At 42.6% G+C, this 111,301-nt stretch overlaps 6 protein-coding genes and 2 non-coding genes across 11 annotated transcripts; 2 read left to right on the top strand and 6 right to left on the bottom strand.

Moving 5' to 3' along the window:
• Positions 1-778: 778 nt before the first annotated feature.
• ercc3 (excision repair cross-complementation group 3) lies at positions 779-31,243 on the bottom strand. 2 transcript variants are annotated; one of them, XM_060918777.1, is made up of 15 exons: positions 31,087-31,243; positions 30,471-30,670; positions 29,710-29,946; positions 29,546-29,595; positions 29,253-29,388; positions 25,048-25,215; positions 24,727-24,931; positions 24,202-24,516; positions 23,803-23,987; positions 23,455-23,657; positions 18,058-18,154; positions 8,088-8,205; positions 7,867-7,985; positions 7,598-7,747; positions 779-1,168 (listed from the first exon to the last, which is right to left on the bottom strand). In XM_060918777.1, exons 1-15 carry the CDS (start codon positions 31,106-31,108, stop codon positions 1,031-1,033), a joined length of 2,343 nt encoding a protein of 780 aa, XP_060774760.1. In that variant the 5' UTR covers positions 31,109-31,243; the 3' UTR covers positions 779-1,030. The 2 variants fall into 2 exon arrangements, with proteins under 2 accessions (XP_060774760.1, XP_060774759.1); XM_060918776.1 differs by lacking the exon at positions 779-1,168 and adding an exon at positions 3,577-4,201.
• A 4,779-nt stretch (positions 31,244-36,022) lies between these two features.
• Positions 36,023-48,074, bottom strand: wdr12 (WD repeat domain 12). Its single transcript, XM_060918775.1, has 13 exons — positions 47,936-48,074; positions 44,882-44,976; positions 43,899-43,993; positions 43,686-43,792; positions 43,459-43,574; positions 43,171-43,325; positions 41,175-41,220; positions 41,009-41,097; positions 40,336-40,476; positions 38,320-38,425; positions 36,790-36,922; positions 36,565-36,637; positions 36,023-36,378 (listed from the first exon to the last, which is right to left on the bottom strand). Exons 1-13 carry the CDS (start codon positions 47,974-47,976, stop codon positions 36,301-36,303), a joined length of 1,275 nt encoding a protein of 424 aa, XP_060774758.1. The 5' UTR covers positions 47,977-48,074; the 3' UTR covers positions 36,023-36,300.
• A 7,190-nt stretch (positions 48,075-55,264) lies between these two features.
• tcf23 (transcription factor 23) lies at positions 55,265-58,774 on the top strand. The gene is made up of 3 exons (XM_060918037.1): positions 55,265-55,390; positions 55,576-55,857; positions 58,658-58,774. Exons 1-3 carry the CDS (start codon positions 55,265-55,267, stop codon positions 58,772-58,774), a joined length of 525 nt encoding a protein of 174 aa, XP_060774020.1.
• Positions 58,775-61,204: 2,430 nt separating this feature from the next.
• Positions 61,205-76,681, bottom strand: nop58 (NOP58 ribonucleoprotein homolog (yeast)). The gene is made up of 15 exons (XM_060918773.1): positions 76,533-76,681; positions 75,960-76,036; positions 73,561-73,613; positions 73,222-73,346; positions 69,249-69,385; positions 69,005-69,069; positions 68,647-68,781; positions 67,713-67,858; positions 67,498-67,624; positions 67,059-67,357; positions 66,793-66,854; positions 63,731-63,879; positions 61,932-62,056; positions 61,694-61,771; positions 61,205-61,602 (listed from the first exon to the last, which is right to left on the bottom strand). Exons 1-15 carry the CDS (start codon positions 76,575-76,577, stop codon positions 61,546-61,548), a joined length of 1,680 nt encoding a protein of 559 aa, XP_060774756.1. The 5' UTR covers positions 76,578-76,681; the 3' UTR covers positions 61,205-61,545.
• On the bottom strand, positions 68,863-68,945 carry LOC132885580 (small nucleolar RNA SNORD11B). The gene has a single exon (XR_009654621.1). It is a non-coding gene; the product is annotated as a small nucleolar RNA SNORD11B (small nucleolar RNA).
• Positions 73,427-73,518, bottom strand: LOC132885579 (small nucleolar RNA SNORD70). Its single transcript, XR_009654620.1, has one exon. It is a non-coding gene; the product is annotated as a small nucleolar RNA SNORD70 (small nucleolar RNA).
• Positions 76,682-81,423: 4,742 nt separating the features above from the next.
• Positions 81,424-88,209, top strand: sumo1 (small ubiquitin like modifier 1). Its single transcript, XM_060918765.1, has 5 exons — positions 81,424-81,553; positions 85,106-85,177; positions 85,470-85,547; positions 85,808-85,879; positions 87,329-88,209. The coding sequence occupies exons 1-5, from the start codon at positions 81,542-81,544 to the stop codon at positions 87,395-87,397; spliced, it is 303 nt and encodes a 100-aa protein (XP_060774748.1). The 5' UTR covers positions 81,424-81,541; the 3' UTR covers positions 87,398-88,209.
• A 13,276-nt stretch (positions 88,210-101,485) lies between these two features.
• Positions 101,486-106,307, bottom strand: fzd7b (frizzled class receptor 7b). 3 transcript variants are annotated; one of them, XM_060918761.1, is made up of 2 exons: positions 106,226-106,307; positions 101,486-105,640 (listed from the first exon to the last, which is right to left on the bottom strand). In XM_060918761.1, the coding sequence occupies exons 1-2, from the start codon at positions 106,267-106,269 to the stop codon at positions 104,008-104,010; spliced, it is 1,677 nt and encodes a 558-aa protein (XP_060774744.1). In that variant the 5' UTR covers positions 106,270-106,307; the 3' UTR covers positions 101,486-104,007. The 3 variants fall into 3 exon arrangements, with proteins under 3 accessions (XP_060774744.1, XP_060774747.1, XP_060774746.1); XM_060918764.1 differs by having other exon boundaries at positions 106,180-106,305; XM_060918763.1 differs by having other exon boundaries at positions 105,937-106,304.
• Positions 106,308-111,301: the final 4,994 nt, after the last annotated feature.

Below are 111,301 nucleotides of genomic sequence, written 5' to 3'. Positions count from 1 at the left end.
CTTTCTCCTTGCAACCCTGCCATGCACACCATTGTTGCTCAGTGTTCTCCTGATGGTGGACTCATGAACATTAACATTAGCCAATGTGAGAGAGGCCTTCAAGTGCTTAGAAGTTACCCTGGGGTCCTTTGTGACCTCGCCGACTATTACACGTCTTGCTCTTGGAGTGATCTTCGTTGGTCGACCACTCCTGGGGAGGGTAACAATGGTCTTGAATTTCCTCCATTTGTACACAATCTGTCTGACTGTGGATTGGTGGAGTCCAAACTCTTTAGAGATGGTTTTGTAACCTTTTCCAGCCTGATGAGCATCAACAACGCTTTTTCTGAGGCCCTCAGAAATGTCCTTTGTTCGTGCCATGATACACTTCCACAAACATGTGTTGTGAAGATCAGACTTTGATAGATCCCTGTTCTTTAAATAAAACAGGGTGCCCACTCACACCTGATTGTCATCCCATTGATTGAAAACACCTGACTCTAATTTCACCTTCAAATTAACTGCTAATCCTAGAGGTTCACATACTTTTGCCACTCACAGATATGTAATATTGGATCATTTTCCTCAATAAATAAATGACCAAGTATAATATTTTTGTCCCATTTGTTTAACTCGGTTCTCTTTATCTACTTTTAGGACGTGTGTGAAAATCTGATGATGTTTTAGGTCATATTTATGCAGAAATATAGAAAATTATAAAGGGTTCACAAACTTTCAAGCACCACTGTACTTAAAAACTAGATTTCATTATATACTGGAACATTTCGGAGAAACTAGGTTGCCCGCCCGGATCACATTTTCTTCGTTTCAGTCTTTATTTCTTTTCCCATTAGTGCTTTACTCTATATGAAGACAGCACTATCATGTAACTACACCAACTCTTTGTTCCCCATCTCTCATCAACACCTTGTTGGTCCTATTCTATAAAAGGTGTCACGTTTGGACCTGGGGTTCGAGACTTTCAGGGAAGTCGTGCGAGTGAGTGAGTGATTGAGTGAGTGAGTATCAGAAGTGCTGTTTTTCTCCACGCTCACTTCCGGAAGCGTTTGAAGAGAGGGTGAACGTTCTTGCCGGCTGACATCTTGCTGCTGCGTGACATCTGGTACTCCATGTAGATGGCGTCGTCTGCTCCTGACATGGAGCTCATGGTACCGGCTCGGCGAGAAAACTGGAGAGGAGGAACAAATAAATAACAAGAAGGTGTAAGGGAGGAAAGATAGAGAAACAAGGAGACAAAGAACAAACCTGCATAAGAAATGAAAGAAACATAAGAGAATGAAAAACAAAGGTTTTTTTTACTTCAGTTATGAAGACGCTACATTTGATTTTAGGCCTCGTTATAACCTAAATTAATAATATAGATAATTAAAAAATAAAAATGGTAAAACTTATTAAAGTTCCCTTAACTAACATTAAAGAAGTACTGCACATTAAAATATTTTTTGAGCTGTAAACTAAGTGATATGACATCAATATTGACAAAAAGTACCTTTTTCTTTTTTTTCCTCTTTTTTTTAAATCAGCATTTTATGGGTTGAAAATAGTTCAAAACACCAGCTACTGGTTAAAATCATTCTGAAACTTGCAAGACCGATGGTGACGTAGAGTTACCTGTTTCGTACTTCTCTACACCGTTAAATTTTTATGAAAAAAAAATAATAATAATTTTCACACCCTCGAACCAGAGGTAGGAGGCCCATCTCCCCCAGCCCGGGTGCGAATCTGAAACTGTGCTCCTTTTCAAACAGGCCTCACACATCAGCAGCACCCTTCACGTGGGAAGTGACATGATTTAACTGAGAATAAATAAAGTTGTAAACAGGAAAATCAACAAACAATCCAGCAAGTTTTGTTCCTCAAGGGAAGATCAACCCAAAACATCGATCAGAACTGAAATAGGATAAGAATTCTAATGAGAATTCTAATGAGAAGTCCCAAAACTCGTTAAAGGGGAACTGAAGTAATTTTTAAACTTGCTTTATTTCTTAATTAACGTGTTATTCAATTACGTTTTCGGTTTTAGTAACCTTATATCGTGACTCGTATTGGCAACTAATTGCAATTTAATATTATACTTATCGGCCTATTCGGCTTTTTAGCCATGTTGAATTTAGTTCGTTTGGTCCACGGCAGGCGTCGCTTATCCGCACGATCTTCACGAGACTTGTGCGAGACTTCGAAACGTGAAGTGTCAGCGCCGCCATTTTGAAAACTGTTTTCCAAACGAAATATTGCACAAAAACGTGTTTAAATGACGAACACTGCGTACTTTTTTCAAACTTTCCTGATTGCTATCAAAACAAACAAAACTTCCGGCTTGATTACATCAGCATTCGAAAGAGGGTGTGCGCGTCTTTTGACAACATTGGCAGATGTCGGTCACTTTCCCTGTGTCCGAAATTGCTCCCTACTCACTATATAGAGCACTATATAGTGAGGCGCCATTTTGTAGTGCTGTCCAAAACCTTAGTGAGGATTATTTACACCCTATATAGTGCAATCAAAGTATCCCACAATGCAGCACAAAAAGTAGTGTACAACGATGGTCACTAATCAAAGCAGTATATCCCATCTTGCATTGCGGTCACGCTGAAAGAAATCAAATTAGAAGTCTCAAATTTGATTTAATAAAAGGCAGCGGCAAAGAAGAAAGTATTCAGCATTGATTTTTTAAAAACTGAAAGATGCAGGTACTTTGTATTGATTAATGTGGGAAATACGCTGTGTATAATATGGATTTATCACAAAAATACATGCGCGTGTTTATTATTTTGAAAACCCACTGACTGATCTGATACGTTTTAATTGTGCGACAGTATACCAGCACGACGGACTAGTGCCCGAAAATGAACTCGCTGTATAGTCCTCTATATAGTAATTCCCTATATAGGGAGTAGTGACCGAGTGAGCGATTTCAGACACAGGGTTTGATTTCCGCTGTACGTTTTACTTCCGTCTTACGATGTCTCGCACAGGTCTCAACGAATCTCGTTTATGGGCACTGCTTTGGCATATGGACTGATATATTACATAGCGTCTTTCAAACACTCAACTTGCTATAGCAGTGACAAAACGGCTCTCAAAAATGCATTCCTATATTTAATAAAATGAGAAATAGAATTTTGATGATAAAAAAAATTTGCCTTCAGTTCTCCTTTAAGGTGAGCTAATTAGCAGTTCGCTAGCATAAATTTGACAGTACAACGACCAAGTTTTGTGTGGAGTGATGAGTTCTTTCAAACGAAACAATCAGAACAGAAATCCATGGAGAACTGACGGACGAGATACGATTTACCTGAATTGTGGACGACGGACGCCACGCCATGGCAACGGCTCCTCAGCCTCATGGCCAGATGTTTGAACGATGTACACAATATGTACATATTATAAATGGAATATTAAGGGAATTTTCTCCAATTTGGCAACCACAATGGTGTGCAGCATGGCAGCTGAGATCATCTGAGGTGAAGTTCTTGGGAGTCTAGGACATTCATTAACGGAACTCAGAGGAGGAGGAAATCTCCTGCTGGACCATGAACAACACCGTGTTCATTTAATCACGAGATTACAAAACAATACAGATTTGCACAGAGCTCTTTTATTTATATTTTCATGAAATATAATGCAGTAGTCAGTGGGAAAGAAGTTACATTTGATATAAAACAAATAAAATACAAAAAGCCACCAGTATGGATTTCATTCCATATCAGTTCATGGCAAGCATAGATTTAGCGTCATCTTGCCCAATACGCCCACTTTAAATCAAAAAAATAGATTTCATTATATACTGGAACATTTCGGAGAAACTAGGTTGCCCGCCCGGATCACATTTTCTTCGTTTCAGTCTTTATTTCTTTTCCCGTTAGTGCTTTAGTCTATATGAAGACAGCACTATCATGTAACTACACCAACTCTTTGTTCCCCATCTCTCATCAACACCTTGTTGGTCCTATTCTATAAAAGGTGTCACGTTTGGACATGAGGTTCGAGACTTTCAGGGAAGTCGTGCGAGTGAGTGAGTGATTGAGTGAGTGAGTATCAGAAGTGCTGTTTTTCTCCACGCTCACTTCCGGAAGCGTTTGAAGAGAGGGTGAATGTTCTTGCCGGCTGACATCTTGCTGCTGCGTGACATCTGGTACTCCATGTAGACGGCGTCGTCTGCTCCTGACATGGAGCTCATGGTACCGGCTCGGCGAGAAAACTGGAGAGGAGGAACAAATAAATAACAAGAAGGTGTAAGGGAGGAAAGATAGAGAAACAAGGAGACAAAGAACAAACCTGCATAAGAAAGGAAAGAAACGTAAGAGAATGAAAAACAGTGTTTTTTTTTTTTTACTTCAGTTATGAAGACGCTACATTTGATTTTAGGCCCTGTTATAACCTAAATTAATAATATTGATAATTAAAAAATAAAAATGGTAAAACTTGTTATTAAAGTTCCCTTAACTAACATTAAAGAAGTACTGCACATTAAAATATTTTTTGAGCTGTAAACTAAGTGATATGACATCAATATTGACAAAAAGTACCTTTTTCTTTTTTTTCCTCTTTTTTTAAATCGGCATTTTATGGGTTGAAAATAGTTCAAAACACCAGCTACTGGTTAAAATCATTCTGAAACTTGCAAGACCGATGGTGACGTAGAGTTACCTGTTTCGTACTTCTCTACACCGTTAAATTTTTATGAAAAAAAAAATAATCATAATAATAATTTTCACACCCTCGAACCAGAGGTAGGAGGCCCATCTCCCCCAGCCCGAGTGCGAATCTGAAACTGTGCTCCTTTTCAAACAGGCCTCACTCATCAGCAGCACCCTTCACGTGGGAAGTGACATGATTTAACTGAGAATAAATAAAGTTGTAAACAGGAAAATCAACAAACACTCCAGCAAGTTTTGTTCCTCAAGGGAAGATCAACCCAAAACATCGGTCAGAACTGAAATAGGATGAGAATTCTAATGAGAATTCTAATGAGAAGTCCCAAAACTCGTTAAAGGGGAACTGAAGTCATTTTTAAACTTGCTTTATTTCTTAATTAACGTGTTATTCAATTACGTTTTCGGTTTTAGTAACCTTATATCGTGACTCGTATTGGCAACTAATTGCAATTAAATATGATACTTATCGGCCTATTCGGTTTTTTAGCCATGTTGAATTTAGTTCGTTTGGTCCACGGCAGGCGTCGCTTATCCGCGCGATCTTCACGAGACTTGTGCGAGACTTCGAAACGTGAAGTGTCAGCGCCGCCATTTTGAAAACTGTTTTCCAAACGATATATTGCACAAAAACGTGTTTAAATGACGAACACTGCGTACTTTTTTCAAACTTTCCTGATTGCTATCAAAACAAACAAAACTTCCGGCTTGATTACATCAGCATTCGAAAGAGGGCGCGCGCGTCTTTTGACAATGTTGGCAGATGTCGGTCACTTTCCCCATGTCCGAAATTGCTCCCTACTAGAGTGTGGATCGGGCCGATTTTTTCTGTCCGAGACCGGCCCGCATCCGACAGAGCGATGCTCGAAACCGACCAGAGTCCGAAAGGAATTGAGATATTTGTGCCCGAGCCCGACCGAAGCCATTTAAATCACACTTTTCATTAGCCTACTAAAGACCAATGTATGATATTTTGTGTGGAAAGTTTGTGTGGTTTTATCAACAAACTGAAAAGGGCATTTTGAGTCATCAACACCGGCGAGCGCTTTAAGCGCACGCTTAGAGCAAGTCTGCCAGGCTCATGTAGCCTACTCCCTTAACCTAAGCAAACCAAAAATAACGGAACAGCAGAACAAATCCACAACATTCAGACAAAGGGTTCTGTTGACCTAATAAACACTAGGCCATTTAATGAAATTCAACAAATAATTGAAATGAAAATCCCGCTGGCTGTCTGCACACGTCATAAACACACACTTGCGTGTGCACCAAAATAACATAGCCACAATATTGCCGTAAAGCCATCACATACCCTACAAATAGGCCTAACCAAGATATATGGCCTAGGTCTGTATATTAAATTAACTTCTGCTCCCAGCACAGTAACAATAGCCTATGGAGCGCTTGCATGTGACGTCACAGCCGATCCAGATTGTGACAGACGCCATCTTGTCGGTCAAACGCCATATTCCGCCTTCTACTTCTGGTTCTACTTCTGCTTTTACTTCTACCTTTTCTTCTGGAAAACCCTACTATATACAATTCTACTACAACGGCTGCGGCTACAAGCTCTCCCTACCTGTGCACGTTTTTTATGTTTTTTGTGTGTATTTTTGTGTGTTCGTCTGTACCGGACTTCAATATCCACTACAACCGTATGGACTTACTGGACATTGGTTTCCAGCAGAAAATGACGGTTTGTAGCGATTTCCATCGCATGCACAACATTCCGGACGAGACAGCGAGACCAGCGGGGTCTCTGTGGATTGTTATCGGAAGCAAAGCGAAGGAGGCGGCGTCGGGAGCAGAAGCAAAAGCGAGGCTGCAGGCAGAGCCGGCCTGTTGACTAAGCTCAGAAAACAGCCACTCAAATCTCCACTGCTAAGCCTCTACCTCTCCAACGCCAGATCCATGTAAACAAGACGGACGATTTGGAATTACAGCTGGAATTACCTTATTCTATTCTATAATCGGCTGGTCAGTGCTACACTCAATACTTAAGTGACTTACCCATCCAATGAGGATTCTTGTTTACAAGATGCCACATCTGAGTTGCTGACAAATCCTGAATTTCTGTAAAGATAACTGTCCAGAGATTTATAAGCACGCAGTGCTTCACCACTGAACAGCGAGGGAAAGTTGATGAGGTAATTATACACGTCTGGGTATTCCGCTGGCAGTTCAAAATCCGGTCGTGAAAACTCCGTCCAGAAAGCCATAATGGTGATGTTCATTTGTGCATTCTTTCAGATAAAGGAACCGCGGAGTGTTCAGACGACTTGTTGATGGTCTTGAAACTTTTTTTTTTTTTTTTGTGGTGTGACCCATTTAACTTTTGAGTAAGTGGAAAATGGCTCATGCCCTAAAATAAAATGAGCGACAACCCTCGGACTTGTCAACAGCTCCAAGGTGAGCTAATTAGCAGTTCGCTAGCAAAAATTTGACAGTACAACGACCAAGTTTTGTGTGGAGTGATGAGTTCTTTCAAACAAAACAATCAGAACAGAAATCCATGGAGAACTGACGGACGAGATACGATTTACCTGAATTGTGGACGACGGACGCCACGCCATGGCAACGGCTCCTCAGCCTCATGGCCAGATGTTTGAACAATGTACACAATATATACATATTGTATATACACAAACTTTAAGCAGCAAGGATTTTTCTGTATAAATAGTTCGTAAGGGTTAAAACATGGGGACATGCTGTTATAGAAAAATAACCAATGATCGGGTGGAGCGGTAGTGAGACCATCCGAGTTACTGTCACAACCCAAAAGTTGATGATTTTCCTATAACAGCATGCCCCAAAGCATTTTATTCCTTTTCTACAACAGATATTTGTTCACACATCGATTGCAACTTATTAACGAAGAATATGGTCGTTCTTATCTGCTTATAGCTACATTCATTTAATCATGAAATCTCAAATTCATGTACCGGAGTTTTTCCTCCGAACTCTCCAGCCACCACCTCTTCCTCTGCGTCCAGGTCAGTCGCTGCCAGAACTTTCTGTAAGAGCTGCTGCTGTTCCTCACGTGTCGAGAACATCAAGTCCTCCTCCTCCATTCCTGCCAGCTTCGTGATCACCTTAAAGAGAGGGACGAGATTGTTCAGATTCACTTTCAAAAATATTCATGAAAGCCACACGGAGTGAAATATAAAGGTTTAAAAATGGAGCCGAATCCAGTGATAGTGTCGTGTTGAACCTTAAAACTGTATCCCTGATCCACCAGGAAGCGCTGTCTCTTTGTAGAATAGGCCATTTCCTGTGTGTCCTGAGACACCAGAGAGTAGAAATAGGCATTGTATTCTTCAGCAACCATCCCTGCACAAAAACAAAAAACACTTTCAGTCCTACCCAGAGCAGCAGACAGGAAGAAAGATAGTGCACAGTGATTTTCTATCTTTTTTTTTTTGCCATTGTTACCTTTCTTGGCACGCAGCACTCTGCCCAGTCTCTGAGCCTCCTGACGCCGGGAGCCACCATGAGACGAGATCTGAATCAAAACGTTTGCCTCAGGCAGGTCGAAGGACGTGTCTCCTACCTGAGACAGGACAAGAAAGTCTCAGAAGCTCAGTGGTTAAGGTTTTGAAATTGCACATGGTCCATATCTCTCAACCGTTCAGCTCAGAGCTTTGTAAAACTTGTTGACGCTGCTAGTGTTTCAGATCTTACCGCTGTCCAATGCTTTTTAAAAAGATGCTATAAGAGACGATATACATCAACAGCATCAACCAGTTTTAACATCTTGGAGCTTTTGGAGAAGTGTGACCACTGTCTTTGGAATAAAATCAAAAAGAGAGACCATCCTTTACACAGCTTCCTCACTACTGATAAAGAATCATCTGAGCACCTGAGAAATAGAACCTAAGATAAACGCTGAACGCTTTAGAGATAGCACTTTAATAGGTTAATATTTAAATATAATTAAGCTGTATAATTTTTTAAAGAAATTTGTAGTATTTTTCATAATTGTAAATCTCGAAATTATCACGCGCTTTTTTTTTTTTTTAAATCTTAATTCAGGGATCCCAGCAGTAATTGAAAAAAAATAGAGGAGCGTAAGAAACTATCAGCAGGGGTCAAGGGTGCTGCAAGCCCCCTGAAGCTGTTGAGATTTTAACATTTAAAGATGCTATGGAGCACTTGCATGTGACGTCACAGCCGATCCAGATTGTGACAGACGCCATCGTGTCGGTCAAACACCATATTCCGCCTTCTACTTCTGCTTTTACTTCTACCTTTTCTTCTGGAAAACCCTACTACCGGTATATACAATTCTACTACAACGGTTGCAGCTACAAGCTCTCCCTACCTGTGCACGCTTTTTATGTTTTTTGTGTGTATTTCTGCGTGTTGTTCGTCTGTACCGGACTTCAATATCCACTACAACCGTATGGACTTACTGGACATTGGTTTCCAGCAGAAAATGACAGTTTGTAGCGATTTCCATCGCATGCACAACATTCCGGACGAGAAAAAAAAAAATTATAACATTCCGGGCGAGACCAGCGGGGTCTCCGTGGATTGTTATCGGAAGCAAAGCGAAGGAGGTGGCGCCGGGAGCAGAAGCGAGGCTGCAGGCAGAGCCGGCCTGTTGACTAAGCTCAGAAAACAGCCACTCAAATCTCCACTGCCAAGCCTCTACCTCTCCAACGCCAGATCCATGTAAACAAGACAGACGATTTGGAATTACCTTATTCTATTCTATAATCGGCTGGTCAGTGCTATACTCAATACTTAAGTGACTTACCCGTCCAATGAGGATTGTTATTTTCTTGTTTACAAGATGCCACATCTGAGTCGCTGACAAATCCTGAATTTCTGTAAAGATAACTGTCCAGAGATTTATAAGCACGCAGTGCTTCACCACTGAACAGCGAGGGAAAGTTAATGAGGTAATTATACACGTCCGGGTATTCTGCTGGCAGTTCAAAATCCGGTCGTGAAAACTCCGTCCGGAAAGCCATAAGGGTCACAAATCTGTAGATCGTTTATTTTAGACATATATCTAGTTATCTGTTCATTAGAAAAATGAGCCGTGTAGTCCGTCGGTTGAAATTGATCCATTCTGTACACGAGTGCAGCAGTATTCAGCGGTGTTTTTGACCGACAAGATGGCGGTTGTGTACTTTCCGGTCACGTGACTGCAAGATCTCTATAGAACACATTTTTTACATAGATTTAACATAGAAAAGCAACAGAATTTAACAATAATGTGTATCTATTTGATACCGTATTTTGTAATCAATGACATAAGTGGCAAAAAAAAAATTGTTATTTATAAAAATTAGATGAAAATGTAGCTTTGAAGAATATACTTCTAACCCGGACACTGTTCCGCTATCTCTTTTATGGACGCTAACTTTTTTTCCACGACATATTCAGGGCTGTCAAATTGTAAATAAGAAATCCGAGGAAAAGGGGGGGTCTGGGGGGCACAGCCCCCCAGCAAAGCCAGACACCAAGCCATTTTAGGTGTTATATGGTGTATTCTGAGCATTTCCTGCAAGTAAAAAATTGATCTCAACAAGTAAATATTTGACTAGTCTTGGTCTTCATTTTGCCATATAAAATACCCATCAACAGTTTTCTCTTTTAAAATGAAAGATCCATGTAAAATACCTTGAAATATCTAATAAGTGCCTATGTATTTTATCTCTTAATCAAAATAAAAGTAAAAAAAAAAAGTGTAAATAACAATTTAAAGAAATGTTAATAAAAGAAAACTTTGATAGGCCTTTCAAAATGACTTTGTGAAAAATCATGCTCAATATTTAAGTGAGAGATACCTGTTGTCTTCCAAATTACACTTAATTCTTGTATTATGTCCTGGCTTTTTCCAAGAATCTGTCACAATGTCTCTTGTCTACAGAGCAAAAGTTTAAAAAAAAACTAATGCTTCTATTATTTACATCTTTTCTTTTACTTCTGGCTCCTTCTATTCCTCTTTGCATCACTCCCAACTATTTCTTTCAATTCATCTTTCAGTAAGGCTATTAGTTATTAGTTCTATAGTATTTGCATTCCTCTATTAAAGCTATTTACAAAATGTTCATAATCTGTCAAACAGCATCTAATGAAAGTCTTTTAATTTTCTTTTCTTTAACACCATCTCTTTCAGTTTTGCAAACTTGTTCTTTTTCATCTTTTCCTTCAGTCTGTCTGTGTGTTCTTTTCTAGCCCTCTTTGCATCTCTCTCAAACACCTCCTTAGCTTTCCTTTTTGATGGCATCTTAACTATGTCTGATCTTGCAGCCCAAAATATGTTCAAAACCCACCAAAATGCACTTGAAACCGCCCAATCTGGCAACACTGCTCCTGAGTCGCAGTCAAGACGTGTTCCACGCTCAGCTGGCATAAAACTCTGAGTCCGGCTGAGCCGCCGGTCTCGTGCAAGGCGATTAAAACCTATGATTAAAACCGACTAGACCCCCCCCCCAATGATTTTTAATGCAAAAATAGACGTTTTGTGAAGATGATATTTTTCGCGACAGAATCCGCGGAAATTTCACAGCCCTGCATATTGAATTAAGTTCAACGCATTAGAAACAAAAGCAAGAACGGAGTTAAAACACATTTTCTAGCAAATGGGCGCAGTATTGTTTTCTCGTTCTATCGCGTACAGTCTCGCAGTATTTACATCAATTTAACTTCCGAGTGTTCCCGAATGTCAACGAGAACAAACGAAGCTGACAAAAACCTCGCTAAACAAGCAAACCAAATCAGAACGTATTCTGCTGGTCATTTTACTTAAACATATTTTTAACGGATATACAAGAGATTAAAAAAAAAACAAAAAAAAAAACACCACCACTTTGGCTAGAAAAATAGCGGACGTCTGGGATCCCTGTTAATTCTAACATCTGATATGTATGTTTATCTGATGAATTAAATACATTTGAATTGAATTTTAAAACAAATTTATTTTCAGCGAGTCAGGACTCAGGAACAGTTTTGATCTTTACGTCAAAAGCTATCTGTTTAGCAAGGGAGTTTTGTTCAAAGTAGACAGCCTTTTGATTTCGTAAAATCGGTGAAATTTAGTTCCCAAATAATGAACAAATAATGAGCATGAAATCGCTCGCTTTGCGCAGTCAAGCAGACAGAGGAAGTTCGTGTGCGCATGCTTCGCCTTCGTCTTCTTTTGGGTTTTACATCAGCTGGCACCCACAGTGTTGCGTTACTGCCATCTACAGGTTTCCCTTTGAGCGTGCACTGACTGTTCCATCATTCTGTCGCTAAACAAACAGCTGATCACATCGCGGTGCTCGCTGACCGCCAATATTTATTAGTTTGATCCTGCATTTCCTTTCTTTCGTATATAATATCACGTCTTTTCTTCTCGCTTCCTGCTACTGTAGTCGGTCTTTCAAGTTTCATTCGCATCCTTCATTTTTCTCTCCCACAATGCCTTGCGCGAACAGGGAAAGCCCACCACGTGATGCATGACGTAGTATCGTGTATTGTGTCACGGTGAAGCACAATAAACAAGTGTTGCTAGGCAAAACAAACCTCGCCCGGTAGCACTTATGATGAATATGAAGGAAGATATCGCGGAAAAAAAAAAAGATTTTGACCTTTTTGGTGACCTTGACCTTGTGTGTGAACATACTTGGCCAATAAACATGGTTCTGATTCTCTGCTGCTCTCAGCCAATCAGAACACACCGTACTGCACAATTATTATACTCTTACAGCACAATGACATAAATGGCGAGCGCCTCTATATGAGGCAGTAGCCACAAAAACCTTGACCGGATGACCCCCAAAATGCTGGAGGTTCTATTTGAGACCAATGGCCATCCATCCTGAAAGTTTCATGAAGATTGGTCCAGCCGTCTTCCCGTAACATCATTAACAAAAAAAAACAAAAAAAAAAAACCCTACCGGAAACAATACCCCGCTCCCTGGTGGACGCCGTCCCAGGTGAGGTAAATAGCGGAGAATTTAGGGCCATGTGGCCTTAATTTCATTAATTGTTCTATTTAAAATAAATTATAAAATTGAAAGTCTGTGATTTGACTTCAGTAGCTTTCGGTCCACTAAACCAGGGCTTTTCAAAGTGTGGGGCGTGCCTCCCCTAGGGGGCGCCAGAGTTCTTCAGGAGGGGCGCGCAACGTGAGGAAAAATAAACCAGAATAAGTTACGATTGCGGACATTTAGCGAACTTCAGCTAGCCTTTGCCAGAGACAAAATGGATCGATTTTTAGTACCTAAAGCAGGGGTTTTCAAAGTGTGGGAGAGTCAGCCCCCCCTCGGAGAGCAAATAAACAACAGCGCCCCCCCCCTTACAATTTTTGTTGTTGCTATACTTAATGTTCCATTCGTATTTTTAAAAAATGGTTGTTTTACACATTTTTATTTTTTTCTTTTTCACATTTTAAACATCTGTGCTTTTTAAAACATCTTGTTTTACACATTTTAAACATCTCATAGCATCGTTAGCTAGCACCTCTTGGCAGACAACACACTGTGGCAGTGGAGCATCTTCAGATCCAGTCCATGAAAATCCAAACTTTAAATAATCGTGGTCATACTTCCTTCTTTTTTCAGTCCCCCCAGAATTCCGCGGGCCTTTTTTGTGTGATTGTTGCGGGCTAAAATGTCTGATGTTGCGGGGTTTTTTCCAAAAAATTGCGATGAAAGTTGCGGTGTTTTTTAGGTTTTTGTTGCGATTACATTGCGGGAGGAAGTGAAAGTTGTGAGAAATTGTTGCGATTTTCTCTTTTTGTGATTAAAATTGAGTGATAAGTTATTACTGAAAAACTATTGATTAAAAAAAAACAAAGACACTGAGAAATGGTCCTATAAACAACTTTACCAATATAAAAGATTACCAGGACTACAAAAATGCAGAAAAATAGGCTTTACTTATCCAAATGCACCTGTTGGTTCAAAAGTTAAAGTGCATAGAACCTCGCAGCACAACATGAAGTTACCTTAAAATAGAATATAAATGCCTCAGCTTTCATGTAAGAAAAAAAAACCTATTAATACTAGTACTGTGTGCAGGCAGTCTCTCCTGAAGACTAAATTAAACAATAATTATAAACTAATAAAATAAATGGCTCAGGCTTCATAGAAGAAAAAAAAAACAAATTTGAACAGAATCTCACAGTATGATGCTGAAGCTGCCTAAACAATGGAAAATAAAATACCATTTTGGCAAAAATGTTGGCATCCATTAATTTCTTGTATTAAGTAAAAAAAATAATGTAAAGTGCACACAGTCCTTCACTGTAAACATAACACACTTTCAGTAACAGAATTTAAGCCTACATAAACACTGACTCACACATCATGCAATGTTGCCAGATACTGCTGACGTTTTCCAGCCCAAAATATGTTTAAAACCCGCCAAAATGCACTTGAAACCGCCCAATCTGGCAACACTGCACGCATGCTGCTTCTCTTGAACGTATACACGGAAGTAAGGCGGAAGGTAGTTTATCGACGTCACCTCAAGACGACGCCAACGATTGGTCAAATTTGCGGGAAAGTTGCGGTGATTGGATATAATTGCAACACCGCCCTGAATTCGCGGGGATTGGTTGAATTTGCGTTTAAGTTGCAAATCGCAACATCCTGGAGGCTCTGGGTTTTTTTGCTTGGCCCAGACTCTGTCTCCTCACTCACTGTAGCTTTAGGTACTAAAAATCGATCCATTTTGTCTCTGGCAAAGGCTAGCTGAAGCTCGCTAAATGTCCGCAATAGTAATTTATTCTGGTTTATTTTTCCTCACGTTGCGCCCCCCCTGAAGAACTCTGGCGCCCCCCAGGGGAGGCACGCCCCACACTTTGAAAAGCCCTGACCTAAAGCTACAGTGAGTGAGGAGACAGAGTCTGGGCCAAACAAAAAAAGAAGGAAGTATGACCACGATTATTTAAAGTTTGGATTTTCATGGACTGGATCTGAAGATGCTCCACTGCCACAGTGTGTTGTCTGCCAAGAGGTGCTAGCTAACGATGCTATGAGATGTTTAAAATGTGTAAAACAAGATGTTTTAAAAAAAAGCACAGATGTTTAAAATGTGTAAAAAAAAAAAAAAGAGGTTTTAAAAAAGCTCATATGTTTTAAATGTGTAAAAAAGATGTTTTCAAAAAGCACAGATGTTTAAAATGTGTAAAAAAGAGGTTTTAAAAAAGCTCATGTGTAAAAAAGAGGTTTTAAAAAAGCTCATGTGTAAAAAAAAGGTTTTAAAAAAGCTCATGTTTTAAATGTGTAAAAAAGAGGTTTTAAAAAAGCACAGATGTTTAAAATGTGTAAAAAAGAGGTTTTAAAAAAGCTCATGTGTAAAAAAGGTTTTAAAAAAGCACAGATGTTTAAAATGTGTAAAAAAGAGGTTTTAAAAAAGCTCATGTGTAAAAAAGAGGTTTTAAAAAAGCTCATGTGTAAAAAAAAAAAGGTTTTAAAAAAGCTCATATGTTTAAAATGTGTAAAAAAGAGGTTTTAAAAAAAGCTCATGTGTAAAAAAGAGGTTTTAAAAAAGCTCATGTGTAAAAAAAAGGTTTTAAAAAAGCTCATGTGTAAAAAAAAGGTTTTAAAAAAGCTCATATGTTTTAAATGTGTAAAAAAGATGTTTTCAAAAAGCACAGATGTTTAAAATGTGTAAAAAAGAGGTTTTAAAAAAGCTCATACTGTATGTGTAAAAAAAGGCTTTAAAAAAGCTCATATGTTTTAAATGTGTAAAAGATGTTTTCAAAAAGCACAGATGTTTTAAATATGTAAAAATGAGGTTTTAAAAAAGCTCATGTTTTAAATGTGTAAAAAAGAGGTTTTAAAAAGCTCATGTTTTAAATGTGTAAAAAAGAGGTTTTCAAAAAGCACAGATGTTTAAAATGTGTAAAAAAGAGGTTTTCAAAAAGCACAGATGTTTGAAATGTGTAAAAAAGAGGTTTTCAAAAAGCACAGATGTTTAAAATGTGTAAAAAAGAGGTTTTCAAAAAGCACAGATGTTTGAAATGTGTAAAAAGAGAGGTTTTCAAAAAGCTCATATGTTTAAAGGGATAGTTCGGGATTTTTGACATGAATCTATATGGTATCCCCGTCAGCAGTGTCGTGCATCCACACTGACTTACCCCCGACAGTGTTCTGTGAGCCTAGATATTGTACAGTGTTGGTCAGTGCACAAGTAGTTCCGGCAGGTTTCCTGGGGTCTGCAAAGTAACACGTTTTTCTTCTCAAAACAGCTCGTGTTCGAATGAGTGATTTATTAGCATAACAAAACCCTTGTAGTCCAAAAAGTCACACCTTGTAATTGCTTGGGGCTACTTTCTCTCAATAGCGATCAGTGCGCGCTGTCACTGTTAACAGTTGTGTGCGAGCTAGCCAACAACTTTCATTAGTTGTTCGACAGAGTGTTTAGCAGCAGCAAATTGCTTTCCTCCTCAGTATACAAGTGCGCTTCCATGGCAGGGAAAAAGAAACTACCACTGCTGCCTATGTAGTGCCCTATTTATACAAATAGGAGTCATTCAGGATTCAGCCATGTTTTTGCTCCGTGTCATGGCTGAATCCTGAATGACTCCTATTTGTATAAATAGGGCACTACATAGGCAGCAGTGGTAGTTTCTTTTTCCCTGCCATGGAAGCGCACTTGTATACTGAGGAGGAAAGCAATTTGCTGCTGCTAAACACTCTGTCGAACAACTAATGAAAGTTGTTGGCTAGCTCGCACACAACTGTTAACAGTGACAGCGCGCACTGATCGCTATTGAGAGAAAGTAGCCCCAAGCAATTACAAGGTGTGACTTTTTGGACTACAAGGGTTTTGTTATGCTAATAAATCACTCATTCGAACACGAGCTGTTTTGAGAAGAAAAACGTGTTACTTTGCAGACCCCAGGAAACCTGCCGGAACTACTTGTGCACTGACCAACACTGTACAATATCTAGGCTCACAGAACACTGTCGGGGGTAAGTCAGTGTGGATGCACGACACTGCTGACGGGGATACCATATAGATTCATGTCAAAAATCCCGAACTATCCCTTTAAAATGTGTAAAAAGATGTTTTCAGAAAGCACAGATGTTTAAAATGCGTAAAAGAAAAAAAAATGTGTACAACACCCATTTTTTTAAAATACGAATGGAACATTAAGTATAGCAACAACAAAAATTGTAAGGAGGGGCGCTGTTGTTTATTTGCTCTCTGAGGGGGGGCTGACTCTCCCACACTTTGAAAACCCCTGTGCTAAACAAAAATAACTGTGTGTCAGGGAAAATTATGCTTATGACCTAAACTTGAAAAAAGCTGAAAGGCAGTCTAGCTTTAAAATCAAAGTCAGTGGAAGTCAGTGAATGAACTGCTAGCTGGGGGGATTAAAAAAAACAAAGCAAAAAAAAACACAAAAAACATGACGCTGAAATCATTAACCAGTATTTGCAGGATCCAAGTTAAAACATAACGGACAGTGACTAATTTTTAATTAGAAATGTAATATCTTATTAGGCGGCACGGTGGTGTAGTGGTTAGCGCTGTCGCCTCACAGCAAGAAGGTCCGGGTTCGAGCCCCGGGGCCGGCGAGGGCCTTTCTGTGTGGAGTTTGCATGTTCTCCCCGTGTCCACGTGGGTTTCCTCCGGGTGCTCCTGTTTCCCCCACAGTCCAAAGACATGCAGGTTAGGTTAACTGGTGACTCTAAATTGACCGTAGGTGTAAATGTGAGTGTGAATGGTTGTCTGTGTCTATGTGTCAGCCCTGTGATGACCTGGCGACTTGTCCAGGGTGTACCCCGCCTTTCGCCCGTAGTCAGCTGGGATAGGCTCCAGCTTGCCTGCGACCCTGTAGAACAGGATAAAGCGGCTAGAGATAATGAGATGAGATATCTTATTATATACAATAATTTTCAGATTTTAAATAGAGTAAATCATATCCAGCTCTTGGATATGGACTTGCATTAATAACTTGGACCACGAGAACCTAAAGTGGATAAAGATATATTCTGGATCATCTGCATTCACTTGTCTTGTGAAGTGGCATATTACATACAATCTGGAGAGTGTTAAAAAAACAAAACAAAAAACCTGTCATACACACAGTCATACCATCTCAGACTGAGCATCACGAGGCATATAAGGACAGAGAATCAGATTTTCCAGCCTCTCTAAGACTTTAATCGTATTCCAGCAAAGAGGCACACAAACTATAGTGGCTTCTTTGTCCAAGTTAAGCTGATCTGATTAGCGTTTCGATGAAACCATTAGACGTTGTAACCTAAATGTGAACGCAAAATAAGCTGCTTTGTCAACTTTAAGCTGCTAGACGCGAGTGTAGTAAACAACAGTGGCCACTTGGTGATGTGAAATAATCGAGAAAACTATACCGGGCCTGGTGAAAATGATTTGACACCGCTTGGGCGTGTCGGTACTCTAATCCAAGTACGAGGTGCGTTACCTTGGAGATGAAAATGGTGTTGATCTTTGGGTTGTGCTTGAAATTCTGGAGGATCTGCATTCGCTCGCCTTGTGACGTGGGTCCGTAAATGTACGGTCTGGAGACGGAAATTAAACATGTTACTCATCAGAAACAGGTAAGTCATGCCGTGTACAAGTGAACAGAGCAGACACTTTCGACAAAACTTCTCAAGACATGATTTAAAGGAATACTCCGGAGTGAAATGCTTTTTAGGTCTATTTTCGCATTGTTGGGAGTGCATACGTTGAGTTGCTACCACAACCACGTCAATCGGTTGTGTTTTGAGAAAATTAGGTTTTTTTGAGATTTCAACCGGAAAGCACTAACACGGCAGTGGGCGGGGCATGTCTTTTTGCAGATACAAAACGCTAGTTTTAAAACCATTGCAAAGCTCAAAATATGACGACAGTTCTGTGGAAGTGAGTAGAGGGTTCCTACAAACAAAACGAAGTGTCTCTGGCTCTGTCCCTGGCACGGACAGTGTGTGTATCAGAGTAAATACAACGCCAGTGACCTTACCTGAAGTCGGTCTTCCTCAGACACCATCTTCAATGGACAGTCCGTAAAAGTCGAGTGCCGAGCCCATCCCGCTGGAAATGCACAACATACCACAATTGTGCTAGCCTGGCAAGCCAGACTAAAATGTGAATATTTAGTCTGGCCTCGATCCGTAGACATTTCCGAAGCGGGTAGGAGGAACAACCCGCTGTCTTTCAAACTGTCTCTGTGCGTATAGGCCAACGCTCTGACCAATCAGCGCAACAGTGACTGTGACGTAGTCAGAGCGACAGAAAGCAGTGGGGGAGGCCTTGAAATTAAATAATTTTTCAAAATGCGTATTAATTAATAAACAGGTTCTAGATATTAAGAAGTTTGGAGATAATGGATTTGCTTAAACTGTTTTTGAGAGTTTTTATTTAGTGGTGTTTGGTGAAATAATTTCCCTTAAATTTAAAATAACAGGAAAATAAGAAACAATCAAAAAGTAATGTTTCAAAGCTGTTTATTAATTCTTCGTACTGCACAAACTAGCCCCATCCTTTTGGCTACGAGCGGAGCCAGCTGGTAGATCAGGCTTTTGCCATAGCCGGTCGGCAAAAGAGCGAAAACGTCCTTCTTGAAAAGGAATGAGCGGAGAGCCTCTTCCTGCTCATGTTTCAACGAAAACGCCAAGTCTAATTCTTCTAAAACTGATTCCAAAGCGGAGTCAAACGCGCGCTGCTCACTAGCGGTAGCCATCTTTCCTGTTGCGCTTTCTCCAGCGTCGCGCAGCTTTGTCGTCACTCCTGCAAAAGCCCGCCCAAAGAATCCAAACAAAAACCTTGCGTTGTGATTGGCAGGCACGATTTGATGCCCGGGGTGTTTTTGTTTATATGGTGCGAGGCTAGACCCACTCGCTAGGCAAAAAATATTTTTGGCCGCTAGGCGGGTGGGTCTAGTTTACTAGGCTACAATTGTGCATTTCCAGCTCTGCACTCGGCACTCGACTTTTACGGACCTGTCCACTGAAGATGGCGTCTGAGTAAGACCGACTTCAGGTAAGGTCACTGGCATAGTTTTTACTCTTATGCCGCTTTTCCACTACAAACGCGGCTGAGTCGGGCTGAGCCGTGCCGTGCTGAGTCGGGCTGAGCGGGGCTGTTGGAGTTGCATTTCGACTACAACTGCGCTGAACCGTGCTGGCTGGAAGTGGGTGGACACATTGGGTGGAGTTAGCGAAAGTGGGTGGACGTCAGGTGATGTCGTTAAGCAGCGCAAACAGTGACATCAGTGATCTTTTAAGCGGTAGTCTCACGACCCGGATAGTAAACAATAAAACATGGAGGACATGGAGTCGTTAGTGTTGCTGGTCTTGGTGCTGTGGCTTGTTGTCACCGACAACGCTTACAGATACTGGCAAGAGCGTATAGATGAGGCGAGGCGCATAAGGCTTCAGAAATTCTCGTAATTCGTAATTCTTCTCCTTCTTCCGGGTTTACGGTGTTTACAGATCCCAGCGTGCTCGCGGGGTGTGTGTGGGCATGTGAGGACACTCCTCCTCACCAATCAGTGCACAGGGGAGTGTCTGCTCACGCCCCCAGCCTCACTCGGCACGGTTTGGCTCGCTTCAGCCCCACTCCAAAACGGTGCGAGTTTTAGGGGCTAAGCAGGGCTGAAGCGAGCTGAGTCGTGCTGGTTTTTGGTAGTCGAAACGCGAGCCGTGTCGGGCTGAAGTGAGCTGAAGCGAGCTGAACAAGGGTAGTGGAAAAGGGCCATTAGATGCACTCTGCCCGTGCACTTGCAGAGCCAGGGAGACTTCGTTTTGTTTGTAGGAACCCTCTACTCACTTCCACAGAACGGTCATGTTTTGAACATTGCAATGGTTTTAAAACTAGCGTTTTGTATCGGCAAAAAGACATGCCCCGCCCACTGCCGTGTTAGTGCTTTCCAGTTGAAATCACAAAAAACTAATTTTCTCAAAACACAACCGATTGACGTGATTGTGGTAGCAACTCAACGTATGCACTCCCAATAATGCGAAAATAGACCTAAAAAGCATTTCGCTCCGGAGTATTCCTTTAAGTTACTTGAGAAGGGAAAATATATATATATATATATTATATATATATATATATATATATATATATATATGGGGCAAGGTCACCCAAATATTAAAATGTTTGTATTTACAGTACTGATTTTGGTTGATCAGTGGCCGGTCATGTTGTGCGTCTTGCATCAATTAAACTTATTACTGAAAACAGTGATGTTCCTCATTTCAGGTTGACAAAAATCATCACGTACAGTTGTGCTTGAAAGTTTGTGAACCCTTTAGAATTTTCTATATTTCTGCGTAAATATGACCTAAACATCAGATTTTCACACAAGTCCTAAAAGTAGATAAAGAGAACCCAGTTAAACAAATGAGACAAAAATATTATACTTGGTCATTTATTTATTGAGGAAAATGATCCAATATTACATATCTGTGAGTGGCAAAAGTATGTGAACCTTTGCTTTCAGTATCTGGTGTGACCCCCTTGTGCAGCAATAACTGCAACTAAACGTTTCCGGTAACTGTTGATCAGTCCTGCAACAACATTTTGATTGGATTAAGGTCAGGACTTTGACTTGGCCGTTCCAAAACATTAACTTTATTCTTCTTTAACCATTCTTTGGTAGAACGACTTGTGTGCTTCGGGTCGTTGTCTTGCTGCATGACCCACCTTCTCTTGAGATTCAGTTCATGGACAGATGTCCTGACATTTTCCTTTAGAATTCACTGGTATAATTCAGAATTCATTGTTCCATCAATGATGGCAAGCCGTCCTGGCCCAGATGCAGCAAAACAGGCCCAAACCATGATACTACCACCACCATGTTTCACAGATGGGATAAGGTTCTTATGCTGGAATGCAGTGTTTTTCCTTTCTCCAAACATAACGCTTCTCATTTAAACCAAAAAGCTCTATTTTGGTCTCATCCGTCCCCAAAACATTTTTCCAATAGCCTTCTGGCTTGTCCACATGATCTTTAGCAAACTGCAGACAAGCAGCAATGTTCTTTTTGGAGAGCAGTGGCTTTCTCCTTGCAACCCTGCCATGCACACCATTGTTGCTCAGTGTTCTCCTGATGGTGGACTCTTGAACATTAACATTAGCCAATGTGAGAGAGGCCTTCGGTTGCTTAGAAGTTACCCTGGGGTCCTTTGTGACCTCGCCGACTATTACACGCCTTGCTCTTGGAGTGATCTTTGTTGGTCGGCCACGCCTGTGGAGGGTAACAATGGTCTTGAATTTCCTCCATTTGTACACAATCTGTCTGACTGTGGATTGGTGGAGTCCAAATTCTTTAGAGATGGTTTTGTAACCTTTTCCAGCCTGATGAGCATCAACAACGCTTTTTCTGAGGTCCTCAGAAATCTCCTTTGTTCGTGCCATGATGCATTTCCACAAACACGTGTTGCAAAGATCAGACTTTGATAGATCCCTGTTCTTTAAATAAAACAGGGTGCCCACTCACACCTGATTGTCATCCCATTGATCGAAAACACCCGACTCTCATTTCACCTTCAAATTAACTGCTAATCCTAGAGGTTCACATACTTTTGCCACTCAGATATGTAATACTGGATCATTTTCCTTAATAAATAAATGACCAAGTACAATATTTTTTGTCTCATTTGTTTAACTGGGTTCTCTTTATCTACAGTGGTGCTTGAAAGTTTGTGAACCCTTGAGAATTTTTTATATTTCTGCATAAATATGACCTGAAACCTCATCTGATTTTCACACAAGTCTTAAAAGTAGATAAAGAGAACCCAAGTGCAAGGCGTGTAATAGTCGGTGAGGTCACAAAGGACCCCAGGGTAACTTTTAAGCAACTGAAGGCACCTTTCACATTGGCTAAATGTTAATGTTCATGAGTCCACCATCAGGAGAACACTGAACAACAATGGTGTGCATGGCAGGGTTGCAAGGAGAAAGCCACTGCTCTCCAAAAAGAACATTGCTGCTCATCTACAGTTTGCTAAAGATCATGTGAACAAGCCAGAAGGCGATTGGAAAAATGTTTTGTGGACGGATGAGACCAAAATAGAAATTTTGAGAAAATGAGAAGTATTATGTTTGGAGAAAGGAAAAACACTGCATTCCAGCATAAGAACCTTATCCCATCTGTGAAACATGGTGGTGGTAGTATCATGGTTTGGGCCTGTTTTGCTGCATCTGGGCTAGGACGGCTTGCCATCGTTGATGGAACAATGAATTCTGAATTATACCAGCGAATTCTAAAGGAAAATGTCAGGACATCTGTCCATGAACTGAATCTCAAGAGAAGGTGGGTCATGCAGCAAGACAACGACCCTAAGCACACAAGTCGTTCTACCAAAGAATGGTTAAAGAAGAATGAAGTTAAATATGTTTTGGAATGGCCAAGTCAAAGTCCTGACCTTAATCCAATCGAAATGTTCTGGAAGGACCTGAAGCGAGCAGTTCATGTGAGGAAACCCACCAACATCCCAGAGTTGAAGCTGTTCTGTACGGAGGAACGGGCTAAAATTCCTCCAAGCCGGTGTGCAGGACTGATCAACAGTTACCGCAAACGTTTAGTTGCAGTTATTGCTGCACAAGGGGGCCACACCAGATACTGAAAGCAAAGGTTCACATACTTTTGCCACTCACATATGTAATATTAGATCATTTTCCTCAATAAATAAATGACCAAGTATAATATTTTTGTCTCTTTTGTTTAACTGGGTTCTCTTTATCTACTTTTAGGACTTGTGTGAAAATCTGATGTTGTTTTAGGTCATATTTATGCAGAAATATAGAAAATTCTAAAAGGTTCACAAACTTTCAAGCGCCACTGTAATACATTTCTCTAGAAGTGCTTTACTTGTTAAGACGGATGGCGTATTCCTTCAGCGCAAAGACGTTGTCGGCGAAGACGATGATCTTGTCGTTGCGTCTCTCGTGGAAGCGGATGAGGAACTGGCACGCGCGGAACTTGTTGGGGTTCATGGTGTAAAGCAGGATCCGTTTCTTCGTCTTTATAGCCACGTATTCGTGATAAAACTCCGGGGACATCGGACACCACACCTGAGAATCACACACAACACATTTATGGCTGAAAAGTGCGCTCATGTCGTTACACGCTGTTCCGATTCTTATGCACAGGCAAACTGGAAGTGCGTAAGATCAGGGATAATCCAAATGCATCCTGCTATATTAACATAACCCTCACCTCAGCGCACTGCACTTTCGCGATGTAGCCGTTGTTCTGCAGCTCCATCCAGTTGGCCTCGTACAGTTTGGGCCCAATCAGGAAATTGAGATCAACAATCTTATCATCCTCTCGCACCAGTGTCGCAGTCAAACCCAGTTTACAGTGGGCCTGGACTATGGTCAGAACACGCCTGAACATTCTTGCTGTATGTGTGTATGACACAAGAAAAAAAAAAAAAGAACAAGCAGGTGAGAAAACAGGAAAACAAGAAGGAAACGTAAAGAATTAGTTCGGAACCGAGTCACATTCTGAATCTCTTAAATCCTCTTGAATCCTCAAGATTTATATTTAACTCATCGATTGATCTTTGGTTGATTCAGGGTTTTGACAGCAAGGAACCTTAGAAATCCCACACACCTGGGATTGTGTGGACCTCGTCGAGGATGATGAGCCCCCACTCCTGGCTGCGCATCCACTCCATCACTCTCTCAGCCTCCCATGAGCGCTTGGTGGTGTGGCCCAGCATGGAGTACGTGCTGATGGCCACCGAGCAGCCTATGGGCTTGTCCTTGGCGTCTGACGTGAAGCGGCAGATCTGCGAGTCATCGATGGTGGACCACATCTTGAACTGGGCCTTCCACTGCTCCACAGACACGGAGGAATTCCCCAACACCAGACAGCGCTTCCGCACGGTACAGGCTGCCGTGACTCCTACGAGAGACTTCCCTGCTCCTGAAAAGCACGATGTGGAAAAACAACGTGAACGGACAAAAAACCTGCACATGAATCTACTTTACTTTCACGGCTTATAAAAATTAGAGCCGCTACATATACACGTTTCAACGTTAAGGTGGCTTACTCTTAAAATGGCTGTTTGAAATTACATGATTCGGGAGTACAAACTTTTGCACTATCATCTTAAAAGGTGTCGTGGATGGTTACCGCAGGGCAGAACGATCACTCCGGAGCGAGCTCGACCGTTGCCGAACATCTTGCGCAGGCTCTTTTCCTGGTACGGTCTGAGCACGGCGGTGGGCTTCAGGTCCATGTTGATGTCAGGGTTTACCGTATCGTTCCGGAAGTCGTACTCCGCTAACAAAGGGTACTCGAGCTGGATACAGCGCTTCTGCAGCTCCTCGATCATCTCCTGATACAGAACGGCAAAACCAGCAGTGAAATCTCAAATCTGCGGTTTAAAATATAAATCTTCTGGACGTAGCTATGAGAATTAAACATGCTCAACAGTTTTACACGCTCGATTACCTGGCGGATCTCAAAAGAGACCGTCTGCGTCTCTTCCTCTTCCTCCTCCTCTTTATCCATCTGTTCATAGTAGCTGAAGATGTCCTCGGGGACCTGGGTACTGCTCTTCTGTCCGTCGTCTGTCTGCGACGTGGACGCGCTGCTGTTATCCTGCAGAGCCTTCGAGAACTGAGGGAACAGGGATCAGATGATATCTAGCGTATAGATCGTGTGTATAAAATGAAAGACGGTAATCAAAACCTCCTGAAAATGACCTGGCTTGCTTGCTGAGCGAGTGGATGTACAGTGCTCAGCGTAAATGAGTCCACCCAATTTGAAAAGTAACATTTTAAACAATATCTCAATGAACACAAACAATTTCCAAAATGTTGACAAGACAAAGTTTAATATAACATCTGTTTAACTTATAACGTGAAAGTAAGGTTAATAATATAAACTTAGATTACACATTTTTTCAGTTTTACTCAAATTAGGGTGGTGCAAAAATAAGTACACCCCACAACAAAAACTACTCCATCTAGTACTTTGTATGGCCTCCGTGATTTTTAATGACAGCACCAAGTCTTCTAGGCATGGAATGAACAAGTTGGCGACATTTTGCAACATCAATCTTTTTCCATTCTTCGGCCGAATCCCATTTCACCCCTTGGACCAACCCCTTGGCCCTTCCCCTCCATTTTGCGCGTTCACGTGAAGGGGTAGGGGTATCCCAATCCCAGTTAACGCGGAGGGGTAGGGGAAGGGGTAGGGCTTCTGTACCCCTCCAAACGGAGATTTTCCTGGAGCTGACTCCGAACGAAGGGGTTTGAGTGATTTCCCACAATGCCATGCGGATTTCAGCGAGATTTCATGCGGATTTCAGAAAGATGGCGGTTCCCGCGGCGAAAGATTGTCATAAATGTATTTTCTCCATTATTTACGTGTTTTAAGTTGTTATCCAGAGGAAACACGCCGCTTGATTCGCTTTCGAGCTGAGAATGAGCAGCGATTTCTGAAATCCAAGCTGCTGCTAAAAAGCTTTGGGAGTGAGTATTGTTTTCGGTTGCTTGACTGCGTACGTTTTGTTCTGTTATTCTCGCTTTTATTGTTTACATGAGTGTTCTGACACCTCATTCTGTCGGATGTGGTGCACGAAGCGCCAAATATCCCATTCAGTGGTGTTAGTTAACAAATCACACCCTGCCAGCAGAGATTTCTGGTTCTGCCTCTGACTGTAGCGGCTGGTCGCAGCCAATGACGCATTTGGTCGCGTTTTGCTAACGTAAACGCTGACGGAGGTACGCGATGACGTATGCGATCGTTGAAGGGCTATCCCAATACATAGGGGTTGAATTTCAAGCCCTATCCCTTGTAGCTCAGTTTCAAGGGGAAGGGCCAAGGGGAAGGGGGAGGGGTAGAAATTAGAATTAGGATTGGGCCTTCAACAACGACCTCTTTTAGTGACTGGATGCTGGATGGAGAGCGACGCTCAACTTGTCTCTTCAGAATTCCCCATAGGTGTTCGATTGGTTTCAGATCAGGAGACATACTTGGCCACTGAATCACTTTCACCCTGTTCTTCTTCAGAAACCCAACAGTGGCCTTAGATGTGTGTTTAGTCATGTTGGAAAAGTGCATGATGACCAAGGGCACGGAGTGATGGTAGCATCTCTTTCAGTATATTGATTGATTACTTTATTCTGAACAATAAAGAAGATAAAAATATAAATTTAAATAAAAAATGCAATAATCAAAACATCATCATAAACAAACAGAATAGCGTAGCCACAAGGCAATAACATAATGTTCAGAAAGGATTAGGAAGAAGTAATAACTTATCCAATCCTAACCCTCTATACCACCGCTAATCAAATGTCACTTTCCACCATAATAAACTATATATACAAAAGAAAACAAAAGCAATAAACAAAAAAGAAAACATACCAACATATCAAAACATACCGACATGGTATAATATCGACCAAATCAAATCATATATACAGATACTTATGTTATGCATACATACACACATACAATACATATATACAGTACATACATATACACATACCTATAACTATTCACTAAATACAAGAAGACCAGTCACAGACTTACTCTCAATTTCATCATCACCTATATAGTCTGCCTGTCCTCATTCTCATATATTTTTATTAACATGTTTTTATATAATTTTTTAAACAGTTTTATGTTGGTGCTATTTTTGAGTTCATTTTCCAGACCATTCCACAATTTCACCCCACAGACTGTTATGCACATACTTTTCAGAGTTGTTCTAACATTTACTCTCTTAAAATTCATTTCCCCTCTCAGGTTATACCCACCCTGCCTTTCCATAAACGTATTTTGTACCTCACCCGGAAGAAGGTTATGTCTTGCTTTATACATAATTTGTGCAGTCTTGTGTTTAACCAGATCCGTGAATATCAGAGTGTGTGCTTTTACGAATAATGCGTTTGTATGCTCAAGATATCCCGTATTACTGACAATTCTTATTGCTCTTTTTTGTAATGTGCATAACGGCTGCAGGTTAGATTTGTAGGTATTACCCCATATCTCCACACAGTAGCTCAGATATGGAAGTATGAGTGCATTATACAGAGTATGTAGTGATTTATAGTCCAGAATGTGTCTTGATTTCCCCAAAATTGCAGTAATCTTTGCTATTTTTGCTTTAACATGATTAATATGCGGTTTCCAGCAGACTTTATGATCAACAATCACACCCAGAAATTTTATTTCATACACTCTTTCTATGGTTATGTTGTCAATTTTCAATTCAACTAGAGGGTTCGACTTATAGAGCAATACGTCTGTGAATTCATGATGCCATCAATGAAATGCAGCTCCCCGACACCAGCAGCACTCATGCAGCCCCACATAAGGACGCTGCCACCACCATGTTTCACTGTAGGCACCATGCAGTTTTCTTTGTATTCCTCACCTTTGCGACGCCATACGGTTTTGAAGCCGTCAGTTCCAAAAACATTTATCTTGGTCTCATCACTCCAGAGTATAGAGTCCCAGTAGTCTTCATCTTTGTCAGCATGGGCCCTGGCAAACTCTAGGCGGGCTTTTTTGTGCCTGGGCTTTAGGAGAGGCTTCTGTCGTGGATGGCATCCGTGCGTGCCATTCCTCTGCAGCGTACGCCGTATTGTGTCACGGGAAATAGTCACCCCAGTTTGGCTTTCTACTTCTTTAGATAACTGCACTGAACTCGCATGCCGATTTTCTTCAACCCTTCTCATCAGAAGACGCTCCTGTCGAGGTGTTAACTTCCGTGGACGACCTGGACATCTCTGTGAGATGGTTGCACTTCCATCTTTCTTAAAATTTTTGTACCACTTTTGCTACAGTATTCTGACTGATAAGTAAAGCTTTGCTGATCATCTTGTAGCCTTCACCTTTGTGGTTGTGGCAGCGGGGGCGTGGTCAAGCGCCGGTCTGTGACAGGAGGGCGGAGTTGGGGAAGGTAAGTGGCAGAATCGCTTCACCTGAGTGTGATTAACCTATGTTTTGTGTGTGTTCTCCCCAGTAAACCGCGCCCTATTTAAGGAGGGAGAGTGAGAGCAGAGGGGAGTGATTATCCAGAGGAGATGACAGTCTGTGTGTGCGCGCGCGCGAGTCAGCCTCTGAGAGATTGAATTATATGTTAAACTGAAAAGTTTGGCAATAAAAGCCAGTTGTTTTCATCCTGATCTCTGTCCTGCCGTCTTCTGTGCTCCACCCACACATTGTACCCGCTACAGTGGTGTAAAGAAATAATTTTCTTTGGAGAATTCTGAAGAGATAAGTTGAGCATCGCTCTCCATCCAGCATCCAGTCACTAAAAGAGGTCGTTGTTGAAGAATGGAAAAAGATTGATGTTGCAAAATGTCGCCAACTTGTTCATTCCATGCCTAGAAGACTTGGTGCTGTCATTAAAAATCATGGAGGCCATACAAAGTACTAGATGTAGTAGTTTTTGTTGTGGGGTGTACTCAGTTTTGCACCACCCTAATTTGAGTAAAACTGAAAAATGTGTAATCTAAGTTATATTATTAACCTTACTTTCACGTTATAAGTTAAACAGACGTTATATTAAACTTTGTCTTGTCAACATTTTGGAAATTGTTTGTGTTCATTGTGATATTGTTTAAAATGTTACTTTTCAAACGGGGTGTACTTATTTACATTGAGCAGTGTGTGTGTGTGTGTGTGTGTACACTTACTGCAGGTTTGTTGGAGATGACCTCTGTGATGAGTTCGGGCTCGTCTCCCTCAGCGGTGCGGAGACGACAGTCTCGAATCACAGGGTCCTGCAGCAGTCTCTGGATCACATCCGGAAAGGCGCTTTCCACAAAATACCTACACACACACACACACACAAATACACAAAATGTAAAAATTCTCTCGCTACACTTCATCAACAAATCGTTAAATATAATATAAAAATCTTTCTTTCTGACTGGCTGAGACAGAAAAGTGTCCAAGCTGAGCCTGAGCACCACACTGGAACACGCACCTGTTATGTTTGAGGACCAGCTTGACTTTCCCGTAGCTCACTGTGCACAACTGCGACACAACAAAATAAACTACAGTCGGTTTTACAGTCAAGAATATCAACGCATACAAATACAATCATCTTTCAAGGACGTTTTAAACGCAATTCTTTTCATTCGCGCACACCTTTATGAACTGAATGATGCCGTCGGGGACGGACGTCTTGCTGAGTTTCTGCAAGTACTCGATAATGTCCGAGGTCTGCAGGCCAACGCTCACAGCAGCATACAGCGAGTAGGCGGTCAGTTTATACTCGTGCACGTGGATGGGCCTGCACACGGGCTCGGCGATGGCGACCAAGAAGTCCTGAGCGTACTTATAGACCGGTGAGAACGCCTCAAGGAAGATATGACCATCAGGAGCCTGACGGAGACACAGAAAACAGGACATCAGTTGGGGTTCAGAAAAGGTGTCTGTACAAATATTCTACCAGCATTCTTTCACTTAAATGGTTATTACACCTATTAATAAAAGTGTTCATTCATCCATTCTTAGTTACGATTTGATCCTGCTTTTCCCCCCACGGCGAAAGCAAAACCAGAATCAAACCATTTGTGCAGTAAAATGCGAATGAACAGCAGCAAAGTACTTGTCAAACCACAGAAACGGTTCATTCTGAAACTTAGAGCATCCATGCAAGCTCATGTCCATCACATAGATCTCCTGATAGCTCTGTGAGCAGTTTTTGGATGGAGGACGTGATGTTTACAGCAGCGTCTGGAAAGGTCTGATGATCCAGGACCAGGAGTTAAAACGCTATGTTCAACTCCACCCCCAGCAGCGTCTAAAAACAAGACTGCTGAACTGACTGTAAACTATCTGAGTGGGATTGGGTCGCCAAGTGCGACCCGTGGCTCACATGCTTTGCTTCGCTTCTCTTCTCTTACCACCCACAGAGGTCGAGAGGAATGATCCGCCTTCAGCAGCATCTGCGCCCTGTAGTCTTTAGCTCCATACTCATCAGGCTCGACTCTGAACTCCTCAACCTGCTTGCCGGCTGCTGCAGGTATCGCCTCCTGTGACTCGCCTCCAGGAGCATCCTCTTCATCATCCTCATCATCGTAATAGCGTTTCTTTGACTTTTTCTCTGAAAAAATAAATTTAATACGAGATCTGATGATGAAAATAGAACTAACACAAGATGTATTAATTAATACAAAAAAATATGAGTACATTTACAATGGCTGCATCCCAAATGACTCCCTAGTGTGTACTATTACTAGGGAGTGATGATGAGGTATGATACGTAATACATATCCAGAATTATTTTAACATCTTTCATTTAAAAGAAATATGAACCACATTACCAAATGCCAAGCGAACTAACCTAAATAGCTCCCTGTTCCCTACATTAGTGCACTACATGAGACATGAAATGGTGTCTTCGACCCAAATTGAAGTGCACTACATATCCAACAGGAGGGATTTGGGATTCAGCCAGGGTTCGTATTTCTCGAAGGATTTATGCTATATTTTTACTATCAAATAAAATACCATAATTACCTCTGTCACCCTTTTTCCCCATAGCGCTCACTAGATAGAAAAAGCTTTATATATAAACACAGCAATACTCTAAAACGTGCTACATGAACAAAATACAAAATTTGCCAACGCACTTAATACTGCCCGTGATACGCCAGAGCGTCCGCCATGTTTACTGAACTCTTCTTCTTTGACTGAGGATGTAAACTCAAACCGCAATGTAGCTGCGCTGCTCCGCCTAGTGGATATAAGTGGAACTGCATGTAAACGCCAGGTAACATGATAACCCAGTGTGTGTATCTCATCTCATCTCATCTCATCTCATTATCTCTAGCCGCTTTATCCTGTTCTACAGGGTCGCAGGCAAGCTGGAGCCTATCCCAGCTGACAACAGGCGAAAGGCGGGGTACACCCTGGACAAGTCGCCAGGTCATCACAGGGCTGACACATAGACACAGACAACCATTCACACTCACATTCACACCTACGCTCAATTTAGAGTCACCAGTTAACCTAACCTGCATGTCTTTGGACTGTGGGGGAAACCGGAGCACCCGGAGGAAACCCACGCGGACACGGGGAGAACATGCAAACTCCACACAGAAAGGCCCTCGCCTGCCACGGGGCTCGAACCCGGACCTTCTTGCTGTGAGGCGACAGCGCTAACCACTACACCACCGTGCCGCCCCATATCAAATTCAACATTCAGTAATCTCATCTCATCTCATTATCTGTAGCCGCTTTATCCTTCTACAGGGTCGCAGGCAAGCAGGAGCCTATCCCAGCTGACTACGGGCGAAAGGCGGGGTACACCCTGGACAAGTCGCCAGGTCATCACAGGGCTGACACATAGACACAGACAACCATTCACACTCACATTCACACCTACGGTCAATTTAGAGTCACCAGTTAACCTAACCTGCATGTCTTTGGACTGTGGGGGAAACCGGAGCACCCGGAGGAAACCCACACGGACACGGGGAGAACATGCAAACTCCACACAGAAAGGCCCTCGCCGGCCCCGGGGCTCGAACCCGGACCTTCTTGCTGTGAGGCGACAGCGCTAACCACTACACCACCGTGCCGCCCCATATCAAATTCAACATTCAGTAATATCTTGGCATATGTTATAATATTTCAACATATTACAATATATCAAAAATCATTGTGCATTTTGTCTGCAACAGAATGCACAATGATAGAAGGTCACTGTGTGTGTGTGTGTGTGTCTGTTCGATTATTTGGTCTGCACCAGGCAGTAAAATTGTTACATTGTAGCATATAGACTGCGTGTGGTCCGCGTTCACACATGCAAATGAACCAATGCGTCAGAATCAGAATCATATTACAAGATATCAAGTTCAACATTCAGCAATATCTTGGCTATGATATATTATTTCAACATATTACAACATATCAAAAATCCCTTAGCAATTCACCTTCAGCAATATCTTGGCATCATGTTTGCCAAGTTTGACATTAATTTGATGAACCATCTAGGAGGAGTACGTTAAAAATGACCATGTGTAATTTCACTCCAAATGGCCTTATGATATCATCATTCCAAAGTTCTACCCATTCATTTCAATGGGAAATGGAAAAAGGGGCGCTATGAAGTCCCTGGGCCATGCCCGGGGCCATAAGTCTGTGGCTGAGTAGTGAGGACAATGACTGATGTGTGTATCAAATTTCATGAGTTTTCATGCATGGGAAATGCCTCAAATAAGGCCAAACACTGCAGAATAATAATAATAAGAAGAATCCTTCAAAAAACAATAGGGTCTCACACCGAATGGTGCTCAGGCCCTAAATATAATTTGAGACAGTACAAAAGTATAAGCCTGTGGCTTCTTTTTAAATACTGTCTCACCATTAGAGATGCACTGCATTTTAATTACATTTAATTTTAATGAAAATTACGAATTCATTGATTAATATTAGAAATGATAGATATATGTGAAAAAAAATTATATTTGTTTCCTAAGAGAGACAGAAGGGAAGGGCAGCTTTATCCCTTTTTCCTCCTCTCTCTCTGTCTTTTTTAAATTTATGTACACACATACATACATACATACACAACCCCGATTCCAAAAAAAGAATAAAAATGGAATGCAATGATGTGGAAGTTTCAAAATTCCATATTTTATTCAGAATAGAACATAGATGACATATCAAATGTTTAAACTGAGAAAATGCATCATTTAAAGAGAAAAATTAGGTGATTTTAAATTTCATGACAACAACACATTTCAAAAAAGTTGGGACAAGGCCATGTTTCCCACTGTGAGACATCCCCTTTTCTCTTTACAACAGTCTGTAAACGTCTGGGGACTGAGGAGACAAGTTGCTCAAGTTTAGGGATAGGAATGTTAACCCATTCTTGTCTAATGTAGGATTCTAGTTGTTCAACTGTCTTAGGTCTTTTTTGTCGTATCTTCCGTTTTATGATGCGCCAAATGTTTTCTATGGGTGAAAGATCTGGACTGCAGGCTGGCCAGTTCAGTACCCGGACCCTTCTTCTACGCAGCCATGATGCTGTAATTGATGCAGTATGTGGTTTGGCATTGTCATGTTGGAAAATGCAAGGTCTTCCCTGAAAGAGACGTCGTCTGGATGGGAGCATATGTTGCTCTAGAACCTGGATATACCTTTCAGCATTGATGGTGTCTTTCCAGATGTGTAAGCTGCCCATGCCACACGCACTAATGCAACCCCATACCATCAGAGATGCAGGCTTCTGAACTGAGCGCTGATAACAACTTGGGTCGTCCTTCTCCTCTTTAGTCCGAATGACACGGCGTCCCTGATTTCCATAAAGAACTTCAAATTTTGATTCGTCTGACCACAGAACAGTTTTCCACTTTGCCACAGTCCATTTTAAATGAGCCTTGGCCCAGAGAAGACGTCTGCGCTTCTGGATCATGTTTAGATACGGCTTCTTCTTTGAACTATAGAGTTTTAGCTGGCAACGGCGGATGGCACGATGAATTGTGTTCGCAGATAATGTTCTCTGGAAATATTCCTGAGCCCATTTTGTGATTTCCAATACAGAAGCACGCCTGTATGTGATGCAGTGCCGTCTAAGGGCCAGAAGATCACGGGCACCCAGTATGGTTTTCCGGCCTTGACCCTTACGCACAGAGATTCTTCCAGATTCTCTGAATCTTTTGATGATATTATGCACTGTAGATGATGATATGTTCAAACTCTTTGCAATTTTACACTGTCGAACTCCTTTCTGATATTGCTCCACTATTTGTCGGCGCAGAATTAGGGGGATTGGTGATCCTCTTCCCATCTTTACTTCTGAGATCCGCTGCCACTCCAAGATGCTCTTTTTATACCCAGTCATGTTAATGACCTATTGCCAATTGACCTAATGAGTTGCAATTTGGTCCTCCAGCTGTTCCTTTTTTGTACCTTTAACTTTTCCAGCCTCTTATTGCCCCTGTCCCAACTTTTTTGAGATGTGTTGCTGTCATGAAATTTCAAATGAGCCAATATTTGGCATGAAATTTCAAAATGTCTCACTTTCGACATTTGATATGTTGTCTATGTTCTATTGTGAATACAATATCAGTTTTTGAGATTTGTAAATTATTGCATTCTGTTTTTATTTACAATTTGTACTTTGTCCCAACTTTTTTGGAATCGGGGTTGTATATATAAATGCTATATTTGCATGATCATGTATATAGAATGAACTTTATTTTTTTATTGTTGTAATTTTGTTAATTATGCCTTAGATACCACGGTAATGTGTAAATAATGTAATGTATCTACATTGGTTGTAAAAATAAAATAAAAGTATCAAAAATCCAAATAATTTAACCTGGTGAGGCAAAAGGGCTAGTGTCACATCTCCATCTAGTGGCTATGATAAGAACTGCATGTCAACGCCAGGCAACAAAACCTGGTGTGTATAAGAAATAACAATATAAAATATAAAAAAATTAATCTCTTAACTTTTTTCCATAGATGTTTACAAAATTAAAACGTGAACAAAATAAAATAAATTAGAAAGCAGCCCTTGTGGAATACTAGCTTTGCTGCCCTCTAGTGGATAAAATCGGAACTGCACATCAATGCCAATCAGCAAGACAAGTTGGTGTGTATTGAAAAACAAAACAAAACAAAAAAAATTATAATTAAAAAAAGCAAACAATCAAACTTGGTGAAATGCTAAAGTATCTATTAAAATATAATTTGATAGAAGTTGGCACTGTACATCAGAATTTGATTAATTTCATTACACCTAGTTGTAAATAATAATATCACCAGTAATGCACTGGTTGATGCATTGACTTTATTTTGATAGGCAGGATTTATGAAACAAAACACCCAAAACAAAAGCTAAATTGAACAGAAATTTGGTTCATAAGAAGCTTTCCCCCATCCTATTTTGAGGTTCTGAAATATCTCATCTCATCTCATTATCTGTAGCCGCTTTATCCTGTTCTACAGGGTCGCAGGCAAGCTGGAGCCTATCCCAGCTGACTACGGGCGAAAGGCGGGGTACACCCTGGACAAGTCGCCAGGTCATCACAGGGCTGGATATAAAAGATATTGGAGGTATTTATAAAGGCAAAGGGTGGACTCGCAAGTTCCTACAAAACATTTACATCACATTTTAGTTGTATAAAGCTTTTATTATTAATATTTTCACACACTTTGTTTTATTTCTTATGACAGTGGAGGAAACTGAACACCTTCCACACATCTATATACCTCAGATGCTATGAATTAAACGTTGTCTGTTCTGTGGGTGTGCAAACTTTTGCACTCAACTGTATTTGTTACAATAGATGGAGTAGTTTGACAGAATATTTAAAATTCCAAGCACAATTAATGGAAGCTTCAGTCACTCCCTTCTGTTCTGTGCGTAAATGACTGGATAAAAATGAATAAATAAAGATTTCAATGGACAGACGGTCACAAATGAATAACGGACAGATGGTTTGAGGTGGGACTGAGTCTGTATTAAAATCAGCTGAGGTCTTCTTTCCACTCAATTAGAATACAGAAGAAAAAGGACAGACAGACAGAGCTGTGGATCAAACTGCAAATATCAAAAATATAAAACAGGAGCAATTAAACCACCGGTTACTGAGTCCAGCTTTGAGGAAGCTGGGAGATGCAGCAGGGTTTATTTCCACAGCCGTGCTGAAGGACACAGTGGGTCTCTGATCCGCGTTTGTGTGCCGGGGTGTGAAGGCGGTCGTGTGGGAGTGAGCTTTATGCCCCGGCGTCAGTCACACACCCAGAGTATCTGTACATGTACAGCTTGTTGTCAGCGCCGCCGCTTAAAATCAGCTACAGAGGAAAAAAGAGAAAAATAAATCAATTCAGATCTACATCTGAAACATGAGTGCAATACAGTCACAACTCAAGTTACACACATGATAGATAGAATAATTTTTAGATGTGGATGGTCAAATGTGGCCTCAAAGCAAGCGAGAGAGAAAATATCATGCTTGGGATCTTAAACCAGTCACGCACCCCGCTGTCTGTCCAATCAGCACACAGCACTTTGTCCTCATGAGCTGCCAGATCGTACAGCGGAGCCTTACAACTGCAGAAACAAACACACCATTAGCCAGGATACAAACATGGCAATATTTTTAATTCAAAAACATAACACTGGCTAAAATATTTAAATAATGTGAACATTCATATCAGTATAGAAATACTGGAGTGCACTCATGTAATCACACACACACACACCTCCTTGTGTCCCAGAGTTTGACCAGGTTGTCCAGTGATCCCGAGATTAGCTGCTGCTCGTGGGCAGGAGACCACCTGACTGCCGTTACCCAACCGGTGTGTGACGTCAGAGACAGCAGAACCAGAGAACCATCTGTGAGAAAGAGAGAGAGAGAGAGAGAGAGAGATGAGACAGACAGACAAGATAGGCAGAAAGACAGATGTAACAGAGAGAGACAGACAAGATAGATAGATAGATAGATAGATAGATAGATAGATAGATAGATAGATAGATGAGACCGACACAAGACAGAGAGAGAACAGACAGACAGACATGAGACCGACACACGAGAGAGACAGACAGACAAGATAGGCAGAAAGAGAGACAGACACAAGATAGACAGAGAGAGATACACAAGATAGGCAGAAAGAGAAAGAAACAGACACAAGATAGACGGAAAGAGAGAGAGACAGCTGTGACAGACAGTCCGAGAGAGAGAGAGACAGACACAAGATAGAGAGAGAGAAACAGAGACAGACAGACAGACATGAGACCGACATACAGACAGAGAGAAACAGAGACAGACAGACAGACAAGATAGGCAGAAAGACAGACAGTCAGAGAGAGAGCAAGAGAGAGACAGACAGACATGAGACCAACATATGGACAGAGACAGACACAAGACAGAGAGAGAGAGAGAGAGAGAGAGAGAGAGACAGACAAGATAGGCAGACAGAGAGAGAGAGAGAAGATAGACAGTCAGAGAGAGACAGAGAGCAAGAGAGAGACCAGAGAAAGAGACAGACAGACAGACAGACAGACATGAGACCAACATACGGACAGAGACAGACACAAGACAGAGAGACAAACACAAGACAGACAGAGAGAAAGAGAGATGAGACAGACAAACAGACAGGCATGAGACCGACAGATGGAGAGAGACAGAGAGAAGGAAATAAGACAGAGGAATAGAGCAGACAGAAGCACATGAACCAGACAAGATAAAAGAGACAAAGGGACAAAAACCGACCAGACTGACGGACAGACAAAGATTAAAAGGAGAAAGTGCTTATTTATAGATGCACTATGCAACCAAAAGTATGTGGACACCCAACCATCACACCCATGTTTGAAGCACACAGTTGTCGGTCTTTGTATCCTGTCGCTTTACAGTTTTCCCTTCACTGGAACGAAGAGGCCCAAACCTGTTCCAGCATGACAATGTCCCTGTGCACAAAGCACAGAGCTCCATGAAGACATGGTTTGCCAAGGCTGGAGGAGAAGAACTCGAGTCTCCTGCACAGAGACCTGACTGAACACCTTTGTGATGAACTGAACCCCAGACATCAGTGCCTGATCTCACTCACGCTCCTGTCGCTGAATGAACACAAATCCCTCGAGCCACGCCGCAAAATCTAGTGGAAATCTTTCTCAGAAGAGTGGAGGATATTATAACAATGTGGAACGGGATGTTCAAAAAGCACGTGGGTTGGATGGTCAGGCCATACCGTGCATGTACTCATTCACAGCATTGCGTGTGTGTTGCTCACCTTTAGAGCGTGGGTCCCACAGACGGACGTGCCTGTCCGTGCTCCCTGAGGCCAGACGGCGACACAGCGGCGAGTACGAGAGGCAGTTAAACACTTTACTGCCCGTCTACAACACAGTCATCGCAGCAAGCGCCATCAGTTTACATCACACTGTTTTCTTCATCATATTAATCTGTTAGAATTACTGTATAAAGCATCATCATCATCATTATTATTCGTTGTAGTTGTACTTATTGCATGCAACTCCAGCATTAGGATCCTACTGCTGATATTCTGTGCTGCGTTTCTCGCTGTTTAAGCTCAAAAACATAATTCGCTGCACGTTAATCATGGAGCTAAGGCCTGAGAGCAGCACCATTTTCTAGCCAGAACCTTTACAGCTCGTACAGTGGTGCTTGAAAGTTTGTGAACCCTTTAGAATTTTCTATATTTCTGCATAAATATGACCTAAAACATCATCAGATTTTCACACAAGTCCTAAAAGTAGGTAAAGAGAACCCAGTTAAACAAATGAGACAAAAATATTATACTTGGTCATTTATTTATTGAAAATGATCTAATATTACATATCTGTGAGTGGCAAAAGTATGTGAACCTCTAGGATTAGCAGTTAATTTGAAGGTGAAATTAGAGTCAGGTGTTTTCAATCAATGGGATGACAATCAGGTGTGAGTGGGCACCCTGTTTTATTTAAAGAACAGGGATCTATCAAAGTCTGATCTTCACAACACATGTTTGTGGAAGTGTATCATGGCACGAACAAAGGAGATTTCTGAGGACCTCAGAAAAAGCGTTGTTGATGCTCATCAGGCTGGAAAACGTTACAAAGCCATCTCTAAAGAGTTTGGACTCCACCAATCCACAGTCAGACAGATTGTGTACAAATGGAGGAAATTCAAAACCACTTACCCTCCCCAGGAGTGGGCAACCAACAAAGATCACTCCAAGAGCAAGGCGTGTAATAGTCGGCGAGGTCACAAAGGACCCCAGGGTAACTTTTAAGCAACTGAAGGCCTCTCTCACATTGGCTAATGTTAATGTTCAAGAGTCCACCATCAGGAGAACACTGAACAACAATGGTGTGCATGGCAGGGTTGCAAGGAGAAAGCCACTGCTCTCCAAAAAGAACAATGCTGCTCGTCTGCAGTTTGCTAAAGATCACGTGGACAAGCCAGAAGGCTATTGGAAAAATGTTTTGTGGACGGATGAGACCAAAATAAAACTTTTTAGTTTAAATGAGAAGCGTTATGTTTGGAGAAAGGAAAACACTGCATTCCAGCATAAGAACCTTATCCCATCTGTGAAACATGGTGGTGGTAGTATCATGGTTTGGGCCTGTTTTGCTGCATGTGGGCGAGGACGGCTTGCCATCACTGATGGAACAATGAATTCTGAATTATACCAGTGAATTCTAAATTAAAATGTCTGGACATCTGTCCATGAACTGAATCTCAAGAGAAGGTAGGTCATGCAGCAAGACAACAACCCTAAGCACACAAGTCGTTCCACCAAAGAATGGTTAAAGAAGAATAAAGTTAATGTTTTGGAATGGCCAAGTCAAAGTCCTGACCTTAATCCAATGGAAATGTTGTGGAAGGACCTGAAGCGAGCAGTTCATGTGAGGAAACCCACCAACATCCCAGAGTTGAAGCTGTTCTATACGGAGGAACGGGCTAAAATTCCTCCAAGCCGGTGTGCAGGACTGATCAACAGTTACCGCAAACGTTTAGTTGCAGTTATTGCTGCACAAGGGGGTCACACCAGATACTGAAAGCAAAGGTTCACATACTTTTGCCACTCACAGATATGCAATATTGGATCATTTTCCTCAATAAATAAATGACCAAGTATAATATTTTTTGTCTCATTTGTTTAACTGGGTTCTCTTTATCTACTTTTAGGACTTGTGTGAAAATCTGATAATGTTTTAGGTCCTATTTACACAGAAATATAGAAAATTCTAAAGGGTTCACAAACTTTCAAGCACCACTGTATGTCCTAGTCTCTATGTCTCACCAGCGTGCTTTTCTGCCCTCCCGTCTCAGCGTCCCAAAGCCTAATGGTGTGGTCCCATGATGCACTGCACAGTTCCTCGGCGTCCGTCCAAAGCACGCTGGAAACGGCCTCTGTATGGCCAGACAGAGTCATCAGAGGAGTCTGCACAGAGAGGCAGAGAGAGAGAAAGACAGGCGAGTCAGCGGCACGTGTTTTAATCAATCCCTGAGAATTATCACAAGCGATTTAAGGCCAATCCGAAAAAAATCTTAAGAAATTTATCTTCAAAATGCCCAGTAAGTGAAAATAATACACACGATCACACATCATGACTTAAAACTAGGGCGAGAAAGATTTAAGAAAAAAAAAAGTGAGTCAAAGCAACATCTGTGTGCGTGTTGTTTGTTAGTTTAATTCCTTTGCCACCGTGTGCGTCTTCATCACCATTTTCGTCTCTTCCAGTCTCTGGGGATTTTCACAATCAGTAGCATTCAGGGTCAAGCATTTCATGAATTTGTGCCTGGAGTTTTATCTCACTGCATACGTCTTACAGTTCAATGTGTCAGGGATCCAAAAAAGAGACACACACAGCCTTATTTTCAATAGAAACTAGTTCAAAGTGTATATCAGGCAAGTAAGGACATTCTGAAGCTATCTTCTCAGTAGATCCGCGTGTGCATGGACGCATGATCACCTTGGTCAGACCCAGCTGCTCGGTCTTCTGCTTTTTCCGTGGCCTGTTGGGTTCCTCCACCTCCACCTCGTCCTCGTCCTCTGTCGGAACTGACACAGAAAGAAATTACGTTGTTTTTATCCTTTTTCCGTTCACTCAGCTAATCTATTTCCTGTTCCACTCTTACCTGCTGACCAGAGCTTCAGCATTTTGTCCCACGATCCACTACAAAACTGAGATGAAAGAAAAATATTACAAGTCTCATCACAGAAATTAGAAAAGAAAGCTACACAGAGTCTCAGTGCACGCAATCCTGTGCAAACGTCTTCGGCACCCTATTCCTTTTTTTTCTCCATACAAACTTTGTTAGAGATTCCGATTTTATCAAGGCAGACAAACATTTTAGGAGTTCCAAACGTTCGGGGGTTTTTTGTTTGTTTTTTTCACCCAGCACAAAATTAAATGTTACACGGGAAAAAAAAAATAAAGTTTGTAATATGTCTGAGCAGCATATTCCATAAGAGAGCACTTTTCAGATTAAAAAAGAAAACATAATGAAGGCTGCTGGAAAATTTTTCGTGCAAAATGAAGACGCGAGTGTGACAAAGTGTCCAGAAGAACCGTGACTGGTTCTGGAAGATGCTCAGTAAAACCTACAGCTCATTTCCTTATCAAACTGCACTCACTGGACCTGAGATGATTTTTTTTTAAAGCAAAGAATCGTCTCACACCAAATACTGACTTCGTTTCATCTATTACGGCTTACTGATTATAGTATTTTCTGGACTATAGAGCGCACCTGTATATAAGCCGCATCCGCTCTATTTTAAAAAAATTTTTTTAAAAAAGATATACAAACCGCACCGGGCTATAAGCCGCAGATATCTATGTTGAAAAATTAGATATTTACTGCATGTACAGAACGATTTTGTACTGTAAATGTACATGTATGTACCTGAACAGATTCTTTCCGAACAGTGCCTTTTAACACGGCAGCAACTTTGCTGATTAAAACGGAACAGAACCAAGAGAAAATAACCGGGATTTATTTACCTTCATTTCTCCTGTGTTTGAAACCACAAGTCACTTTAATCATCTTCGCTGGATTTGAAAATAATTACCAGTTAGTAATTTGTCGTGCGTGTTCTATCTGCTAAAGATCTGCTAATTCTTCTTTGCATTGATTTTTCGTCTATCTTATTTTTGATTCTACTTCCGGTTAGAGCGCCCCTAGCGGTGGAAGAAAAATCCACAGAATAGCCGCACCTTTGTATAAGCCGCATGGTTCAAAACCTAGGAAAAAAGTAGCGGCTTATAGTCCAGAAAATACGGTATTGTTTCATGTCGAAACAGTTCATTTCGTTATTTTTTTAAGCCATTTTTGATCGACAGCATTTCTTTACATGTGCCTAACACTACGTTCACACTGCAAGGCTTAATGCTCAATTCCGATTTTTTTTGTGAAATCCAATTTTTTTGTGAGGTCGTTCACATTAACAAATATATGCGACTTGTATGTGATCCTCAGTATGAACGAAAAGCGACCTAAAAGTGTTCCGCATGCGCATTGCAGGATACGACGACGTCACACGCAGTGAGCATGGCCAGTGTTTACGGAAGTAACCTAAAGTTTCCTGTGTATGACAGTAGCCAGCATGGAGTACCTGGCGATGATGCAGTTGTTGTTGCGACGGAGCCAGAACATGCACAATAGCCTGATGTTAAGGAGGAGGTTGAGAAGGAAGAAGGCAAGGGTTTTGGCTCAGGCGTTCTGCGGGGTAGTGACTGCAACCTCCGTTCAAAGGAACGTGTGGGTGCGGAGTCGCATTGATGTCATGCGCCATGTTGTTGTAACTTTTTTTGAGAGACCCGCTGCCTACTTCAGCGCAGAATAGTGACGTTTGTGGCTTGTTGATGACGTGCAAGTCGGATGAATGCGACCTGGCGGTTCAGACTGAAGTCGCATATGAAAAGATCGGATAGGAATCGGAATTAGGACCACATATCCAAACGGCCTGGGTCGGATTTGAAACAATCTGATCTGTGTCGTTCATATTGTCAATAAAAGATCGGATACAGGTCACATATGGGCGAAAAAATCGGATTTGAGTCACTTCAGCCTGCAGTGTGAACGTAGTGTAAGACTTTTGGACAGGACGGTGTGTATATTCACAGACAGACACCTTAGTTCGCGTGGGGTCGACGGAGATAGTGTCCACACTCCCAGCATGTCCACGACAGCAGTGACGGGCCTTCAGTTTGTTCCTCTCCGAGTTCCACTCCCACAGCAGCACCGTTTGGTCCAGAGAGGCAGTGAGCAGCAGCGAGGTCAGTCCCTCTGAAACCACACCCACACGAAACCATCAAAACTTTAAGCTTAAAATATGTAATAGAATTAATTTCACGCCAAACTGGATGTGCATATTAATAAATAACCCCACGGCACATACAACTATCCACATCTGTATCACCTCGTTTTATCCAGGCCACATCCTTCACCACGTCTGTGTGTCCGGCAACAGTCATCATCGCCTTCCCTTCGAGAGACCAGATCCGTGCTGTCTTATCGTACGACCCTGTCAGGATCCTAACACACACACACGAGAGAAGAAATTAAACACGCTCATCAAACGAGCTTTCACCGAAAGACTGTTTTTACCTTTAGAAGTAAAGACAGAAGTGGATTTCTCCCTCTCACCATTCCGAGTCTGCTTCCACAGAGCTGATCCAGTCGTCGTGCATGATACACTCCTCCGGCTGCGGCGCGCTGAACTTCTCGACGTACTCGATCTCCACGACTTCTTCCTACCCCACAAACGCAGAGCTTATTACAGGCTCGCTTTTATTCAAAATGCATCACGATGTTCTTTCGTCAGCTGTTTCAGCTCGAATTAAAATGCGTCTTTGGTACCGTTGAGATGTTCTCCGCCTCCATGTGAGCAGCCAGTGTGGTGCGCAGGAACTGACTTCGAACCAGGAAGTCAAACTCCACATGTTTGTGATCCGCTGCCAAGTCAAAGACTCAAATAAGTAATGAATAAAACACTTGGAGATGTTTCATCAATGCTGGAGTGGCGAGTGAGTTACTGTTACCACTGGGAAAAAAAAAGTTGATTTATTTCCAATAACAGCATGCTCTGAAGTGTTTTATGCCTCTTATACCACAAAAACAGTGCATGACAAACATTCAACAGAAACTTTATATCAATCCAAATCTTTCTTTATGAAACGTGCCTTTCGTCGGTGTTCTGTCGACGAGAGCTCGAATAATGTCGCACTTTTCAGACACATCATTTTCAATATTTGAGGATTTAAAACTCCAATAATAATATTATCGGCAGAGATTCTTTTTTTGCTTTCAGAAACGCGGCCCATAAACAAAAGATTTTCCCGAATATTTGTAGTCATTTCAGAGTCCTCAACAAAATAACACAGCATAATGCAGTTTAAAAAGAAACTTATTTTATTGCCATAAATTGTACTTTGAATGAAAGTACATTAAACTTTTGATAAGTGAGAGTCAGTGTATAAAAATGCGAAAAAGTTTTCAAAAATATCACATCTACTCTGCTGGACTCCGCTCGGGTCAGCTGATTGTTGTGATTTGTGGCAGTGTGCCCTCTGGTGGACAAACTACGCAATGACACCACTTAGAACATGGTAGAAGAATCCGTCCACCATCTTTCCGTTGCTTTTTTTTTTTTTAAATTGTCATTTATCGGCCGTTATAAACGCTGATACCGATTCACCTGCAAATATCTCGTATCCGCATGCTGATTTATCAGTCAGGCTCTAATATGTACCCGATCGACCTGAAACACGTGTTGATTGATAAACTACATAGTTCGATGTAAATGTGGTGAAGGTCATGTCAGTGGACCATCATCAGCTCACCATTCCTGGCCTCCAGCAGTTTGTTAATCACATCGCTCAGGTGTGTGACCTCTGAGGCAGCCGGGATGGAGAAAGGCACATCATCTATGGCAAATCTGCAAACACACACACACACACACACACACAGGAAAGTTACTTGTAAGCTTGGGGCTGAATTCAATCTTGGAATTTTGTTAATTTACAAAACATGTTAGCATTCGCTGTCACACAACACCACATTACAAAATGACGATTCTAAATTGCCCCCAGGTGAACATTAAATCAACCCATCAGTGCTCAGCGTAAATACAGTCAGTACACCCCGTTTGAAAAGTAACATTTTAAACAATATCTCAATGAACACAAACAATTTCCAAAATGTTGACAGGACAAAGTTTAATATAACATCTGTTTAACTTATAACGTGAAAGTAAGGTTAATAATATAAACTTAGATTACACATTTTTCAGTTTTACTCAAATGAGGGTGGTGCAAAAATGAGTACACCCCACAACAAAAACTACTACATCTAGTACTTGGTATGGCCTCCGTGATTTTTAATGACAGCACCAAGTCTTCTAGGCATGGAATGAACAAGTTGGCGACATTTTGCAACATCAATCTTTTTCCATTCTTCAACAACGACCTCTTTTAGTGACTGGATACTGGATGGAGAGCGATGCTCAACTTGTCTCTTCAGAATTCCCCATAGGTGTTCGATTGGGTTCAGATCAGGAGACGTACTTGGCCACTGAATCACTTTCACCCTGTTCTTCTTCAGAAACCCAACAGTGGCCTTAGATGTGTGTTTAGTCATGTTGGAAAAGTGCATGACGACCAAGGGCACGGAGTGATGGTAGCATCTTCTCTTTCAGTATAGAGCAATACGTCTGTGAATTCATGATGCCGTCAATGAAACGCAGCTCCCCGACACCAGCAGCACTCATGCAGCCCCACATAAGGACACTGCCACCACCATGTTTCACTGTAGGCACCAGGCATTTTTCTTTGTATTCCTCACCTTTGCGACGCCATACAGTTTTGAAGCCATCAGTTCCAAAAACATTTATCTTGGTCTCATCACTCCAGAGTATAGAGTCCCAGTAGTCTTCATCTTTGTCAGCATGGGCCCTGGCAAACTCTAGGTGGGCTTTTTTGTGCCTGGGCTTTATGAGAGGCTTCTTTCGTGGACGGCATCCGTGCGTGCCATTCCTCTGCAGCGTACGCCGTATTGTGTCACAGGAAATAGTCACCCCAGTTTGGCTTTCTACTTCTTTAGATAACTGCAGTGAACTCACACGCCGATTTTCTTCAACCCTTCTCGTCAGAAGACGCTCCTGTCGAGGTGTTAACTTCCGTGGACGACCTGGACGTCTCTGTGAGATGGTTGCAGTTCCATCTTTCTTAAATTTTTGTACCACTTTTGCTACAGTATTCTGACTGATAAGTAAAGCTTTGCTGATCTTCTTGTAGCCTTCACCTTTGTGGTGTAAAGAAATTATTTTCTTTGGGGAATTTGAACTTTGAACAAGTTGAGCATCGCTCTCCATCCAGCATCCAGTAACTAAAAGAGGTCGTTGTTGAAGAATGGAAAAAGATTGATGTTGCAAAATGTCGCCAACTTGTTCATTCCATGCCTAGAAGACTTGGTGCTGTCATTAAAAATCATGGAGGCCATACAAAGTACTAGATGTAGTAGTTTTTGTTGTGGGGTGTACTCAGTTTTGCACCACCCTAATTTGAGTAAAACTGAAAAAATGTGTAATCTAAGTTTATATTATTAACCTTACTTTCATGTTATAAGTTAAACAGACGTTATATTAAACTTTGTCTTGTCAACATTTTGGAAATTGTTCGTGTTCATTGAGATATTGTTTAAAATGTTACTTTTCAAAGGGGTGTACTTATTTACTCTGAGCACATGAAATACCATATTCGGACTCATAGTAGTCGCATTAAGGTTAGTTCATCTTTCACCTCCTGAAACTGAAAAATTTAGACGGTCACATCTATGTACTAGGGTGGTGTAGTGGTTAGCGCTGTCGCCTCACAGCAAGAAGGTCCGGGTTCGAGCCCCGTGGCCGGCGAGGGCCTTTCTGTGCGGAGTTTGCATGTTCTCCCCATGTCCGCGTGGGTTTCCTCCGGGTGCTCCGGTTTCCCCCACAGTCCAAAGACATGCAGGTTAGGTTAACTGGTGACTCTAAATTGAGCGTAGGTGTGAATGTGAGTGTGAATGGTTGTCTGTGTCTATGTGTCAGCCCTGTGATGACCTGGCGACCTGTCCAGGGTGTACCCCGCCTTTCGCCCGTAGTCAGCTGGGATAGGCTCCAGCTTGCCTGCGACCCTGTAGAACAGGATAAAGCGGCTAGAGATAATGAGATGAGACATCTATGTACTATGGCTGAAGTGCCCTTGAGCAAGGCATCTAACCCCAACTGCTCCCCGGGTGTGTGTGCATGCATGCATGCATGCATGCATGTGTTCGCTGCTTCAGATAGATTAAATGCAGAGGAAGAATTTCACTGTGCTCGAGTGTACATGTGACAAAAAAAAAGGCTTCTTCTTAATTAGTTTAAATGAATAAGAAGAAAAGAAACAGGCATGATGACAAAACAACACGTTTTGACACTAAAGTTTGAAGAATTTTCACACACGGGGGAAAAATGAACGCATAGAGAGGGTTGACATGCATGCTTCTTTGCTTTGCAAGCTGGTTTCTGCTTTGTAATGCAAAAGTCAATGTCAAACGTTTCTGAGGATGCTTTATGATTGTTGCATGTGACGTCAGACTCCCAGGGGGATTACGTCACTGCGACTGAGTCTCGAGCTTCAAATTTGTTAAGCTCAGCTTTAGTAACGCGATTCGTTTACAAGCATATTTCTACTATTTTAATGATATAAAGGTATATCTGTGTATACGACGGAAATTTAATTCTGATTAATAACTCCAGACACGTCAGCTACACAGCTTAAAGCTAACCATGCTAGTTAGCCAAGTTTACAGTAGATACGTTGTGGACCACCAGCTAGCCTACACTAAACAAACCAAAATTATTATTTTTTTAAAATACTTACTTTTTGTTTTCGGTGAAAAACCTAGCCTGAACCTGCGACATTGTTGTTTTTCCTCAAAGGGACCACAGTTTCTGAAGTACTAGCTCGTTAAATTAATAAATATTCCCGTGTAGTGGAGAGTGTGGTCACCATGTGCTGAGTGTAACCAGACTTAATGAGACGATCACAGAGCAACGGATCACTGGAAGGGGTTTGCGATTAGTAATGCCTGATTAGTAATGTCTGCTCTCTGAGCTCTCTTCAGACTTTGGGTGTATTCAGACCAGGATAGTTCGATAGTTCACTTGCTTTGGTCCGAACCAAATGTTGTTTTTTATTTTTTCATTTTGGTGCGGTTCGCTTTCACACTGTACATTTTAGTAAGCGGACCAAAATCTGTCAACAAAGCCACGCGCCCTGAGGTCGTTCAGCTATTGGTCAGAGACGACACGCGCACAAAGCGTTAAGTTCAAAAGTAGTCATGGAGGCTTTCCGTGCTGTTATTCTTTTTAATGTCATCAAAGCTATATGTTTTTTCCAGTTTTTACTGTTTTCACAATTGTGCGATTACTATACTGTTGTACAAGTAATTTATCAACGACGACGACAAAGGGCAAGGCGGCTACGGAGGATAGCGCTGATGAGCGCACATCATGTTGTGACAGTTCTGGCTCTTCACGCAATAGATGAATTTCTTTTTTGCGTCGCTAGTACTGCCACTTTTTGAAAGAATGTCCCTGATTTTAATGTAGGTCTGACGGAGTTTCTTCACTTTTAGCCGACATTGTTCTGGGGAGCGCGTGAACCCCTTCTCCTTCATTTTCTCACTGAATACAGCAAACACGTCAGCATTTTTGTGTGTTCTCTCCAAAAGCTCAGATATGTGGACATCTGCCCATATATCCACAAGGGTACGCGTTTCTTCCTCGGCCCACGTTTGCCCCCTACTCATTTTTTGTACTCGCCGACCACTGGTGACTGAACGACCCTTGACAACCGAAAGTGTTTGCACTTTGCAGTGGAGTGTCAAGACTCTGTTTCCCATAATGCTCGACAAACGACGGAAGCTCCCGAGGTACAAAAAAGCAAAACTGTCGGATTAGGTCCGGTCTGCTTTCACACCTCCAAAAGGTCCACACCAGGGTTCCTTTGGTCCGGACCGAGTCCGACCTTGCAGCTCGGTCTCGGTCTGCTTGTTTGGTCCGGACCAGAGTTCGATGGTTTGTATTCAGACCAACCCAAAAGGTCTGGACCAAGGGAAATTTTGTTCGTTTGGTCGTTTGGTCCGGACCAAACAACGTAGGTGTGAATACGCCCTTATACAGGGATCAGACTAGACGAATTCAGTCCGGTTTTCTTGTGGCTGACAAATTTCCAGTGTATATATGAATGTCAGGAGCAATGAACGGGCCTTGTAGTGTGACATAGCCTAACCAAAGAACAGCAATGTGGCACAGAGCATTTTTTAAGGATTTTCCACTAGGAGACCAACTGGTCTGGGCAATACAATCACAGGCCCCAGAGTCCATGTGGCTGCACCGCTGCGGCATATTCTGTGATGCAATTTGCCGCATTACGAATCCTCGTTTCAGCCAGCATAATATCAACATAGTTAATGCAGTGCCAAGTTTTCCTTGTTAAATTTATACTTACATGGTACTTGGTGGGCGGCACGGTGGTGTAGTGGTTAGCGGTGTCGCCTCACAGCAAGAAGGTCCGGGTTCGAGCCCCGTGGCCGGCGAGGGCCTTTCTGTGCGGAGTTTGCATGTTCTCCACGTGTCCGCGTGGGTTTCCTCCGGGTGCTCCGGTTTCCCCCACAGTCCAAAGACATGCAGGTTAGGTTAACTGGTGACTCTAAATTGACCGTAGGTGTGAATGTGAGTATGAATGGTTGTCTATGTGTCAGCCCTGTGATGACCTGGCGACTTGTCCAGGGTGTACCCTGCCTTTCGCCCGTAGTCAGCTGGGATAGGATCCAGCTTGCCTGCGACCCTGTAGAACAGGATAAAGCGTCTAGAGATAATGAGATGAGATGAGATGAACCAAATGATAAGACATAACTTGGTTTAAAATTTGGTCTCCCAGTGAAGCTGGTTTGGCATTGACTAGGAGACCAAATAACTATGTTAAAAAATGCTCTGATGTGGCATCTGGGACATCCCATGATGAAAAGAATTTCAGACTTTCACACACAAGGACGCGACATTACATTAACAGCATTTAGCAGATGCTCTTATCCAGAGCGACATACAACATACCCGGAGCAGTAAGGGGTTAGGTGCCTTGCTCAAGGGCACTTCAGCCATTCTTGCTGGTCCAGGGAATCAAACCAGCAACCATCCAGTCCCAAAGCTGTTTCTCTCACCATTAGGCCATGGTTTCCCCCATGAACGTTGATTGGTCAGGGTCAGACTTGTCGTATTGCCAGTATCCCTGCCAAGACACAGCAAGAATTTATGGTTGCCTAAGGGTCGGGATATACTTGACACGACGTGACTCGTACGCTTGCGGATGCTACTGCTATGCAAGCAGCATACTGACTATACTTGTGCACATGCTTTATGTAAAGCTGAAGGATTCCAACAGGTGGCAATGCGAAAAATCATCACGGTGAAAACACAGCGTCCGGTTTCGCTGTGTTGTGAGTAAAGAGAAGAAAGATGCTGATGATCGAAATGATTTACATTCTGATGTTGTTGCAACAGCGACACAGAAGACGATTTGTGAGACACACACATCGAAACACGCACATTGATCCTGTTGACAAGTAAACAACGATGCTGATGTCACGTACCAAAACGTGATCACACTGCCGTCCCAATTTTTGCTGGTACTGCAACTCGTGCACGCGTCACATTAATTTCTGACGACATGCTCAGAGGACACGTCAAAAGGGCGCTGGGAACACGTGGCAGCCATGATGCGTGCGTGGAAGCGTTCTGAGTGTCAAGTATATTCTGGCTCTAATCTGACATGGTGCCTATCGTGAAAGACAAAAATACTGTGCCGTCTAATCCCGGCATTATCAGACTGTTTCGCGAGCTTTAATTGGCGTGAAACTGATACTTGTAGCTTGTTTGGTACTTGGATTGGTTTAGTTCAACACGACACATCATTAAACAAACCAGAAATGCGGAGGGGAAAAAAGAAGTTTGAGGTGTGTGCAGGACTGAAAACATACTCATAAAACTCTCTTTCATTGGTCAGAAATACACTGATGGGAAACAGTAAATAAACCTTTGCTAAGTATGTATAGAAATCACTAAAATCATCCAAAAATGAAAAGTTCCTGCTTATAACTAACTACACATTTATATCTAGTCTAAATCATTTTGTGTGGTATACAGCATTGTTTTCTCAATTTGTCCTCTGGTTTAAATATCCATAGCTCGTGGCAGTCCTGTAGCACTACAGCTCTGTCCTTTGGATCAGTTTCGCATCTTGTTTCTAAAAGAAAAATAGTGCAGTAACCAAACATACACAGCCTGTTTGGTTCACTTACTGCAGTTGCATCGATTCAGAGCCACGTTGCTCTCGCACCGCAATAAAACCATGCTAGAGTTTGCTTCGAAGTGGACTGAGATTACCTCGCTCAGGCGCTCTCGAACTGGTTGTTCTGGTTTGCGTTGGAGTGTGTTTGTTATGTTCTCACAGCGTTCCATTCCAATGTACTAAACAGTGAATTTGTGATTTGAAAAATGAAATATTATTCATATTTATGTCACTGGATGTACTGCAGCGTGACTCAGTCATGATATTAAGAATCAATTCATTTGGATCGTCATTGAATTTGCTATCATTTTCAAATTTGGATTGGATTTGGAATAAATGTTATGATTTGTTCCAATACGGGCGGCACGGTGGTGTAGTGGTTAGCGCTGTCGCCTCACAGCAAGAAGGTCCTGGGTTCGAGCCCCGGGGCCGGCGAGGGCCTTTCTGTGTGGAGTTTGCATGTTCTCCCCGTGTCCGCGTGGGTTTCCTCCGGGTGCTCCGGTTTCCCCCACAGTCCAAAGACATGCAGGTTAGGTTAACTGGTGACTCTAAATTGACCGTAGGTGTGAATGGTTGTCTGTGTCTATGTGTCAGCCCTGTGATGACCTGGCGACTTGTCCAGGGTGTACCCCGCCTTTCGCCCGTAGTCAGCTGGGATAGGCTCCAGCTTGCCTGCGACCCTGTAGAAGGATAAAGCGGCTAGAGATGATGAGATGATGAGATGAGATTTGTTCCAATACATAATACAAACATACTGACAATTTTAAAAACCCCTCCATCTTTAAATCATCAGAAACATAATACCACAGGAATTAACTACACCTACGGTATAAACTGAGCTGGAACCAGGTTGGTCACGTTATCTATTAAATCATGGGCACATTTTCTTTACTAGAAAGCAGGAAGAAACATGAACAAACAACACGGGCATTTCAATAATCTCATCTCATCTTATTATCTCTAGCCGCTTTATCCTGTTCTGGGTCGCAGGCAAGCTGGAGCCCATCCCAGCTGACTACGGGCGAAAGGCGGGGTACACCCTGGACAAGTCGCCAGGTCATCACAGGGCTCATTTCAATAATAATAATAATAATAATTTGAGAACTTTAATTAGGAAATTTAACAAAAACACCATCCTTAAACACATGAAATATGTTTACATTACAATATTTGTGATGTGCTTAAAGGTCCCATGGCATGAAATTTTCACTTTCTGAGGTTTTTTTAACGTTAAAATGAGTTCCTCTGACCTTCTTAAGTCACCCCAGTGGCTAGAAACTTCATAATGTGTAAACCAAACTATGCCCAACATTTGAGAATGGCGCGTCAAAACGGCGCGTTGATAAGCTCTTCCCTTTACTACGTCAGCAAGGGAGATGATCCCCACGTCCCCCCTCTGGATTCCCACCCACTGTATGGATTGCCCCGCCCAGTTGTAGTGAGGAGACCATAGAGGACACAACAACATGGCACCACCTAAGCGAGCGAAACATGGAAATTGTGCTGTACATGGATGTGACAACACAGAAAAGAGTCTGTTTTTCCTGCCGACGGGAGAGCCCCTGAAGACACAGTGGCTTAATTTTATTTACTTCAATAATACGCCGTCGAGTCTACCTAAGACGGTGTATGTTTGTCGGAAGCATTTTCCTGAGGAATGTTTCCACAACTTGAGACAGTACAGGGCAGGTTTTGCACATCAACTGTCACTGAAGCCTGGGTCCGTACCAAGCATCCCTGCCGCATCAGCCACAAACACCGAACAAGTAAGTGTATAACTGTTAAGTCGTTTTGCCGTGTTTTAAAATCGGTGCGTTAGCCTAGCAATGGCTACATTAGCTGTGCAGCTAACCGCTTCCTGCAGTTAGCCAGGTAATCTGCACTACAAAACTAAAGAGCATGCAGCATGCTCTGTTAAACTGAGTTTAGTCTGGAAATTGACTGTAACTTATGAGCTTATGTTTGACTATTGCTCCGCAATGCATGTCTTCTGTTGGATAAGCGATATGTTGCTGTAGTTGCTGCTTCTATCCTCTTTGGTTATGGAGTGCGTGTTCAAGCCTAGGGTATTATACGTTCGTAAACTACCACTCCGAACACTCTCACTCTCTGTTCTCTGTGTCACGTTGAGTTTATGAAAGGAGTCCGAGGGAGAACGGGGTTTTGTCTTAGCAGCATGGCTACAGGCGCTGATAGCAGCGAGTATGTGTGCGCGCAGCTTGGTCAAGCCCCTCCCCCTCCCCCCATGGCCCGCCCCCACTCTCTACCCTTCCCCGCCTCCTGCTTCTCATTAGCAAAACGACGCACTGGGAAAAGCGCTGAAATGGGGCTTTCTCCCAGGAGGCTATATTTACGTGCCGAGGGTTCATTTCGAGAAAGGCTGCAGATATAACATCCGGAAGCCTCCACGAGCCCGTTTAAAGCATCAACAAACCACCATGCCATGGGACCTTTAAAGATTCTGGTGCTATTTTTTCCCCCGGTCAGTGGTGTTTTTTCAATATTTTCATGACAAGTCAGTGTTTTTTTGTCTCACTTCGTCAGAGAAACATGCTACCACCACCATGCTTCCCTATGGTCATGGTGTTCTTCTTTTTCCACAAATTGAGTCTCCATTTTGTCTTTTTAATAATGGATTTAATTTTCATTGTAAATAATCTTGCAAATGTATTGATTTTCCCCCCTCACTCCAATATTACTGGATATTTTGTTTACATTCATGACATATAATCCCAATTAAATCCATTTCAGTTCCTGGTTGCAAATCTACAAAATATGGAAAAGTTCAAGGGGGGGTGAATACTTAAGCTGTACCAGACTGCACTAATCATTTATATCATGCATATTTCGTGATGTCGTTTTAGCAGCATGCATAGGAAATTGTCTAATCTTTCCATGGCCTCTTCAGGGCTTTGGACAAAACATTTTGCACAGATTATCCATTCCGAGCCGATTTCTCTTATTGTGCAAGAACAAGAACTTTGTTCCATTTTCCTGCTTTCTTTTTACATGTCCAGTCGCATCCATTAGGGCAAGTTGCACAAATTTTGTAAGTATTTTCTCCACCCAACAAAGATCCATCTCTACAAGCTGTTCATATATCACATCTCCTTATCAACGGAATATTTCCACTGTCATTTGGAGATGGCCAAGCTGGCATGCGTCCACTGTATACACAACTATCGCTGGCCTACGCTTTCAAACAGCTGTCTTGTTCCTATGTCATCTGCACACCGGAACAGAGAATGAAAAACAGTCAAAGCCAAATAGTAAAGTTATACTTGTGCACAGGAGGACATTGTACAGATAAACATGTTGGATATGGAGTCGTAGGGCCACGTTATTGCTTTAGCATCTCGATTCCTTCTCTTTGAAACGCATTAGGATGGAACAGACGAAATTTAGCATCCTTGATCGCGATATAAAGATTGACATTTCCCAAAATTCCCTTCTTATGTGGACACAGGCACCTCGTGTAGTTTACATCGTTTGGGTCATTGTGTCCGCGCGGGTCATCAGGCCAAGGCTTCTTCTGGGATGGAGCTGCAGCTGTGCAGGGACTCGTTGCTTTTCCCAAGCCCCCCTCCATCCCGCCGGGGGACACCCTGCAACTCCCCTGAGCTCAGTCCGTTTGGCAGCAAGCGCCTGGGGGAGGCAGGGCAGAAGATAACATGCTGCTTGAAGAGCCCCATATTACCTCACCAGATAAGGCAAAGGGAGGAAGACAGAGCTCAACGAGGAGGACGCCAAACCTCTGGGTAGAGAAGAAGAGAGAACCCCGGCCACACAGCCCATCCCTGAGACCTGGGCACTGCCACAGTGAGAGAGACTGGTTCAGTGTGCGCTCTGGTCATTCCCATGACAGACACGACGCTGGCGGAGGATTTGGCTGGGGAGAAGGGGGAGATGGGAGGGAGACATCAGACTCTGAGATGGACACAGCCATGCATGAGACAGGCCGTGCGCCGAGAGCCAAAGAAGTGGGTGAGTCACATCAGCAAACAGCCGATGATGGGTTACAACTACATGGAACAATAGAAATGCCAAAACGTTTGCTTGTTGGATTAATTACGACGCCAAGCAATCCTGAGAAAGTTTCCAATCTTGAGATTTACATCTGTGCACACACTTTCTTTTTGTCATCGTCTTTCTCTTCCTTAAATTTTCAGCCAAGATCTGGGCCTGGAGTACAAGCCAAAGCATCAAAGACACAAAATTCCCCTGAAAACGCAGCGAGGGAGAGGAGCCGAGTGCGAAACCTGCGCCAGGCATTCCAGAGCCTCCAGGCCGCCTTGCCATCGGTTCCTCCGGACACAAAGCTCTCCAAGCTGGACGTTCTGGTCCTGGCTACCAATTACATCGCACAACTCACTGAGACGCTAGACCAGGGAGGAGCGGTGTGTGATCATCCCGTGCTACAGAGAGCTGAAGGCTACCTGCACCCTGTGAAGGTGAGTTCTACTCAGCCTTGATATTTATTGTTCAAGAGATATGAAAAGATTTTCATCTCTAAGGTTTCATAGACGTCCCTTCAGTAATACAAGTCAATTTTAATATCGGATTCCTGGAACAATTAACATTATCTGTGGATGTGATATAATGTGCCATTAAGGAATTTTTCCCCTTAGTTTTTGATTTTGTTTTTGCGAAATTTGATTTCTTGAGAGTTTGAGCCTGTTTAAAAGTTCTGTTTCTGACTTTAATTTGACTGGAGGCTCCTTCAAAGAGATTAACCAGACCAAGTCAACAGAGATGCAAACTTTTCAGCTTGTTTTGTCAGCTTGCGAATAACTGCTGTTTGAGGCTCGGCTGCTGTAATACTCAGGCTTTATATCAAGAAATTGCTCATATTCTATGGAGAATCTTTTATTTCGATTTGCAATTTCCATTGTCTTCTAGACGTCAGTGGTATCTAGTTTCTGACCACAGTCACGCCACTGCAAAATCCACGACTGCTTGGTTGAGATTCACTCCCCCCCCCACACACACAAAAACACTTGTAATATAATTTCAAGTGTAAGTATTTTGAATACAGGCAGATTTATCTAAAAATGGTCCGAGGAAGGACAACCGGTGAACCGGCGACGGTCATGGGTGTCGAAAGCTAGTCCATATGGTCCAATCCCACAGAAGAGCTCCTGTGGCACAAACTGCTGAAAACGTTAATGCTGGCTAAAACAGAAAGGTGTCTGCGTACCGGGAACACCTCACAAGATGTGCCATTTTGGAGATGCTCAGACTTAATCATCTCGCCATCACAATTTGTCCCTTGTCAAAGCCACTCAGATCCTTACGCTTGCCCATTTTTCCTGTTTCCAACACATCAACTTCAAGAACTGACTGTTCTCTTGCTGTCGAATACAGGTACATCCCACACCTTGACAAGTGCCACTGTAAGGAGATAATCAGTGTTATTCACGCTGATCATAATGTACAACCCCGATTCCAAAAAAGTTGAGACAAAGTACAAATTGTAAATAAAAACGGAATGCAATGATGTGGAAGTTTCAAAATTCCATATTTTATTCAGAATAGAACATAGATGACATATCAAATGTTTAAACTGAGAAAATGTATCATTTAAAGAGAAAAATTAGGTGATTTTAAATTTCATGACAACAACACATCTCAAAAAAGTTGGGATAAGGCCATGTTTCCCACTGTGAGACATCCCCTTTTCTCTTTATAACAGTCTGTAAACGTCTGGGGACTGAGGAGACAAGTTGCTCAAGTTTAGGGATAGGAATGTTAACCCATTCTTGTCTAATGTAGGATTCTAGTTGCTCAACTGTCTTAGGTCTTTTTTGTCGTATCTTCCATTTTATGATGCGCCAAATGTTTTCTATGGGTGAAAGATCTGGACTGCAGGCTGGCCGGTTCAGTACCCGGACCCTTCTTCTACGCAGCCATGATGCTGTAATTGATGCAGTATGTGGTTTGGCATTGTCATGTTGGAAAATGCAAGGTCTTCCCTGAAAGAGACGTCGTCTGGATGGGAGCATATGTTGCTCTAGAACCTGGATATACCTTTCAGCATTGATGGTGTCTTTCCAGATGTGTAAGCTGCCCATGCCACACGCACTAATGCAACCCCATACCATCAGAGATGCAGGCTTCTGAACTGAGCGCTGATAACAACTTGGGTCGTCCTTCTCCTCTTTAGTCCGAATGACACGGCGTCCCTGATTTCCATAAAGAACTTCACATTTTGATTCGTCTGACCACAGAACAGTTTTCCACTTTGCCACAGTCCATTTTAAATGAGCCTTGGCCCAGAGAAGACATCTGCGCTTCTGGATCATGTTTAGACGCGGCTTCTTCTTTGAACTATAGAGTTTTAGCTGGCAACGGCGGATGGCACGGTGAATCGTGTTCACAGATAATGTTCTCTGGAAATATTCCTGAGTCCATTTTGTGATTTCCAATACAGAAGCATGCCTGTATGTGATGCAGTGCCGTCTAAGGACCCGAAGATCACGGGCACCCAGTATGGTTTTCCGGCCTTGACCCTTACGCATAGAGATTCTTCCAGATTCTCTGAATCTTTTGATGATATTATGCACTGTAGATGATGATATGTTCAAACTCTTTGCAATTTTACACTGTCGAACTCCTTTCTGATATTGCTCCACTATTTGTCGGCGCAGAATTAGGGGGATTGGTGATCCTCTTCCCATCTTTACTTCTGAGAGCCGCTGCCACTCCAAGATGCTCTTTTTATACCCAGTCATATTAATGACCTATTGCCAATTGACCTAACAAGTTGCAGTTTGGTCCTCCAGCTGTTCTTTTTTTGTACCTTTAACTTTTCCAGCCTCTTATTGCCCCTGTCCCAACTTTTTTGAGATGTGTTGCTGTCATAAAATTTCAAAATGTCTCACTTTCGACATTTGATATGTTGTCTAGGTTCGATTGTGAATACAATATCAGTTTTTGAGATTTGTAAATTATTGCATTCCGTTTTTAATTACAATTTGTACTTTGTCCCAACTTTTTTGGAATCGGGGTTGTACCACTGATCAGTGTATGTCTGTCCACATGAATGTATATTTCTAAAAAGTTGCCAGTAATTGGTCCTGGGATCCAAACTCTGGACCCAACATATCCCTGCCCAGGATAAAGCAGCTACTAAGGATTAATGAATAAACAGGTTGCCTGTTGTAACAGAAGGATAGGATGGAAGCTACGGTACGTTGCTCGGAGAGAATTTAAAGTCTGAACGTTTTCTGTTTCTTTCTCTTATCCTTTCAGAAGTGGCCTATGCGCTGTCTGCTGTACTGTGGGAACATTGGCGAGCGACTAACAGGAGCAAACCCCAGTCAGGAGTGTCATACACCCAACAGCACAGCTGAGGTCCAAGCAGACTGAGCTGATGGAGATGTCTCGAACCACTGCTAAAGCAATAAACCGTTAGAGTTTAACATGTGATGTTTAATAATGGGGTGAACTCTGATTCAAGTAGTATAGTACACAAGTCTTGTTTATTCTGATTTCGTTTGAATGCGAACTATTGTGTTTTTCTAAGTTAAATTAATGGAATTGAAGTGGCGTGGTGGTGCAATGGTTGTCATGGTCACCTCGCAGGGAGAAGGTTGTAGGTTCGAACCTGCCAGCTTTTCTGTGTGGAATTTGAATGTTCTCCACGTGCCTGCATGGGTTTCCTCCCATCACTGGTTACTCTAAATTGCCCATAGGTGTGAATATGAGTGTGGATGGCTGTCTGTCTGTCTGTGTTAGCCCTGCGGTTGATTGGCGACATGTCCAGGACGAACCCCGCCTCTCACGCAAAGTCTGTTGGGACTGGCTCCAGCGCACCCATGACACATCCATTATCCGTAACCACTTATCCTGTGCAGGGTTCGCAGGCAAGCTGGAGCCTATCCCAGCTGACTATGGGCGAGAGGCGGGGTTCACCCTGGACAAGTCGCCAGATCGTCACAGGGCTGACATATAAACAACTATTCACACTCGCATTCACACCTACGGTCAATTTAGAGCTACTTTGGACTGTGGGGGGAACTGGAGCACCTGAAGGAGTAACATGGGGAGAACATGCAAATTCCACACAGAAAGGCCCCCATTGGCCACTGGACTCAAACCCAGAACCTTCCTGCTGTGAGGCGACAGTGCTAACCACTACACCACCATGACCCTCAGCAGAAAAGCAGGAAAGAAAATGAATGGATAGAATTGAATTAAAGATGGTCTTTGTGTCCTCTGTTACTCGAATCCACCCTAACAGCCTATATCTTCACATTTAAGCACAAAATGTTCACCCCCCCCAACCTGAGAAAAGCTAGATTTGCTATTTATTACTGCTTCCTCTAAAGAGTGCACTGTTATCCTGTTGCAAAGTATGTCTCAGTAAATAAGCTGTAATTTAACCATAATGTTCCTTTTGCAAATTCTTTTGAAGCGAGCCTCATTTCAGCCGTCTGCAATCTCCCGTCCTTTCCTTGGCACGCTTTTTTCGGCTTTAATTTGCGTGTCTAGTACTAAACGGGAGGGAATGAAAGTCTTGATTAGTAGATGGGGAGGGTTGTTATGGGGAACACTTGGCAACCAAATGAGAGGAGGACCCTTGATTTGATGTGCTCTTAATCAAGTTCCCTACAGCAGAATTTCACATTAATTCCAGCACGACTCACTTTGTAAACCCTCGCTAATAAATTCAACTCGCAGTTGCTGAGGTTTATCATCTAGATACGAACAAAATGTTTCAACAGTGTATCCTGTGCAAATTCCTGGTTTCGTAGGTCAGAGCAAAACAAACGGATCACCAAAAATTCAGCCGTGTCCATGTATGTTAGCGAGCTCACTGATTATAATTAGCATCCTGTGATATTCCCATCCAAAGGATCAAGCCTTTCTTGCACAACATGGGCACGGCTCCATGAGGAATGGAACAGCGGTCAAGGCTAACTCTATAAATCTGCTGAAGCGTCCGATAAAAGCCTTCACTCTCTTTTTAATGGTAAGAATCGTTTCACTAAGGCAGGGGTTACAGACCAAGAGCACGATGGCAAACGTTTGTGCTTCCATGCAACTGACATTCCTGCTCAGTGTTCTCACCAATTAAGGTTAGATTTTGGTTCATCATCCAAGAACACTGCTTCTTCTCTAAATCAAATATATAGACCTTGGAGATCAATTCAATCCTTGAATGGTTTTTTTTTTCCTTCTAGAAAAACAACCTTCTGGACACCTTACTACTAATTCATTCTACTATAAAGCCACAAAACAGTGTGTTCAGCATAAACACTCATTTTTTATATTATGTATTTCTTGTTCAAATGGATCCCAATCTCCTCCTTTCCTCTGGTGGTCAGCTTATGACTAAAATAGCTCCTTTATCTCTGAATCATTAGGAGCGAGATACTGATAGCTTGCTGAATTTATGCCGCGCTTTGGCCACACTCCCTGGACTGGCAAGGCCTGTCCAGACCAAAGTTGGAGGAGGAAACTTAAGGGGGGAAAAAAAAAAAAGTATTGCACATAATCCAAAAAGCACAAAGTGGACCTACGTCAAAGACAATCGCTTGATTTAACTAGGTGGTCCGTGAGAATCTCCTTCTCAGAACCCGGAATGGAGGGACGAGTCTCAAAAAAGCAGCCATTTATCTACTTTCATCTCCAAAAAGAAAAGGATTTGCATCCTAGGCAAAAGGTTACGGTATAAAAGCATGTCAAGTCCCACCCTAACTCACTGTACACATCAATTAAATCCACTTTTCATTCCGTCTTCAATGGATGATTTTTTTTAAACACCAAGTAAATGAAAGAGGCACAAGCATAAGATAACAAAATAGATATTTAATAAGTGACGTGAAACAGACTCAAAGTCGACATTTCTCTCGACTGCTCAGTTTTAGAACAATTCATTTTCTTCAAAGAAATCAAAAAACAGTCGCACGCGTGCGCGCGCACAAAAGGTTTTTCCAACTAAGCTGTGAACAGACATGATTTCTAAAACAGTTTAAAAAGTAATGAAATTATGTTTTGTTAAACAAAAACAAAAAAACCACAGTCTTATGATACCAGTGCGAAACTGGTCAGGTCGACAGTCATGTGCCCACAACACGACACACCTCCAAGTCCAAAGATGTACAAAATTCCATATAAATATTGTTGAGGGAATTTTATTCTCCTTCCTCCTCTTTAACTTTTTTCTTCTTTTTCTTCTTCTTCTCTGGAGTCTGGAAGAAGAAATAGTAAAAATATATAACATCATAACTAGTGTACAAAAGATATCAAACAAACTGAGCATCCAAAATAAAAATCTGGTACCTCTTCTGTGGGACTGATTAACTCCTCTTTCTCCTTTTTGGGCTCTTCAGCTTTCTTTTTCTTCTTTTTCCCTGTTGTCTGTGAACGTGGGTGGAGGGAAAGGAAAAAAAAAAAAAAAAAAAAAGGGGAGCATTTTTAATAAGGTTGATTTCCTGTTGACAAGGATGCTTAGCCAAGCGCCATAAATAAAAGACGGGAACTACAGAAGTGATCAAACACAGCGGTTCTCGTTCCTCACCTCTTCTGATGGACCAGCCACAGCCTCCTCCTCCTCCATCTTCACTTCCTCCTCTTGCTTTTTGTCTTTCTTTTTCTTTTTCTTCTTGGGCGTCTCGGTTTCTTCTGCAGCTGCCTCTTCAGCTTCTGGGAGCAAATAAGTCAAATGAGCCAGTTTTACCTTCAGTTTATAACTACTTTTATTTCAGACCTAGTTTAGACTACGTTCAGACTGCACCCTGAAACGACCCATATCCGATTTTTTTGCCCATATGCAGAGGTGGAAAAACTGGATTGACAAAGTAAAAGTCCTGCTTAGGTTTTCCTTCTGCCTGTGCTCTCAACACATGTGATTTCACCAATTAGCTCGTCAACCTGGCTTAGGGGATGTTGTAATTAGGATCAGCTGGTTCACTGAATTGGCTGGAGCAAAAATGTGGCAGGGTTTTTACTTTCTGCACCCGGGTTTTTCCACCTCTGCCCATATGCGACCTGTATCCGATTTGTTATTGACAATCTGAACGAGACAGATCCGATTTTTTTCACATGCGACCCAGGCCGCTTGGATATGTGGTCCTAAATCCGATGCATATCCGTTATTTTCACATGCGACTGCAGTCTGACCGGACAGGTCGCATTCATGCGACCTACACGTCATCAACAAGAGACAAACGTCACTATTCTGCGTTGGCTAATCCCGCCTCTTTGGTGGAAAACAACAACATTTGTACAGTTTTCAGAATTTAAATAGACTTTTATAGAATTGATCAAGCTAATGGTGGATTTGGTAGGGACCTGGATGTTGATCTGTTAGCCTGATTAAATAAAACAGTTTCTATAACTGATTTATAACTTAAACCATCCTGTATTACAAGATAAGATTGTTCTGGAAATTTCCAGTAATTTGACACCTTCGGTCTCATTACTCTGCTGTTAATCAGATTATTGTGCGAGTTCCGCCGCCGCCACAAAAACCACATCGCCAGGTCTCGCCTCATCTCCATAGCAAACTGCACTGGTGTTTCTGCACCTTGAGCCAGCGCTGAGAGAAGTTGCAGAATTCAGCTGGCTATAAACAATCTAAATAAATATTTATAAAAATGTAGAAAAAGTTTATTAATATGACGAAATAAATATGTGCAAATTATTAAGCCTGAATTAAGAGTTTGGTAATACAGCGGCCGTATCCCAAATGACTGCCTACTGAAGCTTGAGTGCACTATATAGAGTTTAAAAATCCATTACTTCCTAGTAACATGTAGTGCACTTATATAGAAATTAGAGAGACATTTAGGAGTCAACCCTCGTTACCAGGCTACACGTTTTCATTTCAGTTCAGAAACAAAAACACACACGAGACCTCACACTTTAACATTAACCAGATAATTAAACAAACAAACAAAAAAAAAATCATTAAACATGAAGAGTGCGCTTTTTTTTTTGTTTACGTATTACGTAGATGTGCTTATTACGTGTCAATTTGCGCATGTGGGACACTTTTGGGTCGTTTTCCGTTCATATTGGAGATTGCATACAAGTCTCATATAATTGGTAATGTGAACGGCCTAACAAAAAAATCGGATTTCACAACAAATCGGATATGGGTCGTTTCAGGTTGCGGTCTGAACGTAGCGTTAGATTTGGTAATCTTTTCGATCATTTTTCAAAACGCAACGTCGCTGACGAGATCGGGGCCGTTATGCTAGTTTGATGTTCTTGAGTTCTGAAAGCAATACCTCCAATCAAACTGCCCTAAATCTCAAAATGATTCATGAGCCATTTTATTAGCCAAGACGGTGTGTAGTTGTTTTTAAATCTCACCTTCTGTTGGCATTTCCTTCTTCACTTTCTTGGCTTTAACCACCACGGGCTTGTCTTCTTCCTCTGCCTCCTCCACCTCTTCGATCTTTCTCTTTCTGGCGGCGGTTGGAAGCGTCGAGTCGCCAGATGGGTCGTACAATTTAACATCGCTGTTTAAAGGAAATAGGCGGCAATGTGTGAGGTTACAAAATCAACAGCAAAAAAAATAAATAAATAAAAAAACCCACATTACTACTTTCAAACAAAAATCAGTTCTAGGTGGCAAAAAGTTAAATCCATTAAGAGGTGGTGTGGTACAGCCTGACATGACACAGTGTTCCTGTTACCACCTGGAAGTGTGTATGCGTGGATTATTTTCCAATAACAGCACGTCCCAAAGTGTTCTGTTCATCTTCTGCCACAGCAGTTTACCAAATGATTAAAATAAATAAATAAAACTGTACTTTGTATCTCCATCATGCCAGAGCTCTTATTTTATGAATACTTAATTTTCTATTTTATTATATTCACTATTTGCTATGCGTTGGTCCACTGGCCAAGCATGGAGCAGTTGGGCGTGGCTCTAAGTTAGGTTTTTCAAGCCTTGCACCCTCTTTTAGGTTCTTTGGGTGTAGCTGGTGTGCTGATGATGATTACTGCATTTATATACATTGTCTATTTTACCCCTGAATATTAACGTTACAGAGCAGGTTTTTAATCCTGGGTATGACTTTAAACTGCAATCAGTGGGAAGTCTCAGGTCCAGGAGGACTTGAGTATTGGGGAACGTGGAGTTACCCCTTAATCACCATTGCTCCCAGGTCCGCTCTGACCCGGAGTGGTAGCGCTGGCAGCAGGCTGCTTTTCGGTGCAATGTGGCAGATGAACCCAACAGGGTCAATGGCACACCACCAGATGGCACTCAAACGGCCAATGAATGGCATCACTCAGCAAAACAGTTGTCACTGCGAGGAAACTTCCATACCCATCAGGTCTGTGGCACTTTTGTGCACCACTTGGCATCAGGTCTAGAGAGACAACACGATATCGTTGGTCTTACCTTACCATGCAAGGCGCTTCGTTAGAAGAGAATAATACACGAGAGCTCACAAGGCCAGAGGCTTTGTGGCGGCTCGGTCGGGCTGTTCGTGAAGCTGCTATAGATAGTTTTCACATGACGTCACAGAGCCGGGGATTCCCTGGTGGCGGCCATCTTGTGGGGCAAGCTTACCGTACGGGTCACTGAGCACACATTGTAACGCGTGAGTTACATTTATTTATATATTATTTACAGCTAGCAATGGTGCACACCTGTTGTATTCACGGCTGTCGTAATAGGTCAGGTGAGGATGTCAAGCGGAGCTTTTATGGAATTCCCACTGTACGGGAGCACGAAGGCGAGCAAACAAAGAAACTCAGTATACAAAGGATAAATCTATGGCTTGCGAGAATCAACCGCAAGGATTATCAGCCTTCCAAACACAGCAAAGTCTGCTCCGATCATTTTATAAGTGGTAAGTTATTTAAATAAAACAATCAATTGTGTTTAAGTTTGTTTTTGGAAACCAAAACATCGTGTAAACAATCTCTGGAGAATGCCTAACTGGAACTGGACTTCACGGACCCAACCACAGACAAAATAATTGTATGACTCCAGCGACTTGTATGCTTTGAGGTCGTCAAGTGTGTAGGCGCTTTTAGTATTCACGAAATAGTTCACAATATCAGGGTACAATATGGATGGCAGCCCTGCATAGTCACTTGAAAATGCATCTTTGTCCACTTCGTAGGGGTCAATTCCCCCAATCAAGGCCAGTTTGGCTGCATACCGTTGTCGTGAGATGTCGTCCAATGTATCCATATACTTCCGTTTGCTTGATTTTGCCGACATTGATCTTTATTTTAGAAAACTGACTATATAACTTCATAAATTCATCCGAGATAACGTAGCCGGTAGTGGCGATGGTCCGTTTTGTTTGCCCCACAGGATGGTGGCTAGGGGGCATTCCCCGGAATGCCATGACGTCAGTGAAAACTATGTATAGGAAACTTTGTCGCAGGCCTAGCAGCTCATCTGCGTTTCTGCGCATCCTAACGAATGGACAGCCGACGACGACAAAGCAGGTTTATTATAGCCTGGGCCCGCCCATCCTAAGCGTGACGCAACACGAGGGCCTGTTGCAAGCTTAGTCTGGCCAGGCAAGCTATCTACAGCTCTTCCAAGCTCCTGAAAAAATCAGGAACCAATCAACTTTGAGCATCTCCAACGGCCCTGGGTAGAGGCGTGTTCAAGGCACTGACGTAGTAGAACTGCGACCGGAAGCCATAGATTGTTTACAGAATCTATGCTGGAAGCGCTTCATTCACGCTTCCGCATCTATTACGCATAGATGCTGTATTGAAAGCATTCAACGGGAAGTTCTCATTGAAAACGGAGCAAAGAGCAGCCCTGGAGGTATTTATTGAAAGGAAGGACGTTTTCGCCTTGCTCCCGACCGGCTTCGGTAAGAGTTTAATCTGCCAGTTAGCCCCGTCGCGTCGCATACGTCAGAGGAAAGAGTGATGTGATTGGTTTAAGCTTCGTCACAGCCTTTTCTGGCTTTGACCAGTAGCAAACTGAGGCATTTCAGGGAGGCGGGTCAACCACGCGCTTTGGGAAACGGTTGGGCTTAATATCTTGGCCAGACCAATAGCTCGTAGAGCTTTGTCGCGTTAGCCAGACTAGGTTTATTACGCATTTCATATTGTACATACTTGTATGTTGACAACTTTTTTTTTTTTTTAAGTGATTACCTTTCCTTACTTTCTTAAGTAACATTTATTTATGCATTTCTTTTTTGGTAGCCTTTATCTAAGGCAAGTTTATTCCTGTTTCCAGGCTCCCATCAGTACTTATTTGTATTTTCCCCGTCTTTCTTTCATCTCTTGTAAAATTGTAATTTGTTATTCTGTGCTGTGAAATCATTAAAGTAAGAGCTGCTATTATACAAGATTAATCCACTCCTTCTGACCAATCAGAATCTAGAATAAACACCGTGGCATAAACCGGCACGTTTCCATCCATCCTCAGTAGTCGAACTCACCTCTTGTGCTGGTACTTGTCGGCTCTGGCCAGAGCTTTTCCTGATCCACTGATGCGTCTCATCTGAAGAGCGATTAAAAAGCAAAAAAGCTTTACAACAACACACGACAAAATCTCATCTTTATTATGCACAAAGGCCGATCTAATATGAAGCTCAGATGAGGTAGTGACAAAAAGGCCACACGGCGATTTCAGGAATGTGACATGATGTCGTTATCATCACCGCTTATACAGCACACTGTAGATAGGAGAGATTTCCCCACGTACCCCTTTCTCCTCGAGCTGGCGCAGTCGCAACTCCAGCTTGGCTCTGTTCTCCATTCCCAACTCGGTGTTGGTGTCTTCGCCCAGCGCGTCATAGCGGACGGTCAGGGCCGTCTTGGCCGCCAGCATTCTGGAGATCTTGCCCTTGTTTTTCGCCGTGGTCTGGCCCACCAGGGAAGCGTGGTAGATCAGCCCGTATTTGGGCGTGTCCCGTCTGGTCTTTAGTGCTCTGAAGAGAGCTTTCTCCGCCCCCAGGATCTGCACCGTAGACGCTGGGTGTTTCGCCAAGTTCAGCAAGGAACCTAGTGAGAACAAGAGGTGGAAATAAAAATAAAAAGATGTAGAATTGAAGAAAAAAAAAAAAAAACAAGTATAGGTCCAAGGAGTCTGAGCAGCTTTGTAGTTCAGGAGGGTCGAGTCGATAACACTGAGACTCACTGACCAGCGTGAGCGATGAGCCGAGCTCCCACCAGTTCCCCCACCATGACCGTTAGATTTGGCGCGATGGCCATCATGCGGTTTTTCAGGTAGTCATACAGCTGAGTGCGATACTCTGAGATCTCAAGAACCTGTGAAACAGACAACATATTCATACGTGTACAGATGCATAAACTCAGAAGAACCCGCGTCATCAAGAAACACGGACACGATACGCACCTGGTCGGACAGATGCATGATGTTGTTGATGTCCTCCTCAGACACTTCTGTTCCCATGGAGATCTCTGCAGCGAGTTTGACCTCTGCCTCCACCTCCTCCGGCAACACATCAGACAGGTCGGTGCTCGCCACGTTTGTGCGGTCTCCTGCATGTGCACGCACACAAATACAGGTCAAGCTAGGGGGAGTGTTGATCATGTGTGCATCACTGATAAAACCTTCACAGCATCACATACACAAGTATCGAGAGTAAGGGCATGCTGCTCTGGGAAAATAATCAACTACGAAGCACTGTAATGAAGCGGCGTTACTGTCACAACCCTGAAGTTGATTATTTTCCTACAACAGCACCAGCCTGAGGACTTTGGGTGTGCACTGCTAGTAGTTAAGGCCAATTTATGCTGACAACCCAGTCCTCGCAGATAGCGTCGCAGACAGTGTCTGCGTAGCCCCCCCACCTTCGCAGACGCTCTGCGCGCACCTCCCAAAAATTGTGACCACCGCAGAAGCCTCGCAGACAGCGTCGCAGACAAGAGGGCTCTGATTGGTCCACTCTACATCCGCTGTACACGCACTTCCGCTTCCCTACTTTCCCAGTTTGGTTTGTTTTCACGACCGGCATTTTTAAAAACACTAGCGAAGATGGAGCAGCACGAAGAGCGGTTGATCGAGGAAGTGAGGAAGTACGGACATCTATACGACTCCAGTTCGAGTCATTATAAGTAACCAGAGGATAAACACTCCACTAACCACACCCACCAACTACTCCTATCGATTTCGCGACTTCACGCGCCCTTGTGTTGTGGCAGTGAATAGCATCGCGCACGCCTATTACTCCCCGCTCAACGATAAATTACAACTGTCTGCGAAAAGCTATCTGCGAAAGCCTTGTCGCAAGAGCATGCAGAAGCCTTTACAAGGCACGTGGACGCACCGATCTTGCGGACGGTCTTGCAGTACACCAGGTTGTCCGTGACGATCTTGCCGAGTTCAGGGAAGTGCCAGCCGTACCACTCGCGACAGCGCATGACGTAGTTGTTCAACTCCTTGTCCAGGTCGTCCAAGAGAGCTGAAGAGAACGCAAAAAGAAGGGTCTTCCAGTGAGGAAAAGTCTGACTCCAGCATCATCAACTTCACACTCTGTACTACACACAAGCTCAGATGAGGTAGTGACTTAGACACCTTCATCGATCTCAGGGTCTTGACACAAGGTCATAATCATCAGTGCTTGCCTTTTATAAATGCAGAAATTTAGAATTGAAGAAAAAAATAATAATAATCCACACACTCACATATGGCTTGAACAATCATGGTGTCCACTTTGTCAGGGCTGAACTTGAGCTTGTAACGAGAAAGGCTGTGGAAGGCAATAACACACGTCGGTGTCAGAGCACAGACAGAAACCAGAACACATGAGAGTCATCTGTTTACTGTCTCAGTGGTAGTGACGAATGGTGTTTGATTTCCTCAAAGAAGTCAGTTGAGCAACTAATCATCGACAGAACACACATCTGTACATGTGTGAAAGCTTCCCACCTGTGGGCCAGACCCAGAGACATGGCGCTGATCTCTCTGGGAGGAAGTCCGGTGATCAGCCCCTCCATCTGCGCCCTGATGCCCCTCATGAGCTCAGCCACAGCGGGACTGTGCACGCAGCTCAGGTTCAGCTTGTCCTGAAAGAGGGGGCAACAGACAGCGCAAACCAATCACGATCCGGCCACAGCGAGTCGCTTGGTTTCCAAATAAATGAAACATTCCAGCAATATGGCAAACGTTCTTCCTAATTATGCTTCAACTGCTTATCTACATGACCAAGAATCAATAAGGTTAGAGCAAACACCAATTTAAGAAAAAAATAAATCGATAAATACTATTTGGCTATTAGAGGAAAGCCTGAAATCTCTGACATTTTGCGTAATCATTTATTTTTTTAATTTAATCTATAAACCCAGTCGTGTATGGAGAGAGAAAAAAAAAAAAAAAAAAAAGTGTGCAGCTACAACAGAGTACAATGTAGACTTCAACTTTTAGTACCCGACACCACACACACACCCTCATTTCTTTAGTTCTGGATAAACATTTTGCTTTATTTTTTTATGTTATATCCATCACAAGGACAAATTAAACCCACTGCCTTATACTTTCTGATCAGAGCCCAAAGCCGCGATATCATTTGTGTGCTTTCGTTCTCTCTCTCTCACACAGGGATGCTATCAGAATATTTTGAAGACAAGAACACATTTCACTACAGCAGTTGGGTTTCCGTTGCAGTTGTCTGCAAAAATAGAAGTGATATTTAAAAATAGTAAAAAACACACACACAAAAAAAAAAAAAAAAAAGTGTCCATGTTTCAAGCTGGGGTTTCTCCTCTTGCAATGGACTCTTTTCACGTGACGTCACGACAAACGCGGCCGCCATTTTGGACATGAACTACCAGTAGTCTACCACAGCCAACAACGAGGAACGACGGCGAAGCATCGAAAGGAATATAGCCATCAAAGAAAGTTTTTACTTTCAGCAATACTTCCATCATGCCATTATATTGTTGTGCACCTGGATGTAGTAACCATCAACACACAAGGCAAGATTTATCATTTTATCGGATCCCGACAGATGCTGACCGACGGAGAAGACGGATGGTCTCTAAAATATTGGCAAAATGATGTTTATTGACATAGCAATCGTGTGTAACGGGAAGCATTTGCATATCCAAAGTGTTGTGTTTACATCAAAGATAAAATAAACCGATATGACAACGACTGCTGCTGCCAGGTTGGGGACACAAACTAGTAGAAAGGAAGTGTGCCAACAGACTTCCTTAGTGGTCGATTCTGCTTTAAGGTAAGATGCATTTAATTATTCGTCTGCTGTGGGTTTGGAATCGGTAGCCTGACCGATTCGTTCATGTTTGTGGTGCCGTTTGTTGAAATGGAAGATTGGTTGTTGACATGATTTCCAGTGATGCTTTGGTGCTGCTGTGGATCAGATGTGTTGAGTAGCCTGACTTTTTTTTTTTCTTGCGTGTGGTATCATTGTTGACGCGAGGTTGTTTTTTTTAACATGCCAATGCGGACACGATTTCCCCTGATGAGTTATGACTTCAGACGCGATGCGTGTGTGGAGTCCGCGTGATATGTGCGTAAGATAGGCTTCTCATGTGTTTGGAGATCCGCGCTCTGAGACAAGCGCAAGCACCCCCCCCACCCCACCCCCCCAAGGGAAAAAAAGGGACTCCCCGAAAATATCGGCATAGTTCGAACACTGGGTTGAAGAAAGTAATGGCAAATAGTGAGTGCACAAACCATAGAAGGTAAACTGTACACAGTGCCAGGGCAGTGTGATGGTATGTCTACTTTTAGATTGTGTTAGCTTATCAATGAACACACTCGTCGAGTTTCACGTCTTTACAACGGATACTTAAATGTGTGTTAGGTATTATTGTTGCAGTCTAAGCAGTCATTGTAGCAGCTAGATGAGCGAGAACCGAAAGGGTCTGTGCCATAAACCGTTATTTCTTCATGTCCAAAATGGCGGTCGCGCTTACGAAGGTCACGTGAGTGAAAAGGGCCCATACCGTTTATAGAACGCTCTTTTCTCAGAAAGGTAGCATTTCTGTTGTTGCTCATGTGTTTCCATTTCAAATTTGCAAACAGGGCTGGGTTCAAAAGATCGATTCACGATCCGATATCGATTCACGTTCAAAAAATACGAGATCGGTTCAAAAATGTGTGGCTCGATCTCTTCCAGGTGGCTATAGGCACTGTTTTCTCGACCGCGCAAGGACCGCTAGAAAAAGCGGGTGCTGGCAAACGAAACCGAAACTTAAGAACGCGAGATGGCTGAAGCTGCACAGCTAAAATTACCGCCTGGCCTGAAAGCTGATGTATGGCACTACTTTGGGTTCAAACGTTACGAGGACAGAGACGAAGTCGACAGAACAAAGGCAGTGTGCAAACTGTGCCACATAGAGGTAAAATATAGTGGCAATACAACCAATCTCCGCAACCACTTATCCAGGCACCACACCGACACAGTTTTAGCTAAACCTGTGGCGAATCAAACTGCACTGGAGAAGGCATTTGGTGTTAAATTACATGCACAAACACACATGGGGCTGTTCCTGTCAATGGAGCACTTGCATGTGACGTCACAGCCGATCCAGATTGTGACAGACGCCATCTTGTCGGTCAAACGCCATATTTCCGCCTTCTACTTCTACCTTTTCTTCTGGAAAACCCTACTATATACAATTCTACTACAACGGCTGCGGCTACAAGCTCTCCCTACCTGTGCACGGTTTTTATTTTTGTGTGTATTTTTGCGTGTTGTTCGTCTGTACCGGACTTCAATATCCACTACAACCGTATGGACTTACTGGACATTGGTTTCCAGCAGAAAATGACGGTTTGTAGCGATTTCCATCGCATGCACAACATTCCAGACGAGAAAAAAAAAAAAACATTCCGGATGAGATAGCGAGACCAGCGGGGTCTCCGTGGATTGTTATCGGAAGCAAAGCGAAGGAGGCGGCGCCAGGAGCGGAAGCAAAAGCGAGGCTGCAGGCAGAGCCGGCCTGTTGACTAAGCTCAGAAAACAGCCACTCAAATCTCCACTGCTAAGCCTCTACCTCTCCAACGCCAGATCCATGGTAAACAAGACGGACGATTTGGAATTACAGCTGGAATTACCTTATTTTATTCTATAATCGGCTGGTCAGTGCTATACTCAATACTTAAGTGACTTACCCATCCAGTGAGGATCATTTTCTTGTTTACAAGATGCCACATCTGAGTCGCTGACAAATCCTGAATTTCTGTAAAGATAACTGTCCAGAGATTTATAAGCACGCAGTGCTTCACCACTGAACAGCGAGGGAAAGTTGATGAGGTAATTATACACGTATTCCACCTCTGGCAGTTCCATATCCACCGACACAGTCGTGAAAACTCCGTCCGGAAAGCCATAAGGGTCACTAATCTGTAGATCGTTTATTTTATACATAAATCTAGTTATCTGTTCATTAGAAAAATGAGCCGTGTAGTCCGTCGGTTGAAATTGATCCATTCTGTACACGAGTGCAGCAGTATTCAGCGGTGTTTTTGACCGACAAGATGGCGGCTGTGTACTTTCTGGTCACGTGACTGCAAGATCTCTACAGGGAGAGTTTTTACTTTAAAGTGACAATCCAGCAATATCTAAATAAATCGAGATCGAATCGGATCGTGACCTTATGAATCGGAATCGAATCGATCCAGGAAATCTGGATTGATTCCCAGCCCCATTTGCAAAATACTGTTTGATGAAATTGTTTGAGTGAAGGAAAAAAAAAGAAAAAAAAAAAAAAAAAAGAGCATAAAAACCTTTTTGCGATACGAGGTTTTTATTATTACTGCAATTTCAAGTTGTGCATGATGCAGGTTAAACAAACAAACAAACAAACAAACAAACAAACAAACAAAAAACTACTGACTCCAGATGTGGATTTCTAGATGTATGCCATGTGCTTACTTTAATGACTCCTCCCAGCTTAGCGTCTGTTATCGCCAGCTGCTCATGAGCCTCTTTGGCCACCACTTTCTTCAGAACCTTCTTTAACGTCTTTCCGAGCTTCCCCTCCACTAACGCAGTGGCCGCTGAAGAAAGGGAGAGAGAAACTCATTTTCAGTGAATTGTTGTGCAAAGAAAAAGCCATTAACTGAAAAAATTAAACTGAATGAGTGTCGTCTCAGTGGTAGTGACGAAATTACTGTGTATTGACTTCAGACATGTATTCAGATTAACAGATACATCACTGACAACACACACACAAACTAAGAAGTGTAATTACTCCAGTAAACAAGTTCATACCTGCCAGAGCTTCTGTCGTGTCCTGAAACTTTTCAAAGTGCTTCAGTTTGACTCTAACAGGGAAAAGATTTAACATGAGCAATGTTGTACACATTATTTTTGCGCATACCTGGCAACCCTGGTTGAACACATTCAGGAATCAAGACTTTTGTCCCCACTTGCAGCTCATTTTTACGTCAATGTTTCTTAATTCTTGACATTAATATATGACCTAAAATGCACACGTCAATCAGAATTCCTTCAACATATCTAAGGTCTAAGAGTGTCCCAAGGTCATGATGACAATGTATAACTTGATATCTTCAATCAGCTAATAATTCGATTATTAAATGTGCATGATCATGAAAACCCTGTCACATGATCAGCGATCACCAGGCCCTCGTCACCCTACAGACTGTAAACACGTTGTATGTTGATAATCATAACATCACATCTCAGACTTCTCACATTTAAAGGGGAACTGAAGTCATTTTAAACTTGCTTTATTTCTTAACGTGTTATTCAATTACGTTTTCGGTTTTATTAACCTTATATCATGACTTGCATTGACACATTATATTACATTTATCAGCCTTTTTGGTTTTTAGCCATGTTGAATGTAGTTCATTTGGTCCACGGCAGGCGTTGCTTATCTGCGTGATCTTCACGAGACTTGTGCGAGACTTCAAACGTGAAGTGTCAGTGCCGCCATTTTGAAAACTGTTTCCACAGCGGCCAGATTGCCGTGCCATTCCAATTTAGATCAATTTCGAGATTTGACAGCTTCATCAGTGATGGAGTGTCAGTCCCGCGCGCTGTAGCGCGTGCACCTGAAGGTGCGCCTCGGGCTGCGCGCGCACCGTGAACAAGGCGCACCTGAGCTCAATTAAGGAACTGTGTGTTTGCCTATTTAAGGACTGTGCTGATGCATTTGCATTGCAAAGTATTACGATATGCATTACCGGCCCTTTCTACCCGTTGTCTTGATTTCCTGTTTAGCCTTTGATGTACTGTTTGCACCTCGACTGATTTTGGATATATATATTTTCTGCGCTTTATTAAACTGTATACTTCTGCACATACATCCGCCTCCCTTGCATATGTGACATGGAGATTATTCCATACGACTTCGAACCAACTGAGAAGAGTTGGAAAGACGACAGGATAAGGACTAGTCCGTCGTGCTGGTATTTACGTCATTACTGTCGCACAATTAAGGTGGTGTTTACATTAGACCGTATCCGTCTCGTTTTCGTCGCGGATGCACTGTCTGTGCACATTAAAACGCCGGGAAACGACTCCACAGGCGGAACAACTTGAATCCGCCAGGGCCCACGTATTCAACCCAGTTCGTATCTGATCCGGTGCTGTGTAAACATTGAGGAACGAGGAAACGCAGTGCTGAGCTCTAGCTGACGTCGTCATTGGACAACGTCACTGTGACATCCACCTTCCTGATTCGCTGGCGTTGGGATCACACACACAGCGGCTCAGTCCCGAATCACTGCTCGTGCGCTTCACTCGCGCGCTCTGTGAGCTGCGCAGGGCCGGAGTGCGCACCCTCCAGAGGGCACTCGCTGTTCAGGGCGGAGTGATTTGGATCGCAGGAGGAAGCGCTGAGTCGCACTGAGGTTTATTTACACATTTCAACTTACTTACCTCCTTCAGGCGCTTAAACTCAGTGAGAACATGAACATCACAGCCAGGTGTGTTTATCTGCTGGAGAAAGTGTTCGCTTGCCATCCTTCCACTTGCAAGTGGTGAGTGACTTGCGCATGCCCGATATGCACTGGGATCATGTGACGTGCCGTCTAATTAGTCATGTGATTAGCGTATCTGTGTATTGGCGTTGCTGTGTGCACGCGAATCGTTTTAAAAACGTTAATCTGATGATCCGCTGATACAGTCTAATGTAAACACCACCTAAAACGTGCCAGATCAGGCAGCTGGTGGGTTTTCAAAATAATAAATACAGGCATGCATTTTTGTGATAAATACAGATTATGCTGAGCGCATTTCCCACATAATCCTCACTAAGGTTTCGGACAGCACTACTATATAGTGAGCAGGGAGCGATTTCGGACACCTAGGGAAACCGCCCGGCTTGGTTACGTCAGCATTTGAAGGAGGGCGCGTGCGTCTTTTGACAACATCGGTCACTTTGATTTCCGCTGTACGTTTTACTTCCGTCCTATGAAGTCTCGCACAAGTCTCAGCGTACCTCGTTTACGGCCGCTGCTTTGACACATGGACCGATATATTACAGAGCATATTTCAAAACACTCAGAACTTACTACAGCAGTGACAAAATAGCCATCAAAAGGCATTCCTATACTTAATAAAATGAGAAATAGAATTTTGATGATAAAAAAAATTTGCCTTCAGTTCTCCTTTAAGCACAGTTCTTTAACTTGTCTCACATTTTATTGGCCTTCTCTGGCGTTTCGAACTCCTTCCACAGGCTGTCCACCTGCTGGAGCTTCTGCTCATCCAGCACCTATATGCAGAAGAAGAAGACTCAGATTATTACGTCATCATCTGGGCATCAATCAAAGATTTCTAATTGATCAAAAATCCCTTGTGTCTGCATTTTCATCTCACGTGAGCATGTTTTTATGATCACGCACAGTTAATTACTATTGCTTCTCCCATCAAGAAAACATAACCAGAGAAATAGTTTATGCATAAAACAACATGTTGTATGTTATTATCACTAGCTTACAGAAGAAGAAAAATCCAAGCTAGCTAGCTTCATAAAACACACCAGGTCCACATAAAGACACGAATTAATAACACACACACTTATTGACAAAATATACTTTCCTGACATAAATACAACCACAACTTTAAACCACATTAACTCTACAAACATCAGCAGAAACTATTACTTCACTTCCAAATGGATCATTGCTAATGCTAGCTCACGTGCTAGTTAGCATAGTGAACATATTGCCAAAGAAACACGCCACTAATTATAAATAAAGTACACATACCTTAAATATAGCATAGCCGGCAGCTGTTTCAAATAAAACTAACATTTTTTACGGTGTATATTCTTCCTAAATTAAAACTTTTAGCTCCCCGAGTGAGAGCGTGCTCCTCTAACAGAGCACAGGAACTTCTTACCACGCGGTACTGTAGAAGAGGCGAGCTAATACGCATGCGCAACTGACATTGCAAAGAAGATGTATGCGCATGCGCAGGGCATCGACTATCCACCAGTGTTGCCAGATGCTTTTGTTATTTCTTTCTTTTTTTCTTTCTTTCTTTCTTTAACAGGGACATTATACAATAATCAGCATCAGTATTAATAATACAAATCTGTCAGATTTAACCAAATAGCTCATTTTCATCTGCTGTCCTCAGGAATAGTTGTGATTTGATTAATTTATTTCTTATAAAGCATTATAAACATGTGATATATCTATCCATCACGTTTTTGATGTTTTTATCCATATTTTTTTGGACATTTTTGCATCCAGCATTCAATAGTTTATTGCATATACATATTTCATTCAGGCGGCACGGTGGTGTAGTGGTTAGCGCTGTCGCCTCACAGCAAGAAGGTCCTGGGTTCGAGCCCCGGGGCCGGCGAGGGCCTTTCTGTGTGGAGTTTGCATGTTCTCCCCGTGTCCGCGTGGGTTTCCTCCGGGTGCTCCGGTTTCCCCCACAGTCCAAAGACATGCAGGTTAGGTTAACTGGTGACTCTAAATTGACCGTAGGTGTGTGAATGGTTGTCTGTGTCTATGTGTCAGCCCTGTGATGACCTGGCGACTTGTCCAGGGTGTACCCCGCCTTTCGCCCGTGGTCAGCTGGGATGGGCTCCAGCTTGCCTGCGACCCTGTAGAAGGATGAAGCGGCTAGAGATAATGAGATGAGATGAGATATTTCATTCATTACAGAATTAAATATATAGACAGATAGGATATAATTGTCTCAAGACGATTCATCTCATCTCCTCTAGCCGCTTTATCCTTCTACAGGGTCGCAGGCAAGCTGGAGCCTATCCCAGCTGACTACGGGCAAAAGGCGGGGTACACCCTGGACAAGTCGCCAGGTCATCACAGGGCTGACACATACACACAGACAACCATTCACACTCACACCTACGGTCAATTTAAAGTCACCAGTTAACCTAACCTGCATGTCTTTGGACTGTGGGGGAAACCGGAGCACCCGGAGGAAACCCACGCGGACAACATGCAAACTCTGCACAGAAAGGCCCTCGCCGGCCCCGGGGCTCAAACCCAGGACCTTCTTGCTGTGAGGCGACAGCGCTAACCACTACACCACCGTGCCGCCCTCTCAAGACGATTATATATACATATTCTGCATTTAAACAACAATATTTTGCATAAACATAGATCAAAATATCAAACTGACCTCATCCATAGGACTATGTGTGAGTATTTTCATCCATAGTACTGTGCAAAATTCTCAAGTCCAGGCAAAGAAATGTCGTCGAGCAAAAATGCCTTAAAAATAATGACGATGAATGTTTCGACATTAAAAAAGAGCAGTAAACAGTAATAAATGTCACAAAGTCAATATTTGTTGTGACAGTCTTTTGCTTAAAAAATAAGAGTCTCCGGTACAATGTGTGCAGTTTTATAATGAAATTAGTTGTAGGTTTTACTGAGCATCTTTCAGAACCAGCTACGATTCTTTTCTTGTGGAGGTTTTGACTGTCAAACTTGCTTCTTAATTAAAAAGTTTTCCTGAAAAGTGTCTCTTACGTAGAGTAATATGCTCCTTTCTTTACTGACATACAAACAGGTTCCCCCCGTAACTTTTAATTTTGTGTTTTAAAACTGTTTGGAATCTAAAATGTGTTGCACTGACTTGATAATGCAGGTCATAAAATATAAAATCTAAACCAACCTTTGGACAAAAAAAAGGGTTCCTAAGATTTTTTGCACAGAAGAAGAAGAAGCCTTTATTTTTGTCACTCAAGCACAGTGAAATTCCTCCTCTGCATTTAACCCATTTGAAGCAGTGAACACATGCATGCACGCACGAGTGAGCAATGAGCACACGCACATACCCAGAGCAGTGGACAGCTATGCTACAACACCCAGGGAGCAGTTGGGGGTTAGGTGCCTTGCTCAAGGGCACTTCAGCCATGATACATACAGAGGAAGTGGGGAACAGAGTGCTGTTCATTCACTCAACTCCCCTCACTTTATTTTTTACTGTATATACATGCCATAAAATATACCAGACACTCCTGTACATTCTAAAACTGTCATTTATCATTTGTCCATTCATTTACGTATATAGCTATTATTTAGGTTCTTAGTTGTTTTTTTAACACCGGATGCCCTTCCTGACGCAACCCTCCCCAATTTATCTGGGCTTGAGACTGGCACTTAATATGCACTGTCTTGTACAACCCCAGTGGCTGGGTATTTTATCTAATCTGCATGTCTTTGGACTGTAGGGGAAACTGGAGCACCCGGAGGAAACCCACAGAGACAAGAGGAGAACATGCAAACCCCACACAGAAAAGCCCCTGTCGGCCGAGAAGTTCGAACCCGGAACCTTCTTGCTGTGAGGCGACAGTGCTTACCACTGCACTACCCCTACATAAAGCTCATCTCATTCATTATCTCTAGCCGCTTTATCCTGTTCTACAGGGTCGCAGGCAAGCTGGAGCCTATCCCAGCTGACTACGGGCGAAAGGCGGGGTACACCCTGGACAAGTCGCCAGGTCATCACAGGGCTGACACATATGGCCCTTTTCCACTACCCTTTTTCAGCTCACTTCAGCTCGCTTCAGCCCGACACGGCTCGCGTTTCGACTACCTCAGAGCGGCGCGACTCAGCTCGCTTCAGCCCTGCTTAGCACCCAAAACTCGCACAGTTTTGGAGTGGGGCTGAAGCGAGCCAAACCGAGCTGAGTGGGGCTGGGGCGTGAGGAGACACTCCCCTGTGCACTGATTGGTGAGGAGGAGTGTCCTCACATGCCCACACACGCCCCGCGAGCATGCTGGGATCTGTAAACACCGTAAACCCGGAAGAAGAATAATTACGAATGACGAGAATTTCTGAAGCCTTATGCGCCTCGCCTCATCTATACGCTCTTGCCAGTATCTGTTTGCGTTGTCGGTGACAACAAGCCACAGCACCAAGACCAGCAACACTTACGACTCCATGTTTATTGTTTATTATCCGCTTAAAAGGTCACTGATGTCACTGTTTGCGCCGCTTAACGATATCATGTGACTTCCACCCACTTTCGCTAACTCCACCCAATGTGTCCACCCACTTCCAGCCAGCACGGTTCAGCGCGGTTGTAGTCGAAATGCAACTCCAACAGCCCCGCTCAGCTCGACTCAGCCCAACTCAGCATGGCACGGCTCAGCCCAACTCAGCCGCGTTGGTAGTGGAAAAGCGGCATTAGAGTCACCAGTTAACCTAACCTGCATGTCTTTGGACTGTGGGGGAAACCGGAGCACCCGGAGGAAACCCAAGCGGAGAACATGCAAACTCCGCACAGAAAGGACCTCGCCGGCCACGGGGCTCGAACCCGGACCTTCTTGCTGTGAGGCAACAGTGTTAACCACTTTGTGAAATGACTGTTGGGAAATCATCTCATCTCATCTCATTATCTCTAGCCGCTTTATCCTTCTACAGGGTCGCAGGCAAGCTGGAGCCTATCCCAACTGACTACGGGCGAAAGGCGGGGTACACCCTGGACAAGTCGCCAGGTCATCACAGGGCTGACACATAGACACAGACAACCATTCACACTCACATTCACACCTACGGTCAATTTAGAGTCACCAGTTAACCTAACCTGCATGTCTTTGGACTGTGGGGGAAACCGGAGCACCCGGAGGAAACCCATGCGGACACGGGGAGAACATGCAAACTCCGCACAGAAAGGCCCTCGCCGGCCCCGGGGCTCGAACCCAGGACCTTCTTGCTGTGAGGCGACAGCGCTAACCACTACACCAACGTGCCGCCCGTTGGGAAATCATATATATAATTAAATACTACACATTTCCCAGTAAAATTGATGATGATGATGGACGGGGCGGCACGGTGGTGTAGTGGTTAGCGCTGTCGCCTCACAGCAAGAAGGTCCTGGGTTCGAGCCCCGGGGCCGGCGAGGGCCTTTCTGTGCGGAGTTTGCATGTTCTCCCCGTGTCCGCATGGGTTTCCTCCGGGTGCTCCGGTTTCCCCCACAGTCCAAAGACATGCAGGTTAGGTTAACTGGTGACTCTAAATTGACCGTAGGTGTGAATGTGAGTGTGAATGGTTGTCTGTGTCTATGTGTCAGCCCTGTGATGACCTGGCGACTTGTCCAGGGTGTACCCCGCCTTTCGCCCGTAGTCAGCTGGGATAGGCTCCAGCTTGCCTGCGACCCTGTAGAAGGATAAAGCGGCTAGAGATAATGAGATGAGATGAGATGATGATGGACTTTAAAAGCTGTGAAAACATTTTGGATGGAGCCATGAGAGTCGACTGAGGGTTTATGATGCAGATTTGGCAACCCTAGTGCTGTTCTTTTTAAACATCAGTGTGTGAATTAGTTCATTCTGTTCCCTGACTTGGGCACTGTTTCAGGGGATTGATTGATTTTGTTCACTTTTTTAATCCGGAAAATTAACAAGAGCAGGAAATTTTGTCTGAAGTAAAAACAGTGGTGTGTAAATGCACAGATTTTAAAGTTCAACATCACGAATATATCATTATAAATTGTGTTGTGATATATTTCATATAATTATTTATTATGCAAAAAAAAAAGAGTGAACATTCAAACTTAGTCCAAATTCAGGTATTAAAATTGTCCGAGTTCAACACCTGAATTTCTTTATTTTGGTTCATTTCTTTTTAATAAGTTCAGATCCGGTGGAAAACACCGTGTGTGTCCCACAGGAGCGCTGTGAGCTGTTTCTCTCTCTTCTTACTCCAGTGTGTGTGTTACTCCTACATTACACACACACACACACTTAATTTAATCAATAAAATTACACTCTATACGTTGTGGAATATCATGTCAGACACGGTGAGTTTCAATGCTTCTGAATACATTTCTAAATGAAAGTAAACAGCATTTCCTGATTTATTAGTGTACAAAAAGGAGACCAAAGTACAAAGCTAACAGGGTATTTATTTAGCATAGCTCTATACACTCATGCTGCTAGCAAGCTAATTTAACCTCTAATAACCGCCTAGATGGGCTGTTTCTTCTGTTGTGTACTAATATTTACTGAATGTCTGAGTTTGTCACTGAAAACCTGTATTTATATTTGGTTTCGCTAGCTAGCTTATCAAGCTAGCGTAAGACTATTAGTTGTTTCTTTACACCAATATTCAGGAAAATCCCGCCTTCTGCGATAGGATTGGCTGTTGGTATTCAGCGTTCTGTGCGTGGATTGGTTTAGAGTGGGTCGGCCATATTTAACAGGGAAGACATCGCGTTTAGCATTAAGCCGAATGCGTCAACAGCGCCGCCATTTTAGAAGGGGCAGATTTCTTTCTAGTCGAGCTCAAGAATTTTTTTTGGGGGGGGGACTTGTATTGTATTATATTTTGATTTGTAGTGACGTTTGTTTATACGCAGACAACGTTAATCTTTTGAAATACAATTAGGTTAAATCGAAATATTAATTATACATTCATACGTTTTTTTTTTTTTACCCATTATCCCATATTACCTGGGATATACTGATGTTCTGTTATATTTACTGCATTTTATTATATACTTCATGAAGTAAATGTTTTTGTGAAAATCGTTCAAAGAGCGTCTACTTGAGTCACGTATTCATAGACCTTCAAAGTAGTGATGTGTCGGTCGCGAACGATCCGGTTCAAAGAGCCGGCTCTTTGAAGTGAACGACGGGAGCCGGCTCTTCGGTGGGAGCCGAATTAGGCCAAGTTTACATTAGACCGTATCTGTCTCGTTTTCTTCGCGGATGCACTGTCCGTTTACATTAAAACGCCGGGAAACGGGAATCCGCCAGGGTCCACGTATTCAATCCAGATCGTGTCTGGTCCGGTGCTGTGTAAACATTGAGAATACGCGGATACGCTGTGCTGAGCTCTAGCTGGCGTCGTCATTGGACAACGTCACTGTGACATCCACCTTCCTGATTCGCTGGCGTTGGTCATGTGACGCGACTGCTGAAAAACGGCGCGGACTTCCGCCTTGTATCACCTTTCATTAAAGAGTATAAAAGTATGAAAATACTGCAAATACTGATGCAAATACTGCCCATTGTGTAGTTATGATTGTCTTTAGGCTTGCCATCCTTCCACTTGCAAGTGTTAAGTGATGTGCGCTGGGATCACACACACAGCGGCTCAGTCCCAAATCACTGCTTGTGCACTCCACTCGCGCGCTCTGTGAGCTGCGCAGGGCCGGAGTGCGCACCCTCCAGAGGGCACTCGCTGTTCAGGGCGGAGTGATTTGGAGCGCAGGATGCCTGCGGAGCCGAGCGTATCCGTGTATTGGCGTTGCTATGTGCACGCTAATCGTTTTAAAAACGTTAATCTGATGATCCGCTGATACGGTCTAATGTAAACCCCACCTGAGCCCATGTTTACATTAGACTGTATCAGCGGATCATCAGATTAACGTTTTTAAAACGATTAGTGTGCACACAGCAACGTCAATACACGATTCGCGTGCACACAACAATACCAATACGCGGATACGCTCGGTTCCGCAGGGATCCTGCACTCCAAATCACTCCGCCCTGAACAGCGAGTGCCCTCTGGAGGGTGCGCACTCCGGCCTTGCGCAGCTCACAGAGCGCGCGAGTGAAGCACACTAGCAGTGTTTTCGGGACTGAGCCGCTGTGTGTGTGATCCCAGCGCACATCACTTAACACTTGCAAGTGGAAGGATGGCAAGCCTAAAGACAATCATAACTACACAATGGGCAGTATTTGCATCAGTATTTGCAGTATTTTCATACTTTTATTCTCTTTAATGAAAGGTGATACAAGGCGGAAGTCCGCGCCGTTTTTCAGCAGTCGCGTCACATGACCAACGCCAGCGAATCAGGAAGGTGGATGTCACGGTGACGTTGTCCAATGAGACGCCAGCTAGAGCTCAGCACAGCGTATTCGCGTATCTCAATGTTTACACAGCACCGGACCAGATACGATCTAGATTGAATACGTGGATGCTGGCGGATTCCCGTTTCCAGGTGGTTTAATGTAAACGGACAGTGCATCCGCGAAGAAAACGAGACAGATACGGTCTAATGTAAACGTAGAGAGACTTTCACAAAAAAAGTTGCTGTCCGTTTGCGTCTTTGTGTTGTCTATTACCATTCAAAGGAAAAAAAGTAGCATGGTGTACGCCTACTTTTTTTGGTTGGGGGGGTTGATGTCATTCACAGCTGCGAAAATACGAAAATTGGTGTAAAGCTGTGGAGCGCAGGGGAGAGGAGTCTGTGAGGCACCTGAGGAGGGGAAAATCAGCTGTGTATTTTATATTGGTAATATAACACAGTTTTGCATTGTTTGTGAGAAAATAATTGATTAATTGGTAAGTAAGTTTTATTTCTATAGCTAGAACATTGTTACACTGCTATACTTTACAAAGCTTTACAATGGCTACAAAAACTAAAAAATAAAATGGAAAACATCCTATTGATAAAATATAAATAATAATGTTATTAATTAACTAGTTAATTGCAGCAATTAAATCAAAAATAAAATATCAGGAGCCGAAATTCCCATCACTACTTCAAAGTTGATATCACCCTTTCCAATATGGCGAACAGGTTGACGTGTTGCACGAGTCAGCGCCAGCGTCTAATAACTACTAAACCAATCCGAGCGCAGCAGACCGTTCCCTGCTAGCCAATCCACGCATAGTAGGCCGGCTCGTATTGACCAATCATGTTGCAAGGAGGTAGGGCATGTCGCAAAAGCGGTGGAGAAAACAACACTGGCTAGCTGTTAGCAAGCTAGTTATGTTTGATATCTTGTAACTGTGAACACGAAATAAACTTTACGCTTGTGTGTCTTTGATTTCCGACATGTTGTAGGATGAGGAATCATTTTAAAGGATTGATTTATTTTTTATCAACTTGTAAACAGAAAGTGGAAATTTTAATGCTAAGCTCCATGCTAGGTTAGCAAACGCTAATTAGCCGAGGTGACTAGCAGGTCGTCAGTGTTTACAGTATTGGGACTGTGTGTGACTTCCGCCAGCCTGTTTTTCCTCAGCTGTTTCACTTGTGTTCCTTATTACTACTTTAAAAGTTGACCATAAAATGTTCAAATATATTAAACAGAACATAATACTTCAGAACTGACTGCAGGGTCCGTTTATTCTGGGCTGTGTTTATGCCTTTATTTGTGATTAGACATTGTGTCCAAAAGTATGTGAACACCTGACCATTATCACATCAGTGCCTGAAATCACTACTGCTCTTGTAGCTGAATGATCCCAAATCCTCACAGTCACACCCCGGAATCTAGTCGAAAGCCTTCCTGGAAGAGCAGAGAAGGAAAGGGATCAGGACCGAGATGTTCGACATTTAGGTGTCTGGATATTTTTGGCTACGTGTTGGATTTGTTTGTGTTTCTGGTGATTCCAGGAGACGAAACCATCTGGGGATGGAGCAGAGAAGAAGGATGGAGAGTACATTAAACTCAAAGTGATTGGCCAGGTAAGAAAAGACGAAAGATTACTTGATACTCGTGTGTAAGAGTGGTGTTAGACAGATCGCTGGGTAAAGTTTTCAGTTTACTGGTTAATTTCCACCCCCGACTTCATTGTGGTGATGGATAGAACGGAAAGAGCAGGTGGCAGAAGTCAGGTTCCTCTGCAGAGCTGCTCGGCTGAAGATCTGAACAATCTCTGAGACCCTCTCAAAGCGATAGGAGTCAGCTGAGGAGACCTGATCTGCCAAATAACCGATCCAGTACTCTGCTGCTCACGTTTCTTCTTCTCACTTCCAGGACAACAGTGAAATTCACTTTAAGGTGAAAATGACGACGCATCTAAAGAAGCTGAAGGAGTCGTACAGTCAGAGACAGGTAACGCATCCTCAAACCAAACATCACAGCACGAGCCGGCATTACTGTATACATGTCGCTTTTGTTTTGAACTTAAATGGCACCTGGTGACGTGATCACGTCGCTCAACACGAACATTTTTGCTTGTTAAGTTAATTACATGTTCTGCTCCAACACCTAATGCTTTGCGTTCAGCTGAACACATCAGTGAAGTATTTGACTTGAGGGTATACATACAGACTGAGATAATGAGAGTGACACGGTGCTGGATTGTTCTCCAGGGCGTCCCCATGAACTCTCTACGGTTTCTCTTCGAAGGACAGAGAATCGCAGATAACCAGACTCCAAAAGAGGTTTGTTTCTCCTTTTTCCTTCCTTCCTTCCTTCATGACATTTTTATTTCCATTCCCTCATTTGGCGTTCGCTTCGATCCAAAGTGACTTCCAAATGAGGCGTGCGAGCTGCAGTCTCAAACGTCAGCGTATAGTCACGGAAAGATGATTTTGTCATAAACTTGAAGCTCATCTTCGAGTCCAATAATGTCCATTGGTCAAATTTTCAAACTGCAGCTGTTATATCGGAAAAATAACTTCAGGTCCAGAATGTACGTTTGTGTTTGGATGCGTCTTCTGTCAGCTACGGCCACTGGAGATCCTGGGGAGGGGGCGGAGCTTCACAAACATGGGCGTGAATTTGGATTTAAATGTCCAAAAAAAAGCTAATCTTACTTAATACACCTTTAAGTTGCTTTTATAACAAAGATTCTGCGACTAATTCCACAGCATCGTGTTGTTAATGATCTGAAAATATGAAATTTCAAATTGACAGCCAGATCCCACCTGTAGACTGAGCTCGTTTTACAAAACCAGCCGATTGCACACCGGTGTCAAATTATAAATCGGGGCGAGAAGATCTCACCGAAATGTCTCTTGTTCTTCGTGTATGGATTGCTGATGCTGTAGCTTCGTTTGGTTTCATGATTCCAAGAGCCAGAAAATTATTAGAGGGAATGTAGGGATGAAATAATGCAAAAAAAACCCAAAACAACCCATTAAATTAATTAATTATTTATATAAAGAACTAGTTTTAAAAGTTGTGTGTGTTGTATCCAGCGCTTATTTAACCAGTCCAGTTTACGGACGAAAAACGAAAGCCGCAACCCAAAAAACACACACGGGCCGTGTTTGATTCACTTCCTGCAGTCGGGTTAATTCAGAGTCGAATCACTTTTTCACGAGAGTTCATTTGGAAGAGGACCGACCGTGCTCAGACACTCCTAGACCGGGCTATTTTAGTTCTCCAGGATAGTAGCAGTCAAAAGTTTGTACACCCGTACTCATTTGTTTTGCGGCTTTTCTGTATTTTATATTTATGTTGTAGAACAACACTGAAGACGTCCAACACTTACCTTGATGATGCATTGTACGTTACTGGCATCATCTTCATGAGGTAGTCACCTAGAATGCTTTTCGATTAACAGGCGTGCCTCGTCAAAAGTTAATTAGTGGACGAGTTTCTTTCCTTATTAATGCGCTTGAAATCAAACCATAAAATAGTAAATAATAATACAAGTAACAAAATATCCTTATTCCATCCACAACTGTAGTAATCCGTGTTAAGTAAAGAGAAACGACATCTGTCATTACTTTAAGACATGAAGTGACTTAATTAATAAAAATAAATACAAAAAAAAAGCCACTGAATTGAATTAGGTGTGTCCAAACTGTACTTAAACACATCAGGGTTGCTGTCCAACACTTTACGTACATGAACTCAGTTTTGTTAAATGTGTGTCTGTGCAGTTGGGGATGGAGGACGAGGACGTGATCGAGGTGTATCAGGAACAGACCGGCGGCTACTGGAACGACTAGACCTTTACTTCATCTCCTTTCTTTTTAAATCTTAATTTTTGTATGTATGATTTTCTTTCTGTTTCCTTTTGTGCTTCTTTCAGAAGGAAATGGGAAAAAAATAAGAAGAAAACCGTCTGGATCAAAGCGATACTCCGGATACTCCGCTGATGAGAGTGAGAGACAGGGTTCGAGGAGGAAAGAATAAGGAAAAACATAACCTGTTTCCAAACCTTCCTCTTGATCTCTTTCGCTCTTTGAACACTCGGAGTCTGGATGAGTGTGTGCTGCTGAGCTTCAGAGCAGCTCGTCAAATTCCCGTAGTGAATTTATCCCCATCGTTGACGCTTAATTTCTGCAGGATTAGACGCCAAAATGTTCAAGTCTATTCCTATGTAATTATTGTCGGATGATGAAACGTGTGCCGTGTTTTCCTCGTACGTGACAACAGAGCAACAGCTTCATATCTTAACTGTGTGGTGCATGATTCTTTTCCCCCCATCTCCATTCAGATATCTGCTCCCCTGTTTATAGAAAGCATAATGCAATAAGGCCCTGTTTTATGACTCAAGAATGATATCTAATCAACACTCAGGGGCGACCTTTAACTTTCACCATGCAGAAATAATTCCACTGATGTCGATCTCTCTCTCTCTCTCTCTCATACACACGTGGTGATGATTTATGTCACTGCACGTGTAGCTTTTCTTTGTCCACTTCTTAGCTTTCATTATCATTGATGAACTGGAGAGGATTTGATCCAGATGGTTTATGAACATAAAGATTATTATTTTGCTTTTGTCTTGTTTTTTAAAATAAAATGTGTCAAATAACATGCTGGGTTGTGTTCTTTGCTCACACACACTGTGTATATTCCGATTTTTTCCCCTTAATTTCTAAGTGCTGTGTTTAAAGCAGGTCCTCTAGTAAAAACATAGCTGAGATTATACAGTTTGGACGCTAGGTGGCGACATTGGCGCTGTTTGAGGTTAAAAAAAAAAAAAACGACTAGGCTGGGTTGCCAGGACTGTAGTAACCCCACACACTTGGAAAACTTCTGACTAGTATCCAGGGTAGTAGTTATTAATAGTAGGATTTTCTTTTTTATTTAGTTCATCTCATCTCATTATCTCTAGCCACTTTATCCTGTTCTACAGGGTCGCAGGCAAGCTGGAGTCTATCCCAGCTGACTACGGGCGAAAGGCGGGGTACACCCTGGACAAGTCGCCAGGTCATCACAGGGCTGACACATAGACACAGACAACCATTCACATTCACACCTACGCTCAATTTAGAGTCACCAGTTAACCTAACCTGCATGTCTTTGGACTGTGGGGGAAACCGGAGCACCCGGAGGAAACCCACGCGGACACGGGGAGAACATGCAAACTCCACACAGAAAGGCCCTCGCCGGCCCTGGGGCTCGAACCCGGACCTTCTTGCTGTGAGGCGACAGCGCTAACCACTACACCACCGTGCCGCCTTTTATTTAGTTATGTTTTTTAAAATTATTTTATCTTTTTTTAAATAGTACTATTTTGGGGCAGTTAAATGTTTTGCATACATTATATTAAACACTACACTACCATTCAAAAGTTTGGGGTCACCCAGACAATTTTGTGTTTTCCATGAAAAGTCACACTTTTATTTACCACCATAAGTTGTAAAATGAATAGAAAATATAGTCGAGACATTTTTCTGGCCATTTTGAGCATTTAATCGACCCCACAAATGTGATGCTCCAGAAACTCAATCTGCTCAAAGGAAGGTCAGTTTTATAGCTTCTCTAAAGAGCTCAACTGTTTTCAGCTGTGCTAACATGATTGTACAAGGGTTTTCTAATCATCCATTAGCCTTCTGAGGCAATGAGCAAACACATTGTACCATTAGAACACTGGAGTGAGAGTTGCTGGAAATGGGCCTCTATACACCTATGGAGATATTGCACCAAAAACCAGACATTTGCAGCTAGAATAGTCATTTACCACATTAGCAATGTATAGAGTGGATTTCTGATTAGTTTAAAGTGATCTTCATTGAAAAGAACAGTGCTTTTCTTTCAAAAATAAGGACATTTCAAAGTGACCCCAAACTTTTGAACGGTAGCGTACGTACGTAATATGTCAAGTAGGTAAAATTTAGAGCTTTTTTTCTACAAACTAATTTCTTGTTCTGGTTATAATGAACAAAAGAAAGTGAAGCATCATGGAAATATAGTATGATAAATATATAATAAATTAATGTGAAATACATACACAATTACATTACATAAATTACTGCACATCAATTCATTGTCAATTACAAATTTTTACATTGCATAAATTAATGTGAAATGTATACAGTATAGGGGAGGAAGCTTGCATGAATGTGCTTAGTGAACTGAGAACAGCTCGGAGATGATTAGAGGATATTACACAGTAGTGTGAAGATATGAAGTTTATTTTCGACTGGTGAATGTATACATCATGAGTGAGTGAAGCAAACGAATGAAAATATTTTCAACACGAGAAGATAAACTTCATATCTTCATGCCACCATGTTATGTTCTTTATATTGTATGGACATCCACAAAAATATGCAAGTTAAAAGAATTTTCATTTTGAACCGGTTCGCCAGTTTGTCAACATGCATCTAGTCAACGGGAAAACGCTGGGAGTGACGTCATTGGAGTGAAATATCTGGAATTATTATACATACAGGCCACTTTTTCCATGGAATAAAAACATTTATTCTATTCTTTCTAGCAGGCATGCAATATATCGCTTATCCTCCGTGTATTGTGCCACTCTCGCCAATGGAGAATGAGCATGCAATATTGCTATAATATTGCATGTTGTCAGGAAAACACGACATCACATGTCAGAGCTCATGTGAAGATCCAGTGACAAAACTTTGCTGTTGCGCATGCGCACAATCATTTCTTTGTCGGCCGGGAGAGAGAGAAGACGGGGTTAATTCAATGCTCGGATTAAGCATTAAATAAATAAACTGAAACTAAAGACGTGCTGAACACCTGAAAGGCCACCAAAACTTCATTATTCTTCACGCATGTTTATAAGAGAAATAAAACATACATCGAAAAACTGGAAGAGAGACACATCGGAGATGTAAAACTTCCACGCTAGCGAGTGATTGACAGTTTGTAGACAAACATGGTGGCGAGGTTTACTTCATTAAAAGCGGAAGATTTAAAGAGAAAAGATGCGCTGAACACCCGAAAGGCTACCAAAACTTCACTGGATATTCTTCATGCATATTTACAAGAGAAAAACATACCAACGGACATTGAACAACTGGAAAAGAGACCAATAGCAGAAATATTGTCAAAGTTCTACTTGGAGGTGAGGAAAAGTGACGGAGACTTTTACAGGAGGACTTCACTCAGCAAAGCCCTTTTGTTTTGAACAACTGCAGTGGAGCAATTAACTACGACCAAAAGTAACTTCGAACTTGAACTGTCTATCTGGATAGAGCTTGTATATAAGTTGGGTGGTTGTTCAGGCTTTTTGGACTTGTATCATTTTTACTGTTAGAGCTTTGACTTTGTACAGTACATTGGATTGGATTGACAGAACATTGAATTACATTCGATCAGAATCATCACTGGTAAGTTACACCACTGCTCTTAACTTTTTGTAAAATCTATAATTGTTCCATCAAAGGTGTATGTATAATAATAATGGCTTTTTTTCGTGGTCTATCAGATATATTCCATTCAGCTACTCATCTTCGACTTGTTCAGTATCATGCTAGCTGAATGGAATATATCTGATATACCACTCAACGCCAGCCAATATTATTTAAATACGTCACTCAGATCCACGATGCATTTCGTATGAAAAAACGTGAGTTTTTCAACACGAGAAGATAAACTTCGTATCTTCAAGCCAACGTGTGATTTTCTTTTTATCATATCGATGCATTCACAAACAAAAAGGACCCAAATTTATCAAAACGATTAATCGTTTTCCTCATGAATAACAGGTAGAGATTTAATGTCGTGGTTTTGGTTCTCCGTGTCCTGGATGGAGCTTGTACGAAAAATACAAGTGGCGTATTTCCCAGTAAAAAACTCATGTCTATATAATAGAATATGTTATTATACAAAAACATTTTAAGACCTTGTGGAAATAAATAGCTTCCACATGGCTTCATTATGAGTAAATATCTCATGGAAAAGGATGCCTCAGGTGTAAGATGTTAAAAGGATAAGGGACTTAAGGTAAAGTGTAGATATAGTGAGGTGGGACGGACAAAAATGCTATTCTCTCGTCAATGTTTTAAGTAAATTATGCAAAAACATGCACACAAGTCTCATCTCATCTCATTATCTGTAGCCGCTTTATCCTGTTCTACAGGGTCGCAGGCAAGCTGGAGCCTATCCCAGCTGACTACGGGTGAAAGGCGGGGTACACCCTGGACAAGTCGCCAGGTCATCACAGGGCTGACACATAGACACAGACAACCATTCACACTCACATTCACACCTACGCTCAATTTAGAGTCACCGGTTAACCTAACCTGCATGTCTTTGGACTGTGGAGGAAACCGGAGCACCCGGAGGAAACCCACGTGGACACGGGGAGAACATGCAAACTCCGCACAGAAAGGCCCTCGCCGGCCACGGGGCTCGAACCCGGGCCTTCTTGCTGTGAGGTGCCACCTGCACACAAGTTCTTGTGAAAGAATTTTAACCTTTTTTTTTTTTTTTACCTTTAATATCAGTAGGACCTGATCACGATGTAGAACTGCGTGTTTATTTAAAAATAAAGAAGAAGAATCTTTAAGGGGAAAAAGTACGAGTGTTCGAGAAGGGGAAAGAACAGTGTTATGCAAGAAGAAGTGAGAAAGACGGGAGAATGAGAGGAGAAAACGTGGGAGTGAGAGGAAGTGAAAACACAAGGCCTGCCTCAGGCTCTCAGGATCTGCAGTCATGGATGCATTTCCTCGGCTGAGATTACGGTCGGCTGTTAGATTTATTCTCCTAACAAGCCGAGTTTTCCTCTCAGCTTTAACAGGAACCATCTCGTGCATACGGTGTAGTGTGTTTGTTTTGCGAAACATACCATAGGATTTTTTTTTTTTTAAGGAGCTGTATAGCGTTGAGACTGTGTGTATGGTGTTAGTTATACGTGTGAGCGAGGCCCTTGGCTGTGAGGCTCAGCTATAGCTGAAACCCAGAGGGAAGATCGAGTTTCTCAGCAGCACACCAGGCCTGAACACTACCAGATGAGGGCCAGAGAGGAACGGGGGAATGGGGGAAGGGTGTGTGTGTTAGGGTAAAAAAAAAAAGGGGGGGGGGATGGGTGTAGAATACCTATGAGCTCACGTCTGTGTCCAACTACATTTTCTTTGTGTATATGGGAAACGAGTACAGCGAGGCAGGAACGTACAGTCCTCGGTTCTTTAATCAGCTTCATCTCTCTGTTGAGAACAAAAACACGGGTCAAGAAACAAAAACACCTCTCTAGAAATGTTCCGCTGAACATCCCTGGTCCATTTTAAACGCCGGATGATAGACATCATCAAAATACCCCGAGTTTAAAGCTGAGGTAATGAAATAAGCTGAATGGTGTACTCTTGCACCGAGCCTTCATAATTATACCAAAGTTAATGATAGCAGTTCGCTGTTGAATGCTCAGTTCTGATTGGTCAGAAGGTGATGATTAATTTTCCAGAACAGAAATTTGAACAGTGCTTTTTCCTAATACAGTAACTTATCGCTTCTCATGGAGCAACTCGGTTTCAGGGACGAGACGTTTGTTTAACATTTATTCAAGGAGTCTCCTGTGTCAGCTCTTTGCAACAGCTTTGTAATACTGTCCTTTGTAACACGGGAAAGTCTTCAGGACAAAACACACCGATGAACCGCAGAATGCAACAACAAACTGTGTGTGGTTTTTTTAAAATACTATAAACAGCAAGCAGTAAGCCATAATAAATGAAACAAAGTCAATATTTGGTGCGAGACGACCCTTTGCTTTAGGCTACATCCACATGACAACGAGATTTTATTAAAAAAAATATCGCGTCCACAGGGCGGCACGGTGGTGTAGTGGTTAGCGCTGTCGCCTCACAGCAAGAAGGTCCTGGGTTCGAGCCCCGGGGCCGGCGAGGGCCTTTCTGTGTGGAGTTTGCATGTTCTCCCCGTGTCCGCGTGGGTTTCCTCCGGGTGCTCCGGTTTCCCCCACAGTCCAAAGACATGCAGGTTAGGTTAACCGGTGACTCTAAATTGACCGTAGGTGTGAATGTGAGTGTGAATGGTTGTCTGTGTCTATGTGTCAGCCCTGTGATGACCTGGCGACTTGTCCAGGGTGTACCCCGCCTTTCGCCCATAGTCAGCTGGGATAGGCTCCAGCTTGCCTGCGACCCTGTAGAAGGATAAAGCGGCTAGAGATAATGAGATGAGATCGCGTCCACATGGGCAACTGATCAGTAAAATATCAGGTAAATATGGCAACGCAACGCTTGCTGAAAACGATGCAATACACATGCCACACCTCTACGTGCGCTGTAAGACGGTCCCATCGGAGACACCAGAACAATAGTAGTAGGACGCATGCGCATAAACCTACCCGGCGTGAAGCACTGTCAGGAACAAACACACAACAACAAGAAGAAGAAGATGGCTGCGACTACGCGAGGAAATCGTGCCTTCTGTGTGTACAAATTAGTTTTATTAGTGTGCATAGTTTTCTCATCTCATTATCTCTAGCCGCTTTATCCTGTTCTACAGGGTCGCAGGCAAGCTGGAGCCTATCCCAGCTGACTACGGGCGAAAGGCGGGGTACACCCTGGACAAGTCGCCAGGTCATCACAGGGCTGACACATAGACACAGACAACCATTCACACTCACATTCACACCTACGGTCAATTTAGAGTCACCAGTTAACCTAACCTGCATGTCTTTGGACTGTGGAGGAAACCGGAGCACCCGGAGGAAACCCACGCGGACACGGGGAGAACATGCAAACTCCACACAGAAAGGCCCTCGCCGGCCCCGGGGCTCAAACCCAGGACCTTCTTGCTGTGAGGCGACAGCGCTAACCACTACACCACCGTGCCGCCCCATGCATAGTTTTATATAACTTAATTTTCTTGTGTGAACATTTTGAAAATCATTTTTATATAATTTATATAACTTTTTATATTGTGTGTGAACATTTTGAAAAGCAGTCTTATCCAATAAAAAAAAGAAATTCAAGAAATGGTTCAGTTACTTGTTTATTTAAAAGAAAAGCTGTATACAAAAGTGAATGCAATGCAGTGGTTCATACAAAACAGCGAGAGTGCTGCTTGTTCTAGTCATGTGGTTGTGACGTCATCGTAAACAAATCCGTTCTACTCATCCAGACGACTTCGCAACGGTGCCGTTGCCAGATTTTTCCACTCTGGAGCCCGTTCTCAAAAAATATCGTTGTGGGGCACCCAAAACGCCGGTGCCGTGTGGACGCCAGGCCGAAACGATAAGCAATTTTATCAGATTCACCTGAATCCGTTGCAGTGTGGACAGCCTCTTAGTCTCAGGTCTGGTGAGTGCAGTTTGATACGGAAGTGAGCCGTAGGTTTTACTGAGCATCTTGCAAAACCAGCCACAGTTCTTCTGGACACTTTGCCACACTCGCGTCTTCATTTTGCACCAAAACCCGGTATTATGTTTTCTTTTTTAATCTGAAAAGTGCTCTCTTATGGAATAAGCTCGGATACAACCATTTTTTTCCCCCCTGTAACATTTAATTTTCTTCTGGGAAAAAAAAAAATGTTTTGAACTCAAATGTTTCTGTGCCGACTCGAATAACAAAAGTTTGGATTTAAAATAAATAAATTAAATAAAATTAGGAAGCCTAAGAGTTGTGCGATAACAGAAACTAACTTGTAAAGTGTAACTGTGAATGGATAAAGAAACTAATATTTGAGAAATTGCTGCGTTGTAAGAGAAATGAAAGACTAAAACGATGCAGGACGTGCTGTTATTGGACAATAATCACTTTCCGGGTGTGATGCGAACTCTGCTTCTCGTCAAGCCGCATCACATCACACCACCCAACCCCACCCCACCCCATCACTGACAATTTTCCTGATATTTAACAGCATGCCCCTAAATGTTTTCTTCCTTAACATTTGTACGTCTGAACATTATTAACCCCATATGCCACCATCTTGGAGGAAATATTACATTTCAGGCAGGAATGTATCTCTGGCACTCTATACAATGCTCTGGTTCTAACTCCCTCAACATGAAAGCAGACATCAGATATCTGGTCGTACCACCAGGGCCGTCTGCTGGGACAATACTCCGACATTGGGTAAACATCTCTGAAACAATGTTTGAGAAACGTGAAGGTGGTGTCCGTGCTGGATATCGATATGATTTAGGCAACTGTATCTCGTGGGACTGAGAGAAAGGAAACAACCCGAGGAAGGGGGTTCTGGTTACCCGAGACATGACCCAGGTGTTTTTCTCAGGAAGGCTAAGAAAGTGTCATCTGTACAGCACAAAAAAGCGTTACACGCCGTGGGGACGTGTCTGCACGAAGGTTGATGTGGATCACAAACAAACAAGATCTGAAGTCAATGGATTTGGGTTTGGGATCTAAAACCAGCTCTCACGCTTCGTTTCCTCTGTGCGCTGTCTGTCCAGGATTTGAGTTACACGTCGCTGTTATGGACAACTGCGAAATGCTGGACCAGTTGTTTCTCGTTTGGACAAACCTGACTCAGTCTGGTCTAAAAACACACCAACATGCAGCGCTGCAACAGGATTGGTTTGGGTTTTTTTAGCTACCGCACAATCTCTTGGTGGTTTTAGGTCCGAGTTTGGAGCCTCACATTAAGTGTCTTAGAAGAGACACATCGCAAGTGCGACACTAACCTGTTGGAAAGCTTTTAAACCTGACCTCCCTTCGTCTTCTGCAGTTCATCAAAGCAAGTTCTCAGATTTTCACCTTTTATGCCAAATTCGTTCATATTATGCATTTTACGATGTACTAGTTAAGTACAAAAAAAAAAAGTTTGTACACCCCAAACAAGGGTTAAAGGTCTCATGGCATGGTGGTTTGTTGATGCTTTAAACGGGCTCGTGGAGGTTTCCGGATGTTCTATCCGCAGCCTTTCTCGAAATGAACCCTCGGCACGTAGATATAGCCTCCTGGGAGAAAGCCCCATTTCAGCGCTTTTCCCAGTGCATCGTTTTGCTAATGAGAAGCAGGAGGCGGGGAAGGGTAGAGGGTGGGGGCGGGTCTTATCATTAATATTCATGACATGTAAACATGTTACCTCTGATTGGCTAACAGCACTGTGACGCTACCTCCAGTGGGTCAGAACAAGCGGATGTGGGTGTCTTACTATGGCGAGAGAGAAGGAACAAACCGCGAAGGGAAAAATACCGCGCGCTGACGTCATTAAGGTGCGACGCGAGGAAATAAAATAAATTCAACAAATGTTTGGGTTTTTACTGAACAAACAAACAAATAAAATGAACGAGTGACTTAAAAAAAGAATGTGGGGGTCTTTGTAAAAACTGTTTTGATTGGCTATTATAACAGAGCATGCTGCATGCTTTTTGGTTTTGTAGCGCAGAGTACCTGGCTAACTGCAGGAAGCGGCTAGCTGCACAGCTAATGTAGCCATTGCAAGGCTAACGTGGCACCGATTTTAAAACACGGCAAAACGACTTAACAGTTATACACTTACTTGTTCGGTGTTTGTTGCTGATGCAGCAGGGATGCTTGGTACGGACCCAGGCTTCAGTGACAGTTGATGCGCAAAACCTGCCCTGTACTGTCCCAAGTTGTGGAAACATTCCTCAGGAAAATGCTTCCGACAAACATACACCGTCTTAGGTCGACTCGACGGCGTATTATTGGAGTAAATAAAATTAAGCCACTGCGTCTTCAGGGGCTCTCCCGTCGGCAGTAAAAACAGACTCCTTTCTGTGTTGTCACATCCATGTACAGCACAACTTCCATGTTTGGTGGCAACTTTTGAGCTGGGCGGGCAATCCATACAGTGGGTGGGAATCCAGAGGGGGGGGGGGATCATCTCCCTTGCTGACGTAGGCAAGGGAAGAGTTTATCAACGCGCCGTTTTGACACGCCATTCTCAAATGTTGGGCATAGTTTGGTTTACACATTATGAAATTTCTAGCCACTGGGGTGACTTAAGAAGGTCAGAGGAACTCATTTTAACGTTAAAAAAACTTCAGAAAGTGAAAATTTCATGCCATGGGACCTTTAAAATGGAATTAGGACGTCATTGCAGGTTCAGTTGGACTGACTTTCCTGTACATTATGATTAACACGGCGTTATATTTTGGCTCTACACATGAGAAACTGGGAGGCGAATTAAATCCTTCAGTAGAGTACTGTGTTTCCATTTACTGTTCCATTCACTTTGCCAGAGATTTCCACACACCTAGAATCGAATCTGTATTTGTGACATCAGATTACACTTTGGACGAGCTAGCTAATCAACATGCTAGCTCTGTTTATACCTAATCTCATCAACAATCCTGGACATTATCACATACATGATTACAAGTCTGTTTAGATGAACAGGTACAGCTACAGTAGTGCTATAATCAGCTTGATTTGAGTTCCTGCATCTCTCATCAGATTATGGACTAAAAGACATCTGTTGAAGATGAAACAAGAGGAGCTTTTTCTTTTTTCTTGTGAGAAACGCCCATCCGTCCACCAGCTGTTTGATGCAGTTCTCTAAATCAGCCAGTCCCTTGCCAGCTACATAAAATCATGCAGATCCAAATCAAGAGCTTCAGTTAATGTTCAAACATCAGAACGGGAAAAATTGCGATCTCACAGTGAAGTGTGACTTTCTTTCACTGTGGCATGGGTGTTGGTTTGAGCCAGATGAGTATTTTTGGTTTGAGAAACTGCTGATCTCCTTCCTGGGGTTTTCACACACAACAGTCTCTAGAGTTTACACAGGCAGAATGGTGCAAAAGACAAAAAACACTGAGTGAGTGAGGGAGCGACGGCTCTGTGGGTGGAAACAAATGCCTTTGGTTTGAACTTCCAGGAAGGATATAGTAACGCCAAGCAACTCTTTACAACCATAGCGAGCAGAAAAAGCATCTCAGCATGCAACAGCAGACCACCACGTTGGGTTCCACTCCTGGCAGCCAAGAACAGGAACCTTAGACTCAGGAACAAGTTCCTATTAAATTAGCTGGTGATTGTCGATATCATTTCCTTGTTACAGAGTCTGCCGGAACACCATTCCGGATTGTTACGTCTCACCTTAAAGTGCCATTCCACCATTGGATGTATTTTTTGGCATAAAATACAATATATTTTATGACAACATGACTAGACAGAGAAATCTTTTAGCTTCAAAATGATATATCAAACATAATTTTTTGACAACGACAAGTATATTAATTTTGCGACCAAAGTCACCTACCCTTTTAATTTCCGCGCGGTAGTGAAACGTGATGTCATCGGCAGGTTCCCCTTCTTGTGTACCACGTCACGTGTGACGTGGCACAGATTATCAGCAATGGCGGATAGAACGCGATTGTCAGCTTCGGAAAAGAAGCGAAGGAAAATAGCAAGTGATGCCCAAAGGAGACGGTCGATGGTGAATATCGGCACAGCAATCGACAAGTGGAAATCGCGTTCTATCCGCCATTGCTGATAATCTGTGCCACGTCACACCCTGACCCAAAGTAGTTCTATTTATACCAAGATACTTGACAGGTTCACAGATTTTCATTGAATATTCATAACAAGAATGGTCTGTGTTGATACCTTAACAGTCGCAAAGTATTATACAAATTTTCTCTAATAACTTGAATTCACTGTTTTGATAACGTATACAGTAGATCTACAGTTTGTCTCCTTCGGGTTTCACCTGGTATGCCGTTTTGTAAACTTCTCTGGAAATTTTCGAGAGTTTATTTTTACTGTATACTCCAGGCTTGTAGTACTCGAGTCCGACTCGTGCCCTAATTTTAAGGGCTCACGACTTGGCTTGGACTCGCGCATTAACTGCGTTCAGACTCGTAAATTGGAGGCGAGGACTCTGATATTTTTTCTTTAGTTTTTTGTAACACGCCATAATAATTTAGCATACGATATTTATAGACATTAAATTTTGCACGAATTTCGTGCAAGAGTCTCACACCTGCACGTCTTGGCCGCATGCGTTAGATAGACTCTCGGGCGCGCTCCGGACAGCGCATGCGCTGTAAACTTCTGCTCCTCGGACCTGCCCGATTCATCCTGATGCCCTACGTCTGGCTGGAGTCTCATCACATCGCTCCTGTGGAGGATGGCCCCATCCGGACAGTTGAAAGTCACACTTGGAAGATGCTCTGGACGCTTACAGTAATGGCTGAGGACTACAGTTGACTTGCTAACTTTAGGACTGTAGTTGTCATGAACGGTTTTGCATGCATGTTTCCATCAGCGAAGAGTTATAACACCGATGACACAGACTTCACGTTAAAAATGTTATAGTCATGTTGTCTGTTAACACCTAAATGAGGATGGGTTCCCTTTTGAGTCTGGTTCCTTTCAAGGTTTTTTTCCTCACCACTGTCGCCACAGGCGTGCTCATTGGGGATAGATCAGGGATAAAATTAGCTCGTGTTTAAAGTCATTCAAATTCTGTAAAGCTGCTTTGCGGCAATTCCTGTTGTTAAAAGCGCTATAAAAATAAACTTGACTTAAACAGTTTCACATAAAGGCAGCAACAGCGATCGTCAAACGGTGCGGTTGGAGTCTTGTTCTCGGACTCGAGTTGAAATTTTCTTTAATGCACTGTTTCTCAAATTGTGGTCCGCGAGCTGATGTAAAATATCACATTTTATCAGTGTTTCTCAAATCGCCCACGTGACTTCAAAACTCGTCTGTACTACTCAGAGCTTTGTTTTCTATATTGTATAAACTCAAATAGTAGCCCATTATTCGGCTTTGTCGGACATGAAGCAAGCCAACAGTTTTGCGACACTGCCTCGAGCTACGTCAGTTTAGGTTACACTTCCATATCAACGTCACCTCTGGAATGTGGAAAAACGACGAGTAACCAAATTAGACTTGGCATCAAACGGTCAAAAAGATAAATGGATCGGTGGCTGAAGACCGGGTCAGTCCAAAGAAAAAGCACAAGAAACATCTGACACGAGCAAGGACAAAGTGCAAAGACATAATGATTCTTTGTTTGAGAGAACAAAATCAATGCGGCCCCTGATATGAGATTAAAACTGTCAAGGTTGGAGCCAGACATTGCTTCAGCGATCTATCAGAATAAGCAGCACCATTCTTCTCATTAAGAGAAGGACAATGAGTGAGTTAGTGAGACTATTTGTAAAATGGTCATTTCATTAGTGTGTAATTTGTAATATACTGTTGAAGTAGGTTCAGTGTTTTTTTGTTCGAGATATTTAGGGGGTTAGGTAGCCCGCAAACTTTTTTTTTAAATGGATAAAGTGGTCCTTGGTCTGAAAAAGTTTGAAACATACTGCTTTAATGACTTGGACTTGAACACTGGTATACTTCCAGACTAATACAGCTCTAAATATGCAACTTGCTTGTTTTTTTGGGTCATCATCACATTTTCAGAAGGAAGCAGTTTGAAGTCAAGTGATTCTTCAGTGAAACCTATGCCATTATGAATTAAAAAAAAAAAAGTTTAGCAGATACTGATTTTTGACCACGTTCTGAATTTCGCTGATCAGAATGCAGTGGAAGGAAGTTTTTTTTTTCTTCACGTTATATTCACACAAAGTGAAGATGTGTAGTGTGCGCTGGAACAGTTTGTCTCGTACCGTGCGTCAGTCTGTGTAGCAAGTCAGGAATTGCTGGAATGGCCTGTGCTTACCAAATGACTAGAACTTAAAAGCATTATGTTCATACTCAACCTATTCACAATTCTAAGTCTATATGTCACTACTATTAGCACACCTCTGTCAGTACAGTACTAAAAAACAGGCGCCGTTTCCCAATTTTGAGTTTAAATGACTAAATTGGCTTTAGTCTTCACATGCACCAAGCTGTAACTTACAGCATTTTTTTTTTTGAGCAGTGTGACTGAACAGCATTTTGGGGGATCAGATGTTGGCAATGTCATAATCACAGGATCAGATGTTGTTAAGTTTTGTAACAAAATAATTTAATCTGTGGTTCCACTTCCTGTTGTGCGTGTGTGCAGTGGAATGAATGACATGCAATTAAACAAAACACTGATAAGATCATTTTAACACTTCCAAAGACAAATCCATTTTTTACATGCTTTCAAGGTTAGTCATATTGTGAGGTATCACCTGATTTAATTAATACAGGATCATAATCTTTTTTTCAGCATCAGTTTTGCACTTTGTGTCACATGGGGTAGAAAATTACACAGAAAGTGTACGTTGTGGGTTTGTACAGTTAAGTTACTTTTTAGGGTTTTAAAAATCAAGGTGAGAGGAATTTTTTGTTCTCATCTATTTATTCATTTTAATAATGTTTATTCAATATTCTACTTGGACAAAATCAACAAGCAAGGTAATTTCATTTACCTTGTAAAGGGAAAAAAAGTTGTTTTTTTTTAATTTAATGAACAGTTTAAAGAACAAAATGAAAATGTAAGGAGTAAATAGTATCTACTCAATTATATGAGTAAGAGTCCAAGTATTCAATTTCAATAATACTCAATAGTACAAATCTCCCAATGACTCAAGCTTTTCTCAACATGATTGTGCGAGTCATGTGATCATGAATTTCATCCAGGTATTTGTACATGAAAATTCAATTAAACACACATGAATAGTATGTGATCACATATTGCATGGATAAATAAAAAACCATTTGCACGATAGTTCACAAGTCCACATGTGAAAAATAACGTCGTGAAGTGTTGAAAAAGCACACGTCTCACACACGTCTGATTGTGTAACTTGTCTCATTTTGGTCTTTCATATTCCCAGAAATGAAACATAATGACGCATCTGTTGTATTATATGGTATTTAAAAAGGAATGTCCACAGCATGTGGTGTATCTCAGACATTAAACACTGGAAGTTTCCGTGTCGAGCCTTCAGCCCCAACCCCCCTCTGAGCTAATCCTCTCTGACTCATTGGATACAGGAACCCCAACAACCCCCAACACAAATCCAAACAAAAGGTTAAGCTTTTACCTTAAACTGAGGAATGTTGAGCTACTGTGTTTCAGCACACGACGCAAGGAAAGTTGAGGTATCGTGTGCCTCCGTCGCCGCATCTCCGCTCTTCTCGTCACCTCGAAAGCAGCGTGACGGACTTCACACCAGCTCCTGATTATCTCCCGTTATTGTGTCCGCTCTTTTATCTCTGCCTGCTGCTTAAAAGCAATGTTTATTCTTCCTAAATAACTTGCAAGCAAATAACTGTCACGTTCTCAGACTCTGTGGAAACTCAAATCAGTGAATAAATAAATACAAAAGGCCTGTAAAAGGAGCTGTTAGTGGTGTGGTAGAACTTTAAAAGATGCAATCAGTTATTACCAATTCAGCTGAAAGTAGAGAAACACTTCAATGCAATTTGTGCAAATGGATACATAAATTGACCAAATCACAATACAACACGGTCTATTGGGATTCAAAACTAGGCTCAGTTCCTCGAATGAGAACAGACATGGCAACATGGCTCTCAAATTGAGGTCCGGGAACTCACAAGCAAACTTCCTGAAAGTTATTATGCCTGGACTAGAATCTAATGAAAAAGTCTATGGATCCAATAACGAGCCACAAGATCATTCTACACATTTATACAAATGTTTTCCAATTGAACTAGTTTATAAAATAAACCTGTGCTGAAGGGCTGATTTTTTTTTTTCAGTCAAATTAAAGAGAAAAAAAAAACCTTTTACAAAGAAAACGTTATTGATTCGGGGGGAATCAATACATCAAGAAGTTCTAAAAACCTACTCACTTTATTAAGTGAAACTGCTGAATGGAGAATATGGACTTAAAAAGATGATTACTTTAAATAAATACATGTCTTTAAAACAGTAACATGACATTAAAACAAAAAGGAGATTTTTTTTCCCCTCCCTCCCATTCACACCTACATTTAATCCCATCAATCGCAGCCACATCATCAGAGCCTGTCAGTTTCAATTCTTCACTAAACCACAAAAATCTTACAGTTGCATGAACTGAGTTTATCTAGGTTTAAAAGGACATCAAACGCCTACAAAAATCCTGCACTATCTGTGCCAAAACAAACAAACAAAAAAATTTTCATACAGGGTCTGGACAACATTACAAGGCAAAAGATTAAAATACAAAATATTGGCCACTGCAGAGACGATTCTCTCGCCATCATAGTGTCAAAACAAATGTATTTTTGACAAGGCACAGAAGTGTTTTTTTCCTTTAAAGAAAAAAGCATTTTTGAACAGTTTAAAAAACAAAAAATGTCCTTTGAAGCCATGCAAAAGTTGTAGAAAAAGTGTGGACAGTCAGCACCAAAAGTTCAAGTATTTAAAATGTCACAAGGCATTCTTTTTTGGTGTGGGTGGATTATCTGAGCAAAATCCTCCTGCAGGCATCGTATGTCACAGAAGTCTGATTTTTTTTTAATCCATGCTGCAGGTCTGAGACACGCAAGCTGGCTGTTCGTCAGTCCTGAATGTTTATTCAAATTCACACGGTCGTCTCGCCCTGCCCATTTCCGAGCCGCTTGTAGAACCTGCGCCATGACTGCAGCGTCTTCCCGGACCAGATCCAGAAACCGGATGTGATCCCGACGATCATGGTCATGAGGTACTTGATCATGAAGACTGTGAAATCCGGGGACATGGGCGCGAAGTCTGCGGCTGGACACGGCACAGCGAAGCGTTTGCATGTTTGCATGTGCCACGTCTTCTCCCACTGCTCGCGGAAGGCTTGTTCGTAGAAGTAGCACGCGATGACGATGGTCGCAGGGACGGTGTAGAGCACGCTGAAGACGCCGATGCGCACCATCAGTTTCTCCAGCTTCTCTGTCTTGGTACCGTCGTGCTTCATGATAGTGCGGATGCGGAACAGAGACACAAATCCGGCCAACAAGAAGGACGTCCCGATGAAGAGGTAGACAAAGAGAGGCGCGAGGACGAAGCCACGCAGTGCCACTACATTGTGGATGCCTACAAAACAGACGCCCGTCAGTAGGTCACCGTCCACTTGGCCAAGTGCCAGCACCGTGATGGTCTTCACAGCAGGTACCGCCCATGCTGCCAAGTGGAAGTACTGCGAGTTAGCCTCAATGGCTTCATGTCCCCACTTCATGCCAGCGGAGAGGAACCAGGTCAGAGACAGGATCACCCACCAGATGGAGCTGGCCATCCCGAAGAAGTAGAGGATCATAAACAAGATGGTGCATCCCTCTTTTTTGGTTCCCTGTGCCACCGTTCTGTAGCCACCGTCCTCGAACTTGCCAATGCACACCACCTGGTCCTCTAGGAGGAACCCAGTAACATAGGCCACGGCTACCATGAAGTAACAGCCGGACAGAAAGATGATGGGTCTCTCCGGATAACGGAAGCGCCGCATGTCCACAAGGTAAGTCAGGACTGTAAAGAGAGTACTCAGGCAGCACAGTATGGACCAAATCCCGACCCAAAGGCGCCCAAACTTCACCTCTTCCTCTTTAAAATACATAAGTCCATGCGGCTGTGAATGTTCGCAGGGTGCGCCGCAATCTTTGGCTCCCAAAAATTTATAATTGAGGTAGGAAGGAACACCGAGCTGAAGCGGGCACGAGAAAGGGTGACCCAACCTATCAGTCGGGCGCGGTGTGAAATTATCCTTCTGCGTCGGTTCTAACGTCGGCTTCCCGGTGTCCGACGTGTTCTGTCCGACGCAGATCTCTCCCGCTCCGTGCACTGGGAAGTTCTCGCACCGCAGCCGCTCGGGCCACTGGAAGCCGAACTTGTTCATGAGCGCCTCGCAGCCTTGGCGTGCCCGCTCGCAGAGAGAGCGGCACGGAGGGATGGCCTGCTCCAGCACGGTGCACACCGGCGCATACATGGAGCACAGGAAGAACTTGAGATCCGGCGAGCACTGCACTTTAACCAGTGGGTAGAACTGGTGCACCTCCAAACCAGCATCCTCTTGGTTCGTGTGACCCAAGAGGTTTGGCATGATGGTCTGGTTGTACTGGATGTCTGTGCACAGAGGGATGGAGATGGGCTGGCAGAAACCGTGCTCTGGCACTGAGATCCCCTTCTCACCGTGGTACTGACCACAAGTCGATCTCAGGAGCAGAAAAAACACCGCTGCCGCCGCCGCCGCCATCCTGGAAAAAAAGTGAACCGCACACGTCGCGAGTTAGTTAGTTAATTAATTCGTTAGTCACACACATACACGAACCATGGCTGCATTTCAAACCGCTCCTAAATGTTCACTAGATATAAATGTGATAAAATAATGGCTCCCACACAGACCAACAGAAAGCCATTTAGGATCCAGCCATTGAGTTTGAGTTTGGTATCGTTCACACTCTTGTATCCCATTAACTACAAAAACTTTCCTATATAGGCTAACTGATACACTTAAGACTCAATGTAAGGAGTTAAAACAAATTTCACTTACTTTAAAAATATATATCCGACGAAAAATCAGAGTTCTGAGACTCAATAACGAGGAAAGTCCCCGGATGAAGCGCCGCCGACCCTCTCTCTCTCGCTCTCTCACACAGAACGTTATTCACAAACTTAATAATATCCAGCTCCTTTCTCCACAAAACTCAAGTGTCCGTGCGCTTATTTCGCGACTTCATTGTTATAACCAGAAAACTGCTTTGTTTTGGAGGGTTTTTTTCCCCCTCGAACCAACCTTTCCAGCTCATTCAGTTCCCAGCAACACCGGTGTCTAACTTTACCTCAGGAACTGCTCAGCCGCGTCCGCCGCCGACTCGCTCCACATCGGCCTCGCGCTGAGGATGAGACGGTTTCCAGCCTCCCACCTCCTTCCCTCATTCAAGCTTTAGCACGCAGCGCGGTCTCTACGGGGCGCCTTGAAACCATCAACGCGTTCTGACCAATCAGAGGCTTTGTTTTTCCTAGCGTGCAATTCCTCATTGGATAAACGCGAGCGTATCGGTGTGGGCGTGGCTATTATTGGAGAAAGCCCAGGCACGCTGAGATGCAATGCAAGATTTGGATTTCGAAAATTCTCCCAATCCTAATGTTCTTGTAGAAGGAGCAATTCAATTATTATTATTTTTTTGGTTTCAAATTTAGCTTAAACATATATGCACGCAAAAAGAAAAGTTTGTTTTTGCAGCCAAGTATGAAATCTGGCTGAAAAACAAAACTTTTCCATCTTCATCCTTCATTAATCTTCTGTTAGTATTTTATCTTGGTCAGGGTTGTGGTAAATACCTTCCTGAGAACATGAGGCAGGAACACAAGCCAGTCCATTACGGTGGTGTAGTAGTTAGCATGGTTGCCTTACAGTAAGAAAGTTCTGGGTTCAAGCCCAGGGGCCTTTCTGTGTGCAGTTTGTATGGTGTCAAAGTAATCCTAATGTTCTTGTATAAGGAGCATCAATTATTATTATTTTTTTGTTTCAAATTTAGCTTAAACATATATGCATGCAAAAAGAAAAGTTTGTTTTTGCAGCCAAGTATGAAATCTGGCTGAAAAACCAAATTTTTCCATCTTCATCCTTCATTAATCTTCTGTTAGTATTTTATCTTGGTCAGGGTTGTGGTAAATACCTTCCTGAGAACACCAGGCATGAGGCAGGAACACAAGCCAGTCCATTTTGGTGGTGTAGTAGTTAGCATGGTTGCCTTGCAGCAAGAAGGTTCTAGGTTCAAGCCCAGGGGCCTTTTGGTTTGCATGGTGTCAAAATAATCCTAATGTTCTTGTATAAGGAGCAATTAAATTATTAATTTTTTTGGTTTCAAATTTAGCTTAAACATATATGTACGCAAAAAGAAAAGTTTGTTTTTGCAGCCAAGTATGAAATCTGTCTGAAAAACAAAACTTTTCCATCATCATCCTTCATTAATCTTCTGTTAGTATTTTATCTTGGTCAGGGTTGTGGTAAATACCTTCCTGAGAACACCAGGCATGAGGCGGGAACACAAGCCAGTCCATTTTGGTGGTGTAGTAGTTAGCATGGTTGCCTTGCAGCAAGCAGGTTCTGGATTCAAGCCCGGGGGCCTTTCTGTGTGCAGTTTGTATGGTGTCAAAATAATCCTACTGTTCTTGTATAAGGAGCATCAATTATTTTTATTTTTTTGTTTCAAATTTAGCTTAAACATATATGCACGCAAAAAGAAAAGTTTGTTTTTGCAGCCAGCCAAGTATGAAATCTGGCTGAAAAACAAAATTTTTCCATCTTCATCCTTCATTAATCTTCTGTTAGTATTTTATCTTGGTCAGGGTTGTGGTAAATACCTTCCTGAGAACACCAGGCATAAGGCAGGAACACAAGCCAGGCCATTATGGTGGTGTAGTGGTTAGCATGGTTGCCTTGTAGCAAGAAGGTTCTAGGTTCAAGCCCAGGGGCCTTTTTGTGTGCAGTTTGCATGGTGTCAAAATAATCCTAATGTTCTTGTATAAGGTGCAATTAAATTATTATTATTTTTTGGTTTCAAATTTAGCTTAAACATATATGCACGCAAAAAGAAAAGTTTGTTTTTGCAGCCAAGTATGAAATCTGGCTGAAAAACAAAACTTTTCCATCTTCATTCTTCATTAATCTTCTGTTAGTATTTTATCTTGGTCAGGGTTGTGGTAAATACCTTCCTGAGAACACCAGGCATGAGGCAGGAACATAAGCCAGTCCATTAGGGTGGCTTGGTGCTGTAGTAGTTAGCATGGTTGCCTTGCAGCAAGAAGGTTCTGGGTTCAAGCCCAGGGGCCTTTCTGTTTGCATGGTGTCAAAAGTAATCCTAATGTCCTTAGGAGCAATTCAATTATTATTTTTTTTTGTTTCAAATTTAGCTTAAACATATATGCACACAAAAAGAAAAGTTTGTTTTTGCAGCCAAGTATGAAATCTGGCTGAAAAACAAAACTTTTCCATCATCATCCTTCATTAATCTTCTGTTAGTATTTTATCTTGGTCAGGGTTGTGGTAAATACCTTCCTGAGAACACCAGGCATGAGGCAGGAACACAAGCCAGTCCATTATGGTGGTGTAGTGGTTAGCATGGTTGCCTCATAGCAAGAAGGTTCTGGGTTTGAGCCCAGTGGCTGGTAGGGGCCTTTCTGTATGCAGTTTGCATGTCGTCTATGTGGGTTTTCTCTGGGTGCTCCAGTTCCAGTTTGGGCTGAGGTGCCCTTGAGTGAGGCACCTAACTCCCATGACTGCTCTGGGTATGTATGTGTGTGTGCGCTCATTGCTTATGTGTGTGTTCACTGCTTCAGATGCAGAGAGGAATTTCACAAACATGTGATGAATAAAGTTGTTGCTCTTCTTCTTCAGGGAACCATGCACACATACAGGGAGGTAGGATGAAACCAGAGAACCCAGATGAAATCCACAAGGAGAACATGCATAGAAACTCCACACAGACAATAACTCAAGCTCGAACTGGAGACCCACAGTTAATATGTTCACAAACCTACTGTATATCTCAAAAAAATAATGGCTGATGCTATATAAAACCACTCATAGTGTCTTCTTCTTCATTTGGTCTTAAGGGTGTGCAAACATTTGACTCTGAACTATTGTTTGAAAAGCCCTGATGGATGTACTGCATCAGTATTTCACCGTACACACTCCAAAGCCATGTTTTAACAGGTAGTGAGTTATCATATTAACAAAACAAAAGGATATGGACCAGGAACGTGCAAGATTGATGCCTGGGAGTGCAAAGAGAGCCTGTGTGTGCACTTGTGTTTGAAAAATGTCTGGCTGTAAGGGTTAAAGAGCAGAGACCGGGTCAGTGGTTGCTGCAATAAAGGTTATATTTATAGCGATGCTTGGTGCAGGAGTCTTAGTCACTAAATCACTGTGGTGTGTTAGAACCGGCTGGAGCCTCGATTTGTGACTGAAATGAACTCTGTATTATTAGAACAACTAAAATACAAAGTAATAACCTTTTACGATATGTTTACCTCACACCTAGTGAGTGATTTTCAGGGTATTAGTGGATGAACATATTTGTGTTCTGGTAGTGTGTTTTGCAACAAGTAGTAGTCATTAGGGAGGTAGTAAAGCAAAGAATTGATTTAATTTACACACAATGCATTAGCCTAGCCTGTAAATGCTTTGTAACCAAATTGGTTATACGTCCTACAGTGGGGAAGGGCCAGCATGGCTCAACTGCAGATTCTTTTAACTCCAACTAACTGCTGTGGCATGACAATGTGGGATTTTCTTCACCGAGTCAAACTTTGTCTGCGGTTCATGCTGGTGACAAGGCGGGATTTACTGCTGTCAGTCAAACCACGTCTGCGGTTCTTCCTGGATAGAACCATTCAAGTCCACCCCAGTCAACCACGCAGCAAAAATTATATGGTATGCGGACGTTCTTGCAGAACTTGCAGAAATGGTCGGAATAACTGCCGATTAACTTTGGACCCTGTAAACGTACGCAAACGACAAGCTCTCGTTGCCTAGTCCATTTTTTTGTGACTTTTCAAAGTATGAATTTCATCGTGATTTCCCAGTCTTCCTCCTTTTACCCATCCTCATTATCCTTGGAGTAAAAAACAACAACAACAGTCTGGGATCTCAAAGCCTTGTAGCATTGCAACATTGTGCTGAGGTCCAGCTGGGAACTGTTTCAACACAGAAAGCAAATTAGGAAAAAAAGAGAAGAGCATGCAAGAGCAGAACATTGTGTTCACTTTATTTTCTGAAGACATCCCAATCAAAGAATCCCTTCAGTTCTATTAATTTTCATTGGGAATCAATTTAGCAAGTTAAAGGGAGAACGGAAAACCCGACAGAACAGCCTTAATGCTCTTTGCCTTAGAGTCTCCTAGTGTACCTGTACTGGAACAATGAACACTGTTCTTCCAAATGTTCCAGATGTTCCCTGATATGGTGTTTTGATGATGGGGTGGAGAGCGCTGTCTCTATCTAACACATCAGTCCATCCAAAAACCTCAAATGGGTTGAGATTGGATACTGTGAAGGCCATGGCATATGAGTTACATAATTTTCATCCTTATAAGTGAGTCCTCGAAAACCTATGAATGACGGGCAGAGTCATCCAGCAAAAGACCACAGCCATCTGTGCTGTTTTGTAGTACTGTTTCCTAGTATATAATATATGCCAGTATACAGTGGTGCTTGAAAGTTTGTGAACCCTTTAGAATTTTCTATATTTCTGCATAAATATGACCGAAAACATCATCAGATTTTCACACAAGTCCTAAAAGTAGAAAAAGAGAAGCCAGTTAAACAAATGAGACAAAAATATTATACTTGGTCATTTATTTATTGAGGAAAATGATCTGATATTACATCTCTGTGAGTGGCAAAAGTATGTGAACCTCTAGGATTAGCAGTTAATTTGAAGGTGAAATTAGAGTCAAGTGTTTTCAATCAGTGGGATGACAATCAGGTGTGAGTGGGCACCCTGTTTTATTTAAAGAACAGGGATCTATCAAAGTCTGATCTTCACAACACATGTTTGTGGAAGTGTATCATGGCACGAACAAAGGAGATTTCTGAGGACCTCAGAAAAAGTGTTATTGATGCTCATCAGGCTGGAAAAGGTTACAAAACCATCTCTAAAGAGTTTGAACTCCACCAATCCACACTCAGACAGATTGTGTACAAATGGAGGAAATTCAAAACCATTGTTACCCTCCCCAGGAGTGGTCGACCAACAAAGATCACTCCAAGAGCAAGGCGTGTAATAGTTGGCGAGGTCACAAAGGACCCCGGGGTAACTTCTAAGCAACTGAATGCCTCTCTCACATTGGCTAATGTTCATGTTCATGAGTCCACCATCAGGAGAACACTGAACAACAATGGTGTGCAT

This window comes from Neoarius graeffei, chromosome 4 (assembly GCF_027579695.1).
Source record: "Neoarius graeffei isolate fNeoGra1 chromosome 4, fNeoGra1.pri, whole genome shotgun sequence".
NCBI lineage: Eukaryota > Metazoa > Chordata > Actinopteri > Siluriformes > Ariidae > Neoarius > Neoarius graeffei.
The sequence above is the reverse complement of the archived record's forward strand: the minus strand, read 5'-3'. Positions and strand labels throughout refer to the sequence as shown.

What these genes read in the sequence shown, in the direction of transcription:
- wdr12 (XM_060918775.1), bottom strand. Translation starts at nt 47,976, where the DNA reads ATGTCGCAGGTTCAGGCTAGGTTTTTCACCGAAAACAAAAA. An exon ending in AGGCGGAGAACATCTCAACG is followed by an intron (nt 43,793 to 43,898) that starts GTACCAAAGACG and finishes TTTGTGGGGTAG; the next exon opens with GAAGAAGTCGTGGAGATCGA. An exon ending in GCTGAAGCTCTGGTCAGCAG is followed by an intron (nt 41,098 to 41,174) that starts GTAAGAGTGGAA and finishes TTTCTGTGTCAG; the next exon opens with TTCCGACAGAGGACGAGGAC.
- ercc3 (XM_060918777.1), bottom strand. Translation starts at nt 31,108, where the DNA reads ATGGGGAAAAAGGGTGACAGAG. An exon ending in AGTGATCGTTCTGCCCTGCG is followed by an intron (nt 24,517 to 24,726) that starts GTAACCATCCAC and finishes CGTGCTTTTCAG; the next exon opens with GAGCAGGGAAGTCTCTCGTA. An exon ending in CGAAAGTGCAGTGCGCTGAG is followed by an intron (nt 23,658 to 23,802) that starts GTGAGGGTTATG and finishes TGTGATTCTCAG; the next exon opens with GTGTGGTGTCCGATGTCCCC.
- fzd7b (XM_060918761.1), bottom strand. Translation starts at nt 106,269, where the DNA reads ATGTGGAGCGAGTCGGCGGCGGACGCGGCTGAGCAGTTCCTGAG. An exon ending in GCGGCTGAGCAGTTCCTGAG is followed by an intron (nt 105,641 to 106,225) that starts GTAAAGTTAGAC and finishes CTTTTTTTCCAG; the next exon opens with GATGGCGGCGGCGGCGGCAG.
- sumo1 (XM_060918765.1), top strand. An exon ending in AACTCAAAGTGATTGGCCAG is followed by an intron (nt 85,178 to 85,469) that starts GTAAGAAAAGAC and finishes TCTCACTTCCAG; the next exon opens with GACAACAGTGAAATTCACTT. An exon ending in AGTCGTACAGTCAGAGACAG is followed by an intron (nt 85,548 to 85,807) that starts GTAACGCATCCT and finishes ATTGTTCTCCAG; the next exon opens with GGCGTCCCCATGAACTCTCT.
- nop58 (XM_060918773.1), bottom strand. Translation starts at nt 76,577, where the DNA reads ATGTTAGTTTTATTTGAAACAGCTGCCGGCTATGCTATATTTAAG. An exon ending in CATGATTGTTCAAGCCATAT is followed by an intron (nt 68,782 to 69,004) that starts GTGAGTGTGTGG and finishes CGTTCTCTTCAG; the next exon opens with CTCTCTTGGACGACCTGGAC. An exon ending in TCGGCTCATCGCTCACGCTG is followed by an intron (nt 67,358 to 67,497) that starts GTCAGTGAGTCT and finishes TGTTCTCACTAG; the next exon opens with GTTCCTTGCTGAACTTGGCG.
- tcf23 (XM_060918037.1), top strand. Translation starts at nt 55,265, where the DNA reads ATGACAGACACGACGCTGGCGGAGGATTTGGCTGGGGAGAAGGGGGAG. An exon ending in GCCGAGAGCCAAAGAAGTGG is followed by an intron (nt 55,391 to 55,575) that starts GTGAGTCACATC and finishes TTAAATTTTCAG; the next exon opens with CCAAGATCTGGGCCTGGAGT. An exon ending in GCTACCTGCACCCTGTGAAG is followed by an intron (nt 55,858 to 58,657) that starts GTGAGTTCTACT and finishes TTATCCTTTCAG; the next exon opens with AAGTGGCCTATGCGCTGTCT.